Raw genomic sequence first — 144,179 nt, forward strand, 5'->3', positions numbered from 1 at the left:
CAATCTACTTAGACAAACACATTGTATAAACCTGGAGTGCTATACGCCTGTAAACACAAATCCAAAGTCAGAAATGCTCAATCTATAATGTAATTAGGCTAGGGAGATAGCTCAAATGGCAAAGTACAGACCTGCTGTGTATCTACAAGGCTCTACATTCAATTCCCAGCATCCTATACACCACTGGGGGAGTCCTCGGGTGACTCTCCAAGAACTACTAAATATGGCTCATAACATAAAAAGTAATTCTAAAGAGATACCATTTCAGTCTGGCATCTCTTGAAGAACACTAAAGAAAATCTAATCCTTGCTCTGAGATGCTAGAACCATTCACGGTTCTAGAATCCTCTAATCATTCACAGGTTCTAGAATTCTTCATTTCTCTACTCATCTGTTGCCCTGAAATCCAGTACTCAGTCCCTTCACCTTCAGATTTATCTGTTCCCATGTCATTCAGCACCTGCCATGCAAATTTATTGGCCCTCTTTTTCACAGAATCATCCTTGAAGGAGTCCAGGCGACAGAGAAGCCTGAATTCTCCCCACTCTCACAAATTTACCCCCACTAGTGTATTAGAATTTTTTTCTCAAGTCTCAAGTGTCAAAACTCCAAGTCAGTTCCAGTAAGTTAAAAAGTGGAGCTACGATGACTTGTGCAAAGTGTGTGCTATCAGGTAGAGTTGGATGGAGAAGCTCAGATCCTCCCTTCTGGCAATACTTTCTCTTTGCCTCTAGGCTGTATTTGCTTTTGTGCTCTGAGGCATGTCAGGTCCTTTCCATCTGATGGTGAGACAGCCACTGGTGCATTAGATTCCTGCCCTAGCAGTCTGACAACCCAGGAAGAGAGACAGCACCTCTTTTAAAAAGCATTGCACGAAACACACAAAAGAATTGTGAAACTGAGCAACTCGCTGCAGAGATGCCTCCAGACTTTGCACCAGGCCAATTTCACTGGGCTACTCCAGATAGGAGCAGGTGCTGTCCCTCCGCCTGCCCCCTAGGAATCCCAGCAGTCGCCATCTTTCAGAACCTAATAAGAAGTCCAGGTACACAGAAGCAGTAACTGGGATAGGGGATAGGCTGGTCCCTTCATCCCTCTGCCCCGATGGGACCCTGAGATGATGCCCATAAATGTCTCCAGCAACTACTTAAGCTCCTTAATGGCCATGATCCAGAGACACACAAAAGAATCTCAGAACCGAGCAGCTCATTGCAGAGATCTCTCCAGACCCTAATTATCTAAACTTTTAGAATTCCAGGAGTGCACAGTCACTCTTGTAACCTTTCGACATCTCATGCTATTTATAACTGAGATACTATCTGAGGTACTGTCCTCCCGTTGTTCATCGATTTGCTCGAGCGGGCCCAGTAACGTCTCCATTGGAGACTTTGTTGTTACTGTGTTTGGCACATCGAATACATCACAGGTAGCTTGCCAGGATCTGTCGTGCGGGTGAGATACTCTCGGTAGCTTGCCGGGCTCTCCGAGAGGGGCAGAGGAATCGAACTTGGGCCGGCCATGTTGGCTGCGTGCAAGGCAAACGCACTACTGCTGTGCTATCGCTCCAGCCAGTATTATAACTAGCATTACAAAATAGTCTAGCATTGCCTTTTCAGCAGGTTTGAGTGGTGGCGGAAAACTTCCAAATAATAGCGGTGGGACTGGTGTTGAAATATTGAATGCAATCAAAGTAGAGAGAGTATGGTGGAAATTGTCTGCCATACAGGCAGGGGAAGGGTCGGGATGGGGGGAGGTGGGTGTTTGATAATTGTATGACCGAAACTCAAACATGAAAGCTTTGTAACTGTATCTCACAATGATTCAATTAAAACAATTAAACTAGGGGAAAAAATTGCACAAAGAGCCTGCTGCTCACTAGCTCCTCGAACCAGTGAAGCCCAAATTCTAAAGAATGCTCCCTTTCATGTGCCTGGCTCTACTCGTTTGTCTCTTCCTGACGTTGGAGGCTGGAGATCCTCCATCTGAATCAGATGGGCAGTGAGTCAGATTCTGGTAGTCTCTTTGGGGTGGAGGAAGAGAGGGGCGTTTGCCTCCATGATGGAAAATGGCTGATGGAGAAATCAAAATAGCCAATGGCACCCTGGTGAGCCTGGTTCCTCTGAAACTGGATGCTCAGACCACAAGGCACCCACCAGATCATGCTCCCTCTTGCCCACTCACTACGCATATACCATTTGAGTTGCTGGAGAGCTTTGCTCATTGTAGTGCCCTAGAATCAGATACTCCAGAGTCCCTGCAAGAACTGCTTTCATGGTCCCTAAAGCAGCGAGAAGACACCTGGAGTCCACGCATAGGCAGCCAATGTTTGTGACTAGAGGTGACATGTATCGCTTTTGCTGTAAGAAAAGGGAATCATAGCCTCACTTAGTACTTGAAAAGAAGAGACCCAGAATATTCAGCAAGAACCCCAATTGTCACCCATATCCACTCATCAGTTATGACACTAATGTCAACAGACAGCAGTGCTGGCAACTTGGACTCTGGACATAAGGGACACCTTTCTTCCATGGCCTTCCATCCTGTCTGCACCTCCAGGCTGACACTACCAGCCAAGGAGTCAGCTGTGGGGATGAGACCATCTCCGCAGTCAGCCTCTGACCTCTCCTCTTTGCAAGCTTTGTTTCCAGCAGCATCTCTGCCAAAATTCTTGCCACTTTATTTTATTTAAATTTTTTCCTTTCCTTTCTTTCTTTTTTGAAAGAAAAAAGAAATTTTCAGAATGATATCTGAATTTTCCACTACCTCCAAAGGAGGAAAGAAGCCACAAGGCTTAAGACTTCTGGCAAAAGAAAAAAAAAGACTTCTGGCAATACGTTCCTTTTGAAATACTGGGCATCTAGTCAGCACAGGAGACAAATGTCAATGGGGCTCTGCCTCTGAATGACAGGACACCTTTGTTAAGCATCTTCGAGGAGAAGTGAGAGCTTTCAGGTCAGTTTTACTTCAAACTTGTCAACAGGTTTCCATGTGAAATATGATGACTCTGATACAGAGCAGCGGCTGGGTTCTTTGCTTTTTAAATTGTTTCCAATAATTCATTACATTCAATATTTCAACACCAATCCCACCACCATTACACCAGCAGTAGTTTGAATTTTCATACACCACCAGTATTTTGAATTTTCCCAACCACCCAAGTCTGCCCCAAAGACAGATACTAAATAATTTATTTTGTATTTCTTATTATGGGATAGAGGCTTTTGGGGCGACCTCTAATCGCCCTGGTAGGTGTTACCATATTTGAACCCTATCAAATATGGTACGACAATTCCAGAGGATGGGTATTTAGTGTCTTTTGATGTGCTGCACGGCCGCGAAGCGGTCCGGAAAGTGTCCTGGAGTGTGGCGGCGGCTGGGTAGTGGAGGTAGTGTCGGTAGTGGAGGTCTGCCAGTGGGGTATTTATCTGGTCCCGGTAGGGTAGGGTGGGTCTTCTGTGCGCAATTTGATCCCTGGGTGGTTTGTGGAAGCAGACAGGGCAGGGTAGGGTGGGGCTCCTGATTAGAATCCCTTTGTCACCTGTGGTTGGTGGGAGCAAGCAGAGAACCTCTGTCGCTGGGTCCGTTGAGCCTGGAGTCCAAGGTCTCAGCGAGTTCCATTTACCTTGTTCTGTGGGTCTTCAGTCGTGTGTGAGTCTCGGCCAGAGCTGCCACGCGGTTCCGGAAAGCATCCTGGAGTGTGGCGGCGGCTGGGTAGTGGAGGTAGTGTCATATGGTAACACCTATAAGGGCGATTAGAGGTCGCCCCAAAAGCCTCTATCCCTCTCAGAAAGACTGGCAAGCTACCGAGAGTATTCCGCCAGCATGGAAGAGCCTGGCAAGCTATCTATTATGTATTCAATATGCCAAAACCAGTAACTACAACTGGTCTCATTCACCTGACCCTGAAGGCTTCACCGATATAGCAGCACTGAGAAGGATGAAAAAGGAGAGGCCGATAAAATCTCAAGGCTGAACTAGGCTGCCACAACGAAGGAAGACAAAAACGATCGTCTGTACTTTCAATGCACATACGCTAGCATCAGATGCATCCATGGAGGACCTGATGGTACAAGCGCGAATGATCAAGTACGACATCATTGGTCTGACCGAGACAAGAAGGCATGAATCTCACCATGCCGTTTTCGACACTGGAGAAGAATTTTTCCTCAGAACATGTGATAAAAGAGCTATCGGAGGCGTCGGTGTCCTTGTCAACACAAACATGGCCATGAACATTGATCCATTCGAATGCCTAACAACCCAAATCAGATGTTTACATCTAAATAGATGTGGCTCACTGCCGGCAGGTTCTATCTTCATTGTCTACGCACCAACATCTCATTATGATGAAAGAGAAATCAAGAAGGTCTACGTGGAGCGGGAGAAGTTCTATAAAGAAGACCAAACCTTCTACAAGATCATTGTGGGTGATTTTAATGCCAAGATAGGACCGAGAAGATCAGCTGAAAAACTTCACATCGGGACCCATGGCCTTGAATGGAACGAACAGGGTTAGAGACTGTCTGAGTTCATCATGTCGACCAAGACCATCCATGGTAACTCACAGTTCCAGAAGGCGAATCTAAACGTTGGACATGGGAGTCTCCCGGTGGACGATTCCATAACGAAATTGACCACATCATATTCAATTGACGGTTTTGCCTGACCGATGTCGCTGTTGTCCCAAAATTCCGAACGGGATCGGACCACCATCTCCTTCGTGCAAAATTCTACTTCACAGAGCGGGAAGGAAGGGCTGCAAAGTTTAAAAAGAGAACTCCCAGAACGACCAACTGGGAGCTCTTTGGCACTATTGCAGCAACGTGGGAAGATGCCATTGTTGGCAACATTGACAAGGAATATGATCGACTGGTTCAGCACCTCCATGAATGTGCGAGGAACGCCAAGAGAGAGATAGCCACAAAAAACCGCCTGTCTTCGAAAACTCTTGAGCTTATTCGCCAACGTGGTTTGGCGCATGCCTCAGGCAACCGCAAGCGAACGTCCAAGCTCGCAAAACAGTGCAGAGATGCGATCAAGGAAGACCTCAAAGAGAGAAGAGCAAAAGTGCTGGTAGATGTGGCAGAAGCCGGGAAAAGTATTCGCAATGCCCGCCTGTCCTTCACCAACTACAAGACCAAGATGACCGCCCTCCGACGTCCTGATGGATCCATCACATCCTCCAGAATGGCAATGGAGAAGATTATCCATGACGTCTACTCAAATCTCTTCGATAGCCATGTCCACTTGCCGACATACCAAATTCCACAGGATGGATATGTCGTTCCCAATGTTCTCCCTTCTGAAATCCGACATGCCATTTCATCAGTAAAGAAACAAACAGCACCCAGCCCAGACAAGGTCAGACCTGAACACCTGAAGAACCTGCCATCAGTACTCATCAATACACTGGCTCGGCTCTTCACACGCTACCTGTCTGAATGCAAGGTTTCATCCCAATGGAAAACCAGCAGGACCATACTACTGTTCAAGAAGGGAGACATCCATGACATTGGCAACTATCGCCCCATCTGCCTATTGCCTGTCATCTACAAGTTGTTCACTCGAGTCATCCTAAGTAGGATTGGCAGAACACTAGATGAAGGACAACCATGCGAGCAAGCCTGGTTCCGCAAAGGATTCAGCACCATCGACCATATCCACATGATAACCAAGCTCATTGAGGTTTCTCGGGAGTTCAAGATGCCGCTCTGTCTAACGTTCATTGATTTAAAGGAGGCCTTTGATTCTGTTGAGACGGAAGCGGTCATTGAAGCCCTAGCCAATCAGGGCATTCAAGCCCAATACATCAAGATCCTCTGTGAGTTGTATTGCGGATTCACTACCAGGATCTCACCATTCTACAAAGAAGTAATCATTGATGTCAAGAGAGGGATTCGGCAGGGTGATACCATTTCACCAAAACTCTTCAGTGCCACCCTCGAGAACATCATGCAACGACTGGAATGGGAAGGAATGGGAGTGAAGATAGATGGTCGGCAACTACACCACCTCCGCTTTGCTGATGACATAGTTTTAATAACACCAAACATCAGCCAAGCGGCACAAATACTGGCCGACTTCGACCGTGAATGTGGAAAGGTCGGTCTACAGCTGAATCTTACGAAGACAAAGTTTATGAGAAACAGCCTCGTTCCTGACGCCCCATTTGCTCTCAACGGAATGACCATCTCCAAATGCAACAGCTATGTGTTCCTAGGTCGAGAAGTTAACATGACAAATGACCTGGCACCCGAGCTGCGCAGGAGGAAGAGAGCGGCTTGGAACGCCTTCAAGAACGTAAAAGAAATAGCTAAGAGGACGAAGAACCTCCTGCTCTGGGCACATCTCTTTGATTCCACTGTTCTCCCTGCTTTAACATATGCCTCAGAGACCTGGGCCCTACGCAAACAGGATGAGAACTCTATTCGGGTCTCCCAAAGAGGAATTGAAAGAGCTATGCTTGGAATATCACGTTTCACTCAAATGAGAGAAAGAATTCGGAGTTCCGAGATCCGTTGACGGTCAAGAATCAGGGACGCTGTCTCATTTGCCAAGGTGTCAAAAATCAGTTGGGCTGGTCATGTAATGAGATTTAAAGACGACCGCTGGACTAGAGCTGTTACCGACTGGATTCCACGGGATGTCTAAAGACTGCGTGGCCGCCCACCTACCAGATGATCAGACTTCTTCATCAAGATCATGCATGAATGGTCGGTTTGAGGCTCTTCATGTTCCCAGAGCGAACAGATGCCATTGGGCTACACTAGCACGTGACAGGGACAAATGGAGACGTTACTGGCGCCCGCTCGAGCAAATCGACGACTAACGGGAAGTTAAGTGATTAAGTGATTCTTATTATGAATAATCCACTATATATGATCCAAAAAACTTTCCTTAGAGGAAAGTGCATGAAAATTGTTGTATCTCACCTTGAAACCATTGAGCCCCTGTATAAGAGATCACTAACATGTTGTTACAGGTTGAGCCTTTCGTGCTAATACATATATTGATCAAGATCGGTTGCCTTCTACTTTATACCCCGTCAAATGTGGTGTGTTACTCTTGGAATATCAAGTATGAAATACCACGTGGCCACTTTCGAGGCTGCATGCTCTAGGAATTTTAAAATTTTAAATAGGGTGATAGAACTGGAGTTGAATTTTTAACTGGATGACTTTCGGGTCTGGAGGCATCTCTGTAGTGTGTTGCTCTCTTCCACGATTTATTTGTGTGTCTGGTGGTTGGATTCTTAAAGACTCTTGTTAAAGTAGCATCTGGCACATGCTTGCACAGTGCACAGCCTCTGCATATGTTCTTGTGGTTGGTCCCTGGACACCCTTCAAACACATCATTAATACAGGTGCCTGCAATTTTTTTCCAGTGCCCCGCCCCAGTTGCTTTCTGGATTTTCTCTGCCAGGGGAATTAAACAAGTAAAATTCACACACATAGGGGTTCCTCCAAAAGACACTGCAACCTAATTTACCTTTAGAAACAAACATACATAATTTCTAGCTTATTGCCATATTCTGTCTTCTTGTTTCTTTGTTTTGTGGTCATATCCAAGTGCGTTCAGGGCTTACTCCTGGCTCTGTGCTCAGAGATCACTTCTGGAAGTGCTCAAGGGACATATGTGGTGCTAAGGATAGAACAAAGTTGAACAGAGTGCAACAAAAAGTGCCGTAATTCTTGTGCCATGTCCCCAGTCCTATTCTGTTTTATTTCTCTAAAGAATTTCAAATATTATGTTGCCACAGTGTCAAAAGTTAGGTGTTTTCCTCAAGGAGGTACTATTTGTTATATTTGAGAGATATTTGGAAATATCTTAGAGGCTCATGGTGGATTGGAGCAAATGTTCATGCCAGTTCATGTGTAAACCCAGGAAAATGGTATTGAAAGTGCACTTTCCATAAACTGTGGATGGGGGTGGCTGAAGGGTATGCCAGGATAGTCCCAGTTTAGAAGTTACTCAAAATAAGTGATATTTGGGTTTCAGATGGCAGACTTATTGTTTCCCAGATTTTTCTTTTTTAGAGTGACCCCTGCTGAAAAGGCAGCTCAGATAGAGATCACTTCACTTGATCACTTGACTTCCCGTTAATCGTTGATTTGCTCGAGCAGGAGCCAGTGACGTGTCCATTTGTCCCTGTAGCGTGCTAGTGTAGCCCAATGGCATCTGTTCGCTCTAGGAACATGAGGAGCCTCAAACCGATCATTCATGATCTTGATGAAGAAGTCTGACCATCTGGTAGGTGGACTGCCATGCGGTCTTTTGACATCCCGTGGAATCCAGTCGGTAACAGCTCTAGTCCAGCGGTCGTCTTTAAATCTCATTACGTGACCAGCCCATCTAATTTTTGACACCTTGGCAAATGAGACAGCGTCCCTGATTCTTGACCGTCAACGGATCTCGGAACTCCGGATTCTTTCTCTCATTTGAGTGAAACGTGATATTCCAAGCATAGCTCTTTCAATTCCTCTTTGGGAGACCCGAATAGAGTTCTCATCCTGTTTGCGTAGGGCCCAGGTTTCTGAGGCATATGTTAAAGCAGGAAGAACAGTGGAATCAAAGAGATGTGCCCAGAGCAGGAGGTTCTTCATCCTCTTAGCTATTTCTTTTACGTTCTTGAAGGCGTTCCAAGCCGCTCTCTTCCTCCTGCGCAGCTCGGGTGCCAGGTCATTTGTCATGTTAACTTCTCGACCTAGGAACACATAGCTGTTGCATTCGGAGATGGTCATTCCGTTGAGGGCAAATGGGGCGTCAGGAACGAGGCTGTTTCTCATAAACTTTTTCTTCATAAGATTCAGCTGTAGACCGACCTTCCCACATTCACGGTCGAAGTCGGCCAGCATTTGTGCCGCTTGGCTGATGTTTGGTGTTATTAAAACTATGTCATCAGCAAGGCGGAGGTGGTGTAGTTGCCGACCATCTATCTTCACTCCCATTCCTTCCCATTCCAGTCGTTGCATGATGTTCTCGAGGGTGGCACTGAAGAGTTTTGGTGAAATGGTATCACCCTGCCGAATCCCTCTCTTGACATCAATGATTACTTCTTTGTAGAATGGTGAGATCCTGGTAGTGAATCCGCAATACAACTCACAGAGGATCTTGATGTATTGGGCTTGAATGCCCTGATTGGCTAGGGCTTCAATGACCGCTTCCGTCTCAACAGAATCAAAGGCCTCCTTTAAATCAATGAACGTTAAACAGAGCAGCATCTTGAACTCCCGAGAAACCTCAATGAGCTTGGCTATCATGTGGATATGGTCGATGGTGCTGAATCCTTTGCAGAACCCGGCTTGCTCGCATGGTTGTCCTTCATCTAGTGTTCTGCCAATCCTACTTAGGATGACTCGAGTGAACAACTTGTAGATGACAGGCAATAGGCAGATGGGGCGATAGTTGCCAATGTCATGAATGTCTCCCTTCTTGAACAGTAGTATGGTCCTGCTGGTTTTCCATTGGGACGGAACCTTGCATTCAGACAGGTAGCGTGTGAAGAGCCGAGCCAGTGTATTGATGAGTACTGATGGCAGGTTCTTCAGGTGTTCAGGTCTGACCTTGTCTGGGCTGGGTGCTGTTTGTTTCTTTACTGATGAAATGGCGTGTTGGATTTCAGAAGGGAGAACATTGGGAACGACATATCCATCCTGTGGAATTTGGTATGTTGGCAAGTGGATATGGCTATCGAAGAGATTTGAGTAGAAGTAATGGTTAATCTTCTCCACTGCCGTTCTGGAGGATGTGATAGATCCATCAGGACGTCGGAGGGCGGTCATCTTGGTCTTGTAGTTGGTGAAGGACAGGCGGGCATTGCAAATACTTTTCCTGGCTTCTGCCATATCTACCAGCACTTTTGCTCTTCTCTCTTTGAGGTCTTCCTTGATCGCATCTCTGCACTGTTTTGCGAGCTTGGACGTTCGCTTGCGGTTGCCTGAGGCATGCGCCAAACCACGTTGGCGAATAAGCTCAAGAGTTTTCGAAGACAGGCGGTTTTTTTGTGGCTATCTCTCTCTTGGCATTCCTCGCACAATCATGGAGGTGCTGAACCAGTCGATCATATTCCTTGTCAATGTTGCCAACAATGGCATCTTCCCACGTTGCCGCAATAGTGCCAAAGAGCTCCCAGTTGGTCGTTCTGGGAGTTCTCTTTTTAAACTTTGCAGCCCTTTCTCCCCGCTCTGTGAAGTAGAATTTTGCACGAAGGAGACGGTGGTCCGATCCCGTTCGGAATTTTGGGACAACAGCGACATTGGTCAGGCAAAACCGTCGATTGAATATGATGTGGTTTATTTCGTTGTGGAATCGTCCACTGGTAGACTCCCATGTCCAACGTTTAGATTTGGCCTTCTGGAACTGTGAGTTATAATGGATGGTCTTGGTCGACATGATGAACTCAGACAGTCTCTCACCCTGTTCGTTCCATTCAAGGCCATGGGTTCTGATGTGAAGTTCTTCAGCTGATCTTCTCGGTCCTATCTTGGCATTAAAATCACCCACAATGATCTTGTAGAAGGTGTGGTCTTCTTTATAGAACTTCTCCAGCTCCATGTAGAATTTCTCAATTTCTCCTTCATTATAATGAGATGTTGGTGCGTAGACAACAAAGATAGAAACTGCTGGCAGTGAGCCACATCTATTCAAATGAAACGCCCGATTTGGGTTGTTAGGCATTCGAATGGATCAATGTTCATGGCCAAGTTTGTGTTGACAAGGACACCGACGCCTCTGATACCTCTTTTATCACATGTTCTGAGGAACAATTCTTCTCCAGTGTCGAAAACAGCATGATGAGATTGGTGCCTTCTTGTCTTGGTCAGACCAATGGTGTCGTACTTGATCATTCGTGCTTGTATCATCAGGTCCTTGATGGATGCATCTGATGTTAGCGTACGTGCATTGAAAGTACAGACGATCATTTTTGTCTTCCTTCATTGTGGCAGCCTAGTTCGGCCTTGAGATTTTATCGGCCTCTCCTTTCTCATCCTTCTCAGTGCTGCCCACACTACCTCCACTACCCAGCCGCCACCACACTCCAGGACGCTTTCCGCACCCATGTGGCAGCTCCGGCTGAGACGCACGACTGAAGACCCACAGAACAAGATAAGCGGAACCCTCTGAGACCTTGGACTCCAGGCTCAACGAACCGGGGGACAGAGATTTTCTGCTTGCTCCCACCAACCACAGGTGACAAAGTGATTTTAATCAGGAGCCCCACCCTACCCTGCCCTGTCTGCTTCCACCAACCACCAGAGACCCAGGGATCAGATTGTGCACAGAAGACCCACCCTACCCCTACCAGGACCAGATAAATACCATACTGGCAGACCTCCACTACCGACACTACCTCCACTACCCAGCCGCCGCCACACTCCAGGACACTTTCCGGACCCGTGCAGCTGCGTGACACATCATAAAACACTGGATACCCATCTTTTGGAATTGTACCATATTTGATAGGGTTCAAATATGGTAACACCTACCAGGGCGATTCGAGGTCGCCCCAAAAGCCTCTATCCCTCTCAGAAAGACTGGCAAGCTGCCGAGAGTATTTCGCCCACATGGCAGAGCCTGGCAAGCTATCCGTTGTGTATTCGATATGCCAAAACCAGTAACTACAAAGGGTCTCATTCACCTGACCCTGAAGGCTTCACCAACATGGCAGCACTCAGATAGAGAAGGGAGGACCAAATAAAGAGTATTGGGAGGATCCTCCCAGAATGGGAGATGCGTGCTGAGAGTAGACTTTAGACTGAACATGATTGCCACTCAATGCCTCTTTTGCAAACCACAGCACCCAAAAGGAGAGAGAGAATAAAGGGAAATGCCCTGCCACAGAGGCAGGGTGTGATGGGGGAAGGGGGTGGGAGGGATACTGGGATCAGTAGTGGTAGAGCATAGGCATTGGTGGAGGGATGGGTATTCGATCATTGTATAACTGAAACCCAAGCACAAAAAAATTGTAAAACTACAACTGTACCTCATGGTGTTTCACTAATAAAAATCTAAATAAAATAAAATAAAGTGACCCCTGCTTTTTTTTCAAAAGGAAAAGACAGTCTTCTACTGGATGGATCATTCATCTTTCTCTTTCTTCTTTCTTTCTTTCTTTCTTTCTTTCTTTCTCTCTTTCTTCCCTCCCTCCCTCCCTCCCTCCCTCCCTTCTTTCTTTCTTTCTTTCTTTCTTTCTTTCTTTCTTTCTTTCTTTCTTTCTTTCTTTCTTTCTTTCTCTCTCTCTCTCTCCATGAACTTTAGATGAATCTTCACTGCTAGTGTCTATCAGTATTGAAATGGCATGTCCTATATATATGGTAGGACATGCGTTTGGTGCCTTAAACACACTCAGGACATTCGAGCTAGGTTCTGGGTAATTTAGGAGCCCGGAATGATGATCCACGCAGAGTAGTTGCAGATTCGGAACAGAAGCGTTTAGAGCCTGACAGGCGCTTGCAGGCACACCTCCGATTATGACGTCACCCACCTAGCCCAGCCCTCTTAGTGATCTTCGGGTTAACAGCCCAGCGAGACCCCTTCTCTGCTCCCTGCTGTGGATCCAGTGGGTGCAAAGGGCCTAGAGCAGCTCTGGAGACCCTTAGCGGTGCTGTGTACGGAACACCACGCCAGCCACTCAGATCCCTGCCCACGGGTTTCGCTTTCCTGGTGTAAGTTATGAGTATTGACTCGACTGGGTTAAGGGAGGCTCTAGGGTTCCTCAAAGCTTCTAGGGGTGTCTTGTGTGTCTGAGAGGGTGGTCAGTTCAGGACTGACCTTTGGATGGGTGGACTGATTAGAGATAGCGTGGGGTGGGAGGCACCTAGTTCATCAAGGGTCTCAGAGAGAACAGAGGTATTAACAAGGCAAAGGGAACTGTTCCTTTGGAGGAGTTTGAAAGCTTCTTACAAAGTAAAAAGTACGTGTAGAAATTCAAAAGATCGGGGACAAGGCTCACAGGGCTGAGCGTGTGCCTTGCTTGCTCCAGGCTCTGAGTTTGATGCCCAGCCCTGCATGGCCTCCTGAGCACTGCCAGATTTGATCCTAGTGGTCTCCCTGTTACCCTCGGAGAACCCTTACATTATTTAAAAATAAAACAAAAATGTATGCTCTTAGTTTATGACTAGGGAAGTCCCTCATGAGGTAAATAAATGCTCATGTACACAAAACATCCTTTATGTGAAAGTGGTAGCAACTTTATTCATAATCATCCCAAACTACAAATTTCTCAACTATCCTTTCCCTGAACTAAAAGGCAGAAGCCCCATACACAACAGCATATGTGAATCTTGGTGCAGGAAATTTTGTCAGAATGAAGGAAAACCCCTGTCCTTGCTTTTATCTGACATTCTGCACCCAGCAAAATTAAAGGCAGCTTGGGCACGGGGAAGGGCAGATTCTGGGCTGTGAAGGAAGGAATTGTTCTCAGTTTGAATTCTTGTGGTGACAGCTTGCATGAATTTGTCAAAACTCATGGAAATGTGTTGTCAAAATTTATAAGAATGCAAGTTGGAAAGAGTGAGTTCTACTTTGCATAAAAAATTTTAAAGTGATTAAAAATGTATTGACCAACAAAGGGGTCAGTCATCAACAAGATGAAAAGGCAAACAAGAATACATGTATATGTGTGTGTATCATATACTCAATAGGAAAAATGACTGATTAAAAATTAGGATAAAGAGATGAATAGACATTTTTCAAATTTGTACAAAAGGTCAACAAGTACATGAGCAATTCCCTAGACCAGAATTTCTTAAACTTTTCCACCTGTCACTCCTGAGAAAATTTTTCATGACCCCGTTATGTAGATATATAAAATAGGTATGTGAATCAAGCATTTACTGATAATTGGTTATTAGAAAGTTGTTTTGGGAGAGGTCGCATCCTTGGGAGTGTTCTGGACTTACTCCTGGTTCTGTGCTCAAGGATCACTTCTGCCAGTGCTCAAAAGACCATAGAGAGTGCAGGGGAATGAATCTAGCTTGGCCATGTACCAGACAATCACTCTGTTTCCTATACTATCTCCCAGCCCTCCCTTCTGCAATTCAAATTCTTTAAAATCAGAAATTGAGGGAGCCTTCCAATGAATGTTCTAGAGACGAGGGCTCCTTCTCAGGTTTCTCAGTCAACCAGGCCTGCAGTTCAATTGGCTGGGGGCAATACTCAAGGAAACACATGGAACAGGAATCAAACAAGGGTTGGCCGGATGCGAGTCAGACACTGTTGCTTCTGCACTATCTCTTTGACCCCTTCAAACAAAAATTTTAAAGTTGAGCAATCCCCATATTGGGATCATAATCACAGTTTAAGAAGCTTGGCTCTGGATCATCAACTATCAGGGAAATGTAGATCAAAGTCTCAGTGAATTATCCACTCACTCTTGTTAGGACTGTTAATTTGAATAAGAGAAAAATGAAACAAGTATTGATGAGAATGCAGAGAAAAGCAAACACTCACATATTTTTGGTAAGAATGGCAGTGGAAAATGGTATTGAGTTTTTCCCATTAAAAACTTCCTCATGATTCAGCAGCTCTAAAGAAAATGAAATCATTCCCTCAAAGAGCTATCTGCACCCCAGTGTTCCAGGCTGCCTTCTTTACACTAAGTAAGATATGGAAATAATCTGTGTACAACCACAGAGGAATAAGTAAAGAAGATGAAAAGTGGTTTTATAGATACTTTTATCACCAAACTCATCAAGTTGCATGCATTTATCCTATGTGGCTCTTTTATATTCATTCTATCTCAAAAATGGTTTAAAAAGTAAAGACAAAGTGGGGCTGAACCGATAGCATAGCGGGTAGGGCGTTTGCCTTGCACGCAGCCAACATGACCGACACAGGTTCGATTCCCAGCACCCCATATGGTCCCCCGAGCACCGCCAGGAGCAATTCCTGAGTGCATGAGCCAGGAGTAACCCCTGAGCATCGCCGGGTGTGACCCAAAAACCAAAAAAAAAAAAAAGTAAAGACAAAGTTTAAAATGGTTTAAAACAAAGACAAACAAGTTCTTCGTATGTGTTGAGGACACATTAAAATGAGCTATGATGGATTTGTTCATCCTATTTCCCTTGTCTGAACTCTGAACCAGGATACAAGTCATTTTCCAGTTCAATAATTACAAATTAACTCAGAACATCCTGATTACAGATAGAGGCCTGACTTTATACCAAGAAAATCTCTGGGCTGGTCAACAAGTTTCGTACCTCTTAGACCACCATTTGTTTCTCATTAGCTGGACCATTCCCAATGGAGAATCAGCATTTTCCAGCTGAGTATCGAAAACAAAAGGAAGCCCTGGTCACCAAATAAATATTTCCTATATAACAAGGCAACCCAGAGATGTTGGAAGCTGAATTTTAGAGTCTCCAAGCAGCTGTGCTTCCCAAAGAAAGAGAACAGCAAGATGACAGCAGGTCGGACATACCAGCTCTCCATCACCTAGTGAAACACACCCCCACCTTTGAGAACAGCTCAGATCTCCAAGTTCAGATCGACTGTGAACTCTGAGATGGGCATGTACTCAAGGTATTTCTCATTTCTTCACACTCCCTGGCACACACTGCCACTAGAAGACTATGGAATTCAAGAAACTTTAGACATGGGCTGAGCAACCAGCTTCCTTGCAAAACAGCTCCATGTGCTCAGAGCACTAGTTGGGTGGGGTGTCTTCTCTCAACACCACCCTTGTTCTGAGCTTGGAATCCACAGTCCTATGAACAATTAACTCCAAAGAACTCCCTACCCAACGGTCCACTCCCAAATGAATTGCAGACTTTTCTTAAATTGAAGTAACCTGAGCTTATACTTTACTTATTTAGGGGTTCGGCCTTCCGTATCAGCATCTCCATCTATCACATTATCCTCGTTACAAAAATATAGTTTCCACCCATCATTATACAATTGATGTAATATACCCACTGCCTCTCCCCTTCCTTCTAGTACGTGTTATTTTAGTATTTCAATCCAAATAACAAGAATGTGTTTTCTGGTGTATTTGTTTAGTTTATCTATCAGATACGAGTGGAATCTATGGTGTTTGTCTTTCTCATCCTATTTCTATCACTCAGTACAGAAACCGTTAAGACTCTGGGTTGCAAATGAGAGGATTTTATCTCTTTTTGAAAAATAGCTAAGCAGGATTCCATTGTGTATTTATATCCCTTCTTCTTTATCCACTCATCTGCATATGGACATAGAATGAGAACAAAGCCGTGAAAGATGCCAGATTTTCAACTAATCCCCAAACTCTACCCCTTTGGATGGAAAACACTGATTTAATCACATGAGTATTACTGTCTTATGAGAGCATATGGTTGGTTCTAGTTGGAAATCAAAGTGAACTGTCATTTATGAGAGAGCAGGGTGACACAGAGGTGGCACACAGGGACAAACTGATAATTGAATCTTCTCTTCAACCCGGAGGTCTACAGGTGGTCCCTCTCCACAAGACACTCCAGCCAACAGCAGATTCCAAGTGGGGAGAAATGCCTGTTGATTAGCCAGGTCTGGCACAGGTCTGTCACATGGTGTAGTGTGTCAGACTCATGATACCATTCCTGCTGGTGGGAAGAGCAGGCCTGAATCGGGTCTGTGGCTTGGACAGTTGGAAGGAGCTCCCAGATTAATCATTCTTTATGTCCTTACCAGCTCCTGGTTGAGAAGGGGGTTTGAAGGCTCCTTTTCATCACTATTAAAATAAGCTGCTTCAAAATTGTCTTTAAGTAATTTTTGCTAAACCCAACATAGTGTGCTGAAAGAAGCCTGGAGTCATGAAAAGGGCATCATCAATGACCAGATGTGGGAGATGTTCTAATCTGGTCTCTCCAGATGTGCTCCCCTCTTCTTTGCACCCTGCTTTATGTTGCAGGCACTGATCTGCCTCAACGTCATGTGCAGCCTCCTTGCCACCTGAATTCCAGATGGGTTTGGGGAAGACCCTGGCAGGAAGCAGAAGGGAAAGTGGGGAGAAGGGAAAGGAAGGAGAGTCAGAAGGAGGTAGGCCCCTTTCCCCAGCATGTTATCACTGAGCTCGTTAACCCTCTGAGGTTGCTCTACTAACCTCTCCTTCCTCCTGCTGCCAGCCTTGGCACAGTGCCAGCCTGTGGAGGCAGTGTGCCTTGGGTTACCTCCTGAACCAATACAACAACCCCCCTAGCAAACCTCCTAGAATTACCGTGACTTTCACTGTGACATCTGCTTAATGTGGGGAAACTGACTTGCCTTCACAGTGCCATGCTTAAGTAGTAAGCACCAAGTGTTTGCTGGATTCATGAAAATGGCACAAGTCCCAAGAGAGGGACCTGCTTAGATGCTGTGTTACCTTTGCAAATGTCTGACGTTTGAGAGAGCAAGGAAAGCCAAGCATTGCACAGGCAGAAAGCAAGCATGTGAATGAGTGCAAACCCTGGGACCATAAGTGGGACATGGTTCCTGGGAGCTGTCTTGCTCAGTCAGTGTCTCTTGCCCTCTAAGCCTCTCTTGGGACACTGTTATAGCTCAATGAACTTTATTTTCTCTCTCCCCTCACAACCACACAAATCCAATCATCTATCACCTACCCAGTATCTGTCTACCCATGCATGCACTATCATCCATCAGTTATCTCAACTCATCATTTATGCATCTGCTATCTTTTCATCTGCTATCAATCCACTATCTCTCCATTAACTCTCTGTCTAGTCACTTTCAGTCTATTGGTCATCTACCTGGCTCCATCATCTATCCACAATGTATCCATCCCTATCTCTCATCCTTCTCTCTGTTAATGCTCTATTTATCCCAATGCCACCTGCCATCTCTCAGCCAACCTCTCACAGGAATAATCTGATAAACCTATTTGCCACATCCGGATAGACATCCTCTAGTTCCAGCTTCATTCTTATCCATGAGACTTTGGAGGGCCGTCACTTTTGCTCCTTCTCCAGGATGCCCTATCATACAAGGACAGTAGAATTGTGGGCACTTGGACAACAACTTGGCCTGACCATATAGGCATACTGCAAAGACAAGAATGTGAGCCAGGGTATGTTGCCTTCTCTCCTGACACAGAGCTTCCAAGTCAGAGTTCCCACCAGCCCCTCCTACCATCACGTTACTGGCCTTGCAGAAAATGAGAAGAGGGAGTGGGTCCCCCAGACCAATTTGATGGTTTACCTGACCCGATCGTCTTCCCCTCACTGCAAACATTCCTGCGTTCCAACAGAAGGAAGAAGCAGGAGTGCTGTGAGTCCCCACACTCAATATTCTGGGTTCTGGGGTAAAGTGGTGAATGACCTTTTTTGAGCATCAGGTCTTCAACACTAGTACAGACTCAAAGAACCTTATTCTGGAACTAGAAAGAGCTGCCTGAGGGCCACTGCCAGACCTTGGAGGTGTCTCTACACACAGAAACAGCCCCTGCATTCAGGATTCAAATGTTTTGTCCTTCGGTGGTGGTGTTGTTTTTCTTTCTTTTTGATAACCATATACTTTATTGGTAACAAATGAAGGTAAGAGAGAAGCAGGGAAGAGGTGGATAAGACATAAAATGTGCTTCTTTTTTAATCTTTAGAAGAAGGAATAAGTCTTTACCTAGTGACTCCAACAGTCCCCTAGCCACTTGCTATTGTCATACAAGATGGTAGCAGGCTCCTCTCCCATATAAAGGGAAAGTGGATGGGATACCCCATAGGAAAATTGTGTTCAAGTGATGCCTATTTGGTTGCCCAGAGTCAGAGTGGAACCATCCGTTTTTACGTAGGAGAAACTCTTGGCACAAAGTCAATTTTGTAGGACTCTTTCTGAAACTTCAGAATCTCTTCATCCTAAAATACTGATTTACTTCTTCAACTTCGAATCAACAGAAATTTGCCGATTAACTCCTCCATTCTCAAATATGTTTACAATTCCAGTACAGGAGCTCTGGGTTCATGGGAAGATTCTCACTACTGTTTTTTCTTACAGTGAAACTTACTTTTAGGCTCAAGTAAATTGACATTCATCCCCACATAATCTCCCAGGCACGCTCTTTCTCTGCCCAAGTGCTCTGCAAAACATGTATGGCTCCTCCGTGGATGAGATGAGATGTTGTTGCTTTTCTCAAAGTTGTCTTCTTGCAATGCCTGCTGGGAATCTCCTCCCCAACCCTTCCCTTCTACGCACTCTCTGATGGCACCATCCTCAGGCCTGGTCTTGATATCTGGTCTTGTCCACCCTCCCCAGAGGAAACAATGGGCACGTGGCACAATGCCTCATGTTTGGGATGTCAGGTACTTTGTCCTTTGAAACAAAGGCAAAACTGCAGCTGTCTCCTTCCTGCTGCTATCCATGTGTTTGCTCCTTCCTGCACCAATGGCTATTTTCTGAGCACCTACTATGATCTGAGATGGGTTAGACACTAGCAAGTTAAATAACAAACAATTTCATTCCTCCCAGCTATCACAGTGCAGTGTGCATAGGAACCCACTTGGCAGTTTCCAAAGACAATGGTCATCAGTTCCCAAACCTTTTAGAGGAGAGACTTCAACTAATCCGGGGGTAGGTACCTTTCGTTTACCCCCACCACACAGTGCCCAGTCTCTAGGGGAAGGAATGAGGTCTGGCTGGACACTCTCTGGCAAGGAAACCTGTAATTATTTCCCTTTTCCCTGTGGATGTCTTGGCTGGAGTGAGTGTGACTTGGGTTGGGGTCTGCCACTCCTCAGAAGGATAGAATCAAGATGTTCTTCTTATGGTGTCCAAGTTCTTACTAGCAACATAACAGGTCAACTTGGAGAGTGCTACTGAGCCAAGACGGTATTTTTAAATTTTTGTTCTTAAATGTCAGATCTGAGATCCTGCAAGTCAAAGGAGGGACCCTTTATTCTCAGACACTGGTGGAGCTCTCTGCATGGATCATGGTCTTTTTGTCCCTTCAAAGGTACACATCCTCCCTGAAAGCCAGAGCCTTACTCCATCTCCAGTCCCTTCTGCCTATGACACAGTTCTCTGACTTACTTCCGGTCATTCCCTTCCACTGGACCTCTGATATATCTGTTTGGTCTGTTGCACACAATCCTGACAGGTAGGGGTGCTGTGTGTGTGTGTGTGTGTGTGTGCATGCTCATCATGTAGCTGCAGACTCTGGACTGTGTTCATCTGCCAAGTAAGCTAGAAGAGGAGGTCACTTGGGCAGACTCTTCTCATTGCCTAGGCTTCCCAGTTCTGAGGACACACACCGTCCTGCTTCTCCACAGAGTCTGAAGTCAGGTGTCACAAACCTCCACGTGTCCAGGTCACCTCAGTGGTCACCATAGTTATTCTTGTTTGGTTACCTTCCTGGAAACCAAGAAAAGCACGCGCACGCGCGCACGCTCATGTGTGTGTGTATGTGTGTATTAGAGTCTTTTTCCAGAATCTTCTCAAACTTCACTGCTCTTTGGCCACTTTCACTCAGTGCCCCAAGAATCAAGAGGCACTCCTCTCCCACAAAAAAAGTCTTTACAAAGTTGGCAAAACTCTCCATGATATTGAAGCTAATGGTATCTTCAAAGATGTCACGCCACTGGCCGAGCAAGTGAAAATAGAGAGACAAATGGGACTATCTTAAACTAAGAAGCTTCTGTACCTCAAAAGAAACAGTGACCAAATTACAAAGACAGCCTACAGAATGGGAAAGGATATTCACCAAATACACATCTGACAAGGGATTGATATCAAGGATATATATTTGGTACTGGTTGAACTCCACAAGAAGAAATCACCCAACCCCATCAAAAAATGGGGCGAGGAAATGAACAGAAACTTTCGCAAAGAAGAAATCCGAATGGCAAAAAGGCACATGAGAAAATGCTCTACATCACTAATCATCAGAGAGATGCAGATAAAAACAACAATGAGATATCATTTCACACCACAGAGACTGGCCCACATCCACAAGAACAAAAGCAACTGGTGCTGGCGCGGATGTGGCGAGAAAGGGACCCTTCTTCACTGCTGGTGGGAATGCCAGCTGGTCCAACCCTTTTGGAAAACAGTATGGACAATTCTCAAAAAATTAGAATTTGATCTCCCATTTGACCCAGCTATAGCACTCCTGGGAATATATCCCAAAGAGGCAAAAAGGTATAGTCGAAGTGACATCTGCAATTGTTTGTTCATTGCAGCACTCTTTACAATAGCCAGAATCTGGAAAAAACCTGAGTGCCCGAGAACAGATGACTGGTTAAAGAAACTTTGGTACATTTACACAATGGAGTACTATGTAGCTGTTAGAAAAGATGAAGTCACAAAATTTACATACAAGTGGTACTACATGGAAAGTATCATGTTAAGCGAAATGAGTCAGAAAGAGCGGGATAGACACAGAAAGATTTCATTCATCTGGGGAACATAAAGCAACAAAACGGGAGACTAACACCCAGGAATGGCTGAGATTAGTACCAGGAATTTTGCTACATGACTTGAAGGCCAGCCACACGTGATATGTGAAAAGGAAGCTCAGATAGAGAAGAGAGCACCAAACAAATGGTGTTGTGAGGACCCTCCCAGGGTGGGAGAAGCATGCTAAAAGTAGTCTATAGATCAAACATGATTGCCACTCAATGCCTCTCTTGCAAAACACAGTACCCAAAAGAAGAGAGAGAGAACAAGGGGGAATGCCGTGCCACAGAGGCAGAGTGGGACGGGGAGGATGGTGGGTGGGAGGGATGCTGGGACCCGTGGTGATGGAGGATGGGCACTGGTAGAGGGATGGGTACTTGATCATTGTATAACTGAAGCCCAAGCACAAAAATTTATAAGTCTATAACTGTACCTCACGGTGTTTCACTACTAAAAAAAATTAAATTAAAAAAGTCTTTAAAGTTGTATTTATTTTTACTTATTTATTTGGTTTAAGGGCCACACTCTGTTGTACTCAAGGCTTACTCCTGGCTCTGTGCTCAGGAATAACTCCCGGCAGGCTTGGGGTACCAAATGGGGTGCCAGGGATCAAATATAGGTCAGCCACGTACAAGCAAAGTGCTCTACCCACTGTGCTGCTGCTCTGGCCCCTCTTTCACGTTTTAGTCCTTTCCCAGTAAGTGTATGAAAAAGTGTTATCACAGTATCAAGGAAACGCAAATTAAAAGCAATGAGGCATCATCTCACATCAGTGAGAATGGCTTAAAAAAAACTGGACTAACAAGTGTGGGTGAGGGTGTGGCAAAGAAGAAGCACTTGTTTGATGCCGGTGGAAATGCCATCTGACCCAGCCTCTTTGGGAAACAACTTTGAGACTTATCAAAAAGTGAAAATAGTGCTCCGTTTGATTTGGTTATCCCACTTCTAGGCATCTAATCCCAAACACAGACATTAATTTAAAAACATATATGCACATCTATGTTCACTGCAGTTCTTACTACAATAGCCAGGATATGAAAGGAGCCTGAACATCTTACAACGAAAGAAAGGATGAAGAAGTTGTGGTTTATATGAATATTCTGCAACCACAAGAAAAACAAAAGTTATGCATGCAGTTTATGGTATTGCCTGGAACTGGAGGGATCATTGAGTGAAACAAGTTGGAGACAGAAGGACTGATACAAGATAGTCACTCATCTGTGACAGGGAAACAAATCAAGGGCATGAACAATATGGACCACTAATAAATCTTAGATACTGGGCTACACAGACCTGTGAGTGCCAGGTTGGTGTGGGAGATGATTAGCTTTACTGTAAGGAACAGGGGGCATAGGTGGAGGCTCTGGAGCACACGGGTGGTGCTGAGGAAGCTAGCAGATGCATCAAACCCATGACTGTCAATCAACAAAAAATGGGGCCTGATGCCATGCCTCCCCCACTGGGAGGGAAAGGGTGTCTGTCTCTTCTGCCTTTTCCCCCCTCCTGCAGCACTGTGGCCACCACCTCAGAGCTTATTGGAAAGCCAGGTATGAGCCGAAGTTGACAGGGCAACTGCAGCCTCATGGGGTGGGGGGTGGAACCAGCTCGTCCTTCATGCCCTACCAAGGCCATGAGTGCCCCCCATGAGCGGCTCTCCAGCACAGCCATGGCACCAGATGCACAGAAACCAATCTCATAATTATCCGGCTCTTGGCAGAAATCCCTCCAGACTTAATTAGTAAAATATCAGAAATCCAAAATCGCATGATAGAAAACAAATTATTTCACAACATCCTTTCAGCAGTTCTGATTGTCGGGGGTAAATTCTAAACAATAATGGTGCATCTTTTGTCGAAATAATGAATGTAACCAAAGTAGAGAGAGAGTTAAGTAGAAATTTTCTGCCTCACAGGCATCAGGAGGGGTGGGAGGGAGGATATATTGGGGTTCTTGGTGGTTAAAAAAAATTACTGGTGAAGGGAAGGGTGTTTGATTATTGTATAACCAAGACTTAAACCTGAAAGCTTTGTAACTTTTCTCACAGTGATTCAATAAATAAATTTAACAATAAATAAATAAATAAAATTTTTTTAAAAAATGGGGCCTGAGAGGGACTAAGAAGGTGACACAGAGAAGGTCAGGGTCAGTGAGGTGGCAATGGACTGCAGTAACTTTGTACATCAATACTGTAAACTTGAACATTATTGTAATCCTCTTATAGTAAAAGCTTACAGTAAAAACTTTTCAAAGTCAATAATGTTTTGGGCCTTTGAAAGGAGAGACACATCAGAGCTGTGCATTCTGTGCTTTCACCCAGAAATACCCACATCTGCTAAACCAGGAAAGAGAAGACCTGGTGACCATTTTGGAGCTGGAAGAAGTGAAGGTTTGAGAAGGACAAACTACAAATACTTTTTAGCACAGAAAAAAGATTGATTTGTGTCCTTTGAAAGCAGTTCAAAATGTGTTCACAAAATGTGTGTCTGCGCTCTTGCCACGTATGTTCGGCAGCCATGAGCTGCTTCCCCACGCCAGCCTGCCGCCACCGCCAACAGATGCATGAAGGAGGGAACAGGGCTGCCAAGTTGGTTGGTGATCAGTCTCCATTTATTCCAATCTACTCTTCCTCTGCCTCCTTCCAGTCTCACTCACTGACCATATTCCTTCTCTCCCCGCCCACTCTCACAGCCTAGTTACAGAGCACAATCACCAAGGGTTGGAGGTAGCAATTCCTCATAGGTGTAATAGCACAATCAACATATGTAAACCCCTTCCTTCCGGGAAGCTCTTCTAAAACAAGATCTCATCTTGCTAAGAGATCTGTTCAAGAGTGGAATTTCATTTAAGTGTGCATTTCCCCTTTCCATAGTCCATAACCATTTAAACAGTCACTTTAAGTTTACTTCTTAATAATTTTCGAGTCATTTTGTATAGACACAGTAAGAGATATATATTAAGATTAAAAGATGTGTCTCCGGGGAACATGTCTCTATAGATCCCAGACTACAGTCCTCAAGTCAGATTAGTCCTTCCTAACCTTAGCAGGGTCCTTATACAGTCACTTCTCTTTGGGTCATGACAGAATTTGTCCACAACTGTGCTCTTAACTTATTATAAGTTTTATGGTATTTGGCCTGTCCCATTTTAATGCCAGGGTAACTTACAGCTTGCCCTGGGCCCATCACGTCCCTTTGTCAGGAGTCTTTTTTGGGAGTGTTAGGAAGTAAGGGCAACTGAGGTTTATTACTCAGTAAAACTAATCTTCTTGCAGTGGATGAGAAAGGGTGGAGGAGAAAGGGTAGAGGAGAAGGCCCTCCCGTTGATCGTCGATTTGCTCGAGCGGGCCCAGTAACGTCTCCATTGGAGACTTTGTTGTTACTGTGTCTGGCATATCGAATACTCTCGGTAGCTTGCCTGGCTCTCCAAGGTAGAGGAGAAAGGACAAACTAATTTTACACCTAAAATGTTTAGAACTATAATCCAACAGCAGTCACCACAGGTGATCAGAGTCCTGGTGGTTCATAATCCTTCATTCGTCCATGGGTTGATATTTGGCCTGGAGTGGGTGCCAAGGAGAGGTCATGGTGTGGATGAATTCTGGAACTCAGCCTCAAGCAGACTGTGATGGAATTAACTGAAGGGGATCACGAGTTATGGAATCCTTTTAATTAGAGGGAAGACTTTTAAGGAGGCTGGGGATATAACTCAGTTGCGGACTGCATACTTCACATACTCAAGGCCTCGGTATGGATCCCAAGCACCGCATCCTTCTCAGAGTCTCTCAGATGGAGAGAAGAGTGCATGGATGGTGTATATGGGGTAAGGGCAGAGATGCAGAATTTTTTTGAGAGAGAGACTGCAGTTATAGGAGATCTCAAGGCATCCCTGCATGGTCTAGAGGCTGGTGACCATATGTGTCCATATGGGTCCAGAGAACACCAGTCTAGAGGAAGGAGCATGAAGACACACAGAAGGGAAAGGAGAGGGAGAAGAGATAGAATAAAACCCAGCATCTTGCTAGCCTGTCATTCCTCATCACCCAGCCTGCAGTGACTTGCTGAGATTGTGTGGTCTGACAGGCAAACCCTTTAACCATGCAGAGTACTTAGAGTCCACCGAGCAGTCTTTGCCCGAGGGAGCAGTGTTCTTTCAGTTCTGCCCAAGAATGACCATCTCTAAATTATTTGACTTTTATCAAAATCCCTCATTGTTTTTTTTTTCTTTTTGGGTCACACCTGGCAATGTACAGGGATTACTCCTGGCTTTTCATTCAGGAATTACTCCTGGTGATGCTCAGGGAACCATATGGGATGCTGGGAATCAAACCCAGGTTGGCTGCGTGCAAGGCAAACACCCTACCCACTGTTCTATTGCTCCAGCCCCCAAATCCCTCCTGTTTATGCTTAGTTCCCTTTGCAATTTTTCAGGGTCCATTTTTCAGGAAAGTGGAAGAGGGTGCCTCAGATCACAAATGTAAACATTTTCAGTTATATGTAGAGATTTTCAGGGTCAGACATCTTATTTCCCCATGCGGCTCACTGGATAGTTCTTTGACTTTCCTAGAACTCTTCCTTTTATGAGCCAATATCTTGCATCCTTTAATTCCTATTGGTAATGATTTCTGATTTCAAGGCATTGAAACTCTCTTATGTCTCTGAACCTTCAAGACCAATGGGTTTTCTGTCAGAGGGATATTGGTGCCTTTAACTTCATCCTAACTTGACCTGATGTGGTTCCAGACCCTTTGCTGTTATTGAGGACCTTTCTTTGCAAACTGTCTGCCAGTTCTGTCCCTAAAATATGGCTTCTGAGATTTACAGTATGATAGACCTTTGAGAAAACCACTGGGGCCACATGCCAACATAACTGAATTGAGCACAGTCTCGCCAAACACACCTATACTTCCCTGCAGTGTTTTGATTTTGACTGCTCTATCACCTGAGGTTGGTGGTAATCGCCATCCAAACTTGCAAACATTTAAAAAATATAATTTTAAGTATCTATAATCAAATATAGCCTCAGGTTCCTGGCAGGGCTTGTGAATCGTTGCATGACTAACAGCCAGTGAATTCTTCATATTTCTGAAAATTGAACACCAAATCCTTCAGAGGGAAGCATGTACTTTGGCCTAGGAAATGAGCATTCAGCCTTGGTGGGAGCAAGCTAGGACAACACCCCTCCGAGGAGTGAATGTGGGCACCATAAAGGAAATGATGCTGCCTCTTTCTTTGGAGCTCAGGTTCCAGCTCTGCCCTATGAGGCCCCAGAGCTAAGACAGGCTGTTGGCCTGGATCGAAGGGCTCATCTCCTGCACACATGCATGCATTATTTGTACCAGAAGCAATCGTTTGCAGGAACTGTTCAATCTGCTGGTGTTTTCCCCTTGAGCGCCTCCTTTGGGAAACTCTCTGCTCTCCTTGGGCAGGCCAGTGCAGGCCAAGCCCTGCAGAGAACTGAGAGGAGGTGGGAAGCAGGAAATCAAGTGCCGTACTTAACAGAGCACTTGCCGATGTTCAAAGATCTCGTATGTGGCTTACCATGGTGATGCATATGTGGGTGTTTCCCAGTGTGAACAAAAAGGAGTTTCTCTGACCCCCTTTCCCCCAAATCCCCCTTTCATCTATAAGAGCCTAGGAAGCAGCTTCAAGGTTTTGATCCTATTTTGCCAGTGAAATGTGAGTTCTTTGGGAGCTGGGTGTCTATAATCTGTTTCCCTGAGGAAGTCGAGTCTTGTCCCAGCATGCTAGTAGTTTCTTGATTGTTATTTACTGAAGAAGGGGGATGGTGGAGCCAAAGGAATATGTGAACAGGGCAAAGTTTCTTACTTCTGGGTAAGGTTTCCTTCCAAATCCAGCAGACGCCTCAGGCTCTCACACACACAGCATGAGCACTGGAGACTGTGGCCTCCAGGAGCCGGGCCGCCCCTGCCATGGCATCGTTCACACAGAATCAGAGGGGCCAGGCTCTCCCTGCATGACATCATTCACACAGAATCAGCCTGGGGTCCCAAAGAGCTCACTTCTAACTCTTCACACATGCCACAACTTTTAGAGAAGAATGCAGAGCCCTTGTACCCATTGCTTCCCTGCAACACCAAGGGACACGTATGTGGAAGGATGTGTGTTTGGGAAACAGAATCAGGTGCCTTGACATGAGCCATTGGCTGTTGTCCGAGAAGTTGGGGTAACTTCTGAGATGATCAGGGGAAATAAGAATATTCCTGTAAACTGGAAATCGATGTCATGTTGCACCTAAAGTTGGAAGTAACCTGGAAATGCACATAAGCACATTCTCCTAGAGGTGGCGGTGGGTTGACTGCTGAGCTCCCCGTGAGTTCCTTCCTGACTCAGCAGCATCAATGCACCAACCTTCCCTCACTGCCAGGTTATGCAGCACACGTGTTCCCTGGATGCATGCGTGAGAGGCTCCTAACCAGCCACTGTGCTTCAGCCCCTCCCCCACACAATTATCTGGCAGCAAGTACAAATGGAGCCATTTTTAATCAATGTTCCTGCAGACAAGTGTGGACTCTATAGGCATATATACACATATATATCTCAAAATTGAGAATTTACAAATAAGATCTGATACATTTGGTCTAGCGGTGGGTAATCAATGGGAGAAATCTTAGGTAAGATACATCTTATTTGGTTGTGTGTTCTGTTGTTTAGTTCAATTGCATAGAGAGTCCCAGAGCTTAAATTTGGCTATTTTGAGAGGAGTCCAATGAGGAAGGAGAAGAAGTCAGGAGGGTTCCATGAAACAGGCACTGTGCATGATGCTGCTGCCAGAAGAGATGGAAGGGTCTGGATTCTGCGCTCAAAGCTTGTGACAACTGCTCTGAGTCAGAGGGAATCCCTGTGACGGTCTCCAGGGTGAGATTGACAAACCAAACGAGGACAGGCGAAGAGAACAGTGGGTCCCATGTGAAGTCCAGGCAGGAAGACTGAGTTCTAGGCAGAAGGAGTCTGATATGTCCAGTGTCCAGCATGAGGCTGACCCTTGGGCCCATGGAGGTTGGGACACTGTCCTTGTAGTCTGGCTCACAGCCCTGAGGGCAAGTGAGAACAAGGATCCAAGCAGGGTGGGCTTCCGATCTGACCATCTGGGATTACCACTTGCCAGGGATGGAGACCCCACACTCGTACCAGCCTGCATAGTAGTAAGGAGTGCCAAATCCAATGTTGCCAAAGCTGACGGGCTCCTGGCGATACTGGCGGTAGAAGCCTGCAACAGTCCAAAGGAAAGAGAGGGGAAGAAAAACCCCATGACATTGTGATCAGTGGAGAGAAAGACAGAGTTTCCTTCTTTCTCATTCTGGCACAAGGCTCCTAAAACCCTTGAAATATCTGAAGTGGTACCAGTGATGTGAGTCTTATTTTGTTTGACTACTCCCCTTTTTCTGTTAAAATATGTTATAATTACATCATAGTTGGTTTGCAATGCTATATATATTTTTCTTTGTGTTTGGGAGCCATACCAATGGTTTTCAAGGCTTACATTTGGCTCTGTGCCCAGAGATCATTCCTGGCAACTTTTAAGAAACCGTATGGGGTTCTGGGGATTGAACTCGGGTCAGCTGCATTCAAGAAAATCACCCTACCCACTGAACTATCTCTCTAACCCTACTATATAAATTTTGGGAGTGCCAGTTCCTACCTTTGTATGTGAATAAACCTCCCCGACACTCCAGCAGAGGGGTTCAATATGACCAAGACAATGGCACTAGGACTTGGTGGCCATAAAAGCATCTTGTTTGTCACAAACGCCTTTCACCAGACCTGAGTCTCTGTTAACAAGGAGACTCCTGGAAGCACCTAGGGATGGGGGCTGGGCACTGGAGAACTACCCAGGTTGCCAGTCTCCACCTTCAGATGGAAAACTGACGATAGAACCACTCTGTGTTCCTCCCCTCCCCTCCCAGCCCAGCTCCTCTATCAGACCCTCTTCACTGTACCTTGGACGGTAGGGAGGGCTTCTATGTAGGACTGAGGCCCTGTTCTTCCATCAAGGTGTGAATCCACAAACTGGCAATGGTCTTCTCCTTTCCCCCAGCTGTCTCCGATGCTGTAGAATGTATCTGTATCAAGGATAAAATGGGTCAAAAATGGTCTCTGTTACAGGATACCAATTGGATCCCTTAAACCTTATGTTTCCGCCCTTTTCATGTTTGAAGATGGGATCAAGTAAATGGGTTAATGATACCCAAGCTGGGGTAATGCCCTCATAAATGGTCTAAAGATTCAGTGAGATTAGGATTGCTAAATACTTCACCTGGGTTCATGAATGGAAGAGACTGTTGGGATTATAGTCAGTTTACCAACAGCCAAGTCACGATTGACATTTTAGTCATTCATTTAAAAGGGAACAGAGGAGGCTATGAGAGCCACATAATTATGAAATAATAATAAAAGGTGAAAGAGCTTTCAGAAGAGAAGTTCCGAGAGTCGGACCTAATGCAATATGGTTGGGGAAGGCTTGTGATGCTGTCCGTGGTCCTGAACCACATCTGCACAGTAGGACAGTCGTGTCTCCCAACTTGGGCATCTGATGGGGCTATGCACACTGCCAGGGATGCTAAAGCAGAGGAGAAAATAGGCAGAAGTAGAGGGAGAAGCAAGAGCTGGGAGAATCAAATAGTGATGATGGATCGAGGCATCCCACCCCTGGAAACTCACAGTGGGGATGGTTAAGGAGGCAATGCTTGGTCATTATCTCAAAGCGAGCAAAACCAGCAAACGCTCCTCCCCCTATTTGACTTGTGACAAATTATAGAAAGAGTCAGGGAAAGATTTTAACACGCATCCTAAAAAATTGACATTTGTGCAAGGTTTGGATTAAAATCCATATCTTGTAGGTAGGTGGATCAAACAAAAATTTTAAATGATCACTGATCATGGTGCCCCTGTTACTCATGGTCTCCCTGTACAGTGAAAACTGGGGCACTTTTTATTCAGACTCATAACAAGCAATACTCTCAATGTCCAGACTGTCACACATTTTCTCTAAAAAGTTATGATAATGGCAGGAATTGAGAGGTGGGGACGGGAATGGTGGTGGTGGACGGTGTATGGGGGAAAGGGGTGAAGACCTCCCCTCACTGTTTCCAGATAACTTTCACACCTGTTATTGCTGAAGTGATGGCAAAGAAGGCTGGTTTTTATATTTCTACCAGAATTTCAGGCTTCATTTCTGTCAAAGTGATTATGTCAAAGTGAAAATGAGTCATTGCTTGTCAAATGGGTTGGTGTCTGTGCCCGTGTGCTACAAAGCGGGCAGGCGTGCCATCCCAATGGAGCTGCCTGCTCTGTCAGGTTAGGACCTGCTTGAGGCCACACCTTTTGCGCCACCCACAGACAAGACCTACCTTTGAGGTTGTCACTGAGGTAGATTTTATACCGCAGGGAATTGCAAAGAACGACACCCACAAACTTCCTGTACCAGGTCCTCTTCACGTACTGGCGCCCGTGGCACTCGGTGGAGCCAGGGTCATGTTTGAAAGCAAATGGGATCCAGATGGGCTCACCACCTGGGCAACACAGACATAGCATCAGAGCGGACTTTCAGGGGATTGCTGCAGGCACCAAGAGTCAGCAGTGGTGCTTTCCCTCTCTGACCCAGGGCTTCCCCCAAGCAAAGCTTTCCCACATCCCCCAGAGGGAGGTACTACTCTTTTCTTTCTCTCTCCTCTTTTCGTACTGAAGTACCATTGGGTTCACCTTCCAGCTGAGCACATACAAGAGATTTGTATTTTGATAGGGGATTATAAGGGTGAGAAAAATTCTTTACGCCTCAGGGAAAATGAGGTCTTTGGAAGCATGACACCCTACCCTGCAGCCCTCAACTCACTCAGCATAAACTTATACTAGTCTCATCTCCTGTAGTACCTGACTGGAATTTCAGCACAGAAAGCAGTACTTTGCTTTCGGTTTGCTTGAAAAAGTGAAAATGTGTTGTTGACTTTTAATGCATCTTGCTATTATTTTCATCAAGTTAAACAGGGGTAATGAAAGCGATGAAATGTAAGTATTTCATGGGCGCTGGCCACCTGTTAGATGTGGCTGAGACGCTAGTAAAAAGCTCCCCACATTATTCTTCCCCTAGATTTTATGAAGGGTACAAGGAACCTGAATATTGTCAGAGCTTGGGAAAATTAAAAAAATAACCCAACAGCTTTACTTGTGGCTAACCCTGTAATTTCATATTCGAGATTCGACTTTCTCATTAGAATGTCGAGCTCGCCAGAAGAGGGACTTACCTGGTGGTCTCACAACAAGCAAAGGATTGTCTGTAGAAGAAAAAAGAAATCATTGAGTTCTCTATCATTTCACTACTATGCGCTCACAGAAATGTTTAAATAATGGGTTAACCAAAGAAAAATGTAATCTATTAAAATTTATTTAATAGATGCCAATTTTGTCTTAACTTTAATTTTCTGAGCATTTTCTTTCAGGGAATATTCTAATTATACTCTCTTGTTATTGTATGGGTCTCTGAAAATAGTAAACTTTTGATAATTTTTATTATGAAGATAATTCAATAATTAGTATGGTATCTATCTTGAAACCAGTTTCATATTTAAATATATACACATACATAAAACCTACTCTTTGATCCATCCTGTTCACTTGGAAGTATTTATCTCTGAGACACGGTGACGGATATCTATCTACACTAGTGAATGTCTTATTTGCAGTGATCAGAAAGTGAAAACAGCTCTGTATTTCTCAGCTCCTTGTGTCTAAGCAAATAGCTATTTTATTTTATTATTTATTTATTAAAAATTTTTTTTAACTTTATTTTTCTTTTTGGGTCACACACGGTGATGCACAAGGATTACTCCTGGCTCATGCACTCAGGAATTACCCCTGGCGGTGCCGAGGCACCATATGGGATGCTGGGAATCGAACCCGGGTCGGCCGCGTGCAAGGCAAACGCCCTACCCACTGTGCTATCACTCCAGCCCCTATTTTAAAATTTTTAATGAACCATTGTGAGATATAGTTACAAGACTTTCATGATTGAGTTTCAGTAATGCAATGATCTAACAACCATCCCTCCACTAGTGTACATTTCCACCACCAATGTTCCCAGTATCCCTCCTGTCACCCCCACCCCACCCCACTCTCTGCCTCTGTGGCAACTTTCCTTCTCACTCTCTCTCTACTTTTGGGTGTTAAGGTTTGCAATACAGATACGAGAGGTCACCTTGTTTGGTCCTTTATCTATTTTCAGCACATATCTCCCTTCCCGAGCAATCCCTCCAACCATCATTGACGTAGTGATCTCTTCTCCATCCCAGTAGGGGAACAGTCAGACAATGACAGCCACTCCGTGACTTTCACTCAGAGATTCCAGGGATCAAATGCTGAGCACACAGTAGCATGGAGTAGCTTGCAACAATCCTTCTGAGTAAGGAAAAAGTGTCCATGCTGGATGCTGAGTTTTAAGGGGATTCTAGAAAGCAGACTCTGCCACAGGGCCTGAAAGCAGGGGAGTTGTTGCCTGGCAACAGAAGTTGGGCCCTGGGAGGTGGTGGGCTGGCTGCACTGCACTGGAGGTGGCCGTGATGGGTGATGGTGACGGCCAGTCCATCATGAGAATTGTACTGAGGATTTTCAGGTACAAACAACCTGAAAGTAACGTGGCTTCCTACAAGCAGGATGAGCAGATCACCATACCACACACAACTAAGCCAGGCTGCTTTTCTTCTCCCAGAAAATACCCTTCAGAGAACAGAAAGCTGACTTTTAAAGAAACTTTCTTTAGAAAAATTGAAATTTTTTTCTAAAAAAGAGTCACAAAATAGGAAAATTTCAGGATCTTAAAAAAAAAGACTTGTTAGAGTAAATTTGCTCTTTTAGAATAAATATCCTAAATAAGCCTTCTGCAAAAATGGATGGATTCATGGAAATGCAAAACACTGAAATCAAGATAGAGAATACTTTCTTCCTCATCACCCCCACACCTTCTTGTGCTGTCATACGAAGCCATTCATTTTGGCTGCACCCATCTCCCCCAAACGAAGGGGGCTGTCATTAGCTTTGAGTGCAAAAGCTTGAGCTATGCTCCTGCTCTCCTCCCTGCCAACAAACTTCTGCTATTCTGGGCTGGGGTGAAAGAACTGATGCAAAACCACACCCAGCAAACACAGAGTCTGGTGCAACTCCTGCACACACACATCCCTGCTTTATCACTTGCTTTCAGATGGTTATATTGGCAAGCGCCATCAATGAACTGGTCAATTGCTGGATCAGTTCAATGTATGTGATCATAAGCTAATCACTTGATTAATTACACGATCGTGTTCCAGTTTCTGTCCTCATGCTCTCAGTGGGGCAGTGTAAAATGAAGGAACGTCTGAATAAGGGAACTGCATGCTCTGGGAGTGGCCAGACTAGATCCTGGAAAGATTCCTATGTGTGACCATCTCCAGAAACTTGGAGGACATCAGATTCCTCCCTCAGTTTTCCTCGCCCAGGAGTCTCATTCAGAAGTCTGGGTGGGTTCGATTTCTCAAGAGGTCACAAAGCACAGAGTAGACCCTCTCTTGGGAAGATGGTAGTGGAGAGCTGATTTCTCAGAAAGTTTCATTGCTATTACAGGATTAGGGATCCATCACTTTCCATTATCCACTACATTTTGGACCTGGATTTCCTGATAGCTTTTTGGACTGTATTTAATTTTCTAAAGAGCCTTATCAAAAGAATTTGGTAACTGCCAAAGGTTCATCTTACCACTAATAATAAATGTAGAATGTAGAAACATTCCTTACTTAAGTCTCTTAACCACTGACACTCTTTAATTCTGTTACTCTTTAATTGATAATGAAAAACATATTTATTTGTGTATTCATTTGGGGATTCCCCCCAAGAAGTGCTCAGGGGCCCAGGGGGTCACTCCACATGGTATGTAGGACAGTTCCATGCTGAGCCTGGCAGTGCTGGAGGCCGTGAGGCAATCCCCGCAGCCCGGGGGATCTGTGAGGTGCCAGGCTCAGAGCTGGGGGCTCAGGCACGCCGGGCGTGTGCTCCAGCCCTTGAGCTGTCTCCTGAGCCCAAAAACATTTTGTTTTTCTTACAAACTAGATATAAATGTTCCAGATATTTTTCTGCCTCCATTTCCAAATAAAAGCACATTTCTCATATTCTCACAATTGATTTTTCTTCATATTTTTGATTCTCTTAATTTTATATCATTGCAGTTGAAAATATCTTCCATGTCCAAGATTCTGGAACTGGACCCCAAGCAGGAAGCATTCTAACCACACACCTGCCAGGGAAGCAGGATCATGGGGTTGCCTGTGCATGAAAGGGGGCAGGGACTGTCCCCCAGGGGCCAGCACTGGGGATGGGACTTCCTCAGCCCGTGGCCATGCATACCTTTCACAGAAGGCCCAAGGGCTGGCTCACCAGCATTCTCAAAGGCCAGGACTTGAGACGGTCGGGTCTCAGACTAAAACACTGGACAGTGTTTTAATTAAACTCCCCACAGGAAGGAAAGTCACTTTCTGTCCTAGTGAAAAAGCATCTAAGGGTCTGGACTCAAAAAGTCATTCCCTTCCAGGCCATTTATATGCTTTACAGCTGTTTGTAATAATAATAACAATGGAAGAAATATCTCTGCAATGAAATCTCACAGGCAGAGTATTCCCACATGGCTGAAACTAGATTTTCTCCCTCGGCTGGGATTTGACCTCTCCACTTCCCAGCCAGTTCCAAGGAAGATTCCCTCTGCGTTATGACCCAGGATTTTGCCTGGCAAAGAGAAAACACCATTTATTTTATAAGGAATATCCCGTGAACTCATTAACGGAGCAGCTCGACTTCGCCTCATCTCCCTTTGCCGTAGTTCTGATTATACCTGATCAGTGTCAGAGCAAAGCCAACGAAGAAGGGGAGTCGCTCATACCTGATTCGGTGACAAAGGAGACGGAGGGGCTGATGGGGCCATAGCCGTGAGGATTCTTGGCTTGAACTTTAAAATAATACCTGGAAGCGGAAGAAAACATGTGTTAAAGCTTGATTGTCCTGTAGAGGCAACATCCCAGGCTACCAAGCAATCACTTTCGCAAACACATAATTGTTATGTCTCCAGACTTTCCTGAACTTTCTCATCTCTGAACAACTTGTCAGAATCAAGCCATTCATCGCCTTGACAGGTAGCCAGTGGGAAGAGAAAAGGCCTGTCAGATGAGTCAGGTTCAGTCTTTTTTTGTTTGTTTGTTTTTGCTTTTTGGGTCACACACCCAGCGATGCACAGGCTCTGCACTCAGGAATTACTCCTGGCCATGCTTGGGGGAACCATATGGGATGCTGGAGATTGAACCTGTGTTGGCCACGTGCAAGGAAAATGCACTACCCGTCGTTGTGCTATCGCTCCAGCCCCTGGACAAGTCAGTCTGAGAAGGGTCGGTTTCCTGGGCTGTCCCAGAGCTCCTCCTTTCTGGACCTCCCTGTCAGGGACAGCCAACCACAAAGGTCCCTGTGAAAAACCATGTGGTCAGCTGGTTCTTTTCCCTGTGTTTCGTGTGGGCAAGCAGGCGTTTGAGTCCAGTGATGAAGCAGCTCGTTCAGTGCTGGCCCTTGGTCCTCCACAGACACCCGCATGGCTGGCTCTGGAGTCTGAAAAGCACTGAGTTTCTGTGTCTCAAGACTCGAGAAGAAAATTAAGAAAAGGCAAGTGGAAAAGATTAGGTGAGGCTTTGCTACAGGATGAATTTTTATCTCATAACACAATGTTCTAGAAAGCGCATTGAAAAGGACAGAACACGGAGACTCGCATTCCAGTGCATCTTACCTGGACTTCTGACCGGAGGGTGAGAGTGCTGGGTAGGAGAAATGGGACTTACAGGGACCTGTGTCAAGTGGGTTTCTCGGCCCTGGGGTCCCAGACAAGACAGTGCCCTCAATGCTCCAAGGCAGGGACGGGAATAACTCCCAGCCCAGTGGCACCCCCTCATGTGAGTCCACCAGGGCCCTGTCTTGTGGCTCCTGGGCCCCAGGAAATACATGCCAACATCACGGGGTTATCACTGGACTCCAGCCAGTATGCAGGGAATGTACACTGATTCAGATGCTCTGCATTTTTTATTTGGGTAATTTTTTTTGGAGGGGGCCACATCTGGCGATGCTCAGGGCTTATTCCTGACTCTGTGCTCAGGGGTCAGCCCTGGAGAGGTAAAGGGACCATATAGGATACTGGGGATCAAACCAGGGTAAAGTGCCCTCCCTGCTGTGCTATCTGTCTGATCCCTGCCCTGCATTTTGAAAAGGCAGATTATTTACACTGGGAGAGCCAAGGCGAACTTTCCAGCAGCTGAGGTCAACGAGGGACCCCGTGGGGCTGATGTGTCAGATTTTGACAGAAAGGACTGAGAAAGACCATTTGGTATCATGAACCTCTCAAGTCTTCTGGAGGGTTGCTCCTCTCAGGAGAGAAGCCTCCTGACTGTCCCTGTCAGAAAGGTCCAACAGGGCTCCGGACCCCAGGAGACTCTGCTGCCCTTATTCCTGGCTGTGCAAAATACAGAGTCTGTTCAGGAGGACACTACAGCATGCACACAAGCTGAGAACAGCCTCATTCTCGCTTTAAGGAAGGAGCTGGAAACCGAAGTACTGAGGCCTGTTCTCAGGCTCCTGGGACAATTCTGCTGACTGTGTGTCCAGTCAGCGCACGAGCCTCCAGGATGTGCCTCTTACCCCCATGGAGGCGGAGGAGTGAAGCTAGGAGCTATTGGCAGACAGGGAATATTCCAATTTCTTTGGTGGGCCAATTTTGTGGAATGCCCCACTCTCTGCATCCTTCAGATCTACTTCCCTCGACCCCTGGAGAACTCTGGGTCCCCACAAAACCCCTGTGTCCCAGTTCCAAAGACTCAACGCCATTGTTTCATGTGTCAAAATACATTTCCATCCACGGAGCTGAAAACCAACAGGGGGGCCTGGGGAGAGTGCAATCCTCTGTTCAAAACCACAAGGAGCCTCGGTGGAGCGGAACAGCTAATTCCTACTTGGACCCGCCTCCGCCTCGCCCAGGAATGCCGACCTTGCCCGCTTATGTAAGTGTTTGGCACGCACGTCGGCAATGGCCTCACCAGACCAAGTGCTGTACTATGAGGGCAGATTTAAACTCCGCGGACAGCAAAGGGACAACTGGGTGGATAAAGTGGGCAGTGCCCAGTTCAAGTTCCTGAACTAGGGTTCGAGTAGCTCCACAGCTTCTTTGTACTCTCAAGGACCCATCGCCTTCTGGTGTCCCCAGATCAGAAGTGGGTCCTGAGACTTCCTGGAAGAGGGGGGGGCAGACTGAAGCCCATGGAAGCAGCTACCAGAGTGGCTCTGTGTTCAGGTGGTGCTGGGGAGCAGGTGTTGGGCTATGGGTGGGTTCCCACTTTCCTGCAACACAGTAGCTGACCACAGGGCCTTTGGGGCGGTCGCGGGAGAGAGAGCATGCAGACTCAGCACCCACCAACACTTTCCACCCCAAGAAGCTGCTGAGTCAGCGAGCAGAAGCCCTGGGTGAGATCCCACTTGTGGTGTACCCCCAGCTCTCATGGAGATCAAGGGAGGTGGGGGGCAGGGCTGGAGTGAAGAGGGACTCTGGGGGCCTCTGGGACCAACCTGTCAGACTCCTCTCCTCCACATCAGGGCACGCCTTCTCCTATCCTCCACTGGATTTGCCGACAACCTGGCTGGGACCATCTGGTCCAGTCTAACTGGGGCCTATATGATCCATTTTCCCCCAGGGAGCAGATCAGTGACCCTCCCCCACCCCCAAGCTCAAGGGTGTGCTTCTCCGAGAGCAGGGCCATGGTGCCATTCCATGCTTGGTGCTGACCATGGTACCCCCCATGTGCAAATGCTCGGGAAGGATTTAGCAGTTGACACATGGGTCCTCGCTGACACCGGCAGGGCACTTGTCACTCCAGGTAACCACCTACCAACAGCCCACAGCACTCAACAGTGGCCCACAGCAGAAACTCTACAGAGAACTGGACTCAGGGGTGGCCACGGACAGAGCATCTCTAAGCATCTTCCCAGACCCCATGACCAAAGAAACACAGGTGCTCTGCGACCCCAGGGGAACGGGAGACAGATATTCACTTGTATTGCTTTTGTTTCTTTGAATTGATTTGTCTTGATTTGCCATGAAGGAGACACCAAGGACCATCTTTTCTCTGCCTCTTGCTCTGTTAGGGCTGAAATGCAGGAGTCTCGCCATGTTTTCACTGCAGAGAACTGGAAGCTCGAGCCCCCTTGGTACCCTTCACAGCAAGCGACAGAGGCCGCAAGCTCATGTGTAAGTGACCTGTGCATCATACCTTGTGTTGGGCTTCAGGTTCTCGATGGGCAGGTGAGTGACCGAGGAGGCCTGAGTGGACCACTTGTTCCTGATGAAGTCTTCATAGGATGCGCTGTACACCAAGTAGCCTGCAAACAGAAGCAGGAAGAAGCCTGCGAGTCAGGCACTTTCAGAGCATACCCAAACTGCTTGTCCTCAGGACCTAACTGCCATAGAATCTTTGTTCTACAGGGCATGACCTTGGCACCTCCTGGGCCCTTGGAACCTCCTGGTAATTCCAGACAACAATCAAACGTCTTCTTGATGGCTTGCTGGTTGCCTGTCTTCCTTGCATTTCCTTCCCACATTTCCTAACTGGTGCTGTCTCCTCATAAGAAATCGTGGCTAGTTTTGACATTAGAGTGGAAGCCACAGCAGCAGAGCTATGGCTTTCACATAACATTCCAGAACTTGGAAGAGACCTGTAGCTGCCCTTCCCATGAAACAAGCTAACAAAACTGCTGAGTGGTGCATGTGTGCATGCATGTGTCCATGAGACTCTAGATCCAGAGTGCTCTTTTCACTCAGTTGGTGAATGCTGTTCTTTAGTTCTTAGATGTTGACTGTCTCTGTGCCTACCCTTGACCTTGCTGAGTTAAGACAGTGGTCAGGCAGCATGTCTTACTGCTGTATCTGCTGTGAGTGGACTGGAGGTGGCTCCCAGACCACACCCAACTGCTGTCCAGAAGCCAAGTCCATGTCAGAGCTCAGCCTAGCCTGTCCCCTAGGTCTCTTCTGTTAGGAAGTAAATATCTATTGAATATGCCCTTGGTGACAACCACATTCAGTGAAGTCTATTTTGGAGCTGGAATGATGGCATAGCGGGTAGGGCATTTGCCTTGTATGTGACCAATCCAGTTTCAATCCCATTATCCCATATGGTCCCTGGAGCACCACCCGGAGAAATTCCTGAGTGCAGAGCCAGGAATAACCCCTGAACATTTCTGGGTGTGACCCATCTCCCCCTTACTCCAAAATAAAGTCTGTTCTGATTGAACCTCTCAGTGCTCACGTGGGAACCTTCCTGTCACCATCTTGACATGGGAGAGAGATGAGCCTCTGAGAGAGGTCGGAGATATTGTCCTTGTTCACATTCATTAACTCGTACTACAAATATTTATGGTGTGCCTGTTAATTGCCACATTCTGAACCCAGTGCTGAGGAAGGAAGCAGGCAAGCCATGAGACAAACAAAACTTGACAACTGCCAGCAGAGTCAGGCAGCAATCCAGGCATTTGGAGGGGCTGGAGAGGGGAGCAAATGTGGTGACATTTGATGGGTTGGAAGCTGTTGAGGTATGTTGAGGAGGTAGAGAGGATCAAGGAGAGGCAGGGGCAGGAGCAGAAGGAGGAAGAGCCTCCGTACATTCTGGTGCAGTTTAGGAGGTGAAAGCAGACCAGAGTTCTACATGAGCACCCCACTAACCCTAACCATTGCACTTCTGGAACTCCTGAAAAAAAACATGGCAGCTCTAAGGGCAGATAGGCTTTTATTTCCACTGTAAAGGGATGAGAAGATTTTAGGGCAGACACAGCCAGATAGCCCGCAGTCACCTCTCGGGAGCTGACAGGGAGTTGGTTTTAGGGACAGGGGTCCTGGGTGGACCAGCACTGCAGTAGCCAAGGGGCAGCATTAACTCAGGGTGATAAGGTGGTGAGGAGGATCAATGGCTTCAAGTGAAACAAGGAAAGTAAAATGAACAGGATGTATGGGGGAATTAAATATGGAGAATAAAATAGAAGGAGAGATTTGAAGATGATTCCAAAGCTTCAAATCTGAAATAGATGGAAGAAAGGAAGGAAGGAAGGAAGGAAGGAAGGAAGGAAGGAAGGAAGGAGAGAAGGAAGAAAAGAAGGAGAAGGAAGGAAGGAAGGAAGGAAGGAAGGAAGGAAGGAAGGAAGGAAGGAAGGGATTTGAGGAACAGAAAGCCAAAGAGCTTTGTTTGGGGGCACACTGGGTCCAGGGTGCTCTGGAGACATCCCAGTGACACTGGGTTGGCCTCATTTACCTGTGAGGAGCTCCCACTCTTCTCTCTCATGTCTTTTGGGGTCTCCTCTTTATGTCTTACATTGTAGGCTACCATGGCCCACAGGAGGCAGCCTGATAGTAGTTGACACACTGAGGTGCCCAGTCCCTGTGAATGGTTCCATCCTGTTGTTTTTCTAGCAGACGGACTACCCATGATTAAGACACTGGGGGTGGGTTTCCAGCTAAGTGTGTGTAAGTGATGATGGGAGACACAAAGCCTCCACACATCTAGCAATAATATCAAGTCACTGAAAACACATGGTCAGAAGCACGCCCCATAGTACAAAATAGGAATGACACTGTATTGAAGAGCTACAGTCTGAAGAGAGGTCTCTGTACCCCCTTCTGAGGCACATTTAATGTGGGCATAAATGCCCAGCCATGGTTACTTATAAACCCCCTGGATGAAAGCTCATTGGTCTGTCTCAAGTAGCACCTACTTAAATAGCATGCAATAGATCAAAAGTGAACCGCACAGGGTCCAGGGAGATGAAATAGATAATTCCAGATCATACAAATGGAGCAAGGACAGGACTCAGGATTTATTACTTCTATTTAGTGCTCTTTATATCACCCTTATAGAACTTCTCTTGTTGACTGTATTAAAAGAAAACATGCATTATTCGTTCATCCACCCATACTTCTTCCATTTATCATCAATCCACTAGCCCTTCATCAAGTCACCTTCATCTATCCATTCATCTATCATCTATCTAGACACCAATTTGCCCTTCACCATCCATCCTTCACCTATCCATCCTTCCATGAACTCTGTGCTAATCTGTCCCTTCCACCCACCCCCATTCACCCATCATCCACTCATTCATTCATTCAATCATTCAGCATCCCTGCCTATGCTATTCCTTTGTTATCCCATGTTCATGCTTATGAAAACTCTTAAGAGTTCACCTCCAACCCACCTGTTACTACATCTCCTGGGATGGCCTTGTCCCAATCTACAATGACGAATGAGTGGCAGCCTTCCATAGCAACCACAGTGATATTTCGGGGGGCATGCTGAGGAGGCTGGTCAGTCTTTGTCAGGTCATTTGGAATAATTTCATCCAGGCTTTCCACTTGGAAGTGATCCAGAGCGTCGGTCAGAGAACATGGAGTTGATGGGTCTTTACTCAGGTAGGTCACGTACGGAGCTAAAAAAGAACAGAGGTCTTAAATCAGATTGTGGAAGACTCTCTGGAGATAGAACAGGATGTCTACCCCATGGTGTCATAGAAACATAACGTCTACTCCAAGGCATCATATTTGCTATTCAGACTCTCACAATGGGAAATTTGTGTGTGTGGGGGGGGGTCTCCTCCTCTTCTTGAAGATATAGACAAATGGAAATGGCTAAACAATAGCTTTTGACCATGTTCTCTTTGCATCTGAAAGACCCTAAGCTGTTTGATCCCATGCTTTCCTGGCCACAAGTTTGCAGCTGTCATATATTTGTCATCCATTCTATCTTTTTGCTATGATATTCAGTTCTGTGCCTATTCTATCCTTTCCTGGGCACATGTTTGTAGCCCATTTACACTGTCACTTAAGCCTTTCTTCCTTGACAAAGATTCTTCAGAGCAGCTAAGGAGAGCATGAAACCGTTTCAGTGTCCGTCCTAGAAAGGCAGAGAGAAAAGTCCTGACATTCTGTAAACTGAGCCAGGCTGCTATCTACCTCAAGCCAGCGTGGCATCAGGCAAGGGACCTCTGGTCAAAATTCTCGTGCTTCGAGTAGGAGTAGTTTAGATGCCTCATACTATTCTTGGCTAGCAAGAGTGTGTCTCTGCTTACGGCAGCACATTTGTCTTGGAAAGAGACACAGGCACTGCTTATGTAAACTATTGCTTGTCTCCATTGAGGAATATGTTACTTGTTTCCACTTAATAATGTTAATCTGCCCATTTGTGCAGGGCATTAATGACAAGGGAAGGATTCCCCAAGGGAATGAACACACATAATTCAGTTAAAGAGAACTTCCTCTTGCAATTGTTTCAATAACCAAATAGAACAATCGTCTGGATCCAGAGTCCTGGAGGCCATAGGAAATAATGGAAGAAAGAACATTAGCTCCTGAAGACCCCAACAGGCCCCCCTGCTGTCCTGCTGTCTGGTAGCCGCTGCTCTTTAAGGATGAATTTAACAGTGAAAAACCTCAAGGGAAGACTTAGGAGAGCCAGCCACAGAAAAGTTCTCACGTTCCAGTACTGATGACTCTAAAAAAGGGTCCCTTTGTAGAGAATTCTCTGCTATCAGCCCAGTTTCCTGCCAAACCGGGCTGATAGCAGAGAATGAGACAAACACACAAAGACTGCCCAAGCTTTTGGGTGTTCTGGACGAGCACCAGTGGTCTCAGAGATAGATCATTCGCTCAATACCATATGACCCTCACTCCCACAGCGGGGCTCCAACTGTTTAAGTTAGCGGAGACATTAAGGACAGTTAGAAAGCACATCAACAGTGAATGTGTACACGAGGCACAGAGGCCGGAGTATTTCACATAGCCAATCAGCAGAGGCCGGAGTATTTCACATGGCCAATCATCAGGCTGGGGCATTCCACACAGCCAATCAGCAGGCACCCTGGAAGTATAAAACCTTGAGAGTTTTCTATTCTACTTTTGACCATGTTCCCTCCACGTCTAAAAGACCCTAAGCTGTTTGATTCCATGCTTTCCTGGCCACAGTTTTGCAGGTGTCATGTATTCGTCATCTATTCTATTTTTTTAATTCTGATATTATGTTCTTTTCTTGTTGCACCCATTCTATTCTTTTTTGGGTGCATGTTTGCAGCCAATTTACATTCTGTCACCTAAACTGTTTTGTCCAGGGCACTATGCCAAACTTGGGTGTTTTTTCTTATAGGGACGATTTCCCGCATTGCCCAAGAGCGGGGAATCCCCTCTCTTGGGCAATGCCCCAGACTCTCTTACTGGACTATGCCCCACCCACCACACAGGCTCTACAACTCCCTTACCCCCATCTTCTTGCCTCCGACATGAGTCATGCAGTTACCCCATTAGAAATGGAAACTTGGCTTTGGTAAATCTGCTTATTTCAGCAGTCAGGTCCAAGGATTGGCTGTGTTGTCTTCAAAGAACAAGTGTTAACCACCCATGTTTCAATGATTAAGGAAATTCTGCTCACCAACAAATCTCTTCTTTCCAGCAAGATCCAACTCTTCTTCAGGAAAAGAACTAATGGAACCTTCTGGAGAGATGATCCCGGGCATAACAGCAGTGGTGGGGCCCCTGGGAGTGGCTGGTGGCCTCCTTGAGGTCCCAACGTCATAATCTGAAGTGATAGAAGGTTTTGTAAGAGTGCATCATCCAGAAAGGGGGGGTTCTGTTGCTGTTAGTGAGCCTCTTAGGATTCCACTTCAGACTAACACATATGCATGTATGTGCACACACACTAAAAGCAATGATATCACAGAACATGATTTGTCTTTAGTTGAGGCAGATGGGGAAAAGACCCCTCCCTTCGTGGCATTGAGTTCTTGGGGAAGTAATAAAACCAACAAGCCAAAATTCTGCTAGAACTCACCTTGCGGACACAGGAATTGAGGCCTGATATAAGACCTTTATCAAGTGCCACAGCAGACCCAGAGAAGGCTGCACACCCTTGTTAGAATTCTCCCTGGCATGACACTTTGACCACTAGAGGTCGCTAGACCTGTAGAGTGTGCCCGGGGTCCCAACTTCTCTGGGTGCTGGATGATTGCCAGGGGAACCTGATTTTTCTAAGAATAACATAGATTAATTGGCCTTGATTTGCCCGCAGCTGATGGCTGGGAAATAGACATCTTTGGGTGTCATCAGTACTTCAACCTTGCCTCTACCTTGAAGCATCAAGGACAGTGCTCCAGTAGCTTCTCCCTAATGATAACAATACCCTGCCTCCCCCTGCCACCTGCTCATTAGTTCAGTAGGCATTCTGCCTCTGCTTCTATGTAATTATCATCTTTCCTAATAAACTTTGTCATATGACTGCGAGTCTGCGGCCCTTGTGGGTGACTTTGTCTCGGTCACACTATGCACGCAAGTCTCTAAGCACCTGCTGCCCTAGACTGATGGACTGTCTCCTCGTTACCGAGGTCTCTGTAGTTATGAAACAACTACATGGCTCCATTGAGAGAAGCTCCAGCTGGAACAAAGCCCAGGAAAGAAATATCAAAGAAGACCCTCAATCACTCCCACCGTACCCCTTGGCAACCACCCTAGCAATGGGCCCTTACCTTGGTAGAAAGCCCCACATTGGGCAAGTTGGCAAAAACCCTATAAAAGCCAACGTGAACAAAGGAAGCATGCGTATGTGCTGCCCAAGCACATGCATTGCTGCCGAGAGCATGTGGGGCTTGAGGACATGTGTCACCCACATCTCCCCTCTTGAGTTGTATACGTACTTCATACTTTAATGTTGGAATGTGTACTGGGGCTCTCTCTCCACTCTAGAGAAGCCCGCATACTCTCTTTTTTCCCTTAAATTTTTATTAGTGAAACACCATGAGGTACAGTTGTAGACTTACAAATTTTTGTGCTTGGGTTTCAGTTATACAATGATCGAGTACCCATCCCTCCACCAGTGCCCATTCTCCACCACCACTGATCCCAGTATCCCTCCCACCCCCCATCCCCCCATCCCACCCTACCTCTGTGACAGGGCATTCTCTTTTGTTCTCTCTCTCCTTTTGAGTGCTGGATTGGGGAGGAGACTGGCGGAGCAGCGTTGGGGGCCCGCATACTCTCTGGATAGGAATAATCCTATTTCTAATCTCTCTGTTTCTCTCTCGATCTCTGTCTCTTTCTGACTTTTTCTCTTTGTCTCTCTGTGTCTCTGTGTCTCTGTCTCTCTCCCCCCCCACCCCTCCACTTCCTCAGAACTTCCAAATAAAACCTATTATACTTAATTCTTCATCTTCTCCTGAAATTCTTTTCTGTGAGGGAAAAAGAATTTCCAAAGGCCTGGGTGATGTCTAGGACAGACTTTCCTGAAAAGATCAAAGCTCACAGCAGACTCTTAATCCTAGGTATCCCCAGCCCTTCCCACTGTGGCAGTGGTGGGTAGAGAGAGAGCAGAGATCTCCTTCCCAAGGCTGCTGTCTCTCCCTCCCCACTTCGCCTAGGTCACCCAGGGCCCTCCACAGGGTTCATAATGTGACAACACTTCCCCTCCCCTACTTCCAGCTTCCAGCCCCTCAGAAAAGCCATGGCAGATCATAGAGACAAAGGAAAAAAGGAAACAGACCAGAAAAAGAGATATTTTTCTGAGTCAAATTGGACAGAATTGTAGAATTTACCCGGCTCAGCAAACCCACAACTGGTCCAAGGCCAGTCTCAACCCACATACTTTCCTGCTTTATAACCATGAAAGACTCATATCAGAAAATAAATCTGATTTTTTTTTAATTTGTGGTGTGTAGAAGGACTTTTTTTTTCCTGGAGGGGTTAGGATTATTCCTATTCAGAGAACAAATCCTTTCACATTTAAAAAAGACAATGGAAGTTGACTGGGTCTGTGACACCTGGAGATAGGAGAGATGCTTGGAACCCTCTGGAAGCCATCCACCCTCCCTGACTTCCTCGGCTTGTCTTTCAAGTCAGTTTGTGGGGAAGCCGCAGGCTACAGCCACGACCTCAAACTCGCCAGGGCTGTGTGTGGTGACTTTCCAGCCCCAGAGCTGACTGACCTAAGGGTCCCAGAACGCAGCAGAAAGAGGGTGAAAGGCAGGGGACGGGGACAAGTCGCCTAAGCGCCGCCCCCTCCAGGACACGGACCAATCGCAATGCGAGAGCGCAGTGATGGATCTGTGAGCCTCCTTTCTCGGTTCCCACTTGCTCTGCCTTTTGTAGACTCTCTCCAGGACACCCCTTAGAGAAGATCCTGCTCAGGGAAGCAGCCCCTTTGCTGCAGCGTGCTTTTGACGGCATTCGAAAGGGGCAGAGAGGAAGCCAAGACGTCACAAACCAGTGGTCTCACAAAGAACAACTGGCTGGGGCGGGGGGAGGGGGACGGTGGACCATGAGGGGAAGCTGGACCACATGGACTCAGCCAAGGTGCATGTTTACAGAGCAGGAGGGCCTGGGAGGGAGCTAGGGGCTTGCTCGAACCCCTGCCCACAAAGCAAACACTGATTTCCGTCACTGTCTATCGGGTCACATCTTGGGTAACCATCATCGTTTTCTGAGTAAGGCGACCCAGTTCTGAAGGCAGTGGCAGCTGAGGTCACCCACTAAGTTATGACAACTAGACCTTCAGTTGCAGAAATCACGTGCCTGAATCCTGTGTTGAAAATCAGTTCCTACCTTCATCATAGAGGAGGTAAGGTTCTTCCGTGGTTGCTGCTGAGTCCAACCCCGAGGAATCATCTAATGAGGCAGATGTCAAAAGGATTTTTTTAAGTATTCATTCCTATCCAGTCAAAAATAAATACAACAAATGCATTTCTGGCATCCCAGAGTGACCAAGGGCAACAGGGATGTGGCATTTCCTGCCTGTGTACCTGGCACCGAGCACAGTTCTTTGAGGTGCTGAAACTCTAGGGCACTAGCACAGACCACAGAAGGGAGGTTTTCCCTTATAAACTGGGACCTCTTCTTAGGACAAGTAACCTCTGGCCAGAGGAAACATCCTACTGTGTGAGTTAGTGTTTTAAAGACCAAAGCCAAGCCTAATTTTTCTAAAATGGCACAGTGTTAGAAAAAGTCACTTCTCATATGTCATGAAGTTTATTTGCAATTTAAAAAAAAAAAAAGACTGGTCATCAGAATCTGGACCACTTGAATTTAGCAGCACTTGGAACTGGGTGAAACCGGATGCTCTCTAAGTTAGCCCAGCATCTGTGTGAAAAGCTTTTACCTCCGCCTATGAAAGTAGCCGCCAACCATGAGCCACAAGGGCGTGGTTGATTCTCTCTGGTCTGTCTAGACAGTCGGGGAAAATGAGTGCGAAATGTCATCAGAAACTTCGCTCTAGAGATACTTAAAAAGAAAAAAAAAACTGTGGAAGTATTCTCAGCATTTCAAGAAGGTAACAGCGGCCATATGGAACCAGGCAGAATTGCCAGTGGTCCTGTTGTTGGTGAGTTCCCAATGTTTTCCTGGTGTTTTTCAACTTGGGAGGGAGCTGGGGCAGGAACCAGCTTCCTGCTAACATGTGCTTTTCTCCAGGACACGGTACAAGTGGGGCATCCTTGGCTAGCACTGGTGAAAACTCTCATCGTCCGCTGCTTCAGTGACAGTTTGCCTTGAGTGGTTTTGCCCGTGGCCAGCTACAACACACGGCTCTTACTTGCTGTTGAAACTTTAGAGGAATAGTCAGTAACCGGTCCCATGTGGGCTGTCCTAGGGCATTCTGTGGTTTTTTGAAACTGTTCCCCAAGCTGCAGGACAAGGCTAGGGGAGTGGGGGCGGAGGAGAGACATGTCTCTAGTTTAAACAGGCAGGGCACCCCCCCACCCTGCCAGGAAGGGGCTGGTACCTTCTTCAGGGGCACACTCGGGGACCCCTCTGGAGCCCAGGACCAGGTTGCCATCTTCATCATACTGTTCCAGGGTCCCAGGGGGACAGGTAGGACTGGGGGTGGTGGGCTCAGGGGTGGTGGTGGTCTGTGCAGTGGTCGTGCGGCGCATGGTGGTGGTCGTACGGCGCGTGGTGGTGGTTGTGCGGCGCGTGGTGGTGGTTGTGCGGTGCGTGGTGGTAGTCGGGGGCCGCCGGGTGGTGGTAGTTGGCCGCCGGGTGGTGGTCGTGGTTGTGCGGCGTGTGGTGGTGGTCTTGGGCCTCCGGTTGGTCATTGTGGTGGAGGGCACAGTCGTGGTGGGGGGCGTGGTGGTGGTAGTGGTGGTGGTGGTGGGCATGGTGGTGGTGGTGGGTACGGTGGTGGTTGGGGGGGCACGTGTGGTGGTTTTGACGACCTCCAAGCCCACCAGTGGTTTTCCTCCAAGACTCAAAATGGGTCTGTCCTGGGCACTGGCCAGGGGTTGGCCATGCCGCCCTTGCCCGAACAGGGGGAGGCCTTCGGGGCTCACCACAGGCGTCCCTTCCAGATCTGAAACAATAGCAAACAGAAACGTTGCCACGGAGGACGGCATCCCGAGCAGACAGTGTAAGCAGCATCTCTGGTCCCCCTAGGAGCTCACGTTCTATTAGTAACAGGCAAAGGGATAAGGGTCAAGAAGTTCACCCGTTCCTCAGGAGAAGTGGATTGCTTTGAACCCAGAGTGGCAAACTTCTCTCTGGAAAAGGCCAGAGAGTAGATCTTTGTAAGCTTTTGGTCGCAACCCCTCAGCTCTGCCCTGGTGAGGAGGAAGAATCTGGAGATGGTACTGAAACAAATGAGGGGCCAGTGGACACGTGTATGGACACCTCCTTGTGAATTTCATGCAACTTACATTCATCACAAAATATTCCTTTGAAGCTTTTTCTGCAGTGATTGAAACATGTCACCACTAGTCAGAGCTTATAAAGGCAGCAGCAGGCAAGCGCTGGGCAGGGGATGCTGACCTGAGCTCCAGGCCACCCATTTTCAGGAAGTGAGTGGTCACTTTATCTAGAGGGTGAAGTTGCAAAAAGCACAACCAGTGTTGTTTTGGGAAAAGCTAAGTCCCTCTCCCCATAATCCTCTAACTAAGGGCTGGGACGAACTGGATCAAGAGCATCCCTCTGGAATGAAAGGAAGGAGGAGAGAATCTGGTATGGATTCTCAGTGAATCCAGCACAGTTTGGGGTTTTAAATCAGTTCTCACTTACCCACGATGGTTCTGCCATCTCCTCCTAGCTTAACCCGAAGAGGGTTTCCATGTGAATCTTGGAGGTACCTTCCTTCTGCATTCAACACCAACCCACGGTCAAGATCCACCACCTAAACCCACGACATGAAGACCTCATCAGACATCACAGAACCTTCCCATTAACCCAACTCATGAATTAACTATGAAGCAACTTTAGTAAGAAACTGTGGGTGCGAATCACTGGCAGAATCATTTATCAGATTTAACAAGAATAAAGTAGAAAAGCCACTTAATTTAAATAAAATTTAAAATTTTTAAAAAAAATTTTTAAAAATTTGAAAAAAATTTTAAAAATTTTTAAAAATTTTTAAAAATTTAAGTAAAATTTAAATAAGAATAAAGTGGAAAAGCCACTTTATTTAAAAATTTAAATTATTCACCAATACAAAATTTAAACTGGGGGTTGGAGAGATAGTACAGTGAGTAAGGTGCTTATCTTGATGAAGCCACCCTGGGTTTGAGCCCTTAGACCCCATATGGTCTCTTGAGCACCCATAGAAGTGATCCCTGAGCACAGATCCAGGAGTAAGCTCTAATCACTGCTGTGTGTGGCCCCTCAAACTAAAAATCAGTGAATGAATAAATTAACTGTAAATTGTCCTAATTCCCTCAAAAAACAAAAGATGTCCAAAATACTTCCATGATCTAGAAAATTGTATCCAATTCTCAAAATGGGAATGATCTAAATGTCCATTAACATAGAGAAAAGATCTTTAACAGGATGGCCCTTCCGTATAGCGGAGTTCACCCAGGGCAAGGGATGGAGAAATTTCACATACATTAACAGTGAAACAAAATATGAAAACAGGACTTATTACCTGCAAAATTAAAACATGTATTCATTTGCTTGTGTCTGTCAACTTGAAACTACAGAGAAAAACCATTGGCAGCGATTATCTTTGAGAATTGGTTGGGGATGCTTATCATCTTTTATCTTTTTCATGTATATCCAAATTGCCTTAACTTCTTACAATGCACATGTATTATTGGTGTGTTAAAGCATGAAATGTTTGGGGCTGGAGCAAGAGTCAGTGGGAGGGGCATTTGCCTTGCATACAGCTGACTGGGCTCCAGCCGGCATCCCAAATGGTCCCTTGAGCAGCACCAGTAGTAATTCCTAAATGCAGAACCTAAACATCACTGATGTGACCCCCCTCCAAGAAAAACAAACCACCAAAAGACCCAAAAATCACAAAAATGTTTCCCTGTTGCTATTACTGTCTTAAAAATCTAAGTTACCAAAACAAAAATATTTTAGTAGGCAATTAAATGACTGAATGGAGTATGCATGCCAAAAAGCTCATATTCAGAGGAGTGCTAAAGTTACAGCAAAAAAACTATTAGCATCTCTAATAATGAACAAGACCGGCACTTCCTGAGCATTTCTCAAAGTGCAGCACTAGGAGAGTTGGGGTCAGCTGGAAACGTGTTTTCTGTTTTAGACATGTGAGCAACTTGGCTGGGCCCCAGGCCATCACAGACGATACTTCCACTGGTTCTCAGGGCCACCAGTACTGGAGAACCCCAGCTAAGCAAGATCAAGCCACAGAAAGACCCCTACAGGAAGGCTTTGTGGATGTTAGTTTCTATTAATTAAAATAAAACTGATTTATATAAGCCCTACATTTGAAATCTATACTCTTTCCACTTGAAATGGATTAGTGACCTTTTATTTAATATTCATTTTTTCAGTTATAACTTCCTGCTCATTTGAGAACAAAGTACATATTTAGATCTTGACTGAAATTTTCACCAGTCCTTCAATATGCTTTCCTCAATCTACCTATTTCAAATTGGGGATTCCACCATAAAGAATTGTTTTATTCTCTGAGAAAAGGTTTTACAACTCTGAGAGTGCTTTGCCTATTAACCTCCATACACCCCAAGTCCCTAAGCATGTAAACTTAGCCTTAAGCAATAAAGTTGTGAATGAAAACATAAAATCCTAATATTTGTCATTTTACAGGAATAACAGTTGTTGGGAGAATTTAAAGGTGATCTGATTTTTTAAAAATTCCTCTTTGATTTAGAGGATTTTTTGTTTTTATCCTACTTCCTTTTTACAAAATATGTAATTTTAAATCAAATAATAAATTTTTAAAAAGACTAAAATAAAGTAAAACAGAAGTTCCATCAAGAGGCCAGGCAGCAGGCTGGCTCTGTGCCTGCCAGGGGATGTTCATAGCCATAACGTCATCTACTTTGACAGGGCCATTCCATGGGCCACCTCTTGTGACTTCCTAACCTAGGCATGACTTTCTGAGAAGCAAATTCCTTGCTTGCTTACTAATGCTTACTAGCTATAAGGAGAAAGCAAACAAGTTCCTAGGAAGAAGCAAAGATTTTTTTCCAGAAGAAATGACATATGAATATACTATAAACGCTTAAGACTAGCGATAAAGAAGGGAAAACATCATAATACTATTTGATTTTTGGATACACAACGTCTGCCCAGCTTCTCCTACCAACAGCATGAAAGCAACTAGAAGATGTAAAGAAGTTTCACCCTACCCACTTTGTTCCATGAGCGCCGTTGATAATTCTTTGTCCACTTGGTTTTCCGTTACTACTAGGGAGAGCGTGCCCTTCTACATTGGGTCTGCCATTATAACCTACACAGTACCAAAAAAATAACAGGACCTGGTCAATTCAACGTGCCTGCAAAACTGCTTTCATAGCAAAGCATCGTTTTCAAATTGAAACATTAGTGAGAATGCCCAACCATATATAGTTTGCATGGCGATCGTATAAAATGAGCACATAAAATTGTCTTCCGCATGACAAATCCAAATGTCTCTTAGAATATATTAAAGTCAGTTTTTCTTTTTCTCTTTTTTTTTACAATATTGGGAGAATATCATTTAGCATATGTAATTTTTCCAGATAAGGTTTAAGACCTTATTCGCTATGGCTCTATTTTCATCAACGGGAAGACTGAGGGAGGGTGGGAAGAAAAGAGGGAGTCGCAGTTAAGATGAGTGAGGTGCTGTCCTGCTGGCAATGTTAGTAAACATGACACCTATGTCAAGGTGACTCGGGTCCCCATTGTCAATGGAAGAGTAGAAAATAAATGCACAGAGTACATCCCAAGCTTGTTGACAAGTGTCTCATCAGTGGGGATGGCAGCCAGCTTATGCATCGGGGCTCTGGTTCTGTCGCTTCCTTCCTCCCCGTCCACGTCAGTTCTGAGCAGCTCTTGGGCCAGCAGGCCCTGCTGGGAGCGTAGTTTGGCCTTGCCCATCAGATAAAGTGCTTGGGCGTCCTGACAACTATCTGCAGAACTAACTTCTCTCGTAATAAAAATGAAATATTGTTGACTTTCCGCTAACTACAAGGGAATGCGGGGCTTGCCTCTTTTGTCGGGGTCTTAGGTCAGCTTAAAATACCCAAGAGGGAACTGAGCTCCATGTGGGCGTTGAGCTAAACTCACAACATAGGGACTGCAGAGGAACAGATACTAATACGTGCATTCCAGAATGCTCTAATAAGCACCGTTTCCATACCTGGGGAGAGCAAGTTGCTACCGACTGCAGACTTGGGGCTCTACCTTAGGTCCTGCCTGGGCTCACGTGGGCTTCAGAATGGCCCATGCTCTGGCCCCCCTGTGAGTCACACACATGACTGCCTGCCACCTCTCCAGACAAGAGAGACAAGAGTTGCCTCTAGCATGCATGTCTCAGGCTTCCAAAGATATTCAATGACTGCAGGGTCTAAGAAATTCAATCCCCACATGGGGGCTCCTCCTGGCCACGTCCAGTTGAGAGCTTTGCACGCACCATCAAGGAGCGTGCACCGATGTGGGCTTCCTTTCCCGGATTCCTGACCTCTACCCTGGGATGCCGGGCCCAGCCCTGAAGCACCCAAGGCTGGTGGGTGGCACCCTGGCTGTGCTACGTTTAAGCGCACAGCGTAAGGGTTCCAGGAAAGGAGGTGGAAGAGTGGAACCTCAAAGCTGGGCAGAGGAGGTCTTGGGAGAACTCCCAGAACTTCCAGGTGGCCTGACCTGGGGTCCCTGAGTCCAGCTTCCTGGCCTGAAGACTAGGAGGAAGCACACAGGGGTTAGGAGGAAGGGAGGCGCGTGAACCCGCGGGCTAACTAACGCTGGGCTGCGTGCGTGGACATCCTAGATGCTCAAGAACCCAGAGTAGAAAGCTTTGGGGGCGGGGGGTGGGGGCTACAAACGCTCCCGCACACAGAACCCCCTAGGTTGGGAGTGGCTTACCTTGTCTGAGAGGGGGTCTCACGGGGGCGCGGGAGAGCGGGTTCCGGAAGCGGGCGTGCATCATGCGCTGGCGCAGGGACAGCATGGGGGTGGTGGACACGTGGACTGGGGGCGCGCGGGTGGTGGACCACGGGCGGGCTGTGACGGAGGGGCCGGCCCGGGGAGACGCTCGTTCAGGACCAGGATCCCGCTCCTCGCGCTCCTCCTGGGTCGCGTGTCCATCTGCGGCGCCGCTGGCCCTGGGGCTGGACGGGGAGGACCACTTGGGCGCCGAGGAGGACGCAGGGTCCTCGCCCTTCCGGCGGGGGAAGAAGCGCGCGTCCTCCTCCTCCTTTTCCTCCTCCTCCTCCTCCGAGACCGACTGCAGTGACTTGGACGGCTGCGGCTCCCTTTTGGGCGCACTGCCCTGCCCTTCGGCCAGGGCGCCCCCTCCGCCCGTACCCCTGGCGAGCGTGGAAGGGTGCGGGGACCCCGGCCTGCTGGGCCTCAGGGAGGAGCCCGCCGGCCTGCGGAGGTGACCGCCGCCTGCCTCCACCTGGCGCTGCTTGGGCAGCATCGGGGTGGCATCCTTGGCCCGGGTGCCCTGAGCCTCCGCTTCCTTGCTGTCCTCCTGGGTCCCGCTCGCTCGGCTCTGAGCATCCCTGTGCTGCTGATGCTGGGGGGCGGTGGGGAGCACCCCGCGGGAGCTGGCGGTGAGGCTGCCCCGGGAAGCGTAAGGGTCGGAGAAGGAGGGGCGCCTCCCTGCCTGGCTCGGGGTGCCAGGGGGCTGCTTTTCAGGAGGGCTCTGGTCCGGTGCCCTTTTGGGCATACTGGACCCGGGCTGGTGGCGGGGGCGCGTGGAGGCCCCCTGGCCGGGGTACAGGTGCGTTTTGGGGGCGGCCCCCTCCACACGCTCCGCGGTGCTCTGCTCCGCGTCGCTGGCCTTGGCAGACACAGGCTGGCCCTGAGCGTCTGCCCAGGAGCTGGCCGCCTTGGGGTTCTGCCTCTGCGGGCTCGCCCCTCGCGGGGGGCTCCTCCTGAGAGGGTCCAGGCCCCGGTGGGCCGGCTGCCTGGAGGAGGAGGGCAGGTGGTCCCTGAGCACTGTGCTTGCCAGGGACTTTTCATCCTCTTCTTCGCCTTCTCCGTGGATCTCTGAGCCCCGCCGGGGGTCGGACGCGGGGTGAGAAGCCCCCCTGGAGGTGGCCCGAGGCGACTCAGGGGGTGTCAGGGCGTTGGAGGGCTGGACCCGAAGACCCCTGCCGTTGCCCAACCTGCCAGGGTATCTGCCCGGGGATACGAGGGGCCGGTTTCGGAGCAAACTGAGGTGGCCAGGGACAGGGGACCCCGCCTCATCCTGCCCCCCTCCGCCTTCCGCATCCTGCTCCTCGTCCTCCTCAGTGCCACCGCGGGACACCTGCGTTCTTGGGGACAGACGTGCAGAGCCTGCAGGGGCAGGTAGGAGAGGCCGGGACCCCACGGATGCCCCGTTCCCCGCGTGGGGTGGCCTCCGGGCGGGCAAGGCTGGCTTGGGGCCGTGGTGCGTGGGGCTCCTGGGCTCCCAGTGGCGGCTGGGGGACAGGGCTGGCCGCGAAGGGGCCAGCTGCGGGGACCCGGCAGTTTTGGGGTGGATTGAGTCTGCAGCTGGTGTCTCCTCCTCGGGGTCCAGCGAATCATTGTCAACAGAGCGGGCTGGAGGGTGGGTAGCGCGGCGAGCACTGTCCTCAGAGGGGGCTGAGACCCCCGGACCCGGAGCCAGTGAAGACCCTCGCCTCGGCATCCCTGCAGTTCGGCCTCTCGTTGGCATCCTGCCGGCAGCAGGTCGAAGGGGTGGAGAGGGTGGTGGCCTCTGGTCTCGGGTCCCCACGGGCACTGCAGCTGGGTGAGCCGGGGACTCCAGCTCCTCCTCCTCAGAGACTTCTGTCGACTGAAGGTCCAACTTGGGGCGCAGGGGAGGTTTCCTCAACACCCCACCACCTGCCAGGATTTTGTTCTTTAAGTCTAGAAGCGGATTCTGGACGGTCCGACTCTGGGGAGAAGCGGCTTTTTCAGGCTTCCAATCGTTGTCCTCTGCGTCAGTTTTCTGCGGAGCGCGGGGCTCACTGGGCCCAGCTGTGGCTGTAACAAGGAAGAACTTCCCGTCAGCGAGGAAGCCAAAAGCAATGTCACTCTCTGGCTGATGGGACCTTGTGGAGGCCCAGCAGGCTGCTATGTGTGACCAACAGCTTCTCTTTCCCCACCTTTGAGACACTCCAGTGACTGCAATCTCTAAAGTTCTACCTCAGGGCTGAAGCAAGAGTACAGTGCGGAAGGCGTTTGCCTTGCCTGTGGCCCACCTGGGTTCGATCCCCAGCATCCCACATGGTCCCTTGAGCAACTCCAGGAGTAATTCCTGAGTGCAGACAGAGCCAGGAGCAACCCCTGAGCAGCACCAGTGTGACCCAAAAAAGCCAAAATAAAATACAATAAAATTCTCTCTCACATTACAGAACTCATGTCAGAGGGTATACACCACCATCTGTAAACCCAATGGCGTTAGCTCACCGCTCATTATCTGGGGGAATTCTGGGATGAGATCAGCGAAGTGAGTCATTGATTCTGCAAGTACAAAAGTCTTATGTAGGGTTTTAGTACAACTTGTTGGGCTATCACAGATGCGTTACAGCTGTTCTTGACAATGGAGCCAGGATGGACACGTAAACAGTCATAAACTCGTATGATTCATGCTCATGACCCTCGGAGAATGTGCTGCCTATGACTTACAGTAACTGGGATGAACAACAAGACTGTGATTTCAGATTGTTTGGTGTGGAGGCCACTCCAAGCAGAGCTCAGGGCCTCTGGCTTTGTGCTCAGGGAGCACTCCTGGAGGGGCTCGGAGCACAGTGCTCTGCTGGGCATCACACGGGGGTCTAAAGTGAGGTCAGCCATATGCAAGGCTTAGCCGTTGTACTATCCTTCAGATGCTCCAAATCATAATTTTTGAGACTTTATAAAGAATTCCCTCTTCCCCCTAACACGTTCTTAAGGAAGACTTTTTCTCCTCTTTTTTTTTCCTTCTCTTTTTTATTTTTAATCATTCTTTTAGAAATAAGTACATTTGTATTCCCCAAATAATGTCTATCATGAAAGGAGAGCAGGGATGGGCCAAATCTCCTAAGTTCAGTGTCCCCTATATTTTACCTTTCTCTGAAGCAAAATGGAATGAAAGGAGAGTTTGGGGGGAGCAACTCATAGAGCCAGGGAGGGAGCCCCAGAGTCAATGTTGTTCATAAGATTCTGATTTCTGCTTTCCCAGCACAGAGCTGTTGGAAGCCAGGTCCACTGTGGGACCTCTGGGCTGTATCAGAAAGAGAGAGAGAGAAAGAGATGCAGACATCTACAGTTATCTGCTGTAAGTGGGGGAAAGAGACAAGGCAATACAAATGTCCTTCTCCGTTTTGCTTTTACTAAGCTGTCTGACCAGATACTCAAGGACTCTTAAATTCTTCTGAGTCACGCTGAATTCTGAAAGAATGGGATATAAGCTGAATATTGAGCCTGCTGTTGAGAAATCGAACAGCATCAACCAGAGTCCCACTACACTTGAAAATATCTTCTTTCCCATGCTGCCAAAAGCCCCCAGGTGCACAGTGACACTGTAAGGCTAATCACATAATTCATACTTGAATGTCATAGAATAGCAATTCATGTGATTCAGTTTTTTGTCACATTAATTTCTTGTTTGTCTTTTGGGTCAGATCAGCTGAATTCAGGGGACACTCCAAGGCTCAGTCCTCGGGAGTAGCTCCTGTAGTACTCGGGGAATCATGCCGTGCTGGGGATCGAACCCAAGCCTCCTGCATATAGATAGAGCATGCATCCCATGCTCTGCCCAATTCAGCATTCTCTCTGGACCTGTGGGGATTAATATGTAACGAGATGATGAAAAAGTCTTCGAAATCCACGTGCACACTTAGCACCTCACCCCCCGCCCACCCGGCTGTCCACAGAGCAGTTCTAACTGCCAAGGGCATGATTTAAAGTAACACAGGGCAATGAGCAGGAGAGAGAGAGAGAGAGAAAGCCACAAACACACAATGCTTACTTGTTGGCATAGCGACAATGAAGGCTTTGGAGTGAGGCCCCACTCCTCTCCTGTTTGCGGCCCGGATTTTGAACAGATAGCGTTCCCCAGGCTGCAGACCATCCACTAGGGCAGAAGTCGTCTCTCCGGGATAGGTGAGGGACTTTGCTCCAAATGGTTTGAGAGCCGGGGCGTATGAAAGAATGTATTCTGAAATGATTCGGCAGATGGGTGGAAGGAGGAAAGTGAGAACGGTTCTGTGTCCGGCAGACAGGCCATATGGGCAGGATGAATGAGAACGCGCATCTCTGAGTCGGACCCTCTAGGGATGCGTGTCACCATGGCAGCTAGAGCACAAGACACAGTCAAAGGCGGACTTGCATTGACTCAGACAACCAGACGCAGTGGGGAGTGAGCTGGCCACTCGATTTTCAGCAGACTGGACATACGGAACCCAGGAAGCCAGTCTTTATTACCGTGCACCAAAACGTTTTATACTCTATTTGCTTCACTGCATTTACTTCTGTAAACGATGCCAGAAGGACTAGATCCTGAATATATCCAGCATATCTATGTCCACGTAAAGAGAAATGACAATTCCTAGGTGATTCTGGAAAGCTACTGGTACGTTCAAGGGTCTTGGTTTATTAATCTTTAAGTAGTTTTTTTTTCTCTGCACATTTAAGCCAAGTGGGTTGGATATTTGGAATATCATCATTTGTTGTTGTTGGTTTTATAAAAGTTCTCACTCCAGACACGCAATTCTGGATTTTGGTAGTATTTAAAACAATGAGGAAACATTGCTGATAGATTCATGCAACATTTAATTCTTTCCCCCTTGAATTTTCTCTATCTATAAACAATTAAGACTTCAAAAATCATAGAAAATTCATACCAAGGAACTATCACTTTTCCATATTCTTATGGAAATCCTGTAACATAAAGAAGTCATGTTTTAAAGTTAATTTCAGCCTCAGCTAGAAGCCATGACTGTTTTCCTGTCAATGAAACTCCAGATTTACAAAATGTAGCAAATTAATAGCAGGAGCTAACCAAGAAGAATAACTTAAGCTACAGAAAAACCAAGCCGTTGGCATTGGTCCTAGCAGAGCTTGGAAGATCTTTTTTTTCCCTGAGATGAAATCTTTAAAAAGTACATCAATTAAAAAACTTCCAATGGAAAGTGCTTTTGCAGCATTTGTCTGAAAAGATCACTGCCACAGCATTCTTTTCTCATTGAAAATGAACAAACCAGTCATTTGTGGTGGTCAAAGGTAAAAATTAGAAGAACCCATACTCTAGAAAATTTTCTAATCCTGTTTTTTTTAATGGATTCAATTCATCTGGAAAAAATTTAACCACGTCCAAATATATTCTACTAAAATGGTTCACACTCTCCAGACATTTGAAAAAAAAATGCCCGCATGTAGGGTCGGAATAATAGCACAGCGGGATAGGGCACTTGTTTTGCACATGGCCAACCCAAGTTCAGTCCCTGGCACCAGACACGGTTCCCTGAGCTCACCAGGAGTAACCTTGATCACAGCCGAGTCTGGCCCCAGAACAAAACAACAGAAAGCCTGTGTGTAATCCTGAGTTTTCAATCTTATCACTGTCCTGTATGAAAACAACTTCATGAGGGTTGAAGTTCATGAGTCCTTGCATGATGGGTTCAGAAACCTAGAAACTGTGACAGGATTCTCTCTGGTGATATAAAGTGGTAAGCATGCCCTTCTTTTACACACATACACACACACACCAACACACACGAACACACACACACACCAACAAATATAATGAAGATGTGGGAGAACTAAAGAAAACAGCTATGGAGCATTGTAATAAAGCAACAATTGACCTTTTCTAACTCCAAAAAAGTAGTTAGCCAAAAAAAGTCTGTATTCCATTTTCAGAAGCCTTTATAACATCAGAGAAATACAGAAGACGCCAATGTTAAAATTCTCATAAAAGAGAGGCTAACAGGGGCCAACAAAATACTTCTTTTCTTTATTTGTTTCAGCTTTGTTCCACTGGGAAAAAATGAGCAAGAATTGTACAATCTAGACTTAAAAAATTAGAAAATGAGGACATTTTAGAGCATCATCCTACATGCACATTTCTCAAATTGATTGTTCCATGAAAAGACTTTCCTCCCCTGGAAGCAAAGAGAACTGAGCATTGTAAGCCAAAGAAATCTTGTCAGTTAAGAAATTCTCACAGGAGATGTGCCCTTAGCACCACCAGGAATGATTACTGAATGGAAACTCCAGAGTTACCCGTGAGCATTTTCAGATGTGGCCCCCAAACAAAACAAAACAAATTCTCAAAGGAGAAAAATGACATCTTTCTAGATCTCTTCAAGTTCACACAAACTTGTAATAGCTTCTGGACTTGTTAGACTTAAAAGTTGTCTTTAAAAGTTAAGAAACATTTATACATGCCACACAGTATATTCATGTAAGTGATGCCCAATAAAAAAAAAAAACAACTCTTTAAACTATTTCAAAACAGACTACTAGAAGGTTCTGGAATGTATTTTCATTGAATAAAAAAGATCTGTGTTCTACTTAATAGTCTCAACAGACTTTCTAAATTGAACTAATTTTGAATATTTTATTCAATTGTTTCAAAATAGACTGCATTTTATTTTAAGATCATAGCTTGCTCAATCAATTTTTAATTAAAAAGGCTGACCAAAAAGTTCCCTGGCATTATATTTTATTACTTGAATTTTCAAACTCATTAAAATGACCTATAGTCCTGTGGGTTCCTGCACACTCCTACTTTTTCACACCCCTATTGGCACCTGAAATAGTCCACACAAAGCAAGGTATCATCGGTAGAAGTAAAGGTTATGATGTCTCTCTCTCTCTCTCTCTTTCACTCTCTCTCTCTCTCTCTCTCTCACACACACACACACACACACACACACACACACACACACACACCCCTAAACACCACTCCACCCTCAGCCCCATACTACCCAGATCCTGCAGACAGGACAGAGGAAAAGTCATCTTCACGTGAACAATGAAAAATGGCAGGAAATGGCCACTAGCTGGCACATTTCTGCATGTCCCTCCCTTGTCCATTCGCTTGCCCCTCATCTCCACGAGTCATTTCCCCATCTTTTAGCCAGCACCCCATTGATGTAGCTTGCTGCACGTCTATTAGCTATACAAATGGTCACATGACCTCACACGTAGATTCCCTGCTCAGGAGCTGACACTCACGCCAGGTTGTTGTGCCGGTGTCAGCTTCTTATTGCCTTAGCAGCTCTTGCCCAGGCCCAGTGTCAGTGCACACGTGTCTCTGGGGCTGGCCACTCCCAGGAGATGCCGCAGCCCAGTGGCTTGACCTCCCATAAACGACGCTCCTACCTTTCACTCTCCCTTCGGTCTCTGGCAACGCGTCCCACGCCACAGTGACAGCAGTGGATCTGCCGTTGACTGGCCAGACGTTGAGGTTTCCAGGAGCCGTGGTGGGAGCTGCAAGCACAGAGGAGCCCACATTAAACAGAACCGTCGCACATCTCCCACAGGGGCTCCCTGCGGGCCCAGGTACTTTTTTTTCAGTCGAGAAGTGACTGTGTTGCGTTTGATTACACACAAGGAAAATGATACACTGGGCCTCTGGGTAAGACAGTGATGTATGTCATGTGGACCTTCAGCTGAGCTGAATCTGTCTAGGGCAAAGATTTCTGGGATTCAGAATGTTTCCCATGGCTGCTGGATATTGAAGTAGACAAAATTCCAGTTTGGTTGCATTGTCTTTTCAATAAGGCTTTGAAAGGAAAGAAAAGATCTAGAACAAAATTCTGCCCTTGAGACAAACACAACTGCAGTCTAGAAAAGAACAGTATTGGGGCCAGAATGATAGTACAGTGGATAAGGTGCTTGCCATGCACATGGCCAACCTGGTTGGATCCCCAGCACCCCTTTAAGGTCCCCTGAATCTGCCAGGAGTGATGCTTGAGCTCAGAACCAGGAGTAATCCCTGAACAAGGCTGGGTGTGACCCCCAAACAAATAAACAAAACAGAAAAGAGGGCTGGAGCAATAGTATGGTGGTTAGGGTGCTTGCCTTGCATGTGGCCAACCCAGGTTCGATCCTCAGCATCCCATATAGTCCCCTGAGCTCTGCCAGGAATGGTCTCTGAGCTCAAAGTCAGGAATAATCCCTGAGCACTGCTGGGCATGGTCCCCAAAACAAACAAACAAACAAACAAACAAACAAAAAAGAGGACAATACCTCCCCTTGCCCCAGCCATGAGTTCCCCTAGATATCCCTTCCACAAAGGTGACTTAGGGGTGCAGCACCCCTATATGTGGAGGACCCACGTGTGGACCACACAGGTGATGTAACCAATCAGCGCTGGACAGAAGCTGGCCAAGAAACAGCTCCTAAACTTCACATCGAAAATGCCTTTTCGTAGAAACATGGCCAAGATTTAGGTACATGTAATAACAACCCAAAGGCTCCTGCTGGCCTCCGCCTCCAAATCTTTTCTTAGTTAGATGCTCCTCCAAGGTGGGTTAGATACAGACCAGACTCTGGTGTCCTCTGGAAGACGGAGGTGCTCCACTTGCCGTCTCTCTCGCCCTGAGAAATGCGGACTGCAAATTCATACATGGTGTCAGGGATGAGGTGCTCGACCAGCACGCGTCTGTTGGAAACCTGTCTGTAGTCCCACCGGGCCAGCTCGCCCTTCTCACGGTAGCGCACGGTGTACTGTCTACAGGAAAGAGAAGGCAGCTGTGAGTCCCCCATCAACCCTCACTCTCAGCTGGCGTTTCTTCCTCACAGATGTGATTGGAAGGGAGGTGGAAGATCAGAAGAGAAAAAATATCGATGTTTGACAATCTAAAAAGGCACTGATTTCTTTTTTTAGCATGAATTTTATTCATTTATTTTTAATTTTTTTAAATCGAATCACCATGAGCTACACTTACAAAGCTTTCATGTTTGCATATCAGTCATACAATGATCGAACACCCATCCCTCCACCAGTGTACATTTTCCACTCCCAATGTCCCCAGTATCCCTCCCAAACCCTGTCCCACCCGTGCCTCTGCCTCTATGGCAGACAATTCCCCTTACTCTCTACTTATGGACATTATGATTTGCAATACAGATAATGAAAGACCATCATGTTTGGTCCTTTATCAACTTTCAGCACACATCTCCCATCCCAAACGACTCCTCCAACCATCGTTGACTTAGTGATCCCTTCTCTATCCCAGCTGCCTTCTCCCCCAGCTCATGAGACAGGTTTTCCACTGTGAACCACCTTCCTGACCCTTGTCTCTACTGTCCTTGGATGTTAGTCTCATATCATGTTATTTCATATTACACAAATGAGTGTGCTCATTCTATATCTGTCTCCCTCTTTCTGACTCATTTCACTTAGCGTGATACTCTCCATGACCATCCACTTATAAGAAAATTTTAAGACTCCATCTTTCCTAACAGCTGCATAATAGTCCATTACAGCACTGATTTCTAAGCAAAGTTAAAGGAGATAGGAAGGATGGAACCCAAATCCTTAAGGCTTGTTTCATCTAGAGCAGAGAATAAGAAGGCGGACAACTTTTATGAGGCCAGTCCCTGATATCAAGGGTGTGTGTGTGTGTGTGTGTGTGTGTGAAGGACAATGTTATCTACTTCAAGATTCCTTGGCTTTTCAGAAAACATGGCAATAAAACTCATTTTATGCAAAATTAGGCATGATTTTGGGAAAAGACAACATGAGGTTCTGAGAAGGTGTAACACCAGGAGGAAAAGCTAAAACACGTAAGAAATGGAACGGGCTGGAGGAGAGACACAAAAGTGACAGAGCGTGCTCAGAAGGGAGAGGGACCCGGTGTTTTCCAACATGGGCTTCGCCAACAGACCCCGATAGAATGTATCTTCCACACCCAGCAGCACAATGCCATCGATCCCTTTTCCAGGAAACTGTCTTTGTGGTCTTTGTAATTTCTGCCTAGTAACCCCAAGCTGCCGGTTTGGTTGTGAGTTACCAGGTCAGGATGCAGCTCCAGCTGCCGGCCGGCACAGCAATGAACACATCAGCCCTGCTAAGGAGACTCAAGGTTTTTTCTGTTTTCCTCCAGATGATGGGAATCAAGCTCAGGGGTGATCAGGAATGCTTGAGTTGGGCAGGGGAGGGAGGAGACAGGTAGGGAAAGAATCATCTGAGGTTTTTCAAAAGAACTAGATTTTGTTTTTTCACTAGCAGAAACAAAGTGCTTTTCACTTGGAGCTAGTGACTTAGATGCAGATAGAAAAGGAAGCAAATCAGTGACAAAGAAGAGGCAGGTAAACAAGTTTGTCATTCTAGTCTATATATTTTTTTGAAGTCTGCATCCACTTTTCCTGCTTTCAGATAATTTTCAAAAAGTGAAAATGCAATGACCAGGTCCCCAAACTTTGGGCTTTCTTTTGGCTGTATAAACTATATAGAATTTTAGGCTAAAACTCTAAATACCAAAAAGTTTAATGACTATACTACTCATTCTCCACATACTAGAAATGGGACCTATCAGTGATACTTTCTACCACCAAAATCATTGTACACTCACATGGTTCTATTTTCAAAATCAATATAAATACCAGAACAGCATGTCATAATGTGTGACTGAGAATCTGGTGCTTTTCGCTCTGCACAAGTGAGCAGAGTATGAAGCAATTCTGTGTTGGAAGAATGCTTAAGAAGCATGCCATGTGCCAGGCTATGCCCAGCTCACAACAGAAAATGTCACCGCTCACCAGAAGGTTTTCCTTCTGCAGCTCCTTCCTGGAAAGGCCTCTCTTAGTGGGGATGCCCAGATTCTGTCTTTGAACACTGATGAACAAAGCAAAATAGAATGGAGGCAACGAAGAAATGGAGTCGAGAAGTTTCCAGATACAAGACTTGGAGCAAGTAACCTGGGAAGCCCTGCGGTGTCAACATTACTTCCCCATGTTGACCGCTTTCAGCGTTAGGTGGCTAAACACTAGTCAGCTACAGAGACAGCCAGAATTCAAGGATATCAGAAAGTACAATCAATCATTCTAGGAATATAGTTCTGCCTCTTCAGGACCTGAAAAAAAATCTTCAAAACATAGTCAAGGCAAAGAAGGAAAGTTACCTCGAGACAACAGGTTTTTTCTGTTTCTCCAGAATCGGGTCCACCCAGGCTACGAGCACGGACTGGGAGGACATCACCCGGACAGTGATGTCTTCAGGGACATCCAGCTCGTCCTCTTCTGAAAGGACAAAGGGACACTAGGAAACACTGTGGCAAAGAATTGGCTGTGCCCCTGAGTTCCTCTGATCTCCAGCTTGTAGGATTCACCCCTTGATGAGTTTTAAGTTGGGTTTTTGTTTGTTTGTTTGTCTTTGTTTTCTGGGTCACACCAGGCGATGCTCAGGGGTTACTCCTGGCTCTGCACTCAGGAATCACTCCTGGCGGTGCTCAGGGGACCATATGGGATGCTAGGAATCGAACCTGGGTCAGCCACATGCAAGGCAAATGCGCAACCTGCTGTGCTATTGCTCCAGCACCTTAAGTTGCTTATTTATTGTTGGTTAAGTGATAGGAGCAGACACTTCAGCAACTGTTTGGTCAGTGTAGAAAAATGAGATGCAGAACTGGTCATAGCACCTCCGGGCTATTCCCTCTTTTCTGTATGTTGATGATGAAGAAGCAATGCCCTTTGTTCAAGAAGAGAAAGGCAAGAAAACTTCAGGACCACCCAGTGCAAGAAGCACCCTGAGCTCCCGGCCGAGTCTGATTCCAAGGACAGACTGGCACAGTCAATCCCTTAGACAACAGAACTCAGTTTGCAATTGCACAAGCCTCTGCTCAGTCTCAAAGGCCAGCGGAGATGCCCACAAGGGCTTTAGTTCCCTTGGGGTTTTGTGTCTTCTGTTTTGTGTTGTGTTCTCTTTTCAACTCTTAGGGATCAGGTCACACAAGGATGTGTGACTTTTACTACGGGGAGGGAAAGAGGAGCGTCTTAACCTGTTAGACAGTGACACAGAAACTTCCATAAGCAACCACTTATGAATAATAAAGTGAAAAAGCATGCGTGTCTGCTAAACAATGCAAACCTTGTCATGCTCTTGAGGATAGGATTATAGGAACATATTACATGTAACAATGTATTATATAAGAGTAATTGTGAATTCACGAAAGCAATTATGTGGTAGGTGGCCCCTTTAAATTAAGACAACTGGGGCCAGGGAGATAGTGCAGAGGTCAGGAGCTCGTGCTTTGCCTGTGTAGGACCCTAGTTTCATCCCTAATACTGTGCCTGCGCCAGCCCACTACATACCCAGAGGCCTCCAAGCACTGCCAAGTGGCTAGGACTGGGGTGGGGGAGTTCCAACCCATCGGGATCCAAGCAGTACCACATCCTCAGGCCTGAACCCTCTGGCCTGGCTAGCTGAGTGTGGAGGGGAGTGGCCGCTGAGCTTCCTGAGAGCCCCCCAACTTTGAATAGATGCGTAAAGCCAAGACACGTGATCCAGGAAAGGTAGTATGGTTTGCTTACAGCTGTGTCCTGTAGAAACCCTCCCTGGGTAACCAGGAGGAATCGGCCACTGGCCAGCCTACCCCTGCTCCCCCTCTCTCCTCACTCTCCTCTGGCTACTGTGCCATTTGGGGTAAATGAAGGGCAGTGCTTATCTCACACCATGCCTTCTCCTCAGCCCCTCTCATTTCTCTCACCTGGTTCTTTCTACGGGCTGGAGCAATAGCACAGTGGGTAGGGCGTTTGCCTTGCACATAGCCAATATGGCCAACCTGAGTTCGATTCCTCTGGCCCTCTCGAAGAGCCCAGTAAGCTACCGAGAGTATCCCGCCCACATGACAGAGCCTGGCAAGCTCCCCGTGGCGTATTCCATATGCCAAACACAGTAACAACAAAGTCTCACAATGGAGACGTTACTAGGCCCACTCAAGAAAATCGATGAACAATGGGAGGACAGTGACAATGACAGTGGTTCAGCCTACACCGGGAGAGATAGTGCATCAGTGTGTCCTGATGGACAGGCTGGGGACGTATGTGCTGGCAGAGATATGGGTGCCCCCAAGGGCAGTGCCACATGCCCGCGTCCAGCATGTGAGCACATCCCCCTCACTGAGGATGCTTTTCTAGCTAACAAAGCTAGTGCCGGCTCTCACCCTGCAGCCCCTGTGCTCCCCACACCACATGCATGAGGCCAGGTCACCTACCTGAGATCTTCCGCTTGGTGAGTGCAGCGCGGTACACTGGTTGGCTGCCCCCCTGTGCATTCAGGGACTGCAGGGAAACCACATACACCGACTCGGAGGCTGTGAGTGGCAAGCAAAGGCGTGAGGCTTGGTGAGGCTGCCCCATGACCAGTCCCTCCCTTCCCCTCCTTCCCATCTCTGCTTCTTGGGCCCCTCAGAGGCATTCAGGGGAAAAGTGGGACCCCCATCAATGAACTCAAGAAGAGCACTGGTTAGGGGATGCGGAGGGGATCCCAAACATGGGCCGCTCCATCATTGGTACGTGAGACAGTGAGCATGTGTCTAAATGAAAGGACAGTGGGGGGTGGTGCCCACACCATGACCCTCCTTTGTACTCCCCAGTGTGGGGGCGAATAGTGCTGGACAGTGGCCAAAATGGCAGCATTTCCTGCTTCCAGGCCTGCACTTCCATCCCAGTCCTATCCCCTGGGATGTTCACAGCTGTCCATCATCAGGGGGAGCACCACAGTCCCTGGGGGTGCTGACCTTATTGAGACCGTGACATGATTCCTACAAGTGTTTCTCAGTCTTTGGGGGGTGCAGCAGCAGCCAGACCACCTGACTCCCCAGGCATTTCATGGTGGGGTCCCGCAGCTCAGACCTAGACCTCCCCAGGAGACCCTCAGGGTTGTCCTAGGACCCCAGAACTGCCGGTCCTACTCCCAACTTCCCTGTGACTGTGAGCTCTGGGCTATAGGAAGGGCCCCCTGCTCTCCATGCATAGTTCTCAGGCTCCAAGGCCCCTCCTCTGCCTGCCATGCCCATCTCAGTGCCCACCTGGCTCTGCCCATCCCCTGCCAATTCCTCACCTTCCTCACTGGTCCTCCTGCTGCAGGAAGCTGATTGGCACCTACCACCCGTGTTCATGATGATACCACTGAATCCCCTTAGTCTTAGGGCGAATCTGACCCATGCCCCCACTTCCTCCGCCAACACAGATGCAATCACGAGACCACAGGAGTGAGCCACGGGGCCCACTATCCCCTGCCAGCCCAGATTCAGCTGGGGAGTGTGGAGGTGCTTCAGAAAGCCGAGTCCCCAAAGGAGATGCCAGGATACAGGGCACCCTTGAGCAGCCCAGGCCCTCTGACACTTGGGTTCCCCAAGGAGAGAGCAGACATGGAGGGACCAAGGTACCAGGAGACAGGGTCTGAGGAAAGGCTGGAGAGTATGGGGATAAGAGAGAGTATCAGATCCCAGATATGAGGGTCAGTCCCAGAGGTCTGGTCCACTGTCCTAGTCTGCCAAGAAAATGCCAGCAGGGTGGGCCCCCTCTTGGCTAGGACGAGGCACCCTGACCCCCTTTAGTATGGAGATGCTCCCTTTCGGGGCCCATGGCCATGCTGCCTTGCCTGGGGACTCAGAAAGCAGTGGAGAATGGCCTGCTGACTTGCAGGCCGACCTCATACTTTCCCCTGATACCGAGGGTGCCTGGTCCTTGGGCAGAAGGTGTGAAGGAGACAGAATGGGTATGATAAAGCAGTAGCAAGATGGGGGAGAGAAATGGTGCACTCAGGGTGCAGGCAGAGAGCAGCCCTGGCCCCTGGAGGTGGCCCTGCCCTGCAGTTCCTGTGGGTTAAAGGGAGTGGTGGTGAGTGGCCGGCAGAGCTGAACAGTACAAAAGAGAGACACAAGGAGGGGCCAGGAGCAGCCCTGGCAGCTGGGAGTGAGCTCCTGGTCACGGAAGCCACCGCAGAGTCCCCCAGGACGCCTGCCGAGCTTGGCACTCACCGAGCTTCCGAATTTCATGAGTTCGCTCATCCCTCGACAACGGAACATACTTCATCTTCCGGCCACTTTCCCCATAGCCCAGCAGAAAGCCACGTGATCTGCGTGGACTCTTGGCTCCAGAGAGGCGTGGCGCCTTCCACGCGACAGACAGCCGGTCATCTGAGGATCGGACTCGGACACGCAAGGGCTTGTTGGGCACTTCCTTTTCTTAAAGGGGACACCAACAGAGACTATTAAACAGAGCAGCCTTAGTTTTTACCAGCCACTCTGAGGAGAGGTCGCGCTCACCGAGCTGCAACATCAGTCGCTGGTCCCCAAACCTCCACGTCGGGGGGGAACTGATCCAGTAAGGACAGCTGTGCCCCCGGGCTCTCAGCCCTCGGGGCATGAGGTCCTCCCCAGGTTCAAACCCAGACATCTCAAAAAGGTCGAATGGAAGCAGACATGGGTGGGAATGCCCATCAGTACTCTCAGTTGTTTAACATGCTTATTTTTAAACATCAGCTTCCTTTAGCCCCCTCAGATCAAAACTATATAGTTAAAGGTCAGAATAAAAATAAAGCCAGTGCACATTCTCCCTATTTATAGTTGCATACCAACACTCACTCTCCACCCAGCCAAGGAAATCTCTTCAAAGAACATGGAATAGACTTTAGCTGATTTATCTTTGGGTCCACTTTGCTTCCCTGTCTAAGTTCATTCTTCCAGACAAGCCCTTCTAGCTAATTTAGTCAACTTTGGAATTCCTCTTTCTAAACCGGTCAGTCCCATCAAATGTTCTCCTTGTTAGAGTTCTCAAAGCAACGCATTGCAGTGGAAAGTTAGAAATGTGGAAATATTGCTATTTAGGGTTGATACATTTAGAGTAAGAACCATGACCCCATGAGGATGATATTGCCCACTTTTGGCAGTGGATCATATTCTAGCAATAGCTTAGTGATTCAGCTAAGCCATTGAGCCTCTTTCTAAGCAGATAAGCCATAGGCATCCTTCCTATGTCAATATCATCATCATTTATAGTTTTATTTAACTGGAAAAAATTAGCATTTTGTGACTAGCATAAAAACAAACACCATCATGAGTTAGTGTCAGTTCCATTAACATAATAACTAAAAATCTGCTGGGAATAGATGTCCACAATACCTGATTCCAGTGTTCTGAGTCTCAGCAAAGAAAATAGTAATATGCGTATTTGCTGGAATTACCTAAACCAATGATATTTTTTAATAATGCTGTGCATTCAGCGCCCAGGAGGAGAGAGAGAACAGGGGGGAATGCCCTGCCACAGTGGCAGGGGGGGATGGGGGGATGGGAGGATGGGGGGGGGAGGGATATTATTCTGGTGGTGGAAAATAGGCACTGGTGGAGGGATGGGTATTTGATCGTGGTATGACCGAGATCCAAGCACAAAAATTTGTAAATCTACAACTGTACCTCATGGTGTTTCACTAATAAAAAAGAAAAAAAAATAATGCTGTGCATTGTTATTCTTAAGAGTTCCCATTGGGAACTCTGGGCACTTCCTGAAAAAAAAATACCATGTTATGGTTCAACAAGAATTCCCCTAATACAAAACTTTTTAATTTTAATCCAAAGTATAGTCAATGGTCTACTAAAATTGTACACTGGGGTGACACTAAACTTCTCTTAGCTTTTTTCAAGTTGAGAGGTGAGCTTTCAATGTCAAGTTCTAACAATCCTAAATAAGATAGACCATCACAGGTCCAGAAGTAATATATATGCCTACTTAAATAGCTGAGAAAAACTGCCCCAAGGATTTGGTACTCTAATCCAGTTCACTAATGGCACAGCACTGACTAAGCCAACAAACCCCTTTAATAATCCTGTGAGTTGTTATTCTTAAGAGTTCCCATTGGGAACTCTTGCATCATAGTCATAACAGAGTGAGAGCCAGTATTTCTAGAAAAATCCAAGCTGTCAGACCCCGTGAAGTGTTTGAATTAGCCGTGGGTGACTGTCAGGCTGGACGTAAATTTCCTTCATCAGTCCCTTCCACATTACCTCAGAGAAGACATTGTTGGGGCCCAGGAAACGTTTTCTAATGCTTGTGAAAACTGATGCTAAAAAGCAAGATCTAGACAATATTTAGACTGATTTCACAACAGTGAACTTTTGATTTTTTTCAAGTGAATAGACTTGGGGAGGGCACTAAAGAGAACAAAATCCACAGATAACTTTCATCTTTCAGAAAGCAACTTCATGTCATCTTCGGATTCATATGGAGTGGTGAAGTTCATTGGCCAGTTGTTTGGGGACAGAGCCTTGAGGAAATACATCCTAGGAAGCAGAAAACTTGACATCATCCATCTGGGGACTCCCAAGACTACTGATCACTGAGATCCTCTGCGCAGGAGATCTTGATGGTCTGTAGATACTCAGGGGCTGGGCAGGTGAGTTTGGGGCTGGATTTCATGGGTGCCAAGGCTTTGTTTGAGCAGGAGAGTCTATACGGTGGTAATGATCTCTGCTAACATCACGCCATGGCTAGTTCACTTTGAAGACCGGCCCCAAGGGAACATCTGTGACGTGAGCAGCGGGGAAACCACTAAGCAATGGAGAACATCAGCACTGCCTGCATTCTGGGACAGAAAGGACGAGAACATCACCCCAGAAGCTGCTCCCCACAGTGCAGCAGAGGGCCAGATTCCCTGCCCTCCCCAGCTCCTATTCTAGTGCTCCGCCCTGGGATCTAAACACACACACAGACGCACATAGACAGACACACATACACACAGACACACAGAAACACATACACAGACATATACACAGACACATACAGATACACAGACAAACAGACACATACACAGACATACACACAGATACATAGACACACTGACATACACACAGACACCTACACAGACATACACAGACACACAGATACACTGACATACACATAGACACCTACACAGATATACACAGACACACAGACACACACAGATACACATAGACACAGACACATACACAGACATACACATAGACACACACAAGACACACAGACACACAAACAGACACACAGACATACACATAGACACACAGACATATGCACAGACACATACACAGACACACACAGACATACACACAGACACACGCAGACAGGTACTCAGACACACAGGGACACACAAACACACCGACACATACACAGACACACATATAGACACACAGACTCACACAGAGTCACACAGACACACACAGACACACACAGACACAAACACACACCCTTCCAATGCAGGAAACAAAGCTTCAACAGCAGAACATTGAGGTGGCCTCTAACAAACCTGAACCAATTGCTGGAAACATGAGCTAACCGGGCTGGCACCAGAGGTGTGCTCCCATCCCTTGTGTCTGAAGTCTGACCCCGATATCCTAATACCAGCTGCCTTTGGTCTTGCAGCCAGAACCCTGCAGCTCTATGGCCACGCCCCCAGACCCCTAGGACTGTGCCCTATATCTGTGTGGTAATGTCCCCATGGCCAGGCCTCTGTGACCTCACTACCTCCCTGCTGCAGTCACATCCCTGTGGTCCCGAGGCCACAGCCCTGAGGCCCTGCGGAAAGGGCTATTGGTTAGTTCTCTGTCCCACTGGCCCCAGCAGTGTTGGGGTCCCCAGGGCAATCAGCCCTGATGCTCAGCAATGAAATACTGGAAAATCGGAGAAAATGGCGATTGGGATCTCCCAAAGTGGTGGGGAAGCCAAGTGAGTCTGGTGGGGGGAAGGGTCGGCTGCTTGTGGGGTGGGTGCAGGCAGGATCGGGTCCTGAGCCTCGTTCAGCCTCAGAGCAAGGGCAGCCCCAAGGCAGGCTCTCAGCCGACTCCCACTGCCAACCTCCACACAAGGGCTCCTCCACTGGGACCAAGAAGGAGACCAAGGCAACTGTAGACCCCCAGAGCTGAGTCCTCAGAAGCGCCCACACCACTACCTCAGCCAGGCCGTGGTGGTTATTTTCCTTCTTCTGACAACCTTCCCGGTGAGCCGGAGGGTGCTGTCTTCCCCAGGAGGACGGAGGCTCTGAGAGGTCACAGAAGTGAGTCAAGGGCCACGGCGGCTGAGCGCCAAGCAGGGACTGAACCCAGTGGTTTGGAGCCCAGTCTCTTTCCTTCCTGTGCATGCCTGTGCCAGTTCCCCATGACCCCCAAACCTCTCCTGCTAACCAATGTAAGGGAACCTGGGTGACTCCAGCCTGGATGGGGCAACCAGGGAGTGAGCAGGACACCTGCCCTCTGGGTGTGTGTGTGTGTGTATGTGTGTGAGAGAGAGAGAGACAGAGACAGAGACAGAGAGACAGAGAAAGAGACAGGGACAGAGAGAGAGAGAGAGAGAGAGAGAGAGAGAGAGAGAGAGAGAGAGATGTCTTGGCTAAGGGTGCCCAATGCCGAGAACCAGAGAACAACTGGGGAACATGTTCTGTTCTAGCAACTCTCATGTTCTCCCCTGGACACAACCCTCCTAGCAACAGTCCCAAGGATCCAATCTTTGGGTTTGAAAGGCCCCTTTCCTCCCACTCTAAGTATTTTGAAAGTCTTCTTCAGCTATCTTTTATAGGCCTTCCATAGAGCATGTGATAATCCTCTTTAAGCTGATGGGCATGTTCAGAAAAACTCTCCATATGGTTGAAATAAATTACTAAAGCGTTTTCTAAGCCTCATGGGGTAGCTTCACAGAAGCCTTCTGAAATTCTCTAATAAATCTCTTTAAGTCTTTTATCTTGAAAGCAGGAAGTGGCCGGGAGTAACCAGGTTCACACCCATCATGGCTGAGTGTGTCTCAAGAACACACCGTTCCCTCCAGGGACCCGCACAGCACACTCAGGTGGATGCAGCCCAGAAAGGTCGAGAGTGGGGGAGTGGGAGGAGAGTACTGTGGCCAGGGCAGCTCTCTTGCATGCAGCCAATCCGGGCTCTATCCTCAAGATCCCATAGAGTCCCCTGAGCCCTCTGGGAGTAATCTCTGAGCACAGAGCCAGGAGAAAGCCCTGAGCACTGCTGGGTGTGACCCATTTGATCACTTGATCACTTGACCTCCCATTACTCATCGATTTGCTTGAGTGGGACCCAGTAACGTCTCCATTCGTCCCTGTCGTGTGCCAGTGTAGCCCAGTGGTGTCTGCTCGCTCCAAGAACATGAAGAGCCTCAAACCGTTCGTTCAGGGTCTTGACAAAGAAATCTGACCATCTCGTAGGTGGGCAGCCATACGATCTTTTGACATCCCATGGAATCCAGTCGGTAACGTCTCTAGTCCAGCAGTCATCTCCAAATCACATTACGTGTCTGGCCCATCTGAATTTCGATGCCTTGGCAAATGAAACAGTGTCCCTGATTCTTGATCATTGACAGAGGTCAGAACTCCGGATTCCTTCTCTCACTTGAGTGAAGTGTGATACTCCAAGCATAGTTCTTTTGATTCCTCTTTGGGAGACCCGAATAGCGTTCTCATCTGGTTTTCATAGGGCCCAGGTCTCTGAGGCATATGTTAATACAGGGAGAACAGTGGAGTTGAAGAGATTTGTCCGGAGCCGGAGGTTCTTCATCCTCTTAGCTATGTCTTCGACGCTCTTGAAGGCTTTCCATGCTGCTCTCTTCCTCCTGCACAAATCAGGTGCCAGGTCATTTTCATGTTGACCTCTCGACCTAGGTACACATAACTGCTGCATTCAGAGATATTCGTTCCTTTAAGAGCGAATGAAATGTCAGGAACAAGTTAATTTCCCTTAATCATTGTCTTCATGAGATTCAGCTGCAGTCTGATCTTTCCACACTCACGGTCGAAATCGGCCAGCATTTGTGCTGCTTGGCTAGTGTTTGGTGTTATTAGAGGGTATGGCCCAAAAATCAAAAAGGAAAAAAAGAAATCCCCGAGCACAGAACAGGTCGGGAGCCAGCCAGAGAGACTCACCTCACCTTGCTCCACGCCTCTGGGCTAAATGATGACCTGCCAGAAACCACTACACACCTCCACAAACTTGGGGTTCTAGCCCTTCCTCTGCTGTGAGCCACCAGTTACACAAATTGGTAAATAGTTTAAGATGGTCTGGAGTCAAAATATGTTTTTTTCAAATATATTTTGAAAGAAAAATTGTCTCCAAATCAATAGCATGCTTTGCCCATGCAGTTCAGTTCATCTACAAGTTGCTCATTGGTCTGCGGACGATTTGCTCATAAATTCAACACTCATGAAACATGGCATCTCAGAAGCTGAGCACTTACAGGCTCTGAAGTCAGGGTCTGACCACTCTTTCATCCACTGTTAAGTGGACCTGAGAGTCCTCAGTGACCGATAAAGAGCATCTCAGGAAGAATAACGTCCCCCACATAGAGAATTCAACTCCACTCTAATCCCTGCCTGCACCATCACCCTAAAGCTTGCTTAGGTCATCATGATGACAGTACACTCCCTGCTCAGGCCCCCTGGGGCAGTGGGTGGCCCCAGCAGAACAGGCAGGACTGCCATGCCCCTCCCCCAGGGCACTAGACCAGTGTCTTTCCAAGGTGGGCTCACTGCCCGGGGCTCATGCTCCGGAATTCTCCTCTGAGACCTTTCTTCTTCATGCCCGTGCTCAGCACTGGGAACCACATCGGCTCTGCGGGCATCCCTCCTGCTCCTGGGACCAAGCACCTGGCCCCCGCTGCCGGGGACCAGTTTCCTTGGCCTCATCTTCATCCCTGCAATTCTGTTCCCTGCTTGAGATCCAGAGAGGGATCTTTGGACAGGCTCCCAGCATACCCCAAGACTGGGAATCTTACTTTTTGACTTTGGATAGTGTCTGTAAAGTGTCTCCATCCCTCTGACTGACCGTCACCCTAGGACGGAGCCCACAACATTCATAATACATCCCATGGGCAGCCAAGAATGGGGGCCTCAGAGGGCCGGGGGGCATTGGTCTGTTGGATCTTGAGTCCTGGCACTCTCCTCTCCGGGGTGGCTGAGTAGTTGTCACCAACAGTCTCCCTGTAGTATCCACATAGCCCCTAGTCTGGGGGAGACAACCCCCTACCAGGCACTAACCACACATTGGGGGGAAGGGGCAAGATCTGAGTGCCGAGTTGAGGGCTTCGCCCTCTTTGTGAGGTAGATTAGCTAAGTGTTCTTCAGAGCAATTGGTCCACTCTGGCCTTCACATTCTAGATGTTTCTGATGGTCTGAGGAAAGGCCTGGTCCTGGCTGCCAGCCTAGGGTTGGACCCTCTGTGGAGTGGGAGTGTGACCCCTCCACATCTCATCACCCTTCAGACACACTTTTGAAAGCCAAGCCAGAACCTGAGGTTGGCACATCCCGGTTGCTTGGATTGGGGCAAGGGAACTCCCTGGGGAGCAAAAACTGAAAGAAAAGAAAAAGAAAGACGCGTGATGACAGCAGATCAATGCCAGTTCCTAACAACGCCATGGGTTGGGGGTCTGAGGAGCCCCGATACTCGCTGACAGCTAACATTCAAGGAGACCCACCTTAGCCCACAGGCCCCGGGCCTGCCACCCACCCCAGCCAGCTCTGGACTCTGCAGCCTGCTCCCCCCGGTCACACAGAGACCAGCGTGACTTGTCACCAGAGGGAGGCAGCACCCACAGAGCCACCCCACAGGCCAGCAGCCCCCTGTGTGCCTCTCAGCACGCAGTGGGACTGACTCGAAGTCTCGCGTTCCCCGGGGCCTCTCCTGTAACCCTTTTGATTTCCTTTGCCTGTTGGTGGGTTTCACAGAAATGATCGATGGGCCGTGATCATTTTATAGTGCTCCTCTGCCTCATCCCAGCAAAGACAGAAGCTCAGTCCCTGAGCACGCTGAGCAAGGCCAGGGACACCCTATCTCGGTTGCATTCTCCAGTCCAGCGGAAGAGGAGGTGCCGAGACAGGTCTCCCCACAAAAATCTGAGCCCCACCCACCTCTAACTGTAGGTGACCTGTTCCAGGCAGGGCTCTGAAAAGGGGCTAGCGTCCCCGGACAGACAGATAAGACATTAGCACTGCGTCATGAGTGACTCAGCCCTCGGACCCAAGCATTTCCAGTCCACACTGCCACCCCCACCCAGGTACTGTGAGAAACAATGATGGCAACTGGAGTCTGGGATACGCACAGAGGCACCCCTCAGGTCAGGAGAGTCTTCCCAGGACTGTCCCTGAGTGGGAGGCTGCACTTGACAGACCTCAGACACACAGCCCGCCCCAGCAACGCTCATGTTCTCCCCTGGACACATGCAGCCTCCAGCAACCCCGCCATGTCTCACACATTTGCTCAGGACTGACAGACAAGGAACCCAATGCACCCCACCTTGGAGGAGCTCACCTCCAGGCCACAAGGTTTGCTCTGTACATGTTACGCTTGAACAAGAATAAAACAAATACCCAACAACCGCTCATGCTTGCTGAGAACACTTCCGAGCCCACAACATCACATTCTTGGTTCCTTGTTGGCCAAAGGCTTCATTGAAATACCTACCTGCTGTACTATTGGTTTAGCCCCCTGATTTTTAGTTTTTGTTTTATATTATATGCTACAAATGGCTTCAGCTAGAAATTCCTTCCAGTATTTTCTTCATCATACTGTATGGCATGTTAAGTATCACATATTACACACATTACACATTGGCAGCCAAAGCCACTAAGTTAAAAAAAATCTCATGGTAAATAAAATCAATACTGAGTTGGAGTCTGATGGTCTGTTTCCCAGTTCCTAGGGTTTCTAACAATCTGTGCTTCTCAGGCAGGCGAGAAAATTGAATGCACACACACATACTTGTTTCTGGGAAAGGTATACAAATGACTCATTTCAGAAAAAGCAAGAAAATCACTCATTCTAAAATGACTGTCATTCAAAAAACACTGTCAGGAAGATTACCAAAGTAACATGTCCATTTACAATACAAAACAGAGAATCTAATACAAGACGGGGGAAGAGGCTGCACATACCTGTGTTTGTCTCTGTGTGTGTGTGTGTATGTGTGTGTGTGTGTGTGTGTTCAGAGGTGAGTACCCACAACCCCCTGCCATCCCACCTGACACACCCTCTGCTGTGCACCTTCTCCATGTGCACTGCCTTCCCAGGTCTCATGTATGGCTTCTGCTTTAGTATCTCCTACTTTTTGCCCACCCATGTTTTTTCTCTATTTTATCTCTACATCCCTGTATAATTCTTATTTCTCTCTTCCTTCCCCCATCCCCTTTTTATCAATCACCTATAAAACATATGCATAATGATACCTGATGGTCCCCTCAGTCCAGTCTCACATATTTTAGTGCAAATATACCATTCACCCCCCCCTCGCAAAAGAAAACCCAAGTTCCTTTTTGGTTATTTGATTCTTCTACCCCCTTTCATATAAAGAGGTCCTTGAAAACCACCTCTCCATAGCAAATGTTGAGGAGCAGAGCACAGTCATGGATTTCAACATACTCACCTTTATTCCAATAATCATGCCGGGTTGTCAGGTTAAAAACATGTTTCATGAAAATCAAACACAACTCCTTGCCATAATGACATCCGGGTATACCCTCCACACTGAAATAGCCACACTCATTTTACAATATTTTTTTCACCATTTAAGCAAATTTATTTAAGAAGCACCCAAGAAAAGCCGAAATTTCTCTCACTGTTTAAAACAGTATGGCCAGACAAACACCAACATCCAAATGATAGAACATCTACAAATATGGGGCGAAGATGGGAGTGGGCTCTCAGAATCTCACAGTGTACCCCATCACTGTAAGACAACCAATCAGCTAATTTGACTCTGTTTGGTGGATCCCATGGAAGGAAGCCAAACAGAGGTATGAGAGGTGTAAAGACCCTCCCCGGGCCGGGACTGCCATCTCCACCACCATATTTGCCTGAGACCACCAGCACAAGAGCACTGCCGGATGCAGACACGGACACATCCCCACGCCAGAAGATGAGAGAACACAGAGAAATGAGCAACAATGGCTGCAGTCTGATCCAGACACATTGACCCAAACCCAATGGCGGGTGTGTTAGCGTAGCGATGGGAGCTAAATGCAGGGCTGTGAGCACGTGTGTGGCAGAGGCACGACCCTCCTGCTTCAGCGGAGACACACACCGAATGAGCAAGAAGTACCTGTGATGATTTCATTAAACAGTTCTGGACCCTTAATGGGAAAACCATCAGTCTTGATCCAATCACCTCCTAAATTAGGAAAATGCAACTTGATGATTAGAAAGGAGGGTTTGCTTCGCCACATCTCAGAGCACCCCTAACGCAGATTAAAATGGACTTTCCACAGTCTCTGGGCAATTTGCTCTTGACCAGGGGAGCAACTCGGGACCTAAGATTGAGTGCAATGCAGATGTTCCATCTTTTTCCCCCAAGGGTAACTCTGGCAAGTGATCAAAAAGTTTTTGACAAATGCTAATAAACACCCTACATTGCAACTCCTTTAAGCAAACTCTCTTCTTTAAGAAACATGGCTCTACAGGTCTCCGAATTCTTCTTTAGAAATTCTTTCATAATCTGAAGTTTGGATTGGCTAACAATGAGGGGGGAAGTATCTCCCCTCTCTAAGTGACAAAGGCATGGCCTCCAATTCTCGGTGACACTTACCAGGCAGGCTTTCAGCTCTGTACACAGGACGGCTCACTCCACTGTGGTTTTCTGCAGTAACCAGCACAAAGTACACTACCCCCGGCTCTGAAACATACGGTTTATATCACGCCACCATGTCAAATCTTCAGGAATGACAGACTGACTCACTCCCTGTCTCCCTGATACCACTTAAAACCAAATAGAAACATCTGACTTCAACAACCAGTCTAACCATAGCTGTCTCTCTCTCTTAATCAAAATCACTAACAGACTCTTGTGCCACTGAAAGAATGTGGATCCGAAGAACAGAATGTTTGTTTAGTGCAAAGTACACGGTGGGTGTGAGGAACCTGGGCCTGGAAGTAGCTGCCAGACTGCTTTCAAGCTTTGAAATGTAAAAATCCATAGAATAGGAACGACTGTCCACTAAATAAACAGGTATTCTATCCAGCAGGGTTTGAGTAACTACAAATTCTCGTTCCCCACGAAAGCTCCGAGTGAAACATTTCCCAAGGAAAAAGACCAAGGAAATGTCAGCCCAGCTCATCCAGCTTAGCACCTGGGACTCCTCCTCACTGCACGCCATCAAAATCTCCTCTGCTCTCCATGGAGAGTCTCTCATATTATCTTTGACTGGAGGAATGCTTCAGGGAAATTTAGAACAATCTATAAAAGTCTTACTCGGAATGTTGGAAACATCTTGAAATAAAGGTGCTTCCCTTTTTGACTTGGCCCAAGGGGTCAAGATCAGAGGTTCTGTCTCCTGGGTGGAGCTCCTGGGTAGCTGGATGTGGACCAGGGCATATCTTGAACCTGTGGCTCTGCAACGCCACCCCTCTACTGGTAGGCCATCTTGGGAAGAGCTTATTCCCTAGTGAAAGGTAAGTGAAGGAGACAGTGCCTTGAGGAGTGTATGTGTGGGGGGGGGGTGGGAGGGAAGGGGGTAGACATGTCAGTGGAGGAAGGTTTAGGAGACTGTAATAACACCCATTGAACTCCTCATAGGGAGAAGGTTTGCTTTAACAAAACTTCAGATCTGAGCAGTAGCCCCAGATGCCCGTGGTATGCCAGCCTGGGAGAATGCCTGTCTGAGGATGGCAGAGCATGGTGGCATAAGGGGCTTGGCACCACCAGCCAACTAACTGGGAAGCGTGCTCAGTTCTTGCCAATGCAAATCATGCTTGGCTGAGCACCTACTTGCGTCTGGCTGCAGTGCATGCACAACAGCAACGTGATCACGTGTCTCCGGTTCCTGTGGGGAAACCCACCAGCAAACTCCTTGGAAACACTGTTCGGGGTTGGGTGAATTCTGTGGCTCTCCTTTTGCATGGAGTTTTTAGTTTGTTTGTTTGCTTGTTTCTAGCCATTCCATCTCCAAGGTTGGAAGAAGAAAACCTGACCCCGCAAAATCTTTCTGTCGACAGAATCTGCAATTCGCTCCACAGTTGAACTCTGGAGTCACAGGATGGGGAAATGGGGTAGAGAAATGGGGGTCAAGAAGTTGCTGGGACCAGGAGAAGGGAATCTGGGCCCTCGCAGTCTCTTGTCTATCTGCTTTCTTCCCTGATCCCCATAAACCCTAGTAACAGGGTGCAGGAGGAAGATAAGGTGCAGTGTGGCAGGTGGGCCAGGGGTTTGGGAAGTCACGAGTGGGTTAGACCCACTGAAGGGGGCAGTGAAATGGCTCCCTGGATGCTGACAGGGCCAGATCATGCCTTCACCTTTGCCTGGTCTCATTCGCATGAATGAGCAACTTCCAGATGAAGCCGTTAAGTTGTTCATATGAGATTAAAAAGGAAACAACGCTTTTTTTTTTCCTGAAAAGACATTTCTGTTAAAACTGTTTCAGTTAAGACAGTTTTAGTTAAAACTGGAGTTTGGAGAGAGTTGGGGGTTGTGGAGTTCACATGCAACCAGGGAACAAGGGGACAGTGTGGTCACCTATGCCCTAAGGGCCACTAGGTCCCTAGAGCCCATGCATGACTTAGGCCACTAGCAGTCATCCTACGGGATGGAGGGGCAGGTGAGAGTAGAAGGGAAGAGTTCTGAATGGGGACAAGTCCAGGATGTCACTTACCCACATCCTCAATGAGGAAGGAGAGGGTCTCCGCATTCACCTTGATGTATTGGAGGCTTTTCAGGGACTTCCCATAGGCTATGTTGTAATGGTCCACGGGTCTACTGGTAGCCTCTTTGGGTGGGTCCCACGTGACTTTCAGGCCCATTTTAGTGGACAGTAGTTTCACGTGTCTTGGCTTCAGTGGGTGGTCAGCTAAGCAAACAGTGAAGCTATCAACTTAGAGCCACGGCCGAGGGGAAAGAGAGTATTTCTGCCCGATGTCCTCTGATACTGCTAGCACAAGAGCGAAGGGACCATCTGTCTGACCCTAATAACTGCCTGGGTGTATTTGGACAGCAGGACAGCGAAGCAAACATCCCCAACCCACATGCCATCATGTCGTTTGGGTAGCAGTGGGCAGCCCATGGAATCCAGAGGGAGACAGATGCCAAGAGCCCCAGCCTCCTCCTGTGTGATGACTGTGACCGAGAGGAGCAAGAAAAACTAATCAGCCACTTTGTGCCCATCTTAAGTAAATGTGCATTGTTTTCTATGTTCTGTCCGAGGGGTTTTAAAACATCTCAGAGGAGAGTCACATGAAATTCTCACTACTTGGAAAGAATACTCACAAGATCCAAAGCAAGAAAACAAACTTTCATCTCCACAAAGAAAACAGTTTCAATTGTCTAAAAGGGATGGTAAACTGCTGGTTAGTCTGCATAGAGCTAATTTTAATGGTTCCATATTTTTCCTCGGAAGAAGAGAAGTGGTGAAAAGCATGGTTACATTGTAGTTTTCAGTTATGACATTCCATAAAAGCATTCTGGAAGATTCCAACATAACCAGAAGGAAAAAGAACATTCTGTCACAACAAAATCCTTCAACTTAAAATGTAACTGATATTGCAATATGTGTATATATACATCTTGTATATATATACACATACACATAATGTATACATTTATGTAGTATATAAATATGTTAAATAGACAACATTAAGGGCAGATTTGGATCTGAAACTGATTATTTAATGATGTAAGGCAGTCTCTGGAGAAAACATCATTTAAAACAATCTGGGAGAGGCTGGAAAGATAGCATAGTGGGTAGGGCGTTTGCCTTGCATGTCTGTCGTTGATCCCCAACATCCCATAGGGTCCTTTGAGCACTGCCAGGAGTAATTCCCAAGTGCAGAGCCAGGAGGTATCCCTGGGCATCACCACATGTGGCCCCAAGTTTAAAAAAGAAATCAAAAATTTGAAAAATATCCTCAATCTGGGAACCTTTGACTTAAAAAAAAAAAACCATTTAGACTCTCACAGAAGAGTGTTTGGCAATGACACACGAATAGGTCAGCCCATGACCCACTACTGAACCAAGTTTCAGGACAGGGTAAGGGTGGACAGTTCAACATTGCTGACCCCCATCCCCGGCCTCCAGATGCTGCCGCCACCGCCTCTGGAAGGAAATGAAGAGCAGAGGAGACGACTCCAGCAACTGCTCTGAGAAATTCCAGGAATGAGCCAGAAGGAATGAAGCAGCGAGTTTTCCAGCCTTTGAGAAAGGATGTCTGTTCCGGAGACAAAAGCTCTGTTAGATTCTGGGCAGGCAGCAAGCCCACAGAGCATTCCCTCCCTGGGTTAGAGGCAAGGTTCGGGCAGGCGGGCCGCACGGAGCCATGGCTAGGGGCTTGGCACTTCTCGGAAGGCTCCCAGACTGGGGAGACCAGAAAGACAGAACACGACTCATGTCTGGGGGGAGGGTCAAAGTCCCAGTGTAGGCCCCTTTCCTGTCCTTCTCCTTTACTCTTCCTCACCTGCAGGACCCTGCTTAGGGTCTTCTTTGCAGAGGACCGAGGTTCCTGCCCCACAGTGCCCTGTATCCCAGGAGTACGCCGAACTTTAGGGAGACACCCACCTCCTGGCAAACGGGTGATTGTTTCAGGGAGAGAATGAGTGAATGAGTGAGTGAATGAATTAGTGAACATGCAAAGGACACTTTCTCTACCACTCACTTCCAAAGCCCTCAAGAGGGTTGGAACCCGGCAGACAGACCACCTGGAACGTGAAAGCCAAGCACCTCGTATGACTGGACACTTGTAGCTGTGACCAGGCCGCTGACTCGTGAGCCTGGAAGTGATCACATTGATTCCTGTGACCTGGATGGAAGAGCTGTACATCCACAGACCCTCTGTCCTGCCCTGCCATCTTTCCCCTCCCTCTCCCTTGGGACCCGGTCATTTCCAACTCTAGGAGAGTCCACATTTAGTATGATGAAACCAACCAAGAATCAATAAAGTTTTTTTTTCTTTTTTCCCCATGCTCTGCCCCCATCCTGGTCCAACCTCTCAATAAAGTTTTCAACAACACACATGCTTAATGCCCTAACGCCAAGGAGACAAACACCACTCCAATGATGGTTGTTTGCCTACACGAGGAGAGATACACACATCTCCAAAGGAGCTCTAAAAAGCACCGAAGGGGGTGCCAATATGAGTCCCCAAATCCTAATGAACATTAGCTTCCCTGTAGCCCCAGATGATGTCCCCAGCTTAGAACCTAGACTTGTCCATAACGCCACAGCCCTCTCCCAGTAAACATGCAAGGATTCAGGTAGAAACCCTTTCCACCCGGTCTCTCGCACTTGCAGACAGAGACTGGAGGCTACTGAGACCCTCCATCAACATGCTCAAGTGTCAAAAAAGCTTTGCACAGCTCCCCAGCCCCCAGCCCCCGGAGACAGAGGGGCAGCGGCTGGGAGTAGGGGGAGGGGAGGACCGTCCTGGTGAGTCCCAGGCAACCCTGGCCCCAGATCCAACACGGCTCTCTAATAAAACAAAACCTGCCCCATCATGCGCCTCCGCTCTGGCACTGTTTGAATTCAAGCAGCGCTTGCCACTGGAAACCACCCAACCCTCCCCAGACTCTGAAACGCAGCCGAGGCTGATACCCGCAAGGCCCGGGACTGGATGGAGGCGGAAGGCGGCTGGGCGAAGGCACAGATCAAGGCTCCGCCCCACCGGAAGGTGGAAAATGATCCCTGGCAGCATGATACTGGAATACTGGAAAACGCAGGAATACTGGATTTTTTCGGTTGCCACAGGAATACTGGAAAACGCAGAGTCACCCGGATGGGTGCCACGAGTGCACAGACACCCAAGTGGTCACAGCTTAAAAGAATGTTCAAACGATGCAGGAATTACATCTGACAAATAATTATGCTCCTGTTCCTCCAGAAAAAGAGAGGGACACAGGGGACCTGCGGACAGAGCTGGGCAGACCCTGGACCTGAGACATAGGGCTGAGATTGGGGGTGACCCCAGTTCAATCCTTGGCCTCGCACACGGCCCATGCCCAGCATTGATGGGGTGCTCTTGGGGTTCCCGACCTTGCAGGGTCCACGCAGCAAGACATTCTTGAATCCTCATTGTCAACCACCAGCCTTGTTGCCAGGCCTTGCTGGGGGAGGCCCCAGGCTGGCCAAGTACAAGTTGGGGGCATTCACCGGCACACACCAACCCATCCCTTCTCATGCCGCTCCCACACAGGCTGCCACACTGGTCTGGCCATTCAGGGAAACATCATAAAAATGTGTCCCAGTTGAAATCTCTGGGATCCTCAGACTTCAAACACATCTCAAGGAACTGAAAGGGCTTTGCTAGCTGACCCTGTGTCTCATAGCGCAGGAGATGAACACAGGCAGTAAGGATCCCAGGCCTTCTCCCCGGCTCTCCTCAGAGCCCACCCAGGGCTGCTTTTGGGTGCTGCTCTGCTCCCACAGGGGGGCCTGTCCACTCCAGACACACAGAGAGGGAGAAGCCCTGAAAGAGGTGTGAGTGTGTGTCGGGGGGCGGGGGGGGGGGGGAATGTGTGGAGGTGGGGGTGGATGTGTGAGTGTAGTGTGATGGTGTGAGAGTGTGTGAGTGTGACTGTGTGGGGTGGGCTGAGTAAGTAGGGGGGGAGTGAGTGTGTGGAGGTGGAGGTGAGTGTATGTGTGAAAGTGTGAGTATGGGTGTAGGATGCTGTGTGTGTGTGTGTGTGCGCATCGGGAGTGGGCACGAGTGTGTGTGTGGCCTTGAGTGTGTGTGTGTGAGTGTGGATGTGTGTGTTTGTGAGGGGTGGGTGTGAGTATGAGAGAGTGTACGTGAGTATGTATGTGTTGTGAGAGTATGTGTCTGTGTGTGCATGCAGGGAGTGATGTGAGTGTGTGTGTGAACATGGTTGGGTGTGTGGGTTTGAGTGTGAGTGTGTGAGTGGTTGTGAATGTGTATGTACATGAGTGTGGAGGTGAGTGCCTGTATAGTGTCTTTGTGTGTGTGTGTGTGTATGCATGTGTGCATATGTGTGTGCGTATCTGTGTGTGTGAATGTGTGCGCGCATGTGTGTGTGTGTGTGTGTGTGTGTGTGTGTGTCTAGGGGAGTGCAGTATCCTAGCACTCACTGCCTTCGGTGTTTCCCGATGGGGGGCGGGGGGTTAGCTGGCTACCTTGCCTGTGGCCTCAGCCACATGTGAGCTCCCCGGCCTGTCCCCAGTCGCCCCCCTACATTCTTGATCTAGTTTTTTGAGAACAAAGCGTCACTGTACCCAGCAGAAAAGGCCAACTCTGCAAGCATTCGTGCCAGCGTGCCTGTAGGGCACTGGACAGTCACCAAATACAGTTGTGAATCACAGTTCTCCTCCATTAAAGAAGCCCAGTGACAAAGCCTTCCGACTGTCAGACATGACCATGGGTGCTCATAAGGAGAAGACACCACCCGCACGTCTGTGCCAGGTGACCGTGAGGGGCAAAGGAGGTGACGGACACCCCCAGGCTGCCAGGGCTGCTCTGGGGCTCCCTCGGGGCTGATCCTGGTCAAAGTCATCCAAGGATACAGTACCTCCTTTCTGTGGCCCTGGGCCTGGGTTCCCCTCACCAAGGTCACCTGCACCCCAAAGCAGGCCTGCCGGCCCTGATGCTGGCGAACACAGGCCTTCATTCAAAAGCTCTCTAAGAGCCATCACCTAGAATGTTCTAGGCTCCAGGTTGCTTATTTTTGTGTTGGGCATGGAGGGCTGAGGGAAACCAAAAAAATTTCTTGCTGAACACACATGGAAAACAATCACGGGAGCAGCAGACATTCTGCTTCTAAACCAGCAACGAGGGGTAGATCTAAAAGCAAACTGCTGGGACTGGGGAAGGCTCCTACGTGGATCTTCCTTCTCCCTCCGGTTTCCCCGGGGTGCTCGAAATGAAATCATTATCATGGTTTCCTTCCTGCCTCCCAGCTGACTGCGCAATCCAGCTGCTGAATTGATTCAGAAGCTGCTGTGTGAGAGCCCCAAGAGTCAGGCTCCTGCCCACCCTCTTGCTCTCTTCTGGAGACGGGAATGCTAAGCAGACTCCCTGTAGCTCAGTGGTCCCACAGTTACTGTTTCTACTTCCAAGAAAGCACTCTTAAGGGGGAAGATCAGCTGCGGTGATCTGACAGTTCATGTCCTACTTCTTACCCTGCATCTTCTTGGGATGTCAACACTATCCCAAGAGACGGAGATCTGGGAGTACATGGCGACCATCCTGAGTAACCCAGGCCGGGATAATAGCTCGGGAAAATGGATAACTAGGAGGTCCCTGAGTGCCCCTTGGCTGAATGAGTTAAAGTGAATGGTCCCATTCATCAGACAGTGCTGCTCACGACTGTATGTTATCACTCGGGCTGGACCCAAGTAATCAACTCACATTTCCTCCCAACTGCCAAATGAGAGCTGGTTATTATTATTTTTTTTAATTTCATCACCCTGAGATACATGATTACAAAGATGTTCATGGCTGGGTTTCAGTCCCACAGTGTTTTGTTTGAGCTGATTTGTTTCAATTTTCATTTCTTTCTGTGTGCTGTTTTCAAGGGATCTACTCTGGGGATTAAGTTTCGACCAAGTCAATGTTTTTGGGTTTTTTTGTCTTTTGGTTTTGGTTTTGGTTTGGTCTGTATGTTATGGACCTGAGGAAGTCTGTCTGTGCAGAAACCAGGCAGACCAAGAGTAGACAGAAGCAGGAGAGCTTGCAAAACTGGATCGTTAAAGCTCTCCTCTTTTTTTTTTAATTTTTATTAGTGAGACATCATGAGGTACAGTTGTAGACTTACAAATTTTTGTGCTTGGGTTTCAATTATACCGCCTTTCCCAACATATTTTAAGGAAATGGACTTGGAGGGATTCCATGGAGAGATTTATTCAGAGTGATGATAAGAAGACCAGGAGCATCAGGGCCAGAGAGATAGCATAGTGTGTAGGGCACTTACCTTGCAGGCAACAACCCAGGTTCCATCCCTTGGTACCACACGGTCCACTGAATTCAAATCTCCCCGCCCCCACCTCACCAAGTGATCCCTGAGCACAGAGCCAGAAGTAGTCCCTGAGTACAGCTGGGTATTGCCCCCCCCCAAAAAAAAAAAAAAAGGAAAGGAGCCCCACCGAGAAAAAGAACCCAGGTCAACCCTGCATGACCAGCCTCAGAGAATCTACTAGAAGTCGCTTCTTTCCAAGGGCTTGTGGGTCTTTTACACATTCTTCAAATTCACTTTGTAACTGAGAAACAGTTTCTTGAAGCACTACCATTGTCTGCCGGGCCAGCTTAAACTCAACCTACATCAGCTGCTGGAGATGCCAGCCAAAGAAAACTCCCTGAAAACCCATTCTTTTCCCCAATGGGAGAGTCATTGTCTAACTATGTGAAGCACTCAGGCCTGACTGGCCACGAAATCACCACTCATCCGACTCAGAAAGGTCCCTGAAAACACCCTCAGAAGAAGGGCCAAACGCGCATTACAGAAGTGGGCAGGAAGCAGTCACTGGCCGGAAGTGACCAGAAGCCAACTGCCATCGGGGATCGGTAAGACCTGAATTGCTACTGACAATCAAGTCGTCAAATGTTTTCAATAAGAGAAACCCTTTGCTACCGATAATCATGTTGTAAAATATTTGAATATTAAAAACATTTCAAAAGATTTCAGATGATTATGTATGGGTTATGAATGGGTACAGGCAATTCACCCATCTACCAACAAGGAGAAAAGAATATACCACACATCGAGCGAAAAGCAAACTGTCCACATGGGTCAGTGTTCCAGGGGGTCTGTGACAGAGAAAGCAACAGTGTATGCAGAGGGAAGCTACGAAGGAAGGAAATGAACGTTGGTGGAAAATCTACTTCACATAACTGTCCCTTCCCCAGTGGGCACTTCTTGACGAGCTCCCATGGTCTGTTTGTGAGGTACAGAATGGGCATCCGCAGTGCTCCAAGGAGGAGTCACACATTATCCTGCATCTCTCAGCTCTCCTAGAGGTTCGGTGATCGGCACTTCGGCAGCTCCAGTTAAGCCTATGAGGAAACTTGGTCATAAAGGGGGAATGACTGGTCAGACTACCCAGCTGGCCAGGACAGTCTCGAATTCAACCCAGACCTATCCCAAATTGTCACCCTTGATCTTTCTGCCGTATTTTGTTACTGCTCAGTAAGAGAAATGAAAGTTGATGGGTGTGGTCTGGAGAGACTTCAGAACAAAAGACAGGAAACACAAAACCCATCATTGGCAGCAGAATTCCCAACCCCACCGTGCTCAGAGCTTGGTAGGGGTCCCGAAGGGGTGGAAGGCTCCTCTGCTGAACCCCCTTGTCTCGCCATGCTCCCCCCTCCTTCCCACCGCACTGCTGACTCTCCTCCAGTCTCCCAGCCCACAGAACTCCTGGTCCCTGTCCCCTGGTGTCTCACCCACACCCCTGGAGCTCTGTCAGCCCCTCCCCTTCCCAGAACATCGCACTGGCCTTCCCTCTGCCCACATGCTAATAGTCAGACCAATCCACGCCCTTCTATAGCGCCCCACAAGGGGCTGTTTCAAGAATCAAACAAAGCAAGAACAAGGCTCCAGACCAGTGTGAGTGGGAGCTAGAAAGAGCCACAGGACTTGGTGTCACTTAAAACATAGTATAGAAGTCAGACTCTTGCCTTGTATGTGACTAGTCCTATCTAGATCTCTGGCATGCATATATGGTCCCCAGGCACCACTAGGAAGCAGGGAGAGAGACAGGCAGGGAGGGAGGGGGAAGAAAGGAGGGAAGGGAGGAGGAAGAGAGCGAGGCAGGTAAGGTGGAAGGAAGGATGGAGGAAAGGAAGGAAAGAAGGAAGGAAGGGAAAGAGGGAGGGAGGGAGGGAAGGAGGGACGGAGGGAGGGAGGGAGGGAGGAAAGGAAGGAAGGAAGGAAGGAAGGAAGGAAGGAAGGAAGGAAGGAAGGGAGGGAGGGAAGGAGGGAGGGAGGGAAGGAAGGAAGGAAGGAAGGAAGAGAGGGAAGGAGGGAGGGAGGGAGGGAAGGAAGGAAGGAAGGAAGGAAGGAAGAGAGGGAAGGAGGGAGGGAGGGAGGGAAGGAGGGAGGGAGGGAGGGAAGGAAGGAAGGAAGGAAGGAAGGAAGAGAGGGAAGGAGGGAGGGAGGGAGGGAAGGAAGGAAGGAAGGAAGGAAGGAAGGAAGGAAGAGAGGGAGGGAGGGAGGAAGGAAGAGAGGGAGGGATGGAAGGAGAGAAGGAAGGAAGGAAGGAAGGAAGGAAGGAAGGAAGGAAGAGAGGGAAGGAGGGAGGGAGGGAGGGAGGGAGGGAGGGAGGGAAGGAAGGAAGGAAGGAAGAGAGGGAAGGAGGGAGGGAGGGAAGGAAGGAAGGAAGGAAGGAAGGAAGAGAGGGAGGGAGGGAGGGAGGGAGGAAGAGAGGGAGGGAGGGAGGGAGGGAGGGATGGAAGGAGGGGGAGGGAGGGAGGTGGGAGAAAGAGGGAAAGTGGGATGGAGGAATGTGGAGAGGCCATGAGCCATGTCCAGAGGTCATGGAACAGACGAGGGAACCGGTGTGAGGAGTGTCCACCTACCCCAGCTCACGACTGCGCAGGAGCACTGGGTGGGGAGAGATTAGTGAGGCTGCGATGTGGTCCCTCAGACACCCCCAGCATTTCATAGACCCACTGTCTTAAGAAGCTGAAGTCACTGTGACGCCATTAGACTAAGCATCAGAACTGTCCAGTGTCCCTTGATTTCCTGGTGCCTTAGCGCACAGGACCTTGGGACGAAAAGGCCAGCCTGGAGGGTCTCCACCTAACCCTGAGCTCTCACACAGCCACACAGGGCCCATTTGCAGGGTCAGCTATCGGGCCTGTCCAGGGAAGCCTCCACTCCCATGGGGATCCTAGTGGTGTCTGGGTGCCCAGGACTGCAGGCTACTGATCAGGGCTGCAGGCAACTGGTCAGACCTGCCAGGTAATGGCTCCTCACAGGCGCAGCCCCTTGGGCAGGGCACAAATCACTTCTCAAAGGACATCAGCAAATCTGGTATAGCAGAACCCGGAGGAGGTCTGAACATTTCTGGGTATATCAGAAATGGCGTCACTGGCCTCCACACCCTGGACACCCCACGTAACACCCAAGTCAGGGAAGCAGGGATCTGGAAGACCTGGGCCCCATGTAGGGCAGGACTGCCTGGGGAAGTCAGTTCCCTCCTGGCATTACCAACCTCCTAAGTGGCAGGGGACCAGTGAAAGGACTTTGGGAGGCATGGTCAGCTCCCTGGAACCTGTCACTGCTGGCTGCTGCCCGGAAGGAGTCACAGACTCTGCTGTCCTGAGAACCCTGGTGAGGATGGAACCACAATCATGTCCCTGGCTACATGGACCTTAGGAGGGTCTCTCCACGTGAGGAGTCAGCGAGTTGATTTCCGGCGCCTACAAACCCACCGAGACTGCACGCCCTCAGCGCCCACGCATGGTGGCAGGGACCTCCCGAGAGAGATGGATGAGAGAGATGGATGGGAACGCGGTTCCTGCAGAGGTGTCACACCCTTTGGGGGTCCCAAGCCCCGTCCTGCAGCCTCTGCAGCTGCAGGAAGCAGGGCCCCAGCGAAGCCCTTGGCGTCACATTCCCACCACTCGGCACCGGAAAACGAACTTCCACTCGGCCTCTGAAGGCTGGGTCAAGCTGTCGTGAGCGTGCAGAGAGACAAGCACTGGGGGGACCCCAGGACGTAACCCCAGGTTTGATTTTCTTATCTCTGGTCCCAGTGCCCGGGGCGGGAAGGCACCGCCCTGCAGCGGGCAGCAGAGACGCCTCCGCAAGGCCAGGAGCGCCCCCTAAGGGCCACCGGGTGCAAGCGCGGTTCCAGCTCGGCAGGGGACACCAGGAAAGAAACTGGGAGGAAAAAAAAAATCTTCCACATGACGTCACCTCCTACCCGGTGGCACAAAAATCCCTTATTCAAGATTTCTAAGGTTGAAATTAAGGTTTCCAGGTTCAGTCATCTGGTCCATATTGGAGAATTTCTCTTAATGATTAATGATAATAATAATAATAATTAATAATAATAATAAAATTCCCCAAATGGAATAAATTCTATTCTTTATAAATACCATAGCTGTTAAAGAGGAAGAAAATGAGGTTGTTTGCTCATGTGTATATAACAATACTTTTTGGATTCTCAAAGCCTGAATATATGTCTATAAAATGTGGTGAAATTTGGTCCAAAACACACACCCCATCTCACCCCCACCAAGGTAGCCTATTCCTCTGAAAAACACACAGGGTGTCCGTTTCTGGTAAATTCTGGCTTAGTCAATGGCACCACAAATACACATACATTCTCATATATTATTTTTTCCTCCTTAATTTTCATTTATCATTTTTTTTTGGTGCCAGTATTCACAGAGTCTTATATACACTCTATCACTGGTCCACATACCCTTATTTTTATGCCTTTAAATACATAAATATATCTTATTGAGTTGATATTTCTTTCTGTTTGGTTCTGGTTTGGGGGTCACACCCGACAATGCTCAGGGCTTACTCCTGGCTCTGTGGTTAAGGATCACTCCTGGCAGGGCTTGGAGTACAACATGGGGTTTTGGGAAATCAAACTTGTTCATGCAAGACAAGTGCCCTACCCTCTACTATGACAGCTCTGGCCCCTGGGAAAATACACACACACACACACACACACACACACACACACACACACACACACTGAAGATCCTGGTAAAGAAGTCTGGTCACAAGTCAAAAATCCCTAAATCCTGTTTAGGGAACAATGGGAAGAGGCCTGATATGTTCACAGCATAATGGTCCAAAGATGTCCTGTGGTCCTGTGGTCCCTGTTCTGACCCGCGGAGTCCTGACAGAGTGACTTGTAGGACTAAGGGTGATTGTGATTAAGGTTCCAGAAGAATGTGGGTTGTTCCAAATCTCCTGCAGGGGGCGATATAATCACATGAAAGGCAGAGTAAGACTAGATCTTGGTAGACCATTCTCGGGGAGATGATGGCAGAAAGGATCGAATGGGGTAGCACTGTAGCACTAAGCTCCCGTTGTTCATCGATTTGCTTGAGCGGGCACCAATAACGTCTCCATCGTGAGACTTGTTGTTACTGTGTTTGGCATATCGAATATGCCACGGGGAGTTTGCCAGGCTCTGCCGTGCGGGCGGGATCCTCTCAATAGCTTGCTGGGCACAGCTAATGAGAGGGAAAACTCTAAGAGAGGGAGGAACCTCCAGAGGGAGATCTCCCTTTGGAGCCTAGAGAGAGGGCACAGCCCTTGAGTCTAGCCCAGGGTGCCCCACATTAGAACCCAAAAACTCCAAGGCGAGTGTGTTGCTCTAAGCCATTGCCTGGGTGGGGGTCGGTTCTAATAGCAGCAGGAAACCACCCAGCTGCAGCCTCACCCCTGTGGGAAGGGCTCCACTGAGAGATGATTTGTCTTGGTAGGACTCACTGAGGGGCTGGAGCGATAGCACAGCGGGTAGGGCGTTTGCCTTGCAAGCGGCCAATATGACTGACCCGAGTTCGATTCCTCCGCCCCTCTCCGGAGAGCCCGGCAAGCTACCGAGAGTATCTCGCCTGCACAGCAAAGCCTGGCAAGCTCCCCGTGACGTATTCGATATGCCAAACACAGTAACAATTGTCACAATGGAGACGTTACTGGGCCCGCTCGAGCAAATCGATGAACAATGGGAGGACAGGGACAGTGACAGTGACAGGACTCACTGACAAGGGAGAGAAATGATGTTCTGTACTGGACAATCTCTATCCCACAGTGGCAAGCTGCTAGTGCCACTGATGAAGAGAATGTGCCCTTCTGGGTAGGCTACAAGGCACATGGTCGAAGGAAAGTGCTGACCGACCAGAATCACTGTCCCAGAAACCCAAGCAAAGAAGGGCTTAAGTGGGTCTAATCATTCATCTCAAAGTAGCTTGAGTAAAACCATTATTTGTTGACATAAAAACACATGCTGTTGATAAGTCGCTATTGAGAAGGAAATGGACGGTTGATGGTTGACGTTTGGCCTAGTCTCTGAAGAGAGGACAGCTGAGTCTCCAATTCACCGTGCCTTCAGTCAGTCACTGTATGTTTTTTGGGTGAAAATGCCTGGTTGGAGGGGGGGGCGAGGAGTCCTGCATCTGGGAATTATGTAGTCAAAGAAGTATTTTAATGACCTTTGGGGATAATTTTGGAAAATCTTTGTTACTACACCAAAACTCAAGTAGAAGCTTAGTAAAGTGAAGTTCCCATGAAACTGTACAAAGACATTTTCATGTTCTGTTTCATGAAAAGTCCATTGGACAATCTTGTGTTTTCAACATAAATGTATGATTTTCTTTAAACTCTGGCAATGCTCAGGGGTTCCTCTTGACTCTTAATTCAGGGAGCACTCCCAGCGGTGCTCAGAGAAACCTCTGTCATGCGGGAGATCAAATCTGGGTCAACCAGACTCAAGGCAAGCACCCTACCAGCTTCACCACCTCTGTGTATAGATACTTATCTCTGCACTGGTTTTTGGTTTGAGTGGTTCTTTTGGGCCAGAGAGATAATATGGCAGGTAAGGCACTAGGCTTGTTCACAGATGACCTCAGTTCAGTTCCAGGCACCATATTTTGACCCTGAACCCTGCCAGAAGTAACCCCTGAATACAGAGCCAGGAGGAAGCCCTGAGCACAGTTGGGTGGGGCATATATGTAGAAATACATATGTATATAGAGAAATATAGGTATGTATAGAATATGTATATATATAGAAATATATGTGTGTAGGGCGTTTGCCTTGCCCGTGGCAGACCCGGCTTCAATTCCTCCACCCCTCTCAGGGAGCCCAGCAAGCTACCAAGAGTATCCCGCCCGCACGGCAGAGCCTGGCAAGCTCCCCGTGGCATATTCAATATGCCAAAAACAGTAACAACAAGTCTCGCAATAGAGTCGTTACTGGTGCCCACTCGAACAAATTGATGAACAACGGGAGGACAGTGCTACAGTGCTATGTATTTCACTTGGAATTTCTGATTCTATCACTGACCAATGTTTTACTGCTAGTGGCTGGCCATCTCCATTCATTTTCAAGAAAACGTTTGCCAAATACCCAGGCCAGACTAGCTAAAGTTTGTCTTTGGTGTTTTTTCTAGTAAACAGTTTTCATTAGAATAAAGCAACTCATTCAACTTAATTCAAACGATCACACACGTGCATTTCCTCAGCCTGGTGTTGAACCTGGCATTGAACCTCCCTGTTTTTGTCCCCTGCTTCTGTCCCTAACAAGAGAGACCCATTCAGCAGAGCTGGGGGAGGGGATCCTGGGTTTGGTAGGTGGGGGTTTCTCCCCACACTGTCTGGGGGACAATTTGTTGCTGTAGGTAGAATCTAGAACATTACACAGGCGAGGTAAGTTCCTTACCTTTAAGTCACATTCCTCAGCCCTTCACGGTCCCCTTTAAAATAAAAATCTAAATAAATAATAAATAACCTGTGGGGGGAGATTTGGGAGAATTGATCATTTTTATTATTACACAAAGAAGATTCACAATTGAACCTTCTGTATCTTTTCTTAACCTCAAAGGCCCGACCAGTACAATGCCTAGTAGCTCATCGTGCTGCCCTGGCCGTGATTCATGCTGCGGTATCATCACTCACTTAGGAGACACTTGCACCCTTGCCACCCTGTCAACCAGAGAAAAAGGGGGACAACTAACCAGCATCTTAACATGAGCTTGAAATGGTTTTGACCTCAGCCATTTCGGGGAAGGGTCTTAAAGTGCTACAGAAAGAATAATTAAAGCCACCCACAAATAACAATGGTCAATGTATGAGTGTGTGCGCGTGTGTGTGTGTGTACACATGTGTGTGCATGTGTGAGTTTGTGTGCCTACATGAGTGTTTAGAAACCTATTTTATCAGGCTGGCAAGCACCACTTGAACAGCCATATGGTGTGGGTTGCAGGCAGCGCGCGCGCATGTGTGTGTGTGTGTGTGTGTGTGTGTGTCTGGTGTAGGGGGAATCACTTGCTTATTTTATTTTGTACTCTGTTTATTTGGGAGTCTCCCAAGAAGTGCTCAGGAGGCCAGCAGGCTGGCTGAGCCAGACTGTGTGATGCCAGGGCCGGGTGACAGATCCCGGAGGGTGGTCAGCAGAACCGACCACCTACTGGAATCAAGAAGGGGGAGGGGTCTGTGGTCCTGGAGATGGAACTCGAACTTACTTACCAGACACATTTCCCTGAACCCTGAGCTGTCTCACTGACCCTAGACTTTGTGTTTTACTTTATTTGGGAGAGGGGGAGAGGGGGCAGAAGACCAACAGTGCTCAGGGGTACTACTCCGTTCTCAGGAATAACTCTACTCCTAGCAGTGCGCGGGGACCATGAGCAGTGCGGGTAATCAAACCGGGGCTGGCTGTGGCAAGCACCTTAAGCCCTGTCCTATCTCTCTGACCGCCTTCAGTTTGTATCTTAACTGACCACCAAGCTCAAGGATGAGTTTAGATCCTTCTCTCTGCAGGCAAACAGCCGTGAGCCTGGCTCCTGGGTGCTGCGGTGGCCTCTCTCTAATAAAGACCATCAATGATCTCCTTCTAGGGACCCTGGCCCCAAAGATGCGCAGGTGGGGAATTCATGCATTCCCTCCGCCTGGCAGGGCTGCGGCATTAATCCCCTCCTGCTCTTGGGGTCAGACCCAGGATCCAGGTCTGCAGCCAGGGCCAGGCTGTGTGGGGCAGGACAGACAGACAGCGGTCGGTCCAGAGCTTCAGATGAAATAAATCAGCTAAGGCCCATCCAGTCTCCAGAGCGTGGGATGCAGCCCAGGTTGCAGGCTCTGCCCTGCCCTGCACCTCCGTTTCATTTCAGTGCAGCGGGCCGCGCTGTTCCAAACGTGCTTGTCTTCCCCTGCCCGCCGCTAGTCTGGTAATCATTTTACTGCAAATCCCACGTCAACACAGGAGAGGGGCCAGCGCCTCTTCCAGCTCCAACATTCCACAGCGCTGTGATTTGCAGAGCAGAAGGCAAGAGCAGGAGGAACAGCGCCTGGCGGGCGGTGCCGGGAGCCGGCGCGCAACTGATTCTGAGCGCGGACACACCCAAGGGTCCCCGCCCTCTAACGCAGAGGATCGCGGGCCCCGGGACCCCCGGGCTTAGCCTCGGTTCCACGTTCAGTTTGTTTTCAGAAACGCTTTCAACACTCACTCTTCATTCAGAGAGGAGGACCGCAGATAGTTAGGGGAAGCGGCAAGGCTTTGTGCAAAGTGGAATAGCTTTATTCCTGTCAACGACCTTACAAAATACTCCATTGGTGGTTTCCTACAGGTCGCCCAAGGGGAGGAAGGTAAATCCTACCGCTGTGCTGCTTTCCGGACCTGCAGAGACAGCCGGTGTGGCGTTTGCCTTGCGGGCAGCAGACCGGGGTCCGAGCCTTGGCACCCCAATATGGTCCCCCAAACCGCTGAGGAGGAATAAGCCCTGAGCGCTGCCGCGAGGGGCCCTAAAGCAAACCCCAGGGCGCAGCTTTTTAACCCCCTAATAGCACTTGACATGTACGTAAATTAGCAAGCCCTGTGCACGTTTCACCCGCCCCCAAAAAATCACGGCCTGGATTCTCACTTTCACCGACCACTGGTGAGAAGAGAGCCAGGGAAACTCGGAACATACCCCAAAGCCATCGCTGGCATCACATCTGGATCTCCACCCCCAGGCTGGGGTAAACCGTCTCCCCACAAACCGAGGGAATTTTTTCCAATACCAACAAATGCTATATCGCGTGTGAAAAGGTCAGCCTCGGGGTGCCAACACCGGGCATCAAAGGCTGAGGGATGAAAAATCCACCAGAAACGCGTCTCCCTTGGCGGGAAGGAGCCGAAATCTGCCCACAAACCGCGCGCGCGGCTTGGTTTTCGGACAATGCCACGTTTACCTCCAAAGCCAGCTTCTGTCCTGGAGGGCGCAGAACCAACGCCCTCTCGTCCCCCAAAACACTTATGCGCGCGCGCACGCACGCATGCACACCCCTTGCCTCTCCCTCCTCGGAGGCAAAAGTCTTTCTGCAGCCCCCGAGTTGGCGCCCGGATGCGCCCGGCGGCTTCTCCTCCCGGGGGGACGCCAGGTTGCACCACCACCGCTCTTCTCCTCCTGCTGTCCCCAACTCTGGAACAGTCCTGCCTCTCAGCATCCCTCCACGGACCCCGTGGGTTGCCCTCCAGCGGGGACCCCCGGCGGCCTCTGTGCGGGAGAACTGCCCGAAGAAGGATGCGAGGTGCCCTCCGACGCGCCCAGCAATTCCGGACGAGGGTACCCCAACTCCCGCAACACCCAGAAGCCGTTTTGCTTCCTCCCACTGGAAAAAAAAAAATTACTAAAACTTTGAAAAAGTTTCAATCTCGCCAGGAAGTTAGACGGTTCGAGCGGGAAACCCCGGAGCTGGACGGCAGCCCGAGTCCCTGAGCGCGGGGGTCCCCGGGCGCACGTCCGCGACCCCGCGCCAGCGCCGCGTGCCGAGCTGCGGGAACGCCCTGCCCCGCGCCCCTGCCTGCCCCTCCGCACCCCGGCGCGCCTCCCGCACACGGCGGGTCCCCAAGCAGGGCGGGGGGAGGGAGGGACGGACACACGGCGCGGGGGCGGCCGAGCCCCCCGGCGGCGCGTACCTGGAGCCCCCGCCAAGGAGGCGACGGGCAGCAGCGCGGCCAGGAGCAGCAGCGCGGCCCAGGGCAGCGGACCCCGCGCCTCGGGCGCCATCCGGACTCGGGGTGCGCGGCTCGCGGGGCGCCGCCGTCGGGTGCCGGCCGTCTGTGGGGGTGGGGTGCGCGCGAGTGGGGTGCCGCGACCTCCCGGCCCCGCGCCGATCGCTCCCGGCCCGCGCCCCGCACTGAGCCCGCCCGCCGCCGGCCGCGCCTTTTAGCCGCGCGCGGGCGCCCCCTGCCGGCCGCGAGGGGAGGGGAGGGCGGGGCCCCGGGGCCCCGGGGAGCTCGGGGGTGTCCCCGCGGCGTGGGGCTCGGGTGGGGGGCCGGGGTGGGGTCTGGTCTGGGTGTCCGGGAACCCCGGGCTCGCTCTGACGACTCTGCCAACCGGCTGATGTTCTGTGCGGGGCGAGGTGGCCCCGGGAGTTCCTCCCCGGGTTTCACCCCTCCAGATCCCTGGCACGGGAAAGGGCCCGTCGGGCAACGCCGCCTGCCAAGCCCACGCCTGCCCTTTGTCCTCTTCGGCAGACACCGCCCATCCCCGGGCCGGGGCAAGGAGCCAAGGACCCTTCACCTCCAAGGGCGCGGGCGGTGGTTCCCCGCGCGCCCGACACGCGCGCGCGCTCCGGCTTCTGTGTCCCCCTGGACCACTTGCCCGGCCTCGCTTCCACCACCCATCGCCGTGACGTCAGCCCGTCCCGGGGTCTCCCTCCTGCCGGCGCCCATCTGTGTGCCCCCCCCCCCCGGCCGTGGGCTCCGAGTGCCCCTGGAGGCCACCAGGACCTCGATCGAGTGGATCTCGGGATAAACTCACAGCTCGTGCTTATCTTCATCGTGACAATCCCAAATTCCACCAGCTCTTTGGCAGAGAGGAAAAAATGATTAAATGAATCTCCGGGGAAGAGAAAGAGAAACGGTATCTCTCTCCTGAAACAAAACGGCCACATGACAGGCGGCCACCGAGCTAGCCATGGGCACCCCGGGGACCCTCGCAGGCACATGCCTAGCGCTCTCGGAGGCAGCAAACCTCCTCCTCCGGGGCGCCCGGGAAAAGGGCTCTTGGCCGTCATTCACCTGCCGGCTCCGTGAGCTCTGAGTTCTGATCTGTGACTTGCCAGCAGGTTCATTTCAGCCTGCACCAGTGACAGACTCCAAGGATGAGACTCTTTGCCTGCTTTAAGGGGCCAACCTGGGGCTCCCCACCCTGCTCCTCTTCCATAACAGCAAGCCCCTCCCAAACCCTGGTGTGGTCAATCCCACCCACCCCCGAGCCTCCTTTCACCCACTCCTATAGCTCAAGCACCCACAGTGGCCCCTGGGAGTCAGGACTTTCTGAGTAGGGTTGACGCCAACAGCTCTTCTTCCTCCCCACCACCGCCCTTCCTGGGACCCACACTCTGCCCTGATGAAGCCGGCCACCTCATCGGCCTTCCATCCACAGAGAGAAGGTGGCACTTGGCACAGGAGACCCGGATGGGGTCTAACAGGGCTCAGCACGGGCTCCGCAGTATGGGCAGAGTGAGGTCCTGCTAGTTGGATGCAGAGGGGAAGAGAAAGGGAACTGGTCACGAATAGTCCGCCTCTTACCCTGAGCGTTGGCTGACTCTCTCCTCGGACTTCTGCAACGCCAGGGCCTCCCTCTCCACTTTCCATTTGATAAAAACCATCCCACAACAATCTGAAGAACAACAGGCAAAATCCAACAGCCTCTCCTTCCTGTGCATGAATGGGAGGCAGGGGTGCTTCTCTCCCATCCTCAACCTGTGGCTTATTTGAGGGACTTTTGTATGTGCACATGTCAGAGTGAGGCACAAAATAAAGTCCCCTCCGACTATCTCCTGTTTTGACAACAGACACGTCGGTTGGATAGTGAATAAAATTGCTCACAGATACCAGCCTAGACTCAAATCTGATCACGCAGTTGAGTGTGTTTGATTTCACAAATCCTCAAAGAAACTTCAAAGATCCAAGTTCTTTACCTAAAGGATAAAGACCCAGGTGTGCTTGTCTCATGGTTGAAGCCTTTAATCCATCTTCCTCTAGAGGCTGCAACAACAGTCCTGTGGGTTTGGGGGTCTGTGTACATATTCCTGAGGTTTCCGTGTCTCTTTTGTTCTCAGAATAATACCCAGTGGCTGCCCCTCAGCTACATGGCTGTGTTATTGGATATTAACCCTGAGTGTTTTAGGTTTCATCAGTGAATTACCTCTTTTTTTTCTCCTCCCAGAGAAGCTTACAGTGCTCTTGTGGGCATCCCCAATCCCCCGAGTTTATCTTTAACCTTTCCTTTGTGTTTTGCCTCTCGTTGTCACAGTTCCCCAAGTCAGTCGTGGTCACCTATAATCCAAAACTTTCTGGTAATTCTGGATTATGTACTTGGGACGAATTACTTGCTTTTCTATTTCCCCTATAGCCTTTTCCTATTTTCCTATAGAGCGCTGATCTTTGGTTAAACACCAAAAGACTGTTAATGCTGTGCTCCTAATATTTGGGAGTTGATTGACTCTGAAATATATCTACTCCTGGGCATCTGTCATAATTACTTGACTCAGACTTCAGTTGTTGTAGTTCCTAACACTCCAGAAGGGAGGTCCTGCAGTGGGAATGAGATGGACCCAAGGCGAGTAGCAAAGCTATCCTGGCATTGAAATGGGACAGTCTAGAAAGCATAAATGCATGGTCTTGATGCAAGTTGTTATGACTTAAGAGACAGGACCCCCATGGGGAAGGACAAGCTGGACTGGCCTGAGAATTTAGTCTGGGATTTACGATAAAAGCCTTGCTTGCTCTTGGACTCCAGAGAACTAAGTTTTGGAATCTGTATCTCTCACTGTGTTCATCCAAATAACTGCAAGTATTAATAAGAAGTAAACTTAATTGTTTAATATGAACAACTAAATCCAGCGCCTTAGACCACTTGGCCACACTACCTCCGTAGCGTGAGACTATAACATCTATAAAATCCAGCTCCCGGACAAGAACTATAAAATCCCGGACGAGACTATAAAATCCAGCTCCCGGACGAGAACAGTGCAGTCTTCTGCCCCCGCGCCTGACTGTTCCTCGCCGGAGCCCCCTTGGAGGGGAGCGGGTTGAGCTTTCCTCCCTGCCCCGACCAGGACTCCGGCAGCCGAAGACCTCCAGGACCAGCCACCACCATGCTGAGACCACTCTCCGCACACATGAAGGTACTGGCAGAGGGACAAAGCCACGCAGGTTCCGGGGCCGAGATCTCCCAGCCTACTCGGATTGGAGTCGAGCATCCTCCACCCAGATCCTCCAAATTCCAGTAGGCGGGGGTCACACCCACCACCTGGCCCCCTGGTGCCGTGTAATCCCATCAACGACCAAGACTCAGAGACCATTTGCGGCCGCTCGACATCTTATCAGGACATCTTTTATGACATCTTATTATCTCATTCCTACTTTGGACAAACTTGCAGGCTATCGAATGTAGCCTGCCCACAGGGCAGAGTCTGGCAAACTCCCCGTGGCATACCAAATATGCCAAATACCAGTAACAATGATGGGTCTCATTCTCCTAAAGAGCCTTGAATATAATCTCAGGGCTAGGATGAAAGAGACGTTACTGGGGCCTGCTTGAGGCAATCGACGAACAACTAAAGGGAAAGAGAAAAGCAACATAGAGGTCCCTTGAAGACAGAGTTTCTCCTTGAGTTAATCCCCACAAGAGAGTTGACTCTGAGGAAAATGTTTTACTTCTGTAAATGATCAATCACACCTAAGTGCGGGCCTAAGTTTGAGGTGCAGGTCTTACCTCAAACCCCTTCAGGTGTGCTATAAGTATGCTAGCAGCTCTGCATTAAAGGGGGCGTTTTCACCATCAATCTGTGGTCCCCGTCTCTTTGTCTCTTTGCTGAGGAGGCCTGGGGAGGACGGGAGGCGGCTCTCAACCACCTAACACACACGTCGCAGCGCCACACTTTGTGAACTCACAAGTGTGATGTGTGGACGACCTGCCTCTGACACTCTAGGGCTTGTGTCCAGCTTTACACAAATCACTCTTGTCCACAAGCACTATCTCTGCGACTAATTATTATTTTTAATAACCAGACATCAGAGAGTTGCTCAGCTCTCCACAGATTGTCACAGATGTCCTAAGAGATGAGATTAGAAGGCTCTTCCTGAGTTTCGTGTGGACCAGCAGAAGCAGCTTTCCAAGGCCTTCTGGCACAAACTTCACAGGGCAGGAAAAGTGGGTGACCTCCACTCATGACCACTGACCTCAGCTCTCATCTGTTCCTGAGGAGCTCCCAGGCTCTTGGTCCTGTTAAAGCTATATATATATATATATATATATATATATATATATAGAGAGAGAGAGAGAGAGAGAGAGAGAGAGAGAGAGAGAACCTACTCAGATTGGGACTGGGCCTTCTCCAACCAGATCCCCCCCATCTTCCAGTAGGTAGGCGTCATACCCACCAGCTGCCGCCAGCGCCAGGTTGGTCCCATCAACGGCCAAGACGCAGAGACTATAAAACCCAGCTCCCACATTTGCGGCCGCGCGACATCTTATTATCTTATTTTTTCCTCTGGAGAACCTGGCAGGCTACCAAACGTATCCTGCCCACATGGCAGAGTCTGGCTAACTTCCCGTGTCGTACTCAATATGCCAAATACCAGTAACAATGATGGGTCTCATTCTCCTAATCCTGAAAGAGCATTGAAATGGCTCTTTTAAAATCTCAGGGCTAGGAAGAAGGAGACGTTACTGGTGCCTGCTTGAGGAAATAGAAGAACAAGAGGATGATTGTGATCGTGGTATATATATACACACACACATATGTATATGTATATATATTCACCAGATATTGCAAAGTGACTGAGACATTAAGCACACATGTGTAAAAATAACATACATAGAAGTAAAATAAGACAGAGAGAGAGAGAGAGCACTCACTTGCTAGGTGAGAGTGGGGGACATCCCTAATGAGACACATTGGGGGCTGGGAGACAGCCACCTCTATGGGTCCGTAAATAGAGAGGTGGGAGAAGAAAACACATGTAAAGGTAGACTTGACCTTGACCTGGAAGGGAAAGGCTGGAGATGACGCCTAACTGGCCATAAAGTAAATCATGCTCGGCCAACTTTTCTCAAGCCATTTCCCTCGACTTCATCCCCACCACAACCCTTGGGGCCTGACTGGGATTCTGCAGGTCCCCAGATGTTGTGTGACTGCTCCAGTGACTGGGGAGCCTGAGCTTCCAGGCCAGGCCTTCGGACACCACTCACATGTTGTTTTCTATGTCCAAACTCCCCCTCTCTAATGGGTCTTCCACAAAAGCCACAGAATAAAGGGAATGTCTGTGAGTGCAGGCCCAGACGCTGACTGCAGTGACAGTTGGAGCTCACGGAAGACCAACAACCACGTCCACAACAGGATTAACAGCAACATCTCCCCAGCATCAAACACTCCCACAGCTTCTAAAACCTCCTGTCACTGGGGATCCTCTCCTCGGAAGGTGTGAAACCAGGCTGCTGTAATCCACCATGGCCCGAGAAAGGCCTCTTTAGCACTGAAAGGGCAACTTGTCCTCCACTGCAAGGCAGAGCCAAGGCAAGGACAAAGAAACATTCTGGGGACAAGCAAAACATAAAGGATGAAGGTGCCACTGATGGATGGGGAAGGACAGGCATGAGAAGGGTGTGGTTGCCACAACTGCCCTGTGTGTCCACCAGAACAGGAAACAGGGATAGTCCCGCGCACCCTCTCCTGCTGGTTGCTGGGTGGAGGCTTGCACTCTCTTATGCATCAAACTGCCCTTCTTTACCTCCCTCTAATACAACATTTCCCTGAGTGGGGGATATTATTCCCTCCTGAGGTGGGGATATACACAAAGGATGAAGAAACAGAAGAAAATGTGACCATGATTTATAGGATGATCCAATATAGTTTGAAGCAGCAATCCTAAAATAAAGTATTAAGAAGCAATATTCAAAGAAATGATGACTGAGATTGATAAAGGGATTAAATCTATGGATATGAAAAGCATAGCAGTACCAAGCTGGATAAATACAGAGAAATACTGTCTCAACACACTTCAATAATGGTGCAAACACAGATTGACACTAGAGGCTTAACAGAAGTAAGAGAGAAGAGCCACAAGAAGACAAAACCTCAGCATAGTCTTCTTAACAATGGGTTGAGCAATCTCATCAGACTGAGAAATATCAGCTAAAAATCCAGAATTTTATACCCAGTGAAACTGTCTTCAAAGAATTACATAAAACAAAGGCATGATCAGAAAAATTGAGAACATTTACTATCTACAGATCATTGCTAACTACACAAAGGATGAAGTGGGGTTGGGACCGTCATAACAGAGAGTGATAAAATGAATTTGCATTGTTAGGAAGATGGTAGGAAAATTCCTTTTGGTTTTTTTTAAGTATAAATGTTAAGAGTAATAGCAAAAAAACTTTTTTAAAAAATGTTTTTTTATTTAAGATATTGTGGTTTGCAATACTGTTAATAATAGGTTCCATAAATTAGCAGGAGGAAAGATGATTTCAACAATTTTCCCTTTGCAATGAGTTTGAAAATCAGATAAAGGAGGAAATTAATGGAAAAGGTGAGGTGCAGAATGATCAAACTGAATTAAATAGTCACCTACAGAATACACATTATTCTCAAACATGCATGTAACATTTATAATTAGTTGCCACAAATTAGGCCACATGTAATCCATATCAAATTTCAAAAGATAGGCATCTACAAATTGTGTTCTCCTTTCATATTGCAATAAATTAAAAATAGATAAATAAATAACTTGCGGGGTTACCAAGATCAAATTGAGGACCTCATTTTACAAAGCATGTCTACCACAAATAAGTTTCCAAATAATTCTTCACTATGTTTTTGAAAAAAAAAGATAGAATCATAAAAAAAATGTAAATTATAAGAATTTCTATAATAAATCTTGTAATATCATAACATGTTGTAAAGTTACAAAATGAGAAAAATTATCATCTTAAATCTTTACATATGTAAAGAAAACATACAGCTTTAAGCACTTGTTTTTAGAACTCAAAGACTGGGGGCCAGAGGGAGGATATAGGGGTTAAGACATTTGCCTTGCAAACAGTCAACCTCTATTCGATCCCCAGCACTGCACTTGGAAACTGAGCACCCCATAAGTGATTCTAGAACACTCCTTACTTAGGAGTAAGCCCTCCATACAGCTAGGTGTGACACAAAAGAAACCAAATAAGAAAATCTAACACCGAAAACAAGCTAACTGTCCTGTAAGTTAGGAGAAGAGAAAAGCTCTTTAATGAAAAAGAAAAGAGAAATATGGAAATCAGCAACATTATCGAAGAGAATGATAAAGTCTAATGCCAAAAAAAATGTTCCTTAGAGGACAACCATATACAACATTATTGAGTGCCATATTCAATACCACATGATGGGAAGTTTGTCCTGCCTTTTCAAGAAGCTCTTTTAATGCTTCTTGCAAAACTGGCTTAAAGGCTGTGAATTCCCCGAGCTGTTGCCTGTCCATGAAGTTCTCTATAGTTCCTTTAAGTCTGAGTGCTACTCTAGCTTGATAGTGTTCTTGGCGAGGTATTCATTTCATTGAGTTTTTGTATTATATCCTTCCATATTCTCTGGCTTGTAGAATCTCATTTGATAGATCAGCTGTACATCTTATGGGTTTTCCTTTGTATATAAGTTCTCTTTATAAATTTTTCTACTTTTAATATTCTGTATCTTTGGATTTTGTCACTTTGAATATAATGTGTCTTGCAGTTTTCCTAACTGGGTCTATTTTTACTGAGACCCTTTGAACCTCTTGGGTCTCCGTGCCTGTAATCCTCAATTCTGGAAAGTTCTTACCAATGATTTCTTTAACCAATCGACTATGATTTTTTTTCCACATTTGCCTTCCTGTTCTTCAGGGACTCCATCGATTCTTATATTGTTCCTCTTGAACTCATCCCATAGTTCTCTGGGATGCTCTTCATTTCTTTTCAAACTATTTTCCACCTTCTTCTGTTCGTTTCCTCCTTTTCACCTTGGAACTCCTGGGTATTTTGCTCAGATTCTATTATTCTGCTGTTCAGAGCTTCTACTGACCTTTTTCTATCACCTACCATGTTCTTCCTTTCTGTCATTTCTGACAGCAATACCTTTTTCATTTTGACTCTTAGGCTTTCTTGTGCTTTGCTGATTACCCTTGCTATTGTTTCTTTGAACTCATTGCACATCATCATCACAATGTCACTAAAGACACTGTCTGAGGATTTCCTGGTGTTGTTTGTGTTTTTGATGTATTGTTTTCACCCCAGGGGTCAGGGGATGGCAAGGACCCTGGGGACAACACTGGTGGTGGGATTGGTGCTGCAACACTGGATGCCTGGAATAATTCTACTATGAACAGCTTTGTAAATCATGGTTTCTTCAAAAAGGTTAAAGAGCAAAAATAAATGTTCCTTAGAAATGACTGTACAATAACCAAACCTGTAGTGAGATTTGGGAAAAGGAAAAGAAGGCATAAAGAGTAATAAGGAGGAAAAGAGACACAACTACAGAAACAACAGATATTAAAGCCAAAAGAACTTATGAATTCATATAAATTGATCTTACACACTCGATTTGCTCGAGCGGGCCCAGTAACGTCTCCATTGGAGACTTTGTTGTTACTGTGTCTGGCATATCGAATACTCTTGGTAGCTTGCCGGGCTCTCCGAGAGGGGCGGAGGAATCAAACTCGGGTCGGCCATGTTGGCCGCTTGTAAGGCGAATGCCCTACCGCTGTGCTATCGCTCCTTGTTCACAAATGTGAAGTAATCAATTTGAAAATTAATATTAAATAAATTCCTAAAAAATAGTAGTCAACTAACGACTCAAGCAGAGAATGTCTAAATGGTCATGAAATCATAAAGAAATTTAAACAATATTTAAAAATCTTCCCATAAAGGTTTGAGGCTGGAGACGTAGTACATGGGTCGAGCATTTGCCTTACGTGTGGCTGGTTTGAGTTCAATCCCTGGAACCAAATATGGTCTCTGAGCCCCACTGGGATTGATCCTGGCCCAGCAGATGTGGGTAGTTCCCAAAGAAAACAAACTTCCTATAAAGGAAATGAAGTTCCAGCAGTCCACAGGCAAATTCTACTTAACCTTCAAAGAACATTCTGGGGGATGAAAAATGAGGATCAATGCCTCCAGAAGCATCCCCAGTTTACTACAAGCTTGATGAGCAAGCAGAAACATTCACAGCTTTCATCAGCCCAACCTAGTCAGGCAGCACAAAATAAAATCATAGAATCATAACTCATCCAAACTTACTCTGTACCGACTCAGAAACGAATCTCAGAACCCAACGTCTTTTGGCAGAAATACGTCCAGTTCCTGCAATAGGTTACTGGCGCTGGATCACCCCAAATGGGAATAGGTTTTGTGCCTTGGCCTGTTCCTCCTGGTTGCCCACTGGCCACCATCCTCCAGAGGCCACTGGACAGTCAGGTTTGGGCCTGCAGTGATGAGACACGCAGGGCCTCATGGGATAGGGCCTTTCCTCCCCACCCCAATGAGACCCCGAGTCACTGCCCATGAACAGCCTCTCTGGCTCCTGATCAAACTGCTTAACAGCCGTGATCCCAGAGACTCAGAAACAAATCTTGAAACCCAGCGGCTTTTGGCAGAAATGCCTCTGGACTCTGCAGTAGGTTATTGTCACCAGACCACCCCAGGGGGGAAAAGGTGCTGTCCCTCTACCTGCTCCCCCTTGGCGGCTGGGTGGCCACCATCTTCCAGAGGCCACTGGACAGTCAGGTTTGGGCCCGAAGTGACGAGACATGTGGGGCCTCACAGGATTGGGGTGGAGCCGGCCTTTTCCTCCCCATCCCAATGAGACCTCGAGTTACTGCCCATGAACGGCCTCTCTGGCTCCTGATCAAGCCATTTAATGGCCATGATCCCAGAGACACAGAAACAAATCTTGAAATCTAGTGGCTTTTGGCAGAAATGAGTCTAGTCCCGACAGTAGGTTACCAGCGCTGGGCCAACCCAGGTGGGAATAGGTTTCATGCCTTGACCTGTTCCCCCTGGCAGCCTAGTGGTCACCATCCTCCAGAGGCCACTGGACAGTCAGGTTTGGGTTTGCAGTGACGAGACACGCGGGGCCTCATGGGATGGGGGTGGAACTGGCCCTTTCCTCCCCATCTCAACAAGACCCTGAGTCGCTGCCCATGAACGACCTTTCTGGCTCCTAATCAAGCTGCTTAACGGCCATGATTCCAGAGACTCAGGAACAAATCTCGGAACCCAGCAGGATTTGGCAGAAATCCCTCCAGATTTAAGTGTTAAAATTTCGGAACTTCAAAATCACGCAGCCACTGCTGCAGTCATGCGACATCATATGTTATTCATAACCAGCAATAGAAAACAAATTGTCTACTATTGCCCTTTCAGCAGATCTGAGTGTTGGGGTAAAATCCCAAATAATAATGGTGGGTCTGGTGTCAAAATATTGAATGTGATCAAAGTAGAGAGAGAGTGATGTGGAAATCATCTGCCCCACAGGTAGGGGGAGGGTGTGGGAGGGGGTATACTGGGGTTTTGGGGGATGAAGAATGGGCACTGGTGAAGGTACGGGTGTTTCATTGCATGACCAAGACTTAAACCCGAAAGCTTTGTAACTGCTCTCACGGTGACTCAATAAATAAAATTATAAATAATGAAAATTTAAAAAAAACAAACCTTGCTCTATACCAGGAATTCAGGGGAGGTTTTACATTAGAATAACTGTGATTACCACATTAATAGATTAGAAAGGAAAAAGAACAGGTGCAGTTCTCATTTGGCTCATAAAAGAGTATAGAGAAAATCAATACCTCTGGGTCAGGGAGAAGGCTTAATGGGCTTGAGACTGTGTTCCATTCTCAACACTGCATGTCCCCCAAGCACTGCCAGGAGTAACCCCTGAGCACTACTGGGTGTAACCCAAATGAAACAAAAGAAGTCAGAGGAATTTCTAAATGGTCATGAGAGAGACAGAGACAGAGACAGAGACAGAGACAGACTGAGTGAGCGAGCGAGCGAGCGAGAGTGCGCACTGAATTTGCTAAGTTAGGGGAGTGGGGGTAGGAGTGGGGTGGGTAAGACCAGATCTAGGGACAGTGGTAAATGCTGATACTCTGGTTGGTGGTGTAGTATAGGCATAGTGTATTCCTGAATCATATTAACACTATTGTCAATCACAGTGCCTAAATTTTATTTTTTTAAAAAAAGTGTTTGAAACAATTTTTGTTAAAAAAAAAAAAGACATTCTTGAGAAACTCAAGGCACAAGGAATAGTCTATATCATTCTGAGGAATCATGTCTCAAGGAACAGACCCAGATTGGCATCTATCTTATTGTAGAATACGAGAAGAGCGGGTTGTCCACTCTGGTCAGCTCACTGGACAGGAGGACTTGGCACACAGCCTTTACTTCAGGCACTTGGCAATTTCTCCTCCTCTCAGAAGCATTGCCTGGCACATGAGAGACAGTCTTCTCCACATCTCTTAGTAACAAGACAACACAACTTTGTTTATTCCAGTAATCCTCCTTTCTAAGGTCCCATGGAACACAGGGTGGTCACGGATTTCATTGTTCCTGGCCTATGAATTCACAGCACCACACTGGTCAAGTCTTTGGAAAGACATTCCTGTTCGAATGCAAAGTCCCCGTTCCGGCGTTATAATTCTCTCCCTCTACGCTTTCATTTTTTCTCTAAGTCTAAACCAAAGTGGAAAGAATAGGAGGAGACTGAATTCAAACATCCACATTGCTTCTTCTGATGCCGTAGGGACTGTTTCCAGAGATAGGCGGTACGCGAGATCCATTTCTCCGCATGCTCCCAGTGAACATGACTCAGTAAAGACTGACTCCACCTTTAGTAGGATTCCTACCATCGGACCACAAATGGAGGTCTACCTTTATTGCTTTCAGGTTTGCTATTTGCCCAGAGAATCGGACCTCTTTTCGCTATGGCTCCAAGCCTGCCCTAGAATTGTCTGCCCTCTATGGTTGATGTCCTGACATAAGAGAATGAAGTAAATGGCAAACTTGATGCTCATTAAAGGACCTTCCTGTAAATTACTTGACCATTCTCTGGGCTGGTATTTGGCAGTTACATCATTATTTGTTGTTGCTAAGGTGATGGTGTTAGAATACTCTGTTTGGGGACCCTTGGAGTCCAACTCTGTAGCTCATATTCCCATGAATCACTCCACTTATAAATAAAATTAATCTGACATGGAGCCATGTCATCAACCTCGCCTCTGGCAAGTTAATACAAACCAATTGTATTCAGGCAATAAGAAGTGACTTATTTGTGGGCCAACAAATGTGCAAATGACATTTCACTCATTTGCAACAAACAGAATGGCACTACCAGGAAATCGGCTGGGCACCGTGCTGGGAAAGTTGGCGCGAACGAGATTCTCTGTACCTAACACCACAGAATTCCTTAAAGCAAGTAGAAATAAACAGACGCTTCCAGCTGCTGGTGGGAGTCTAAATTGCTACCACAGATTGGAGGCAGCCGGAGGTATTTTCCAAAATATTAAACGAGCAGATTCCTCTTATCATTCACAAACAATAGACGAGAAACATAATGATAATTTTTTTAAAAAAAAAAAAAAAGCTCGTAGTCTTAGAGAATAAGGAGTGGTTCACTAACTTGGGGGAAGGGCTGAATACCGAAGCCTTAGCAGGTGCCAGGGGTAACCCCTGAGCACCTGAGTTCTAAGGCAGGAGCGTTGACTGTCTGGCTCCTAAACACCCTTCTTGCCTTTTGAGGGAGAAACACAGCTCCAATCTTCCCCTTGTTTTTCAAGAAGCAGCTTCTAGTAAGAGGGCATCTGATGGGCCTAATGGAGCCACGCGGTTCTCTTCCCTCACCAGGGGCTGGCCCAGTTTCTTCTCCAGCTCAGGCCGCTTCTGGACCTCTGGACTGGTTGCTATATTTTAACAGCCAGAGAGACCATTATAGGTGCCTTCCTGTTACAGCGCCTGCAAGCCAGTGCTGCCAGAAACACCTCGCCCAGTTCCAATTCATTTTTGGGGGCCTTGTGCATTCAACAGTGTCTTTCTTTTGCCCATTTAAAAAAAAATGCCAAGAAGGATACAGAAAACTTATCTTTGCTCTGTCTCCTATCTCTATCAACCAAGACCCCAAGATTTGCCTCACAATGCAATACACTCAAATGCTAGAATGTACAGTTAAATAGAAAAAAATGTATAATTCTCTTTTATTTCCTCTTTTTTCTGTGCAGTCATAATAGACTGATTTTCATTAAACATGGGCAGATAAAATATGAGAAAAGCATTTTCCCTGAACTCTCTCAATGTTCTATAAAATGTTCAACTAACTGTACTGGCCACTCTCTATATTTCTTTCCATACCTTCTAGATTACTTTTGGTCTTATAATGTCTCAGTTAACATTAAAAATGAAAGTAAATTTATTATAACATTTTTGTGGGACTCAGAATAACTGTGTGAATAAATGTTACTAATCATTAAAAAAAAAATGCCAACACCTTCCCACTCCAGCATTCAACTGGGCTCAGGCCCCACAATGAAAGAAATGAGAATCTATGTACATCAGGGAGACGGTGAATAGCATTTCAGCCGACTCATTCTGAATGCTTGGAAGAATAGGAACGTCCACCAAGGCAGAAGTTGTTTAAACGAGTAGTTAAATGTCCCTCCAGTGGGATTCCTGGGGCCCTTCAGGTCAAGAAGCATCCATGAGCAAGCAGAGCTCCAAGGCCAGGGCAGAGAGGGTGCCGAGGGTGAGGAAGAGGAACGCACTGGAAGATCACGAGGGTGAGGAAGAGGAACGCATGGGAAGACTCAACACCTCTTTGTTTCTGAAGTGAAGCGCGGTGGCACAGACCGTGATTCTTTCCATGAGAAGGGCGGGTCTTCCTGCCAGCAGAGAGGATGCCGGCTCTTTCTTTGCCCTCCTCAGCACCAGCAGCTGGTAACAGATCCCTGTGTTGGCACTTAATCAACTCCTGCAGGATGCCGTTCATTCATTCATTTGTTTATTTCTATTTTCTGGGTCACAGCTGGCGATGCTCAGGGTTTACTCCTGGCCCTTCACTCAGGAATTACTCCTGGCAGTAAAAAAAAAAAAAAATCGGAGAACCATATGAGATGGTGGGGATTGAACCTGGGTCGGCAACATGCAAGGCCAATGCCCTCCCTGCTGTACTATCTCTCTGGCCCCAGAATGCCTTTTTGGAAAGATCAAATGAGGGAGATAATCCCGTTTGCATTCAGGGACCCATGCAAACATAGTTCTCCAAACATAGTCGGGACCAAGCTCCAAGCACCGAGCTGGTTAGGATCTCAGAACCAATGAGATCAGGAGGAAACATCTGCTTTGTCTTTCCAGTCTGTTTCAAGTCTGTTGTTCACACACCTACAAGTCCATACAGACAGACAGCTTCCTGCTGCCCTGGCTCTTGGCTTGTGTGTGCTCCAGGAGAAACTGTGTGTGCGTAAGCAGGGTCGAGTAGTGCCTGAACAGACTCCTGGTGGGAACACAGATTCCAGCACTTTCTCCTAGGCCTCCTGGAGCCGCAGCATCTGGAAGCTACATCCGTGTTGCCCCTCCTGGGCTCCCTGCAGGCCCAGAGCACTGGAAGGGCTGAGACGGGGAGCAGGAGAGCTGGGGGGCTCGGGGCCTTCTCTCTCCACTTTGCTGCTTTGTGGTTCTTTAGAGACCCCTTGGGACCCATTGCCAGTGTTTATGGGGTGTTGGCAACACTTCTGGCTCCTGTTTCTTTGCACCACCCAGCTCTCCTGGAAGGCAGGCTCTGCCCGCCGGTGCTCCCCTGAGCTGGGACTTCAAGGGACCCCTCTCACTCACTGCAGCTCAGTTGGGGCTCACTGCAGCCCAGTTGGGTCCAAGAAATGCATCTGGGTGCAACACCCAGTCCTCCACATCTCTGGATTCGTGAGCCTGGAGTCACTTTCCTCTCCCCACAAGTCCAGGGTGTGTGAGCAAGATGCCCCTTCTTCAGACTGCTCATAAGTTCCCCACAGTCCCCACAGACCAGGTTCAGCAGAGACCAGGGAGGGGAAGGCCTGGCAGGGCAGAGGGAAGGGCGGGACGAGCCTCCTTAACTAAGGCCTAGCGAGAGTCTGCTTCTATTAAGAGCCACCTATGCCCTAATCTATAGATACTTATCTATGACTGTGTCTATCAACATCCTCTAGGTCACGGACATCTACATCACCTGGATCTATACCACCTATTATTATCCATGTCTGCAGTTCATAACTACCCGTATCGTCTTTCTCTGTCCCTACCCCCCATCCCAACCCGCGTGTCTACTCTGTATCATGTGCATCCTCCTCATCTATGGCTCTAGTTTATCTGTGTCTTTGTCTCTGTGTCTCTCTGCATCATCTCAGCTACATCATCCATGCCTATATCGCCCATGCCTACATCTACCTCATCTGTCTGTGTCTCTTTGTCTAGACCAGGTCACTGTGGCACCCTCTACACCCATGTGTGGTCATGTAACAATGGGATGCATTCTGAGAAACGCATCACTGTGTGATTCCATCTTCGTGGGACTGTCACAGTGTCGCGTGAATTTGAGGTCATCATGGAATTAAACCTTTCCTTCCCCCTAATTGCAGACTCTAAAAAAGGGTGGCCCTCATCCTGGGGTCCATGTGTGTGGTCCTCATCTCAGGCTCTCACAGCTTCCTGCCTCGTCCTTCAAGGTGGCCACTGTGGTGGACAGGACCTGTCTGCTGATGAGCAGGGGCCACCATGGCTGTCCACTGCCCTGGGCCCTAATCATGTTCAATGTCATTTCCAGGTCAGCCACTCAGTGTGGCTCTCACTGCCACCACGGCAGTGGGCTTGGTCCTTCCAGCCTCGCATATAAAACTGTGAAGTCACAATTTCACATGGGATGGTGTATCTTCAAAAACAATTGTGTTAAAATATCTTTCTTTAAGATTTATTATCAGTGTTTGGTTTATATTCCTATTTTACATACCAAGTTGTGTAAAAGTTTCTCAGGTGAAAAAGGGTCTTGAGGGCATAAAGTTTCTGAAGCTCAACTCTTGGGGACCAGACAACGGGTGACATCAAGCACCAGGAAACTTGAAGCTGTTGAGGCTTCAGCCCATGAAATGTATTGACTTGACAACGGCCAAAGCCTCTCTCGGTCACACAGACCCTGGAGCCAGAGGTGTCTGTGATCCTGTTATGGCCGGCGTGGACGTTCAGGTCCCCAAGCAGCTTGAATGGGAAGCAAAAAAAAGATCCAGGGGTCTAATTTAGTAAATGAAGATACATAGGGAAAGGAAGGCAAGGAAACTCCGGGTTATGGGAGGGGCCCTGGAGCAGGGTTCCCAAGAAGTCTAAAGCCCTCCCCTGTGAGGTAGGTGGCCCCCACAGGTGGCTTTTTTGAAGTGAGAGGAGGGAGATGGTCACTTTCTCCCAATCTGCCTCTGCCCGCCCAGGATGGGCTGGGCAGCTAGGACTGATAAAACATCTGCCTGTGTTAGTCACTGCTCAGCACGGGCCTGAATCCTGCCAGCCCCAGCAAGTGGCCACACCTGACATCTGCCTGGTCTTCTCAGCATGGGAGTTAGTCCTGCCATCCCATTTCTCGGAAGCCCGGACTCAGGCTGAAGTGAGGAACTGCCCTTTGCAGGAAGGAAACCCAGTCTTGGGCCTGACCCAGGGTTTCCAGGTCTCTGTCCTATTTCACAGAGAAGAACTTTAGGAGTAGATGAGCAGTGAGGTTAAAACAGATTTTATCTGGAGGGTTTGAGGAAGGGGAGGAGGAAGAGAAGGAGAGAAAGAGGGGGGAGAGGGAAAGAGGGAGAGAGTAACGTATTCGAGAGAGAACGTGGGCTTCTCCAAGGACAGAGAGAGCCCCTCACACATCTCAAGGGGGTAGATGTGAGCAATACACATGCTCAGGCAACACATGTGCTTGGCCATGTGGGTACAAGTAGCACATAGACTTGGCAGAATATGCATGCATTTCCTTTGTTTGAATTAGTTTTTATAGGGTTTCTTCAACCTGCCCCACATGGAACTTCTGGCTAGGTAAGAGTTCGTTGCTAGGGTGGTTGCCAAGCGGGGGTAGAGTTGGGATGGTCTTTGAAACTCCTTTTCTTAACCTTTGTTCCTGCTGGAGCTTCTCCTGGAGGGTGGGTCCAGCCTTCTCTGGTCTGGGCTAGTTCCAGGTAAAGGTTTTATCAGGTCTCAGTGCTCACAAGGTGGGTTCTGAAGGCCTTGGGGCTAGGTTGTCTTACTCCTCCCCAGGAATTCCACTGCCATTGGGGGGGCCCTTCCCGAATCTACCTGCCTGCATCACCTTTACACCCTTTCTGACAAAGGTGAATGGGTGAGTGTTTCTTTATTAAGCTCCAAGAACGTGGGTTATTAAGACAGGGGAGAGGATGCAGAGATGAGTCCCTTCAGGAGTCTGGATCCAGGGGCTGAGATCATCCTGGTTACCGGGTCCCCCCTCGGCCTCCCTCTGACCTTCCACACCAGATGATTCCTTTTCTTCTTAAGGGACATGTTTCCCCATATCCCCTGACTGCTCCGCTCTCGTCAGCCCACGGTTGATGGAACCTCCCCACATAGGCATGCTCTGAGGCCGGGGTGTGTGTCTGCAGAGATGCAGAATGCCTGACAGCTGATGCTCAGGACACACGGTTGACAGGGAGGCGATGCAGATTGGGGTGGGAAGCAGATATCTACTGATATCTGTAAGACATCAGTAGACAGATAACAAACAGGTGATTGATGATGGTTGACCCTAGGTTGCAGGGAGCCATCTCCCTCTTTTCTCACAGTTCAACTTCTCTAAGCAGCATGCCCACGGCTGATACAGAGGCTTGTTGCTGCGATGACTCACAAAAACTCTCGTGTTCTCGGTCCACGCTGTCAGGGCTGGCCCTGAAGCAGGTTCACCCATGTCCTACGGCCTCACCAGTTCTCCAGGCAAAGAGAATCGCCAAAGATCAGCCCGTAAATAGAAATCAGGAGAAGGTTCTAGAGCACCATCTGTCTCCCAGGAGGGAAATTGAGGCTCAGTCCCTCTTCAGAGGCCACTGACCCCTTGTGGGGCTCCGGGAGGGGGGCTGCATCTGGGTGCAAAGCAGTTACATGCCCAAGCGTTGGGCTTTGACACGGCTGCTTTGCGAAGCAAGACCCGATCCGTCTCGGCAGCCTGGGACTGAGGCTCCCTTGGCCTCCGGCAGGCTGAGAGCAGAGCAAGTTGGGGCGAAGCTGGCGCGGAAGGTGTGGTCTGCACCGGCTTTCCTGATCCCACTTTCCTGCTCCCGCGCCCCAAAAGTCTGACACACGCAGGCCCAGGCATGAGCCGCCCCCCCCCCGCCCCACCCAGCGCAGCACCCCGGTTCCGGCTCAGCTCAGGCTGCCTCTGTGACACCCTTGGTGTTCGACCAGCTTCATCTTCACTTCCGGGGCCCCAGCTGCTGCAACTGGGTCTCTCTCGGGTCCTCGGGCATCCAGGCCTCTCCTGCCTCTCCTGGAGCCTGGGCCCAAGATAGGACTCAGGGAAGTACTAGCCTTGCATGAGGCCCACCCCCAGGTGGTCCCCCAAACCCCACCAGGAGCAATCCCTGAGCACCAAGCGAAAAATAAGCCCTGAGCACTGTGGCTGTGTTCCCAGAACAAAACCAACCTATAAATCATCATGTATGAGGGTGGGGGAGTGGGGGAGGGGGCCCGGGGCTACTCTGGGCTCTGCACTCAGGGGTCACTCCTGGTGGTCACTGTCACTGTCCTCCTGTTGTTCATCAATTTGCTCGAGCGGGCCCAGTAACATCTCCATCGTGAGACTTGTTACTGTGTTTGGCATATCGAACACGCCACGGGGAGCTTGCCAGGCTCTACCGTGCGGGCGAGATACTCTCGGTAGTTTGCCAGTCTCTCCGAGAGGGGCGGAGGAATCGAACTCGGGTTGGCCATATTGGGCGCTTGCAAGGCAAACGCCCTACCTGCTGTGCTATCTCTCTAGCCCTGGTGGTGCTGGGAGAAAATGGGGGTTGGTTGCATGTGACTCAAGTGCCTTCCCCTGGATTACCTCTATGTTCCCAAGTCCTCCTGTCTTTAAGGCGACAGGTCACAGTGCCTCCTGGAAGGAAACCCTGATTTTAGGCACTCCTGGGTGCCTAAAACCCAGCTCCCGGAAGCGTGCGGCATGTTATTATGACCTCTTATTATCTCATTCCTACTTTGGACAAACTGGCAGGCTACCGAATGTAACCTGCCCACACGGCAGAGTCTGGCAAACTCCCCGTGGCGTACCCAATATGCCAAATACCAGTAACAATGAAGGGTCTCATTCTCCTAACTCTGGAAGAGCCTTGAATATGGCACTTTTTAAAAAATCTCAGGGCTAGGACGAAGGAGACGTTACTGGGGTCTGCTCGAGGCAATCGATGAATAACAGGATGGTTGTGATCGTGATTGCTACCCGTCCTGGGTGGTGTTGTCCTTTATCTGTCATGTGTTCTGAGCTGACACTCAGTGTCCTAAGACATTTGCAAGTGTGCCATCCCCTGAGCACAGGGGGCTACCAGGCTGGGCATGAATGTCACAGCACTGTAACCTCTTCTTTTGGGGGGATGGGAGGGCACAAACGGTGATGCTCAGGCCTTACTCCTGGCTCCGCATTCAGGGATCACTCCTGGCAGGCTCTGGGGACCATGCGGGATGCCAGGAACGGAACCCGGGTAGGACACATGCAAGGCAAGGGCCCTCCCTGCTGTTCTGCCATCTGTCCCTCCACTCTCTCCCCTGCCACCCCCCGCCCCCACACTCTCCGCTCAATCCCCTCTCGCCTCTGCTCCCTAACATAGGAACAAGGAGCTGCCTGAGCTCTCTCGCCCCGTCCAGCCAAGCCCTCACAGAGATGCTGGAGCTCAGGCAGCCAAAGTCAAAGATGCTAAAATTTGTCACATAACCGTGGCTGAAGAAATTCTTTAAAAATAATTTTTTTAATGGAATCTCCGTGAAATGGTTACAAAGTTGTGCATGATTGGGTTTCAGTCATAGAATGTTCCAACACCCATCCCTTTTTAAAAAAATTTTTATTAGTGAAACATCATGAGGTACAGTTGTAGGCTTACAAATTTTTGTGCTTAGGTTTCAATTGTACAATGATCAAACACCCATCCCTACACCAGTGCCCATTTTCCACCACCACGGGTTCCAGTATCCCTCCCACCTCCCATCCCCCCATCCCACCCTGCCTCTGTGGCAGGGCATTCCCTTTTGTTCTCTCTCTCCTTTTGGGTGCTGTGGTTTGCAAAAGAGGCATTGAGTGGCAATCATGTTTGGTCTATAGTCTACTTTCAGCATGCATCTCCCATCCTGGGCGGATCTTCCCAACACCCTTTATTTGGTGCTCCCTTCTCTATCTGAGCTGCCTTTTCCCCTAGCATGTGTGGCTGGCCTCCAAGCTATGGAGCAAACCTCCTGGTACTGATCTCGGCTATTCTTGGAACATCCGTCCCTTTAGCAGTGCACATTTTCCACCACCAATGTCCCCAGTTTCCCGCTCCCTACCCCCAATCCCCAGCCTGCCTGTATGGTAGACACTTCTTTTCTGTCTCTGTCTCTGTCTCTGTCTCTGTCTGTCTCTGTCTCTGTCTCTGTCTCTGTCTCTGTCTCTCTGGCTGGAGAAATCCTGAAACCAAAAGCCCCTAAGGGCTTCAGAACTTGAAAGATCCCCCTCCCGCCCCCCTTCAATTCTATGCTCGTTTCAAATCTACCTGCCTTGGTTGCCTCAAAAAAAAAAAAAAAAAGCTACTGCAGTGCACACATCAACCACCAGAGGGAGGCAGAGAGCCATCCTAGCTACATCGCAGAAAGGGGTTTGGGTGGGGGCGTGCCAGGAACGTAGCTTTTGGGGTCTCCGGGCCAGGGCTGAAGAGAAAATCGTTTCCCCAGGCTTGCACCCGATAGGCGTGCAATGAAAACAAATTCCCTTCCTTTCTTCAAAAAACGAGCTTTCTCTTTTCTTGCGTTGTTCACGTTTACATTTATTGAACCAAATTTGAGTGCATGAGTTATGCATGGAAGAAACATATTCCCAGTGTCCAGTGGTCCAAGACTCTGACCAGTGATGCTGGCTGCCACTCCCCGAGGCGAGGGCACTGGTCGTGGCCAGCTGAAGGACGCTGGTCTGGCAGGGGACCAGGATCAGCGGGACCTGGTTCTGTCCAGCTTGGGCTTCAGAATCCATCCCCCGCTGTGGCTGAGAATGTCTCACGGATCAAAGAGGAGACCCACAGCGTCCAAGGGAATGACCTGTGTCCTGGACGCAAGCCCAGGCCCTGAGCAGGATGAGGAGACTGTGACCGGCCCCCAGCTGTGTGGGGTAAGAGACCAAGGAGAACCAGGACTGTGCCCAATGGGGGCAGGGTGGGGAGGATGCAGGGTCAGGAGCTGCCTACAGCTCTGAGCCACCCCTCATGTGGTGTCCTGGCTTCCCTTTGGGGCGCTTTAGCTTTCCTGGGAAAATGCAACATCACAGCTTCCGGGGGGGGGGGTGCAGTGTCCCCATGAAGTGTTGCCAAGGTCTTGAGGGCTGAGAGGATGGGGGACAGGGGTGGTGAGCTTCAGGACCCCCACTGCCCTTTTGGTTTGTTTTGTTTGGGGGTCCACACCCAGCCGTGCTCAGGGATCACTCCTGGTGGTGCTTAGAGGATGCTGAGAATTGAACCAAGGTTGGCTGTGTCCGAGGCAAATCCCCTCCCTGCTATACTGTCGCTCTGACCCCATCCTCTGCTCCTGAGAGTGGATCCATCCTCTCAGAATCAAGGGTACATTCACCCCGTACCTGGGCCTCATTGGGTCTGGGCAGAAACACAGTTTCTGTCTCAGGAAAACTCGGTGTGCTGGAGAGGAGAAGCAGAGACAGTCAGACATGCTGACTGAGTCAAACCGTGTGTGTGTGTGTGTGTGTGTGTGTGTGTGTGTGTGTGTGTATGTGTGTGTAACAGAGAGAGAGAGAGAGAGAGAGAGAGAGAGAGAGAGAGAGAGAGAGAGAAGAACCCCAGTGAGGCTTTTACTTCATACCCCAAGGTAAAGTCAGATGGGGGGGGGGGGTCTCGAGATGAGACACACCCTGTGGGCTCAGAGAAGAAATGCTCTGAGGGGTAGGGCGTTTGCCTTGCACACAGCCGACCCGGGTTCGATTCCCAGTATCCCATATGATCCCCTGAGCACTGCCAGGAGTAATTCCTGAGTGCATGAGCCAGGAGTAACCCCTGTGCATTGCCGGGTGTGACCCAAAAAGAAAAAAAAAGAAGAAATGCTCCGAGCCCAGAGAAGAACCAGAGGGCACCATAAGAACCTGGCGGCCCTGGGGGACTCAGCAGGGGTGCGGCAGGAGGAGGAGGCGAGGGCCACGTGTCTCTGATTAGGGGAAGGCACAAAGTCAGGCTCATCCCAATAGCCAAGGAAGCCAAGGAGAAGTTGCTATAAAAAAATACCCAAGAATCTAGCTCACATACCAGCTCTGGGCATCGGGGGCATAGAGGGGACCTGCAAAGCCACGCCAGGTTCTCGGGAGCTCCCCAGCCGCCAAGTGCTCAGGCGCTAGTCTGCCCCTTCTGGAGACCAACGTGGGGCTTAAATAGCAATGATGGTGGGTGCAGGCCAGAGGTCAAGGGGTGACAGGTGGACTCTGACTGAGGCGTCTTTCCAAGGCTGGAGACGGCCACCTTCTCCTCGGCTCCCAGTGGCTTAAATGAAGCAAAGAGGAGAGAGACACCCACTTTCTCCTAGCTCACTATTGCTCCGGCCCTGGTGAGAGTCTTATCCGCCTCTGCCACCCCAGGACGGGCTGGAAGGCTAGGACTCACAAAGTCTGTGACAAGCCCTTGCATGGCACAGACCAGAGCCCCACCAGCCCCACGAGGTGCCACACCTGACGCCCACTCGACCTTCTCAGGGCGGGAATGAGTCCCCACCACCCGGTTCCTCGGGGAGCCATAGACTCGGGCTGGAGTGAGGACCTGCTCTGTGAGGGAAGAGACGCCAGTCCCGCCTCCCCCAGGCCTTCCAGGTCTTCGTCTTCCTCACAGAAAAAAAAATAAATGTCAAGAGGAAACGAACAGTGAAATAAAAACAGGTTTAATTTGGAGGTTTTGAGAAGGGGAGGACGGAGAGAAGGAGAAAGAGAGTAATGCGTTTACGAGAGAAGGTGAGCTTCTCAAGGATGGAGAGAGAGCACCAGGGCGCACTGAAAGAAGGGAGGTGTGGGTCGCACAACGTGTTCAGGCACCACACGTGTTCAGCCACACAGGAATAAGCAACATGTGGCCTCGGCAGCATAAGCGAAGCTCTTTGTTTGTTAGTTTTTATAGGGTTTCAAGGAACTGCCCCACAAGGTAAGAGTCCAGTGCTACCCAGGGGGTGGTTGGGAGTGGTTGATGGTCCTCTTTGAAATTCCTTTCCTTGTCCTTTATTTCTGCTGGAGGTTGGGGAGTGGGGGGGTCTGTTGGCACCAGGTGAGGGTTATTTGTTTGTTTTTTGCTTTTTGGGTCACACCTGGTGATGCACAGGGGTTACTCCTGGCAGTGCTCAGGGGAGCATACGGGATTCTGTGAATCAAACACAGGTTGGCGCGTGCAAGACAAACGCCCTACCCACTGTACTATCACTCCAGCCCTGGTGAGAGTCTTATCAGTCCTTAGCTCCTGTGTCTGCAAGGTGGGCTTTTTGCAGTCTTGGGCTACTGGTTTTTGGTTGCTGTTTTTTTTTTTTTCTGCTTTTTGTTTTTTTACTTCTTAGGCATTCCATTCCTTTTTTTCACTTCCTAGGAATTCCGGCCCGGAGTTCCCTACCTACCAGCCTACATCACCTCCATGTATTCTGGATGCTTGTGTCTGCATCCTGAATGCTCTGTATTCCAGTAAGACCATTTCCCTAATTGCCTTTGCTAATTCGATTCCTCCCCAGGCAAACCAGGCCTGCTGGGGTTGGGGGATTTAGCTCCAAGGGCTGGAGCACGGGCTGTGCATACAGGAGTCCTGGGCTTAATTTGAAGCACTTCCTGGTCCTTGAGCACCACACTGGGAGTAATGCCAGAGCACTGGGCTGAGAGTAGCCCCTGAGCACCACTAAGTTTGCGCCCCAAAGACTCACAGAAAGAAAGAAACAAAGCAATGCCTGCCCTGTCGTATCTCACCTCCGCCATCCTCTACTCCATCATCCCAGCCCGGAAGTCCCCCTGCCAGGAAATTCGGTCAGATCTGTATCACTGCTGCCACCAGCCCTCACTCTATGCCAGACATCCTCCTCCTCCTCCTCCTCCCTGCGTGCCCATATCATTCCTCTAGAACCTCCTCTCTGGAATTGTGAGTATTTGAGTGCCTGCAGAGGTGTGGTGTGAACTCTGGCAACCTTGCTATGATGCTGTTGTTCTTCATCAGTTTTCTTTAGCCGGGATCTGAAGTTTGCTGAACAAACTTGGTCAGCCTTGCAAACCGGGGTGCTTTACAGGAACTCCGTCAGTCAGCAGTGATGCCCTGGCACACACTGATATGACGAAGCCGCCTCATGAGCCCTAAGTCGGGACAGACACTCCGTTGCTACTTTTACCCTCCCCGAGTCCCCGTTTCTCGTGGACGAAACTGATAACAGAGTACCAGCCGCGCGCGGGGATGCTCCAGGAGAGGGTCTGGCAGGCAGAAACCAGCAAACAGGCGCTGTAGCTGCCCCCCAGGCAGCCTGGAGGGGATCTGGGAACGAGCCCGGGGGGAGGGGGGGGGGGTGCGCTTGCCAAGACTCGCCAGCAGGCGGCGCCCGCCCCCCACCCCCAGGGCTGCGCCGACTGGCCTCCCAGGACCGCAACAGACCGGTGGGCTTGGCAGTGGGGGGCTGGGCTGGGCGCCTCTCGGCACCGTCCATCTCAGGAGGCCACACTCACTGCTCGCCGAGGGTCACAGAGATTCCGGGCGCGTGGTCAGGACCTCCCCCCCACCCCCCGCAAACACACACACACACACACACACACACACACACACACACACACACACACACACACAACGCAGCACCAGAGCCCGAGTTGCGCGGTGGGGGGGTGGGGGGTGGTGGGCGCACGCCCCGCGGAGGCCGAGACGCGGTGGCCGGCTGCAGGGAGAGGTCAGGACTCTGGGCTGTGGCCCGGAGAAGCCGCGAGGACCGGCCTCTAGCCTCAGTTGCTCTGGGCGCTGGGCACTGCCCGCTGCCCACCACCCGCAGTGGAACCCGCAGCCAAGGGCGCGGGTCCCTCCGCGGCCGTCCGCGGGGCTGGGGGGAGCGGTCACTGCGCCCTGGACGGGACTTGGGTGGGACATAGAGGAGGCCAGAGGGGAGGCCCGGAGTGGAGCTGGGTGGGGAGCACTGGGAACGGGGTTGGCTGGGGAATAGCAGAGTCGGAGAGGGAGTGGGCGCACGGACCCCCGCCCCGTGCGTCCTGCAACCCCAGCAGCCCCCCGGGGAACCGTCTCCTTTGCAAGCCCCCGGGTCTCTCCAATGCACGCAGGTGGCGGGACCCCGCAGCGAGGCAAGGGTCTTGCAGAGCTGACACTGCGCGTCCCCAGAGCGGTTCACTGCAGGCCTGCAGCTCCTGCATGCAGCCGCAGGCGGGGAGGGCTGGGGGGCCCTCAGATGACGCGACCCTTTCCCCTGTCACTTTCCGGGGGCAGGTGGTGCCGCAAGCACTTTCCCTGAGCGCGCTGGCGGCCCCGCGCGTGGAAAGGGCCCGGCGGAAGGGCAGTTTCCGATCTGCGGCCCCCGAGGGCCTGTCGCTGCGTCACGGGCTCCCCGCCCGCCCGGGCGCACAGGCGGGGCCTGGCGGTTAAAAACAAGGAGGTGTAGGTGGGTGGGAGGGGGCCTGGGGACAGCGGCGGGGAGATGCCCGCTGGGGGAGGGCCCGGTGTTGGAACGCTGCTGAAACCCCCTGTCGTGAACAGCTCCGTGAATGGGCTACCTCACCGCGATTCGATAAAAAGAATTTCAAGGAAGAAAGAGGCAGTGGGGGCACCAGGGCTGGACCCTGGAGGAGCCCCAGCAGAGTGGACCCTCAGAGCTGCCTGCCTGTGTTTTCAGCTGGTTCCCCAGGCAGCTTTAAGCAGCCGACTGCAACACCCCAGCTGCAACCCGGGCTGGCAGAGCACAGCAGAGAGGGCGTTTGCTCTGAAAGCCCCTGGCCTGGGTTGGAAGCCTGGCGCCCCACACGATTCACCAACCCCACCAGCCAGCATTGATCTGAGTGCAGAGCAAGAGTTACCCCCCTGAGCACTGCCAGGTGAGACCCATATACTTCACTTGATCATCCCGTTACTCATTGATTTGCTCGAGCAGACGCCAGTAACATCTCCATTCATCCCTGTCCTGTGCTATTGTAGCCCAATGGCATCTGCTTGTTCTAGGAACATGAAGAGCCTCAAAGCGATCGTTCAGGGTCTTGATGAAGAAGTCTGACCATCTCGTAGGTGGGCGGCCACATGATCTTTTGACGTCCCATGGAATCCAGTCGGAAATGGCTCTAGTCCAGCAGCTGTCTCCAAATCTCATTACGTGTCCAGCCCATCTGATTTTCGACACCTTGGCAAATGAGACCGCATCCCTGATTCTTGACCATCAACGGAGGTCAGAACTCCAGATTCTTTCTCTCGCTTGAGTGAAGTGTGATACTCCAAGCATAGCTCTTTTGATTGCTCTTTGGGAGACCCGAATAGCGTTCTCATCCTATTTTCGTAGGGCCCAGGTCTCTGAGGTGTATGTTAATGCAGGAATAACAGTGGAATCGAAGAGATGTGCCCGGAGCTGGAGGTTTTTCATCCTCTTAGCTATTTCTTCGACGCTCTTGAAGGCATTCCAAGACTCTCTCTTCCTCCTGCGCAACTCAGGTGCCAGGTCATTCATCATGTTGACTTCTCGACCTAAGTATATATAACTGTTGCATTCGGAGATGGTGGTTCCGTTGAGAGCGAATGGAGCGTCAGGAATGAGACTGTTTCTCATAAACATTGTCTTCGTGAGATTCAGCTGTAGTCTGACCTTCCCACACTCATAGTTGAAATCAGCTAGCATTTGTGCCACTTGGGTAATGTTTGGTATTATTAGAACAATGAGACCCATATGCCAAAATATATAATATATATGTTACGTGGTCTGGAGCGATAGCACAGCAGGTAGGGCATTTGCCTTGCATGTGGCCGACCTGGGTTCGATTCCTCCATCCCTCTCAGAGAGATCGGCAAGCTACCTAGAGTATCCCACCAGCATGGCAGAACTGGGCAAACGTGGCGTGTTCAATGTGACAAACACAGTAACAATAAGTCTCACAATGGAGATGTTACTGGTGCCCACTCGAGCAAATCGATGAACAATGGGAGGACAGTGCTACAGAGCTACATATATGTTACACACATGCACACACACAGGCACACATGCACACGCGCACAAATGCACATGGACACATGGGTATACATACAGTGCACACACACACCACACACGCACACGCTTGCACACACACACACACACACACACACATCTTCAAGTGACAGTCTCTGTGCCATGTCACTTCCTGCACTCTGTGGTGACAAGGATGAATTGGGGTGGACTGGGGTGGGGGGACTGGGGTGGGAGGTCTGAGCATCTCCACGTGTGCGTGATTATTTAGAGTGACTTGACCTTGGTTAGAAGTTTGACCTATTGACTTTCAACGCAATCAGCAATAACACTGGACCTGGGGCAGGGCATGACTTTCTGCCATGATCCACGATCCTCGAACCCCCACTGCTCATGTCACCCCCTTCCTGCCTGTCTCTTACGGGGTGCAGGGGCCCTTGGATTGGGCAAGCAGACTCAGCGGGGTGTGAGAGACAACGTCAGACTCCATACTCCTGAGTTTGACCTAAGTGTTTGTTTGGGTGTTGGTACTCAGGGTTACTCCTGGCTCTGTGCTCAGGGGCTGTGTCAGCAAGCACCTTCCCACTGTTTCATCTCTCCAATCCGACCCTGTTTTATGACGACTGTCTGGCTTTTTTTTCCAGATCAGCTCAGAGTCACTCAAAAGGCGTTTGCAAACGGAGCAGAGAAGCCCAACGCTCCGTTCCTACGGCTTGATCCCAATACCTGTCATCCTCTTCCTCTCCGGAAAGAGTTAGTGAGTCATCGGCAGAACTTGAAAGGGCCAGAGAGATAATCCAGGGGTTAAGGCACTTGTCTTGGATGCCGCTGGCCCAGTTCACTTCCTGGCACCACACGAGGTCCTCCTGAGCCCTGCAGGAGTGACGCTGAGCACAGGACCAGGAGTAAGCCCTGAGCAGCAGCAGCCTCCTCCAAGTAACAATACCCCCCCCCCCCCCCGAGAGTTAGCCCTTTAGAGAGCTGAGAAGTCCCTGACTTTACCACCTCTGGGCGTCCCCTTTTCAGACACCCCCTGGTACAGCGAGAAGGGGGAGTGGGTGGGAGGTGTGGGGTGGGTGGAAAGGTCAGAGCAAGGTGGGGCTGCAGAGCGAAGCCCTTGCCTCTCTCCCCCAGGGGCTCAGCATGGCTGTGCTATGGAAGTGATGAGTGCAGATGCTCAGGTTGACTTCACAGCTCCCAGCAGTGCCCCCGGCTGCCAACCAACCAACCAACCAACCAGCCGCAACCTGCCCTCCAGGCAGCTTCCCTCTTCCTGCCAGGAAGAGCCCACTGGGTTGGTGGGGTTTCCCTCAACCATCTGCCCCAGGGCTGGACAGCCCACCCAGCAGAGCCCCCGACCTCCTTCTCCTAGGAGAGTGGTGTGGACCTCATGTCTGTTAGGAGGAAACTGCTTTCCTCATTCCCACTCTCGTTGCCTGTCTGATTTGTCCTTCCCCTTCACCGAGAAGTGAGGCTGCAGCCGGTGGAACACAAACCACACGTCACACAGAAAGCCGGGACAGGCAGAGGCTTGAAAGAGATGCTAGGGCCATTGAGTGGCCAGGGTCCGAGAAAGTGTATCACATAACCACAACGCTGTCCACGGGGCGAGTGCCCAGGGAGGCGAGGGCCATAGCGTGGACACGGACATTGCTGCCCTGCCAGCTTCACGGAGGCAGTTGCCCAGCTGTGCCCAGGAACCTTTGATCCGCATGTCACGGGGCTCAGTGCAGCCACCCAGACTCTCAGGGGTGTTGGTGCTTGGACGGAGGCAAGATTCCGCTCTGAGAAGTCCATACCAGTGCCGTACAGCGAGGGTGGCACTTGGTTGACCCAGGGTTTGATCCTCAGCGTGGAGCTAGGCAATAAACAGCAGCCTTCACCCCCAGAGGGGGCTCCCGGCCACACACAGCTTCACACCCCCTGCACGCTGGCTTCCGGTGCCAAAGTAGGTGCCAATCCCGGGTCCTGATGAGAGACACCGCGGCTCTGAGGACAGGATATGGGAGAGGAAAGGGATGCAAAGCCTGTGAGCTGCCTGGGCTCAGTGGACTCCCACATGAACTGGGTGATGGGGGTGGGGGAAGGACTACTGTTCAGGGGGACCCTGGGGGGCCTTGAAAAGGCGACTCTGCTGACCGAGATGTCCCTACATGGGGAACCCAACTGTGGTTTTTTAGAGCATAGCCCACTGGATTCTTCGTCGAAGTTATTTTTGTTTGGGGACCATACCCGGCAGTGCTCAGGGCTTACTCCTAGCTCTGTGCTCGGGGGGGGGGGGGGTCACCCCTGGCAAGCTCTGGTGACCATATGGTTTGCTGGGAATCCAACCCAGGCCAGCTGCGTGCAAGGCCAGTGCCCTGTCCTCTGTACTGTGTCTCTGGCCTCAATTTCACTGCTGAGTCGGAATTCAGGGAGTTGGATGCAGAGCGATCCACAAGCAAAGACAGAACTGAGCATCCCCGACCAGCCACCCACCAAAACAGGAGGTTTGGAGCTGCTGCAGGCTCCAACCCCCAATTCTAATGAGGGGCTGCGGTCAAAGCCCAGCACTGACTACCCAGTGCTGGTCCTGGACATTGGTCTCAGAGTCAGGAGCGCACATGCGTCTCTGAGATTTTCAGAGAGAAATGGTCCAAGCATGTCTGAGCTTTGCATGGACGCAGGCTTAAGTCTGGGAGACTCAGGCTTAAGCCTATCCGAAAGGTTTATATACAAAATGATATATCTCATATGTGGAATTTAAAGATATACAGCTAGATAACAACAAAGGGCTGAAGGCAACACAACAGAAGAACAGTACCACTCAGAGTGGACTGGGGCTGGGGAGAGGCATTTGGGTCCCTATGGAAGGGCAGTGGGTACACTGGTGATGGGGGTGGTGTTGGAACAATGTGCATGAGAAGTCATAATTTTTAGTAGCATTGCAAACCACAGATCTTGATCATAAATAAAATTAAAGTCAGTATTTCGAAATTTAAAAATAAACTTAAAATACTGACTTTTTATCAAAAATATAGTATATCTAGGCAATCTTCCCATTAAACATAAAATATAAGGTGGTTACAGTTATCAGAAAGCAGATAAGAACACTAAGACCATGTCAGAATGTTAAGGAAATTTTATTGGCTGTCAAGTGAGTAGAACTTAGTTAAAGAAGAATAGAATAGTTGGAAATACATGGATATTGTGGTAGACAGAGTAATGGGAGTAGTGCTACCCCAGGGGTTCCCAGAATCAGCAGGGTCTTCATGCAAAGCCGGTCAGGATGGTGGAAAAGGTTGGGGTGGGGTTGGGATTGCAGGAAGCTACAGGCTGGAGGAGAAGACCCTCGTTTGCATGGGCGTGGGAGAAGCTTTGGTCGGGGCAGAGGCTGTCGGAAAGACCACTTCCATCGTCCTTAGAGTTTTGCTGCATCTCGCTGGAAACGTTCTATTTGATGCCTCTGGGGGAAACGTTCACGTTTTAGATGCCTTCTCACACCTACCCGTCATGAGGGTTGTTTTTGAGATGTGAAGAGATTTCAAAGAATTCAAAACACAGCTGGCATCCCCCCCACCAACTCCAGCCGACCGGGATGTGTGGCTTTCGGCGCCCCAAGAAATCCCCAGGAGAAGCAAACAGCGCCGGGGAAGTCCTGCGGGTTTCTATCTCAGCTGGCGCAATTGCACAGCCCCCAGAGCGAAACGGGCCCGCTTCCTGCCCGGCCGCAGCGCTGCCTGCGGAAGCTCCCTAGCTTTCCATCAAACGGCACCCCGAACCCCCTAACCAGAGGCTCGTGCCCACCGGCCCGCAGGGGTGAGGCCAAAAGAAGATGCGGGGGAGCGGATGGGGGCTGGGGACCTTCTCCAGGGCCGCGGGCGTCCCGCTGCAGGACACCGCTGCGCCGCCAGGGGGAGCTCTGGGCGGCTGCTGGCTCCAGAGCCCCCACGTGGCCTCCGCGGTCCTGGGACTGAGCGTTTGCATCCTTGCAGGTGAAGGGGAGCAAGGCTGGGCGCCTCCTGGCACCTCCCCAGGGAGACCCCGGCTAGCAGCATGTCTCGGGTCTACCCCCGGCACCCCCCTAGGAACCACTTCACCCCTTCTCGGGGAGCTCGGCCCCTGCTGCCCCGGCCTGCGGGAGGACCCGGGTCCAGGAGGTGGGTCGGAGCGCAGCTCCCCTGAACCGTGCTCCCCATCCTCCCGGGGACGCCCTGGTGTCATCTGGAAAGCAGGGCTGGGTTCACAGCGCCCTCGGCGGGTAGACCAACGGGTCTAGTCCTGGTTCGGGGAGGCCCAGGGCAACGGGTTGCTAAGAAGAGCAGCTTTTTATGACGCATCTGGATAGGCTCGAGCCCCAGTGTTGACTCAGAAGGGACAAGGAGTGGAGCTCGGCGTCCTTCTGTTCGCTGCTAACAGGCGAGCGCTTCTCTTCCAGGGTTGATAGAAGACGGACCGCAGGCTCTCGCAGTGCGGACAGGAGGTGACAGCTGAAAATGCACAACCCCGGGTCCCAAGACACAGTGACAACCACGTCTTGCTGCTTTCCTTTTTGCCTGAGCTCCTTTGTTCAGGAAATGCATCCAGTTTATCTAATTTCGTTTCAAGCAGGGTTTCCTACCCTATGCTTTCCGGATAGCCTTGGTCCCATATTCAAGTATGCAGTAAGAGAAAAACCATTTAAAAGTTTTACAGTGTTAGGAGATTTCATACTGGGGGCCAGGAGGTGCCCAGAGATAGAATGGGAAGAGAGTCTCTTGCCTTGAACAAAGACGACCCCTGTTCGACCCCCAGCATTGCACCAGTTCCCCTGAGCACAACCGGAAGTGACCCTTGAGTACAAAGAGATGTGGGACTCCTGTGTACCACTGGTGTGCTCCCCATAACAAAAATACAAGATGTAATATCATGGTTTCAAAGCCTTGTTGAAGGAGGGCTTATCAGTCTCAATGAGTACAAAATTAAAGGAAATCCCCATCATCCATTGTCTAGAGCAAAGGGAGAATGTTTCGGTTGCATTTTACTATAAATAGCGGAGACACAAAGAAGTTACTTGCATTTCATAACTTGTGCTTATGGTTTTGAAATATCCTCTTGACCGCGAGGCAGGCGGGCCATGACTGATGACAGGCATGCAAGGAGGATGAAAATTTACCCGAGACTGCAGAGCTAGAAATCCGGCCCAGGGCCTCCGTGAGCCTGGGGGTGAGCATGTAGCAGGTCATGCACCCCCAAGGTCGGCCCCTCCTCCCACCCTTGAATTTGACAGATTTGAAGTCATCAGACCCACCGAAGAGTGTCCCAGTCGGGGCCTTACCTGCAGTTGTTAGCAGTATTCAACACTATCCATGCTCTCCACAAGAGGCCTTATTTCTTCTTGGCTTATAATAAAGGAAATTTAGCCTCAGTGCTACCATCTGAAAAATAACTTCTGTCAGTGCCCTGCTGATGTTTTTTTTTTTTTTTTGAGCTCCACAGATGCCTTGGTTTAGCTGAAGGTGTGGATTCAGGGTAGAACTCACAATCAGCCCACCCATCTGGGTATCTCTTTGATGAAGGGTGCTTGAACCAGGATGGGGAAGGATAGAGGTGGCCGTCTCCCTGATTCAGTGAACTTGCCTGCCCCAACTCACTTCCCACACCTTCACAGGGTCCCTGTGGAGACTTAGCTCAAAAAGCTCATTGAGAGGGCTGGAACCATAGCACAGCGGGTAGGGCGTTTGCCTTGCACGCAGCCAATAGGGCCGACACAGGTTCGATTCCCAGCATCCCATATGGTCCCCCCAGCACCGCCAGGAGCAATATCCCATATGGTCCCCCGAGCACTGCCAGGAGCAATTCCTGTGCATGAGCCAGGAGTAACCCCTGGGCATCCCCGGGTGTGACCCAAAAAGCAAAAAAAAAAAAAAAAAAAGCTCATTGAGAAAAAGAAATTTTCAGGTTGTCTAAAAAAGCAAGCCTATTGAGTATTGCAAGCATGGGTATAAGTCGTTTGGTTATTATTATTATTATTATTATTATTATTATTTTGCTGGCCACAATTCTAAGCCCCTTACTTGTAGCAAATCGTTTGTTCTAGAGAAAAAAAAATCCCAAACCTGTCAACAGTCCTGCCACCCTCTGTTTGTAGAAACATGCCAGCATGCCCATCCCACCCTCAGAGGGTGGGCAGTGGGGAGCAGGACAGGCTTCCCCTCTACTCACAATCCACAACAGACTCACGAATGCTTCCACAGCACCCAGAGACATGGTACAGAGGGTAGGGCACTTGTGTGAAGGGAAAAGAGAAGAGGACAAAGGCCTGAGCCCCGCTCACTTCCGCATTAAAAGGTCCTCTCAGATCGCTGGGGTCTTTTCGGAGGAGTTGGGGTGGGCACCCTCGCCCACACCCTCTGTGCTTCTGAAAGTCCTGGCAGCCACGCCCACCTCCCACAGCAGAAGTTATGTTGACTCACCCACGCGCCCTGCTCTGCCGATCCCCCCGCGGAATCTCCGCAGAGATGCCCACTGAGCCGCTAACATTCAGGCAAACACCAGGCCCTGTGGCTGAAACTAGGGGGGCAGCCTCTGGAGATGGGTGGCACCCCAGCAGCTGCGCCCACACCCCACTTCTGCCCCCACCCCTGGGCCCAACCCCACTGATTCTCGGTAGAGACGCCAACCCGCCCAGCTGAGAACTCTGGATTCTTCCTGGAGTCGTGGTGGGCACCCTCCTGCCACCCTGGCATACTTCCAGAAGCCCAGCAGCTGCACCCAGCTCCCAAAGCCACCACAGGGCAACTCAGTGGCCCAGACCATAGGTCCTAAAGCCTCTGCATGATGCTGCCACATGAGACACCTCCTACTTCCTCAACAGTGACATTCCAGTAGGAGCACGTCAGATTAGATGGGAAAGTAACACAGAAGCCAACTCTACTCAACGGAAATAGTAACACAGAAGGCTCAACTAGCAACACACAGCTTAGCAGATTCTGAGACAAGGACTTACTTCACCCCATGATGAGATATGACAATTCTCACATTAAAAAATTTTATGTTTTTTTTTCATTTCATTTCATCATCCTGTTATTCGTCGATTGCCTCGAGCAGGCCCCAGTAACGTCTCTTTCATCCTAACCCTGAGATTATATTCAAGGCTATTTAGGAGAATGAGATCCATCATTGTTACTGGTATTTGGCATATTTGGTACGCCACGGGGAGTTTGCCAGACTCTGCCCTGTGGGCAGGCTACATTCGATAGCCTGCAAGTTTGTCCAAAGTAGGAATGAGATGATAAGATGTCATAGAAGATGTCCTGATAAGCGGCCGCGCGGTTCCGGGAGCTGGATTTTATAGTCTCTGAGTTTTGGCCATTGATGGGATTACACGGCGCCAGGGGGCCAGGTGGTGGGTGTGACCCCCGCCTACTGGAATTTGGAGGATCTGGGTGGAGGATGCTCGACTCCAATCCAAGTAGGCTGGGAGATCTCGGCCCCGGAACCCGCGTGGTTTTGTCCCTCTGCCAGTACCTTCAGGTGTGCGGAGAGTGGTCTCAGCATGGTGGTGGCTGGTCCTGGAGGTCTTCGGCTGCCGGAGCCCTGGTCGGGGCGGGGAGGAAAGCTCAACCCGCTCCCCTCCAACGGGCCCCGGCGAGGAACAGCCAGGCGCGGGGGCAGACTGCACTGTTCTCGTCCGGGAGCTGGATTTTATAGGAGACTAACACCCAAGAGTGGCCGAGATTAGTACCAGGAATTTTACTCCATGACTTGGAGGACAGCCACACATGCTAGGGGAAAAGGGAGTTCAGATAGAGAAGGGAGCACCAAATAAAGGGTGTTGGGAGGATCCTCCCAGGATGAGAGAAGCATGCTGAAAGTAGACTATAGACCAAACACCGTTGCCACTCAATGCCTCTCTGGCAAACCACAGGACCCAAAAGGAGAGAGAACAAAAAGGAATGCACTGCCACAGAGGCAGGGTGGGATTGGGGGAGGATGGGGGGTGGGAGGGATACTGGGATCAGTGGTGGTGGGAAATGGGCACTGGTGGAGGGATGGATGTTTGATTATTGTATAACTGAAACACAAGCATAAAAATTTGTAAGTCTACAACTGTACCTCATGGTGTCTCACTAATAAAAATTAAAAAAAAAAAAGAAAAAGAAAAAGAAATTTTATGTATTTTTTTTACAAGGGCATAATGGCTCCAGGGTGAGATACAATCATCTTCACACACTTTCTTCTAAGGGACTTTTTCAAAAATAATTTTTAGCAGATTATTCTCACCAAACAATCACAAAATAAATGATTTAGGGCCTGCTCTTGCGGCAGGCTGGGGTGGTGGTTGGGAAGATCGGAAATAATGGTGGCGGGAAGGTGTAATGGTGGTGGGATTAGTGTTGGAATATTGAATATAATAAGGTACTGTGAACAATTTGATAAAGATAAAATAAATTTTAAAAGGTGATGTTTTTAATTATTTATTTATTTGGTTTTTTTTTCAATTTTTTTTTATTAGTGAGACACCATGAGGTACAGTTGTCGACTTACAAATTTTGTGCTTGGGTTTCAGTTACACAATGATCGAGTACCCATCCCTCCACCAGCGCCCATTTCCCACCACCACGGATCCCAGTATCCCTCCCACCCCCCATCCCCCCATCCACCCTGCCTCTGCGGCAGGGCATTCCCCTCTGTTCTCTCTTTCCTTTTGGGTGTTGTGGCTTGCAAGAGAGGCATTGAGTGGCAATCATGTTTGGTCCATAGTCTACTTTCAGCATGCTTCTCCCATCCTGGGAGGATCCTCCCAACATCTAAAAGGTGATGTTTTAATGCTGATTTTAGTACTGGAGCTTTGTTACCCAATCAATTACAACTCTAGAATTGTATCAACAGTTGTGGCTTTGGTCTACGTTAAAATAAATATATTTATTTTTAAAGAAAGGTTCTCTTGTCTCTCTCTGCTCCACAGAAAGGTTGCGGCTCGCTGGTCAGGCATTTGGTTCTCCAAGCTGTGGAGACCCTGTTTCCAGAACCTTCACCATTCTGCGCTGATGGAAACACAGGCGGCCCAGGTCAGCCGATAAACGGCCAGTGGAGGGTTACAGGTGGCGCTCACCCTGCGGCCTGGCGGAAGGGCCCTGAATGCCAGTGTTTCTTCTTGGTTCTTGGCGTCAGCGTCTGTGCCCCACCCCCAACCCCTGACGGTCCTGGTCTGCACGTAACTCTGCTCATGTGGGCAGCACGTTTCTGCTAAGCAGCCCCTCCAGCACCTTTCTTCGGGATCCTTGGAGTAAGCTGGCTCTGAAGCCCTGCTCCCAAGGAGTTCCTGACCATGGGTGAGACAGAGAGGGGAGCGGCCTAGCAGACGTGGAGAGTGCCAGCTCCAGGGACGAGGCAGTGGGCTGGGAGGGATTCGCTCTTCTCCCCAGAGAGGAGCCACCCAGAGAGGCCTCAAGGCAACAGGAGTTTGGAGCAAGGGTCTGGAAAGCGCGTGAGTGGAGCCGGCATGACCGGCTGAGGAAGTTCCCTCCCTCCTGCAGTGAACAAGACAAGAGCACAGGCTGCAGTGCTCCCGATGACGGAGGAGCAGAGGCCAGCAGGCCAGCAGGGAGGAGTGTGGGTAGGGGGGTGGCGTGGGACGGTCTGTGATAGGTGGCGTGTCCCAGGGCCTGGCACTGGAGGACAGTAGTTTCCCCTTTGGCTGAGCAAGACGGAAAACCACTGAAAGGGTTGTCACAGGGACCACGTTTGTGTCTTCAAAGAATTTCTGCTGCTAAAAATCACCCAGTGGGGCTGGAGCGATAGCACAGCGGGGAGGGTGTTTGCCTTGCATGCGGACGACCCGGGTTCGATTCCCAGCATTCCATATGGACCCCTGAGCACCGCCAGGAGTGATTCCTGAGTGCAGAGCCAGGAGCAACCCCTGTGCATCGCCGGGTGTGACCCAAAAAGAAAAAAAAAATCACGCAGCACTGGGGCCACCCCAGGTGCAGGCAGACCTGTTTACCACGGTCACCAACCAGACAAGGGCGGTGGCTCAGGGCAGAGAGTCTTGCCAAGGACACAAGAGGAAACAGGATTCTGAATCCACGTTGGAGATCTGCCCGAACTCCCCCAGTGGAAGCAGGGTAGGAGGGAAAGGCAGGAATCAGAGAACTCGAATGTGGTTTTTGGCCCAGGTAACCAAAAAGACAGAGAAAGGGAAGGCGGGAGCAAGAGGTTTGGGTCATGTTTGTGGTGTCTGAAATGTTTGTTAGGCATTGGTGAGAGTATGGGTGACAGGTGGGTCCTGGCAGGTGGTCTGCTGCTGAATTCCTCCAAGATGTAGCAGCCGGCACTGACAGTCCTTGATGCACTCAGCAAGTAAGTTAGAGTTCAGGGAGTCCCTCAGCTGGGTGGGTCTGGCTTCAAGGCTGCAACCAGGCCACTGGCTGGGGCTGGGTCTCATTCCAACATCGGTTTGGGGAAAGACCCATTTCCAAGCTCACCTAGCGGGCCCTTAGCAAGAATCAGCTCCTTCCTGTGGGGAGTTGACCCCCATGTCATGTGCCCTCGCTCAGGGCTGGCAGGGAGACTCTTCCAAAACAGAAGCCACCATCTCTTAGATCCCGGTCTTGGCAAGGACAGCCACTTATCTCCACCCAGCGGGAAGACAGCCGGCATGAGAGCTCACACCCGGAGCAGTGAAATCTGTGAACATATTTTCTAAAACAGTCATACCATTCACAGCTGAAGGGACAGGTGTTGGAGCATTGCATGGCTGGGAGTTGATCATGAACACTTTGTAACTGTATATCTCAAGGTGGTTCAATGAACAAGGATAAAGATAAGAGACCTGTCACATTGACATCAGAGATCATCGAAATCCTAGAGATTGACTATGACCACCTGAAGCGTGTTGGGGAGAAGCGGGAACATCCCTAAGGCAGTCGAGACAGAGGGTTCGTGGACAGGGATGAAGCGAGAAGCTGTGATGTTTGGGGACCAGGGGAGGAAGATCACGAAGAGAGCAAGGTCAGCTCTGCCATACAGTGGGCACCCACTTGTCCTGGTGGCCTGGACACCCCTGTTTTTCCCTGGTGGTAGTCTGTGCGTGGTCTCTCCCTGTCTGACCACAAGCTCGATGAATGACATATGTGTAAGCCAGGTGGCAGGAACACAGTGACTTGGATCAGGCAGTGGGCAGGCCATTGGGAAGCAGAGGGAATCATCCAGTTAGTGATTTTCTCAGAGATACACATGTGCATTCAAGAGCTTTTGGGTTTTTTTTTTTTTGGTGGGGGGATGGCAGATGCCACATTGGGTAATTCTCAGGAGTTACTCCTGGCTCTACACTCAGGAATTATTCTTGGCAGTGTTCAGAGGACCATATGGGATGCCAGGGATTGAACCCAGGTCGGCTGTATGCAAGGCAAACACCCTCCCCACTGTATCATCACTCCAGACCCTCAAGAGCTTTTTTTTTCATATTAAAAGTTCTGGAAGTGCCAAATAAAATTAGCTAGTATTTGCTCATATACGGCACAAAGTAATAAACCAACTTGAAGATGTTTTAAAATCACTGAGACAGTTAGTGTTCTGAAGTTTAATTCCTCTCACTAATAACCAGAGATGGCACTCAAGTCTGAATACCACTGTAGTTCACATTTTGTTACGAGGTGAGAGTTTTCAAGAAGTCCTGAGAAGTTTTCAACAAACTTGTTTGCAGAATCGAAGGGACTTTATAAACCCACAAGTGCTGCCGGCCTGAGGGCGAGGAGCTCAGTGCACTGACCAGCCCCGAGAGTGAGTCCAGGCAAACTTTTAACCGTTCCTTGTCACATTCTGCTTGGCTCCATCAATCAACTTTCCCGTGAGCTAAAGCACAGAAGCAGAAGTGAGGCGGTTGGCTTTCCCCCGTTAGCTGGGGTCTAAGTGTTCCTCTTCCTGGCAGCTGGCGAGAGCAGTGTTGCTCTGAGGCTGTTGCCAGGGCACCCCGGCCTTGGGGCACCTTACCCTGCCTCCCAGCTAACTTTCAGCAACCCCCTGCTCTTCTGTGAACTTTGGGTCACCCCATTACAATTTCATGAATGGATAATCTAAAACAAAACAGACCAGAGAAATAGATCAGAGGGGAAGGCACTTGCTTTGCATGTGGCCAACCCAGATTTGATCCCCATCACCACGTATAGTTCTCTGAACCCTGCCAGGAATGATCCTTGGGCACAGAGCCAGGAGTAAGTCCTGAGCACTGCCAGGTGTGGCCTCAAAACCAAACTTCCCCCCAAATGAAAGCTTTGTCTATTAAAATGCTGTAAAATTGATGGTCTCATAATAGTTGAGACAAAATAATTTGACCAGCCAGCTCACAGAGATATTTATTTATTTTAAAAGTTTTATTAGTGAAACATCATGAGGTACAGTTGTAGACTTACAAATTTCGGTGCTTGGGTTTCAGTTATACAGTGATCGAGTACCCATCCCTCCACCAGTGCCCATTCTCCACCACCAATGATCCCGGTATTCCTCCCACCCCCCATCCCCCCATCCCACCCTACCTCTGTGGCAGGGCATTCCCCTATGTTCTCTCTCTCCTTTTGGGTCCTGTGGTTTGCAAAAGAGGCATTGGGTGGCAATCATGTTTGGTCTGTCGTCTACTTTCAGCATGCTTCTCCCATCCTGGGAGGATCCTCCAACACCTTTATTTGGTGCTCCCTTCTCTATCTGAGCCGCCTTTTCCCCTAGCATGTGCGGCTCACAGAGATTTTTAAATGTGGTCCAAGGAGGGAAAATAGAAACAGATTTCTTGGGATTCCTGTTTATCCATAATCACTCATGACATGCTTTTTCTTTGATGTCACATAGAATATTCTGGTTCTAGCTTTGCCCCCAGTGCCCAGGGCACCTTGGATTCTCCCATCCCTGCTGGTTGCCAGGGAAGGGAGCCCCCACTGGGACCCCCAGCCTCCGCCATGGTTTCCTACCATATCCCTCTCTTCCTTGGCCCAGAGACGGCCTAGCTGCCACATTTCTCTCCCTCACAGCTACACTGTTCGAACCCTCACAGCTACACTGCCTCTCAGTGGAACTCACTCGGCATGTAGAGGGTCACTTAAATGAGGGGGTAGGGACGAGGGTCATGTGGCAGAGTCAGTGCCTGGCAGGTGTGAGGCCCTGAGTTCAATCCCCTCCGCCATGTGCCTCACTAGTCCCACCCCTGCCAAGCAGCACCGGGTGTGGCCTCTACACTGCAGACAACAAAAAAGCGACTTAGATGATTCGCTGCCGTTTGTGGAAAGGTGAACTCTGGCTCCTTTGGCGGTCTTTTAGAAAATGGGGAGTCATATGATATCGGGCATGTTCAGGATGACAGAGAAGAAGAGAAGTCCGGGAGCGGGGGAGAAGAGAATGAGAGATAACGGGTGACCAGGCATGAGGGCTTCGGTTATACCAGAGATATGAGCGAGACCACTCTCCACACACATGAAGGTACTGGCAGAGGGACAAAGTCACGTGGGTTCCGGGGCCAAGATCTCCAAGCCTACCCAGATTTGGGCCGAGCATCCTCCACCCAGATCCTCCAAATTCCAGTAGGCGGGGGTCACACCCACCAACTGCCCCCCTGGCACCGTGTAATCCCATCAGCGGCCAAGACTCAGAGACTATAAAAACCAGATCTCTGAATCTTTTATTATGACATCTTATTATCTCATTCCTGCTTTGGACAAACTGGCAGGCTACCGAATGTAGCCTGCCCACACGGCAGAGTCTGGCAAACTCCCCGTGGCGTACCCAATATGCTAAATACCAGTAACAATGATGGGTCTCATTCTCCTAAAGAGCCTTGAATATAATCTCAGGGCTAGGATGAAGGAGACGTTACTGGGGCCTGCTCAAGGCAATCGACGACTAACAGGATGATTTGTGATTTGATTTGTGATGAGCGAGGGGTGCGGCCACACACAGATTCCACAGAACTGAAAACATGGGATCTAAGCGGAACCACTGAGGCTCTGTAATGTGCGTGTCAAGTTGACTGGAGTTCATGGGGGTTGGGGTGCAAAAGGAATCTGGGAGCACTGGTGGAGGGAATTGATGCTGGTGCTGGGATTGGTGTTGAATTGTTGTGCCTAAAATGCAGCTATCATTGTAAATGTAAATTTACATTATAAATTGTAAATCTTGGCTCTTTATTGTAAATCTTGTAAATCTTGGCTCTTTATTTATTATTTTTATTATTTTGAATTTTATTATTATTTTATTTATTATTATTTTATTTTATTATTTTATTATTAAAATGTTATTTTATTATTTTTTAGTTCGCCTTACAAGAGGCCAACATGGCCGACCCGAGTTCGATTCCTCCGCCCCTCTCGCAGAGCCCGGCAAGCTACCAAGAGTATTCGATATGCCAGACACAGTAACAACAAAGTCTCCAATGGAGACGTTACTGGGCCCGCTCGAGCAAATCGACGATCAACGGGAGGGCCTTTACCTTACCTTTACCTTATTATTTTTTTTGAAAATTTAAATTTTTTATTTTATTTTTAGCATCACAGTATACAGTAATGTTAATGGTAGGGTTTCTGACATGAATCATCCCAGCATCATATCCTCCACCAGAGTGTTCACTTCCCTCTGCCACCGTCCCACCCCCACAGAAAAATACCACCCCCCTCTCCCCACCTTGGTGGTAAGCTGTCTATTGAAGACCAGTGCTCAGGTTTTGTTTGGGTCTTTGTTATTCCCCTCCTGTTTTTTTCTCTATCCAACCTATGAGAGAGCTTTCTGTTGTCTGTCCCTCTCCCTCTGAGGAATCAGCATGATACTCTCCAGATTCGTCTCTAATTCTTTTTTTTTTTCCAAATCAAGTATTTTATTTTTACCTGAGAGCCTTCCTTCTCCTACAATTGCTAAGGTATTCATTGAGAACATTCATTTGGCAGCAATTTCTGGCAGAACACTCTATGGAGAAGGTACCAGAGATTTGCATGAACACTTAAACTTAAATGTCCATCAATAGTCTGTCCATCACTCTTTTTGCTTTTTTAAAAAATTTTTTTTATTAGTGAAACACCATGAGGTACAGTTGTAGACTTACAAACTTTCATGTTTCAGTTATACAACCATCAAGTACCCACCCCTCCACCAGTGCCTATTCTCCACCACCAATGAATCCAGTAGCACTCCCCCCATCCCCCCACCCCACCCCACCTCTGTGGCAGGGAATTCCCTTTTAATCTTAGCTCTTTAATAATTTTTTTTAATTGGGGGGAAAAAAGGGAAGTCAACCAAGTTTCGTTTTTGCTTATTTTATCTTAATATATTTTTTTCTGCCCAAGAAAAAGGAAATATATTTCTTCATTGTCAAAGGTTCCCATCTCCAGGAAGGGACTATTCTGACTGCTCAGGGAGCTCTGGTGAGGACGGAGAGGGAGGGAAGGAGAGAGAGCTGTTCCTGGTCCTGTACTGGGCTCTGAGGAGTTGGTGGTGGCAGTAGGGGGCTGGGATCCAGCCACGAGGTTGCCCTGGGTGTCTTTGTAAGAAACTCTCAATCCACCGAGAAGGTAGTGAATGGTTTTGATCCAAAATATTGGAAACAGACCAAACCTCAGCATGGCTTGCCGCATGCTGACAGGGCCATCGGCTCTCCACACCTTTGTATATAGCACCTAATTTTATCCTCATTGCTCAGCTCATGTCACAAAACATGACAGAACAGATGGGCACAGGGCTGGAGGGAGACAGTGCAGCAGGTGAAGCACTTGCTCTGCACACAGTAGACCCGGGTTCGATCCCCGGCACCCCGACACTTCAAGCCTGCCAGGAGTGAGCCTGGTCTGCAGAGTCAGGAGTAAGCCCTGAGCACTGCCAGATATGACCAAAAAAAAAAAATTAGTCCCAAACCATATTGAGTGCCGGAAATTGATCTGGGGTCAGCCACGTGTGAGGCAAATGCCTTACCCACTACGCCACCACTCCGGCACCTACTGTAAAGCTGTTAACAGCTGTACACTAAGTATTTATAGAAAAAATAGCAAGATGAGCATAATTAAGGTCAATAGGAAGTCATTGACATTTAAATTTTTTTATTTTTACTTTCTTGTATAGCAAAATGGTACCAATTTGGGCAATGTTTCTTAAATTTTCAGTGAAAAAATAAAAGCAGTCAAATTCTACTAATCCGTTTCTTATTCCTGATCAAATTGAATTATAATAGAGTAAAATAAAGCAGTAATTAAAAAAAAAACACCGTTCATGGAGCAATGGCTGTTTGGTTTTGCCCTGCAGTGGACCAACTTGAAATGACTTAACATGGAGGTAGTGTAATACCAGTCCTTCAGGCACCCTGGAGGGACCCTGAGGGAGTTCTTGCTGAGGGACCAACGGGGCTCCTTTTCCAGGAGGCTGGTTTCTACCCTGCTTAAATTTGCTTAAATCTCTCAGTGGTGGGGCCCAAGCAATAGTATAGTGGATAGGGCATCTGTCTTGCATGCTGCTGACCTGGGTTTGATCCCCTGGCCTGGGTTCAATCCTGGTTTGACCCCCAGTGCTCAGGGGATTGAACCCAAGTCAAAACCAAAAAAAAAAAATCTCTCCTTGGCTGCAGGTGATCACATCTTCATTCTCAAGCTCTTTTAACATAAATACGGTTAGCACCCGGCTAGCTCAGTTGGTAGAGCATGAGACTCTTAACAAAAATATGGTGAAGGGACTGGAGCGATAGCACAGTGGGTATGGCGTTTGCCTTGCACGCGGCCAACCCAGGTTCGATTCCCAGCATCCCATATGGTCCCCCGAGCACCAATAGGAGTAATTCCTGAGTGCATGAGCCAGGAATAACCCCTGTGCATTGCTGGGTGTGACCCAAAAAGAAAAAAAAAGGTGAAGATTACAATCATCTAATTAAAATAGTTACTGTTTTAAATAAAATATCTTTTTTTTATTTAAATTTCCATTGAATCACGATTAATTTTATTTTATGCTTATTAAAATGGAATCATTGTTTTTACTTTATGTAAAAACATTAAACTAGCCATGTTACATAAAATTACACACTTAATATGCCATTATTAGAAAAGAGTCACAATGCACAAAGCAAAATGAAAATATATCCAGATGAGGAAGGAAAAAATAAAACAGAAGCAACTTAAGTTGGAAATAACTTTAAAAACATAAAAAGTCTTAAATACCTCTTTTGCATTAACAAACTAATCCATAAACAAGGTGTAAAGTCTAATATGGAAATACAGCTAGGAGAATATCAGAATAAATCTAAGGAGAATGTTCCGGACCTTTATTGAGAAAGCTTCACGTAAATGTGGAATAAGAGCAGCTGCAGAAAGTACTGTATTCAGGGTTGGTGGCTGAGTTATCACTTCCTCCCCAATTTCCACATACTGGCTGACAACAATAAATCAAGTGTTTTTCATAGGAAATTCCTTCTTCTTAAATGCTTCAATGTGCAGACAGTCCATGCAGCTCTCCACGTCTGGACCAACAAACACAATTTGCTTTATTCATTTCTTGGAAGAGGCACAGGGGCCGGGGGAGTGCCCTTTAGCAGAGGCTTCAAGGGGGCGCATGGGCAGCCTGTGTGAGGGGTGAGAGCTGCCGGGTGAGAGGGCGTCACATGTCCCCAGTCCTGTCGGGTCACCCCTGAGCTCTGGGAGCTGGGGCTCCGGCTCTGTCGCCCACACATGGGGACAGCCCAGCTCTCTCCGTGTTTTTTTTTTAATTTTTTAAATTTAAATGTAATTTTTTATAAGTATGTCTTTTTATAACTATGTTCATCTTGATTTATTACATTCAACGCTCCAACACCAATCCTATCACCATTACACCTTCTACCACCATTATTTCCAATGTTGTCAATCACCACTCAAGCCTGCCCCAATAGCAGGCCCTAAATAATTTTTTTTGTATTGCTTGTTAGGAATAATTTGCTAAAGATGATCAAGAAAGATTTTCTTTTTTAAAAAAAATGTGTCAATGTCCAAGAAGAAAGAGAGAGAGAAAGAAAGAGAGAGAGGTATGGAGAGAGAGAGAGAGAGAGAGAGAGAGAGAGAGAGAAGAAAAACACTTGCTATGGGGGGATGAGGGGTGATGGGAGGGAAACTGGATACACTAGTGGTGGGATATGTACACTTGTGGAGGGATGGGAGTTAGAGCACTGTATGAAACCTAATAATGAACAACATCAGGAACTATCTCACAGTTAATCAATTAACACAATTTTTTTAAAAAAAATTAAAAAATAAAGCAAGCTTGTGAGATAACAGTTTAATCGAGAGAGTTTTGTCTTTGTGAAGGAAAGAACAGAAAATCAAGAGAGCAGAATGCAGTTCCTTTTCTGAAGAAGAAAAAAAAAGTGTGTGAAGATCGTTGTGTCTCACCCTGGAGCCCTTAAGCCCTTGTGTAAGAGATTGCTAACATGTTGTTACAGGTTAAGCCTTGTATGTTA

General features: G+C 48.7%; 1 protein-coding gene across 1 annotated transcript; it reads right to left on the reverse strand.

Moving 5' to 3' along the window:
• Window positions 1-27,789: 27,789 nt before the first annotated feature.
• On the reverse strand, window positions 27,790-81,551 carry FNDC1 (fibronectin type III domain containing 1). The gene is made up of 23 exons (XM_056126312.1): window positions 81,365-81,551; window positions 79,306-79,392; window positions 78,823-78,891; window positions 68,745-68,951; window positions 66,975-67,073; window positions 64,884-65,001; window positions 62,301-62,488; window positions 61,135-61,242; window positions 57,776-57,964; window positions 53,713-55,806; window positions 52,002-52,102; window positions 49,450-49,561; window positions 48,576-48,748; window positions 48,182-48,473; window positions 47,008-47,070; window positions 43,850-43,996; window positions 41,628-41,858; window positions 38,660-38,768; window positions 35,248-35,327; window positions 31,595-31,624; window positions 30,704-30,865; window positions 29,294-29,416; window positions 27,790-28,563 (listed from the first exon to the last, which is right to left on the reverse strand). The coding sequence occupies exons 1-23, from the start codon at window positions 81,510-81,512 to the stop codon at window positions 28,448-28,450; spliced, it is 5,046 nt and encodes a 1,681-aa protein (XP_055982287.1). The 5' UTR covers window positions 81,513-81,551; the 3' UTR covers window positions 27,790-28,447.
• Between the last annotated feature and the right edge of the window lie 62,628 nt (window positions 81,552-144,179).

Source organism: Sorex fumeus, unplaced genomic scaffold, assembly GCF_029834395.1.
Source record: "Sorex fumeus unplaced genomic scaffold, SorFum_2.1 ptg000061l, whole genome shotgun sequence".
Lineage (NCBI taxonomy): Eukaryota > Metazoa > Chordata > Mammalia > Eulipotyphla > Soricidae > Sorex > Sorex fumeus.

Bases quoted from the DNA above. Each gene is read 5' to 3' on its own strand.
- FNDC1 (XM_056126312.1), bottom strand. From the start codon at position 81,512: ATGGGCCTGAAAGTCACGTGGGACCCACCCAAAGAGGCTACCAGTAGA. The intron at 49,562-52,001 runs GTAGGGTGAAAC...TCGTGGGTTTAG, and splicing joins GCGCTCATGGAACAAAGTGG to GTGGTGGATCTTGACCGTGG. The intron at 28,564-29,293 runs GTACAGTGAAGA...GGACTGTTGCAG, and splicing joins AGCCCTCCCTACCGTCCAAG to GCTTCTACCGCCAGTATCGC.